This window comes from Diabrotica undecimpunctata, chromosome 7 (assembly GCF_040954645.1).
Source record: "Diabrotica undecimpunctata isolate CICGRU chromosome 7, icDiaUnde3, whole genome shotgun sequence".
In the NCBI taxonomy this organism is placed as follows: Eukaryota; Metazoa; Arthropoda; class Insecta; order Coleoptera; family Chrysomelidae; genus Diabrotica; species Diabrotica undecimpunctata.
In genome coordinates this window covers 45,295,217-45,412,872 of record NC_092809.1, presented here as the reverse complement: position 1 = coordinate 45,412,872, position 117,656 = coordinate 45,295,217, and the positions used below count along the sequence as shown (strand labels likewise).

General features: G+C 32.9%; 1 protein-coding gene across 1 annotated transcript; it reads right to left on the bottom strand.

Annotated features, from left to right (window-relative positions):
* Positions 1–35,878: 35,878 nt before the first annotated feature.
* On the bottom strand, positions 35,879–106,393 carry LOC140445280 (probable cytochrome P450 6a13). Its single transcript, XM_072537209.1, has 7 exons — positions 106,059–106,393; positions 92,519–92,691; positions 75,158–75,320; positions 69,028–69,347; positions 59,178–59,370; positions 54,613–54,855; positions 35,879–36,107 (listed from the first exon to the last, which is right to left on the bottom strand). The coding sequence occupies exons 1-7, from the start codon at positions 106,297–106,299 to the stop codon at positions 35,944–35,946; spliced, it is 1,497 nt and encodes a 498-aa protein (XP_072393310.1). The 5' UTR covers positions 106,300–106,393; the 3' UTR covers positions 35,879–35,943.
* Between the last annotated feature and the right edge of the window lie 11,263 nt (positions 106,394–117,656).

Below are 117,656 nucleotides of genomic sequence, written 5' to 3'. Positions count from 1 at the left end.
TCTCCTCCCGGTCAATCAAAAGTGATTTTCGGTCTGATTTCTCCCACCGGTAATTTAATTCTTTTAAAACTTGCCACAATTTAGTTCGTCCGATATGAGGCAAATCCGGGTCGTCTCTAACTTCTTGTAAAATTTTGTTTAGGTTTGGTATTTCTTTTTTGAAAAAAAATCCATGAATTTTCCTTCGAATACCATTTTTGGCAAATTCATCAATTTCAATAGGCTTTTTCCCTAGGTATATGTTCGGAGGTATATGGAATAAAAAATTACTAACGCATTGCATATAATTCCCAAAAGAAAAATTCGAGACGCTAATTACTGCCGTAGACGCGGAAACACCGACGAGCCATAAATTACATGCGATCAAAAACGTACTAAACAAAAAAATTGTTTTCGTTCGTAATAACTTCACTCTTTCAAGTAAAGTTTCGAATATAAACTGAATAGACGAAGCACGTGGCCAAACGGCATCTTTATACCCATTACATTATTAAAAATCTGGGGAATTCCATCCTAATTATCTTGCAACGAATAGTACCTTCGGATATGAATTCCAGGTTTTCTAGTAAAGTGATTAAACGCCAAGATTAGTATTGAAATATCCAAAGAGATGAGGTATTCTTATTTACAAAATTGTTAATGGTTAAATTCTTATTTTTATTAATATAATATAATAACCAACATTAGCCGTGAAAGTTTTAATTGTTTTTTGCTAAATATATTAGTATTAAAACATTATTAATATTATATATAACAGTATTAAAACATTATATTATTATTTAACGAATAAACACCTCAGGAACGCCTATGATGATACAAATTTATGACCGTTTTATGACTTCGAGGCACATTTCGTGCTCTCAACAATTTGTGAACGGAGAATATATCTATAATGGTTCTTAATCAGGGAAAAAGGAGAGTTTGCATAGGAAGTTTGCCAAAGTTATTATTCTAGCCAGTGAATAACTCACGAGCCAGACTTGTGAGTTGGTCAGTGTTTAATAAAAACTGTTACGTAAAACAAATTACAAAATTACAAAATTAAAATGAACACCAAAACATATAGAAAATACAGAAAACACTTTACACACAATATAATACACAAACACAAATTGCAGATTGTTCTAACCCTCACATAAGGGACAAATTAGATGCTTTTTCAAGGGAGGACGAGAGATTTTCTTGCAACTATAAATATACCATTTTTTATGTGAATTCATGTCAATTTATTATCTGAATAACTAATATATCTGGCGATTAACATCTGCAGGTAAGATTGTGGTTGCTACTTTACAGCGCAAGTAAATGGTATAATATAAATAATAAATTTTTAATGAGTTTGACAAACTAAATTTGTTATTTTAAGACCTCGTGGGTTACATCAAAGACACGCGTACTGTATGTTATCCACATGCGAAACATAAAGTGGAAACATTAAAGAATAAACAAAATTCTACTATTAACATATTAGAAAACTGAGGTGTTACTTCTCAAATGGAGCCGGAAAAATCCTCTCTTCGCTTTATAGTGGAAGGTGTGGAGGTTGCACTAGTTAAATCGATTAAGTATCTGTGAGTCTGGTTGTCGGAAGGACTAAGGTTCGGAGTACACATCCAAAAGACGGTAGAGAAGGCGAACCGATATCTGAAGGCATTGATACAGCTGATGCCAAACATTGAAGGCCCCGGTAGCACCAAAATAAAGATGTTAAATGGAGTTTTCCAGTCAATGGTAACCTACGCTGCCCCCGTGTGGTGCAGCGTACTAAACACTGCGAAATACGCTAAGCTGATGGAGACTTTGCAAAGGCGAATGCTTCTCAAGGTATCTAGCGCATTTAGGACAGTTTCAAATGAGGCTCTATATGTAATTAGAGCGGTGATAGTTACCGTTTTGTTGTGCAAAGAGTGAGCGAGGCTGTAGGAGGATGGATGTAAATATAAATGCGAATGAGAGAGAAAGAACGATAGTAGAGTGGCAGAGGGAATGGGCGAAGGATAGCGGAAAAGCAAGGTGGACAAAGGAGCTTATTTCCGATCTAAGGCTGTGGTGGGAATGTAAGTTCAGGAAACTAGACTACTTCCTGACGCAGTTTCTGACCGGACATGGTAGTTTTGGCACCTTCACAAATAGAATAGGCAAGTCATCCTCGACAGACTGTACTGTTTGTGGGGTACCAGACGCTCCCGCCCACATTTTTAACTGCCAGAGATGGACAAATGAGAGGGGAGATTTCGAGAAGCGAATGGGTTTCGGGCTGGATGAAAGAAACGTTGTAAACATAATGTTGAGAGGAGAGAAAGAATGGAGAGAAGTACACTGTCTGGGGTGACGAAGAAAAAGGAGCAGGACAGAGGAGGAAATTGAGCCAGGGATCTGAAATTTATGGTTAATATTATTTATTAGTTTATGGCCTAACGTCTGAAACATTTTCTGATTTACGGTAATAGGTATGGTTATTTATAAATTTTTAGTTTTTTTATTTTAGTTGTTCATTGAGTGGCAAGACCACCTCTCTAGAACGGTGGTTAAGATTTTAGCTGGAACACGGTTAATCCGGCACTACCCTGGGGTCTTCTGGCCTAATATCCTACTCGGCGGAAAGATGCCAGGGTGTCTTGTTCCGTGATGTAGATGTCCAAAAAAGATTTTCCCTTCCGTTGCCTCTCAGAATTTAATGGATACCTTCTAAGGCTCTTACTGGAATCTGGCAATACGCCAGAGGCGTATTACCAGATACGCGTGAGGTGTAACAAACGTGAGGCTTTTATGCAGATTATATACCAGAAATTGTTTAATTTTTAATTTAGCTGAACACCACCGTGCCTCATATGGCATGTAAAGCCGTCCGTCCCAACTACGTAAATAGTCGATAAGTGATGTTACGGACATTGCGGTGTCTGAAAGCTCTAACACTAGATTTGAGGCAGAAGGATACAAGAAAATATACAAGGAATCAACTGGTTACAGTACGACCGGTGTATGTTTAAGTCAAATACTACTGTCGATTGTTAAAAGTTAAACAAAAATAGGTCTATCGTTCGGTACTTTAAATTTATAACCTGTATTCTGCTATAAAAGTTATTTTTAGATTCTACTTTTACAGAGGAAGTAATGGAAAATATGTAATTTATGAATATTAAATTGGTACTCAAAACAGAGTGAGTGACTTATTTTTATTTAAATTTTATCAAGTACTAATATTATATCTCAAAGTATAAACATCGCAAGAATTTTGAAGTGCTCGTACTTTATACCCTGCAAAATCAACTGTTTAATCGTACCATATAGTCCAATCGTCAGATATTTGACCTCTAAAAATGAGACATACAAAGCTGAACTTCTCTCAGGATGTCAATTTTGGGATTACAAAAAAGCAAAATAATTTGCGACTTTTATCCCCGGGTTTCTTCTTAACCCTCCTCCCTCGTAGGGAGTAAATGGAAAACATCGATTTACCAAGAACATGTACGCTGTGAAAAAAAAAACGTGGGGCTTGAAAATATCGCAGCTTTACATTTGATGGTAGGGAAAAAGATCCGAAATAAGTACAGGTGATCCAGAGATTAAAAAAATAACATTGAGGGAATTTGAATTTGAAAGTATTTTGACAATTTTTCCAGTGGATAAAAATTTGATTTATTGATTGATCGTAGTTAGTTGATATTTACTGCTATTGAATTATTTGATTTTTATTTTCTTTACCAATCGTACATTTGATATTTATTTTGAATGATTTGAATTTTACTGATTGCATATTTGATATTTGTCGTGAAAATTTATTAAATTTGGGGAGAAAGATTTGTCGTGTTCTGCAACATATAGAGTGTTGTCAAATTTCACATTTGGCGGGGACAAAAACAGTAACGAAAAGAAACAATATGTCGACCACAAGGAGTCAAAGCAAAATGCAAGAAAGGAAGGAGGATAACAGAGAAGAGGAAACAATTGTTGAAGAAGGATCAGATAATGAAGGAAATGCTACAATAATGGAGGAAAGAAAAGAAACAGGGATGTTAGAAAAATTATTAGCAATGATGCAAATACAGACACAACAAATACAAGAATCATCACAAAAAATGGAAGAAAACCAAAGAGAAATATCACAGAGAATAGGACAGAAATTAGAAGAAAATGATAGGAAAATGGAAAAGCGTTTGGACAAATATGAAAATGAAGTAAAAGTCTGTTTAGAAAAAGTTAGAGAAGAAACAGAGAGGAAACTAGAGATGCAGAGAAAAGAAATAGAAACTAAAATGAAGGATGTTAAGACTGTGGAAAAGATGGAATTAGAACAGTTAAAAGAAAATTTTGAAAGTGCGTTATAAGAAGACAGGAAAGAAATGGAAAGGAAACTTAAGCAAAATGAAAAACAAATGGCAGAAATTGAACTAAGAGGAGTAGAGAGTACCGTTTATTAAAAATTTGAAAACCAAATTGCAACATGTTAGATATTTTGACGATTGCAAAGAAACAATTAGAAACCACCTGAAAGAAGGAGCAGCGTTATGGTATGAAAGCAAAGAAGATGAGTTTGAAAATTGGACAGATTTCAAAAATAAATTTCTCAACTATTTCTGGGGGAAAAATAAACAGAGGGAAATCAACCAAGAGCTACAGAATGGAAAATATCACGAGAAAATGGGAATATCTGAAGAAAGATATGCTTTGCAGATATATAACAATTCAAAATATCTAGATTACAAATACTCTACCGAACAACTGGTAGAAATGATAAGCAGACATTTCGAAGAAACGTTGGGGGATCACGTGATTTTGAGAAACTATCAAGATATTGATAGTTTGTGCCAATTCCTTCAATTAAAAGAAGCGAAAAGTAGAGAAATGAGAAACAGAAGACAGCATGACCAATATAATGGACCGGAAAGAAGGTATAAATCAAATTATGACCAGAGAAACCGACATCGGCTAGCACATTTAATCTGTTTTTAAGTTTAAAGATATTGACTTCCCTTTATTATTTGGAAATTATGTCGCCAGCACAAAAAACGCTGTAAAGTATCATATTTCTGTGACCATTTAGTTAGATTATCGCCATTCAAAAGGGCATTACAATGGCGCCGATTTATGGGGGTGCACTTGGCCCATGGACCACCTAACGATTAGAGGGTTTTCTGCCCATCTCAAGACAACACTTTCTATCGAGACAGCGAACGAAACGCACCCAGTTTATCGGTTACGTCCTTTTTTGTGCCTCGGATGGCGCCGCGACGTGCAGATACAAATCTACTCCATTTTCTACAATAATTAATACACCATATTTCAAAAGGTAAGTCTTTTCTTTGTACAGATAATAGCAATGAGTAAACAGAGCTAATTTTCGTAATTTATTCACAAATTATATTTGCTATTTTCGCTAATTTATTAACAATTAAAATATTGCATTTGTTCTTTATTATTATTCATTTGGAGTAATTCATATCTTTCACCACTGAACACATGACCCAAGAATTGTATATTCCTTTCTTTGATCATTGTTGGTAATTATTTTTGTTTACTCATGCGCTGAAGTACCTCAACGTTGGCAACTTTTTGTACCCATAGGATTCTCAGTATCCGTCTGTATATATACATCTTAAATGCATCTATTCTTTTTTTTTGTTTCAGAGTCCATTGTCCAACTTTCACAGCCATAGAGCAAAACAGAGAAAACTTAACATCTGATTATTTGGATTCTAAGCTCTACACTAAGGTCTGATCTTATAAAAAATGTTTTTGTGTTCATGAGTGTTTTTTCGCCTGTTCAATAATTCTTAATAGGATTTCTTTTTTTTTTTGGATGAAATAAAAAAACAACGATGGAAATATTACTACTGATAGAACCAAAATCCTTGAGGTTGTCGAATCCTTTTATCGCGAAATGTATGAGAGCACCTACGAAAGGCAACATTAGCCCCTGCCCAAAATCACAAACCAGGGATCAGAACGAATTCCAGAAAAAACTCCATACGAAATCAAAACGGCACTATTAAAAATGAAATATAACAAATCCTCAGGCGATGACGGAGTAGTGATCGATGCGATCAAACTAGGTCGAAATAACATTATCCAGGCTTTGGCTATGGTTTTCATTGAATGCATTTACCAAGGAAAAACTTCTTCTCAATGGAGCAATGCAGTCATTATTTTGTTACAAAAGTAAGGAGACATAACAGATATAAAAAACATAATAGCTTTCACACATATATAAACTTTTCACAAAAATTATCAAAAAAAAAGACTTGACGCTAAATTAGACTTCTATCAGCCTAGAGAACAAGCTGAATTTAGGTCAAGATATAGGTCTAACGACCACTTACTACTGATAAAGAACCTGATAGAGAAGTCTACAGAATACAACAAATCATTGGCAGTGATATTTGTTGACTACAAGAAAGAATTCGATACCATAAGTCATCAGAAAATGTTAAAAGCATTGACAGAATGCCGAATAGACCATCGCTACACTAAAATAAAATATATATACACCATAGTGCCACAGCTAGCATAAGACTCTCTGAACAAGAAACAATAAATTCTGTATACAGCGAGGAGTTCGGCAAAGAGACACCGTCTTTCCAAAGCTATTCACGACGCTTTTAGAACATACTTGTAAAAAGGCACATCTGAACGAGCACGGTATCACTATAGATGGAGAGAAACTCATCGGATAAGTAGTTAGGACATGAAATTCGGTTGGGCAGAGATAAACAGACATGTGAGCTTTCACGTCGCAAAAGATTAGCCTGGGCAGCGTTTGGTAAATTAAACTATGTACTTAAATCAGATCTACCCAAATGCCTCAAAAGGAAAATCTTTGACAAATGTGTGTTACCTGTACTCCTTTATGGAGCAGAAACACTAACAATTACAAAAAAGGTAGTGAATAAGATTCGCGTAACTCAGAGGGCTATGCTGCGCCAGATTTTGGGTGTCTCTCTGAGGTGCCGAATTTCAAACGAAGAAATACGTCTTAAAACAAAAACAGACGCCATCGAAAAAATCGCGTTACTAAAATGAAATTGGGCAGGACACTTCGTCAGATTATCAGGAGCAGAGGACGCTCACCAACTAGATGGACTGACGACCTGAAGCGTGTTAGCAATAACTGGATGCAAGCCGCACAAGACAGAGACAGATTGAAAGAGCTGAGGGAGACCTACGTCCAGCAGTGGACGCATACAGGTTGATGATGATGAAGTTGGATAAATACTTACTGTCTGTAGCTTGTTTGTACCTGTTTGGAGGCAGAAATAAACCCTGCTATTTTATCTTTTAGTGAATGATGGTGAAGATTACTGTGGATTATTAATTATGTAACTCAGTGACTACACCGCATTAGATTTCGATTTGACTCGAAAATACACTTCCTGGATATTGCGATCACACACAAGTTACGTGGATCAATAAATTATATATATGAATTAAGTTTATTTAGCCACTGCTAATTAAATACAGGTTTTATTATAATTACACCGGATTTATTGCGGATGGTTCATGCAGATGACTACTTGTTTACAGCTAACAAAGAAGTGAGTTTTTTGTAACAGACAGTTACAGAAAAACTGCGACTAAAAATTTGTTTTGAAAATAATGATGACAGAAGCAATGATTTTCCGAGGTGTATTGTGAGTTGACTACGTAGTTATTTTTAATTTGTTGAAGTTAGTTACTGTGGTTGCCTACGGAGCGGGGCCAAATTGTTGTGTTCCACAACATAGTCCTTTCCCATGGTACAATGAATACACAAGGTATGATATTGCGCATGACATTTGACAGCTGGCTCAGGAGTGTGACGTAGTTAAGATCGCCTGAACCACCTCGAACCCATTATTACAGCTTAACGTACACATTAGTTTTGAAATTATGGTTAAAAAGTGATCTAATTTTTTTTTAAATGTTTTGTTTTGATTATAATTGAATAAAAAATATATTTTCAGTAGCGTAAAACCTTTACTTCTCCTAGAGATTCAGGCGAAATATTTATTTTTGTTTTCATACATATACTAATAATATAAGTACTCTTTTGGTATGCAAATCCCTTGAAATTTAAAAATTTTCTGCAGAGGAAATACTGTGAATAGGTAAATAGTAGTAGATTTGCTTATTCTGATTCACTGTCACTCACTTCCAAGCAGTTTTACTGAAATAAAAACAAAATAGAGTACAATAGAGAAAAATCTGTTTTACAATTCAATATGGTATTTTAGATGAGTTATAATGAAATTTAGTAAAATAAAAAATATACACATTACTATAACCTACCGATTATTATATGCAAAATTTACTTATCAAACAATATAATAATATGAAAATAAGACACAAATTAGTTCAAACGCAAAACACAATAAATATCGACTTCAGACGACTTTACACCGGCAAGACAGAAAGCTTGTATAAAAACAAAAGTTCAACAATATTATCGGTTATTAATGGTGACTATTGCAAATTGCAAGTTATGAGATAATAAATATATTTTAAAGTATCTCAATACTGACTGAGTCATCTATTTTATAATAGAAAAATAATTTAGATATATGCTTATATGTGTCTTTATACAAATGGTGTTTAGTTACTACCTATTTATTTATACTGTATAGTATTTTTTTGTAAAACTGAAAGTTTTTATTTGCCATTGTACATCTGGTTTTGTACCTTTTTCAAAGTACGCTGTGCAATTGCTTGTTGCAATAGTGACAATGAAGATAAAATCTTTAAGTTTCATACATTTCTTAAAGATAGCGTGACCAGAAAACTGTGGATTATATCTTGTTGTAGATAGGATAATTTTAATTGTAATACTGCAAGAATTTGTTATACACATTTTAAAACTGAAGATTACCAAAGAAATCTACAACAGGAACTTTTAAATTACGTTTCTAAAAAGGGTCTAAAACTCAAACCTGAGGCAGTACCTAGTCTTTATTTGCCTAAATCAACATCGGCTAACCAACCAAAAGAAACGCGTACAAGGAGGCGAACACAGAGGGTCCAAAAAGTATGTTGAGCAGCTTCTTACTACTTCTAGGTCAACGACGTAAGTCTAAATCTTTATTTTTTATTAATTATTAGTCATGAAACCTTAAATGGTTTTTTCATATCGATTTGTTAAGTAAGAAACTAGCCTCAGCCTGCTATGCAATTTGCAATAAGAACTGTTTCGGAGGAAATCAATTTAGCATCTTCCACAATAACATATTTTTCTTTGTTAAATCATGTTATCATTATTATAAACAATACCAAGATAATTTTATGTGTAAATATTACAAAAATGTCATTTTAAATGTTGTGCAATATTGTGTGCCCTCACTACACTCATATTCGATGGCCAGCTATGTAGCTCATTCGATATAAATAAAGTTGACTTTGTCATTATTTATTTTGATTTTGTGTTTAGTTCAGTAGGTATATCTACGTACAAATTTTGTGTACCTCCATTACCACTTTTCTGTATCTTTTTAAACATCTGAAATATCGAACTCTGGAGTATAAGTTAATTAACCTGTACCTACGTGTAATAAAAGATAATTAAAACTTGTCTTATAAAGGATATATATGTTTTATAAAGGATAAATATTATAATAACATAATTTTATCATCTCTTTAAAATTACTATAATTAAATTAGCCAAATTATATAAAAAAACTTAAAATTAAAAGTCTTTCCTATACAACTACATTCAAATGTTGCGGGAATAAGCGATCTTGACTACGTCATGCGCGAAAGCGAACCGATTTTGGAACATTATGTATCATACCTTGTGTATTCATTGTAGCATGGTCCTTTCCCTATTGAAGATTTATCTTCAATATAGGCTGAATGAAGCGACAAGCAACAACGCAAATATTTATTTATTTATTAAGCTTAACAGGCCTTGAAGGCCTAGGGCTGAAAGATTTAATTTTTCCTTACAATTACTACTTATTACATATATATAATGCTATATCCTATACTACTATAATAATATACAATATGGTTATAGCGATACTTTATGTAGACAGTAGCCGATAAAACTATCGTAGCTACAAGTATAACATAACCAAGTCTATAACGATATTATTTGTTATGATCATATTTGTTATGGAATCAGTATTACATCGTCTCTTCGCATGAAAAGTATACAATCTCCAAATTTTTACGAAATTGAGTTAAGTATATAGAAATGCTCAGTATCATCAATATTTTCTCTGGAATAGTGACAATCAATCGTAATGCAAGAAATATCCGCTAGGGAGCGCATTGGTTAGTTTTAAATTGGAAGGATCGTGCATATCTTTCACCCTAAAACGATACAATCTTTAGTTGTGTTCACGAATCGAGGAAGTGCGCACGCTGTTTCGCTTAAAGAGTATACAAAACCAAAAAATCAACTTGAAGGTAAGCTTTGTGTTACATTAATAGTGTATAATTTCGAATTTATTTAACTTTGCTCATAACATTTTCAAATATTTTTCTACTTAAAATCATGTTACTTTGAAATTGTATAGTTTTCGTGAAAAAATTTACTGGTATATGATGCAATTTGTATCAGTGTAATAGTATATTTCCGTAATTGTATACTGTTTCAGATAAAGTTGAACAAAAAATTGATTTAAATTCGTAATTGTACTGTTTTAATCACAAACTTTACATCGGACTGTGTTTAATTATGATATTGTATTCTTTTTGACGTATTATTTAACTTTAGTTTTCTGTTATGTTTTCGTTAATGTCGATTTTCGTTAATAAATATTTTTATTTTTTAGATTCATCGTCAACTGATAGTGATTCTGATTCAACTAATTCTTCAAACGATTATGACTCAGATGATAGTGTAGCAGATCCAGATTTTAATCCAACGACAGAAAAAGCTCTCCAAATAATTGGGATTCGCATCCTACTGCAGAAGAACAATCACTACCATTGCAGTCTCAAACAACGCAAACAAATTCACCACCCAAAAAGACACATAAACGCAAAGCTAACCCAAATACATGAAAAACAAATGTCTTAAAACGGTTGAGATATTCAGATAAAAATTATGCTACAAAAACTAAAGTCGTGAATGCTAAATCTGTTAAGCCTACTTATGGAGATAAATGTAGACAAAAATGCATAACTAAATTTACGGAAGAGTAACGGACACAAATTTTTGATGCACACTATGCTTTACCTGATGCATTGCATAAGCTTACCTTCATTGCTTATAGCATCGAGGAAATAAAGGCAAAATATGTATACAAATCTAGCAACAGACCAAGAAAAATAATTTGAAATTTTTCTTTAAAGATTGCAATAACCTAAACGTTCGTGTATGTCAAACATTTTTCCTAAATACTCTTGATACGAACAGTGCGAAATAAGGTATTTGATATGAATAATCCGATGCCTTTACTCGAAGACAGGAGAGGTAAATATGAACATCATCACTCTGTTGACGAGTCATTTAAAAATATTACAAGAAAGTTTATTTAATCGATTCCTGGTATCTAGAGCCATTATATTCGAGCTAATTCTAGCAGAGAATACATCTCAGGACGTAGAAATATTAGTGATATTTATAGGAATTATGTTCAAATGTGCACTGACAAAAAAGAAAAGTATATTAACTATGTTATGTTTCATAAAATCTTTAATACGGAATTTAATATTAGTTTTTTCATTCCAAAGAAAGACGCGTGTGAAGATTTTACTGCCTACAGTAATGGAAGTGAATGACTGTTGGAAGCGAAAAAGAAGTAATGAGAAAGGTATACAAAGAACACATAAACGAAAAAAAAAATTATCACGGTTAGAAAAAAAAAAGAGAAAAGGGAAGCTCAGTGTAGATCATCGCTAATTGTTGGTGTTTATGATCTTCAAGCATCATTGCTTTATCCAAAAGGCGAAATTTCAACTTCTTATTACGTCTCGAAATTAAATGCTTACAATTTTACCATCTTCGATTTGAAAACAAAAGATGTTGACTGTTTTTTCTGGCATGAGGGACAAGGCAACAGAGGAGCTAACGAGATAGCCACATGCGTTTTTAAGCATATCCAAGAGGTATATGCAAGTGCAAATGAAGATATAGACATCATTTTTTACAGTGATAACTGCACAGGTCAGCAAAAAAACAAGTTTTTAATAAGTATGTACATTCAGGCTGTGGCAGTAATTCCTACCCTTAATTCAATTACACAAATTTATCACAAATTTATCATTAAAGGGCATACGCAAAATGAAAATGATACTACTCATTCCGTAATTGAGAGAAACATTAAAAAAGCCCTTAAATCTGGACCTATATATACTCCTGATCAATACGTTTCTTTAATAAGAACAGCCAATAAATCCGGTAATCCTTACAAAGTAAATGAATTTATATACGATTAATTTAAAGATTTTAAGACTCTTGCTAATGATCTATGGCGTTGCTTTTCTAAAAACACAGAAAATTAAACTGTTAAAATGAATGATATAAAAATTTTACAAGTTACAAAAGCTAATCGTGGCAGTTTTTTTTATAAGACTTCATACAGTCAAGAACATTTTAAAATGGTAAAAGGTGCATCTGGTAATTCAAAAGCTCTAAGAGAAAACTATTTATTTAAATCCATATACGACGTACCTATTAAAATTTCACAGCAGAAGAAAAATAGTTTATGGGATTTACTGCAAAAGAAAACCATTCCTGGTTATTATCTTGGATTCTATGAAAATCTTTGAAAAACTTTCCCGTTCCTTTTAATTTGTTTTTACTTTAATTGATTGTTTGTATTTAATAGTAAATGTGACTTTGTTAAATAAAGAGTTTTGCCTTCGGTACACTCATTTCTAAGACTAAGTTTCACTGTAAGGTTAATTTTTTTTGTACGTTTTAAATTCTTACGTTTGTGCCATATTACTCTTTGTAATAATATTTTTGAGAATAAAAACTTGCTTATAATCCTAATTTTTCATTGGACAAACCCTATTTTATCATAATAGTACTTTTTAAACATCTGTATAATAATGGAAATTAATAATGTTTTCTCTGAAAAAGTAGCAAAATTCAAAACATCTTATTTTAAAAAATTTTTTTTATTATTATTATTTAAATGGTTAAAATATTTTCATGTTTTTTCGACATAGAAAAGATACAACTAATACAAACTAAAACAAAAACCTGCTAATGTTTATTGTGAAAAATTTTATTTAGCGATAAATCTTAAAATGCTCTCCTGAAAAGTTTGTACATTTTGAGATTGTACAGTTTTCATCCGAACGGACGACATACTATACCTATTTATTATACGATCGAGATACAATCGATCGCAATAAAAAAATCTTAAAATTTATAGATTATAGGATTAAATGATAATAAGTAGTACAAAATAAGTTTATCTACAATTATTTAAACATAACATTAACTAATAACTGATAAAAAGTAATAATTTCAAGGAGCATATTGTAGTGACTCTACAATATTTCGTGAAGCACCTTTTTTAAGATTGTGTTGATTAACAAAAATAATAGTTTTACAAATTCATCAAGTGTATAAAAATAATATAGATATGATAATTTAGACGCAGCTGAATTAGTCCCGCATATAACGCTAATTTACAATTAAATTATTTATTATATCACGTGTTATGTTCATTTTTTCATTCATCTAGTCTTCAACATCCACTACTGACGATAGGTCCCTCGTTTGCTTTTCAACTTAGTCCGATTTTACACCACCTGAATCTACATAATTTGTAGTTACTCTTTTTATATTATCGGTGTATCTCTTAGGAGATTGAGCTCTCTTTACCTTAGCTTATAGAGTTGCTAAATACTAAAATGTAACTGGACAGAACGGGGAGTGCCCAGTTACACTTTAGTATTTTTAATCTTTCAATATCATCTACTACTCCTGATACCTTGCATATAGTAGCATTCGTTAGGCATCACGTAGAGAAAACCTTAACATTGTGTAAACAATCCTCTATACCAAAACTTTTTGATAGACTAATGCACAATCAATTAAAATTTTATTGTAAAGAGCGCCTAATACACAATCAACACGGATTTTCTCAGAATAAATCAACGGTAATAAATTTAGTACTTTTTAAACAAAAAATATTAAAGGCCTTTGAGAATAACACTCAAATGAATCAAATGAATACTATTTATACTGACTTCTCCAAGGCATTTAACAGAGTAGATCATAATATCCTATTAGAAAAATTGAATGACTTTGGCTTCAGTCATCAATCCTTACAATGGTTTAGCAGATTTTTAAGAGACTGCACACAGCAGGTGAGAATAGGTTGTTTTAATTAAAATACAATTCATGTGATATCCGGAGTACCCCAAGGAGTTCACTATTCACCCTTGTTATTTAATGTGTTTGTGAACGATATATCATAATGTTTTAGAAACTGCGATTTCCTGATGTTTGCAGATTATTTGAAATTATTTAAATCCGTAGATTCAAATGATGACATAACTTTAATTCAAGAATTTTTAGACCAGTTGAGTATTTGATGTGAGAATAATACATATTTTGCATTTAAATGTTGCTAAATGCTGCTATATAAGTTTGTATAGAGGTTTTAAAAAATATGTTACTTCTTAGGAGTCCCATTTGATGAACAGTTGCGTTTTTTACAACATATAAATGATGTAACAGTTAATTCATTAAAATCTTTAGGCTTTTTCATTCGCAACTGTGAGACTATCCGTTTGGCCCTGAGAACGATTTATAATGCTTTATTCGTATCCAAAGTGGAATATGCATCTATTGTATGGTCTCCACAATACCAAGTTCATTCTGCTACATTGGAGAGATTGTGCATGTAAATTAAATATATGCATTATTAATCATGAATATACAGATATATTAAAAACACTCAACATAAATTTATTAAAAACCCGACGAGGTAACTCTGATTTAGCATTTGTGTTTTAATTAATAAATTAATGGTTTAATTTGTTGTCCTGAACTTCTCCAATCTATTAGCTTATATGTTCCCGCTAAAAGTCTCAGTTTTATATACCTTTTCACTGTACAAATAATGGTATGCACTCACCCATTGAGCAAACACTGAAAATTATAAATAGGAACAATTTAGGAATATTTGGTGTCTTCTTGGCTTCATTTAAAAATCGGATAAAAAGAGCTTGGCAAGCTATAGGTACTTTTTTGTTTATTTTATTTCATCTTGTTTGTTTTATTCATAATTAATATTTTGTTTTATTTTTAATCAAGATTTTAATTTCACTTGGTTTGTAAGGAATTAAAGAGATCGATTTTTATACTGTATGTTAACATATATTTTTTTTGTTATGTGGGTAATCCCGTGTATTAATAAATAAATAAACAATATCCTTCCACATACATGATAGATCTACCGTTTCCGGTAGAAGATAGATCTACATAAGAGATGCAACCCTGCCTACATGAACCTAAATATCTCGAAATTTTCTAGTAGCTGGGAGAAGTTAGGTCATAGAGCATTTTTTCCACCTAATAATGTTTCCGTTACTATATCCTATTCTAATATTGGGTAGCAGCAACATCAGTACCAAGATAGAGCGTAACGGAAATGATCCTGGATCGGTCAATTATTGGATACTAGAAATTTTAGCGACTTATAGACTACGATGGATAAAGCAACTGGAAACTACTCCATTACTCTTCGATAATCAAATCACTATAACAAATAAAATACAAGCTAAGGCGCTCAGTCCCCGGCAGACTTTTGCTAGTCGGAGGGTTCTAAGAATCCCCGGGAGATATTTAAAAATTGAAACGTGGAACGTAAGAAATCTTTTTAAAGCTGGTAAATTACATAATGTTAAAAGATAAATATTTCGACTAAACATTAACATTCCCGAAATAAGTAAAGTCAGATGGATGAGTAAATGCCTCACAAGCAACAGGATGAAATACTATTCTTAAAACGACAATTAGCAAACCCATTAAAATAAAGTCCGTCTCTAAAGATCTTTTAACTCATGCATATATATTTTGCGTATCCTGTTCCAAACAAAGATTTTAGGAAAGCGTCACGTTGGGAGGTGAGGAATATTATGGCTGCGCAATCTTAGAGAGTGGTTTAATTGCTCATCTTACCAGCATTTTTCAGCAGCTTTAAACAATGGACAAATATTTATGATGATTTCTAACCTTCGAAATACGACGTTACCTTAAGAAGAACAATCACTCAACCATAGAGAATATTTCTTTGAGATTGTGAAAGTCGGAAAGTCCGTTATTGAACATGAATGTGAAATAGAAAGTGGAATTAAAAAATTTTTGTATTGAACTCAAATATATAAACTATAAAGCATAAGACGAGATAAAATCAAAAACAAAAGAAAGCAGAAAAACTTTGTGACCCAAAAACTTTTAATTTGCGTACCTACAACAATTCATTACGGTCAAGTTGTAAAACCTAAACAAAAAAAAGTTTTCACCAACTAAGGCTTATAGTTATGGCTTCTAAATGAAAATATATAAATTATTGGAAACTCTACACTAAAGAAATAATAAATTTCAGTACAAAATTAAATATAAATGGATGGCCAAGTGAAAGAAGGTGTTAAGTTACAAAAATTGATTTTTAAGATAATCAACTTTTAGTGGATGATGCTGGCATTGTTTTATTAAAAACACTGGAACTATTACATTACAGTGTTTGTATTAGGACATAAGTAAGTAAGTTTTTTTTTATATATATCAAGTCTTTTATATCAATGTACATAACAACTTCTTCTATTATTACCAAATACCAAAAGGAATAGACTTACTTAAATAAAGAGTTAACTACAAAAAAATAATTTATATATTCACAAAAGCAGTATAAGATTAAGATTATTAATAAAATAATAAAAAAGATTATATTATTTGTTTTGTATAAAAATTAAGAGGTCGCTGGTTAAATGATATTGGAATAATATTGGAAAAAAATGCAATATTTTGACTGTAAATAAAAGTAACGAAAATAAAAAATATTCAGTTGTGAATAAATTACGAGAACTAACTAGCTTTAACTCATTACTGTTAACTGTACAAAGAACATCGACTCACCTTTTGAAATATTGGTATATTCGTAGCCAGTGGAGGAGCGTTGGTACTACGTCACGACGCTAAGGGACGCACGACAACAAGGCTCAAAAGAAGACACTCGATACACTCGATATTTTAAGTACGCTGTCTCGTGATGAAGTGTTTCAACACTACATCACACATCACGCTACTTCAAAAATAACAAACAAAGTCAAATTTTTTGAACTAAGACTAAATGTGTTCAAGCCAGTTTAACAATGAGATTTTACGAAATAACAGGAAACAACATATTTTAAAGCAAATAAGTTGCAATATACCATTAAATTAAGTCATATTATAGTACAGTAAAAGAAAGTAAAAAAATCTAAAAATAAAAATAAATACTCCAAAAACGAATGTTTTTAGGAACAGCTGAAAGTATAAGTATAAAGAATAGACATGAAAAAAGCGATATACTAATAAAGAACTAACTAAGAATAAAATATGAATTGACAAATAAGCAGCCAACATATTTTGACCACAAGACATTGTTGGATGTCATCTGAAGCTGTGCTCAGATTAACAATGTGTACAATGTCATCCATTATAAAAGAATAGCGTTGAATTAGTAGAATTTTTCGACCTACTAAACTAGAAAGACTGTGTCAAACACAATACTGCTTCGTGGGGTGCGAAAAAACAAGAAGAAGAACATCGTCGAAATCTCGGCCTGGTGTCGCATTTCAGTTTTTAATGATAGCCGAGAAGTAATCATATTTCGACGAGCTCCACGGTAGGAAAATGCCAGTTTGGTGAAAATTGTAACAATTGTGCCGGTGATAAATCACGACTAACACAATCAGAGAGGTTTTGATTAGAAGGGATATTATGCCGAGTAGAGTGTAGTATCCGTTCTTGTATGTGTTTAATACGATTGGAAATTTATGGGTAGAAAAATTAGCTCAAGGGAGCACAATCTTGGAGTTAGATCAAATATCGGAAGCATGAAAATTGGACGAGACTCGTTAAAAAAAGTGACTAGATCAGTCAGCAGTAACGCTCCGATCTTGCGATAGATGTTCTTGTATAGAAATAACACCAGAAATGTAACACACACAAGTACAGAGGTCAGATGTTCAGATATTTCATCATCCCAGGATACATCGAAGTACCACAACGGTTGTAGAAGACGTTTGACTAGAAAAAAGACATAGAAAAAGGATAAAAACAAGGAATAAAAAAACAAAACTACGACTGATTTACGAATAATAGCCCGCTTTGTACAAGGTTTGTCAAAGGGACGAGAAGAATAAGAAAAGAAGTAAGTCGCAGGATTCCATTTTAGGCCCAGTACCGTAAAAATGGAAGGTTCCTCTTTGTCAGCGTATAACATGTCAAAATGTCTTAGTCAAAGCCTTGAAAATAAACGAAGATGGTTGCTGACATTGTTAATTTGTCTAGCGAAAAACCATCGAGCTTTAAAATCTGAGCGACTGCTTACTGCAGAATGTGAGTAGATAAAAGAGGATCATTTAAAGCGAGATTCTGACGGAAGTCCGTCGAGATGGTTGCTGATCCATTGCCTAGCGAAAAACCATCGAGATTTAAAAGCTAAGCGAAGTGAGTAGATAAGAGAGTTGGTAGAGTTTTTAAGCGAAATAAAACGAAGAAGTACAGTAAGTAGCGGTAGGTATTAAAAACTCTTGGAGAGGTTTAGAAAAATCCGATCTTTAGAGAACCCCTTTATAGTTCCAAAATTCCTTATTTACCTTAATTGCAAATAAAACAACAACGAAAATATCGAAAATTAAGTAAAGAACGAGATGCCCTTTTAGGACCAGTATAAAAAGCGTTGCTTAACGATACACCTTGAATGTCATATAGATTGGCGTCGAAGCTATTACGAATTTTGGAGAAAAGAAGCGAAATAAAAATTTGTTTTTTGAAAACTGTGTGAGAGTTATAAGAAATAGTAGATTTCAAATCGGATTTAGGAACCAGCATCATATATGTTGATAAGTAATAAAATCTTCCAATAAAACCATAAAATATAAAAATAAATACTACATACCTTCCCAAACATTATTACTTTCGTTGACATTTTCGCGGTATTGGAGCAGTTTTGTTTTATTCATGTTCACGAATCACACGTTCGTAATATCCATGGCGTTCTTCTGAAATATATGGCGTTCTTCTGAAATATATGGCGACTGAGTAACAATATCAGCAAACCTCGTGAAATTGACTCGTGCAAAGAAAACTGTAGTATCTCAATCTTTGTATAATTGGAGTTACTACATTCTTCTGAATTATTCTATACGTATCTGTAACATAGAATAATATGGAAACTCTAGCAGCTGTATACTGCCCTGTTAAAAATAGAAGTCGTAACTCACAAAATCCCTATTTTGAGATATTCTATGTTTTAGATTTGATTAATTGCCATCAACTGTAATGACTCATTAAAAATCTTGTTACAACATAGGAATATATTTTTTGAGTATAAATTTAATGAGTGCGTGCAATTTTCATTCAGAGTATTTGAAATTAGACTTTTGAGAGATGCGACATTTAATTCTAACAAATCATAAAAATAAGGTAAAGTAAAAAGTCTTATTTTAATCAAAGTTATAGTTTATTAAGATAAACAAAATAACATAAAGTCATAATCAGTTTTTTAATCATCTAAAGCTTCAGGTTCCATTGAAGTAGGTAAATTATTCCAAAACGTTTGTCTGATTTTAGGCATGTGTCCACACAGTTTATATTTTACCCATTTGCTTCATGGAGCATTTCACTTGGTGGTGGAATGAGTCCGCAGCCATGAAGGTATGGTCAAGCTCAAAATACTTAGTACTTAATTTTTCAAGTGCGATATCCTCAGAGTTTACAACAAACGTAAAGAAAGTAAACAAAGCCTAGTTTTTATTTTAAGCAGAGCAATTGTCAAGCCACATTATAACATTTTTAGCGTCTCGGTGAGACAAAAAAAATTTATAGAATGTGCTGGAAATATCCGACTTACTCCATCCGGCTATTCCTTCGTGCCATAAAATTGCAGTTGGTACTGTTGGCTTTTTAGCAGTGACGACAAAACTTTCATTAAAAGCAATTATTCTAGGTGTAAAAATAATCTCCTTAAACATATCCATTCTCAAAAGCATTATGACCTAGAACATCACAACAATATAAAACATTTATAATTAATATAATATTTTATTACCTTTTGCAAATCCGCATTGGTAACACCATTGATGTATCGTTCCAGTTGCTTTTTGCAGACGAGTCAGTTTGATATTCTGATCTGGCAGCAGGGTATTTATTTTGATGTACACCAAAGTTGGTGCATTCTTCACAATTATCACCAATGCATCCTTTTGTGAAACGTGGATTTTTTGAATGCAAGTCAAATGATTCACACAACCAGCACTCTTCGTGTCCTAATTTTACAAAAATGAAATATTTAAAGTTGAGACAACTTCTCGATATAAATAATACGAAAACTTGATATTTGGATATTTTTCAATAAAATTCTGGTACATAATTTTTATTGTGATCTCATTGGGATGATAACTTCGTTCTGGTGCGTGTACCCGACGGTAGTGTGGTTCTGTGGGTTTGAAAGTTTCTATATCTTCTTTAATAATATTTCGATCTATTTTAATTTTTCCTGTCGTTCCTTGTTTATTCCTGTTGACCGTCACTTTTAACGGTTTGAGGTTAGGTAAAGGTACTTTTGTTTTAGTAAGGGCATCTCGAATAACTCATTTTTCTTTTCATATCCAAGCGTTCTCATAAAAAATATTTTGCATACACTTTGTTTGCATCCGTCATTATCTTTAAGAAAATATAAAAATCTTGTCGACCTTCTAGACACAACACTAGCTGTGGTTTTCCGCTTAATTACTTGTTCAGATGCGTTATTAAAAATAAAATTTTTCTGTTCGTCTTTTTGCAATTTCCAAAATTCTCCATTTATTTCTGTTCGTCTCGCTTCTGTAATAGAGAAGCAAGATACGAGATGGTTTTACACCGTGCTTAGCAATTGTGGCTGTTAATTTTTTTTATTTTTTTTCTCATTGCTAGGCTCTCTTTAAATTTCTTTCGTTTACGGATTTCCCCTGTTTTAGTTAATATATTTCTTAAATATTGGTGGGGGTTGGGGGGACAAAGGAGTAATATGCGAAAATATGGAGTTGATTCCAGTTTACTCCACTTAGCCTCTTCTACTCAAATCCGACTCTCACCTTCACGTTGGTGTCCCCTTCAACTTCAAAAAAATTAGCCGGACGGATTTTTTGTCGATGAGACTGTAAACTAAGAAGTCTGTCCAATACACTTAATGAATATTCAGCAGACATTATAGCACTTCAAGAAATCAGGTGGACAGGTAGTGCTAGCCCAGAAAAAAAAAGACTACACTCTCTACTACAGCGGAGATAAAAATAATCATATTTTTGGTGTGAATTAAAGGCAGGTTCTTTAATTACAGCATTAGCAATATCCATGCTCCCACTGAAGATAAAGAAGACGAGGAGAAGGACATATTTTACGCGAAACTGGAAAGCACTTACAGACAATGTCAGAACAACGACATAAAAATTATTATTGGTGATTTTAACGCTAAAGTCGGCCAAGAGACTATTTACCGACCCACGATCGGCGAGCATAGTCTTCATGCTGTCAGCAACCAAAATTGAACTCACAGCATCATTGGGAATGGTGGTAGTAAGTACATGGTTTCCTCACAAAATATCCACAAAGCCACATGACAATCACCAGCTGGTCAAACAAAAAACCAAATTGACCATGTACTAATTGATAATCGACATTTCTTGGACGTACTAGATGTAAGAGCATGTAGAGGTGCTAATATAGACTCCGACCATTACCTTGTAAGAACAAATCTCAGGGCTCGTATATTAAACGCTAAGAAGAGCCAGAGCGCAAAATCTACTAAATATAATACTGATGTGCTAAAATCTGAAGACGCTAGGGATAACTACAGGAAACTTTTAAATGAAGAGCTGACAAGAATTGTCGAAAATATAAGTATACAAGAACACTGGACCAAATGCAAGGAAGCTATCCATACAGCGGCTAAAGGCTTTTTAAAACCTAACCAGGCTAAAATAAACGAAGATTGATTTGCCGAAGAATGTAGATCCATTAACCAACAGAAAATAGAAGCATATAAGAGATTTCAGCAGCGCAGAACGAGATCAAACCTGGAAGACTATGAAAATCTTAGACGAGAAGAAAAAAGGACGTTTAGAATGAAAACAAAAGAGCCATACGAAAACGCTCTAAACGACATTATTAACATTATTAAAGAACTGCTAAGCGATAGTCGTGAAGAAGACCAAATAGAAATTACTTTGCCTGAAATGGATGAAAACGCTCAAGAGCCGCCCCCCACCGAAGAAGAAATTAGAGAAGCCATTTCAAAAGTGAAAACAGCTAATAAAGAAAACTGAGTCAAGGCGCAATTTTTTCAGGGAATATAATTTTCTGCTTGATAATAAAAGAATAAAAATTTGTAAAACGATGTTTTTAAACACGCTGGGTATATCGGAAACCTGGATTACAACTGCCTTAAAAAAATTGGAGAAGGGGGCAACTTAGAAAAGCATATACGGGGACGCCATACTGTAAGACCCATTTAAATTGCAGGAGATATTAAGGAAAGCGTGAGAACTCATATTACATTTTTTCCATTAGTTTTTTCTCATTATATTAAAAAACATTCAAAGAAAACTCATTTGGAAGATGGTTTAAATATTAGTAAAATGTACAGAATGTACAAAGAGCATATTGGAACCAATTCAGTACAGATCACAAGTGAACGGCAATATCGTAAAATTTTCAACTCAGAATTCAATATAGCATTTTTTAAACCAAAAAAGGATCAGTGTCAACTATGCATGGGTTATACAGATGCTGATAATGACATAAAATTAAAATTGCAAGAAAAATATAATCAACACTTACCTAACAAAGTTGCCAGTTGTGTGCTGGCATCGATAGTGTCCACATCAATTAAGTGCTAATTAGTTTTCAATTTCTAAGCAGTTAAAGTTTAGTTTTTTAAATAGTAAGGAATATTAAGACAAGGTAGGATTGTTCTTTATATTTAAAAATGGATGATTCTTCGGGTGGCGAAAAGCCACCCCCTGATAAAGGTGAAAATATGGAGGCAGTAAGTGCCCGTTTTGATTTAAATAATAGATATAAATCTTTTGATAAAGGCCCGTTTTTTGTTTTTGTCGAGTCCATCGACCCAAATATTAAACGTTTATCACCAGTCCGAGTAGGTCATTATTTATTCATTAATAACTTTTTTAAGAAAGATGTTGTCGATATTAAACTCGTCGGTAGAAATAAAGTGAAAGTAATTTTTAATTCTTACACTTGTGCAAATAGTTTAGTCAATCACGACATAATTATTTCTAACAAATTTATTGCTTATATTCCGAATTTTTTTAATCACAAAAAAGGAATAATTAGACAAGTTGATACTTTTTTGGACGAAAATTATATGATGAATAATATTATTTCCGACCAAAAAATAACCGAGGTAAGACGTATGAAAAGAAAGAAAACTTATTGATTCAGATAATGAAACTATTTTTGTTCCTAGGCAAATGGTAGTTTAAACATTTGAAGGAAATATTATTCCTCAATATATCACGTTAGATTTGCTAAGGTTTCAAGTTGAACAATACATTTACCCTGTAGTACAGTGTTTAAATTGTTTTAAATTTGGTCATACTCTCAGACAGTGTAAGTCCACTTTCAGCTTATGCAAAAATTGTGGCAAAGAACACGAAGACAACTCCCGTTGTAGTAACTCACAATATTGTCTTCACTGTAAAACAAACGATCATATGACTCTAACGAAACAATGCCCAGCTTATCAACATCAATATAATATTAAAAAAATAATGGCGATTGAGAATACTACATTTAAAGAAGCTGAGTTTTTAGCAAAAAATCCATCCTATGCCAAAATCACGACACATAATAAATTTGAATTGCTTAGTAACTTAAATAACTTTCCCCAACTCCCGACTGCGGCAAATGACCGTACAGTAAACAATTCATTCGTTCCTAAACCTAAACAAAGTTCTAATCCTCTTAAACGAAAAGCTATATCCCCGACTCAATGTAAAACTGCCTTACAATTTCCTTCAACTTCTAAAACAAAATCAGTGTCACATCCTATAATTCCTCACCCATATCGTAATGAGTTTATAGCATATAAAGAAAAAATACAATTACAAATTCTACAAGAAATTCCATTTGCTTTAAAAAGAATAATTAAACAAATTGACCCCAAACTAGTCTCAGTTAAATTCCAAAAAGTCACTCAAAATGAAATCAGAAATATACTTTCTTGTTTATCAGACAACGATAGTGATGGGGAATCATAGAACACTTAATATTCTTCAGTGGAACTGCCAATCTATTATAAAACAAAAGACTTATTTGCTTAATTTTCTGGAAAGTCATACAATTGATGTCATTCTTCTGAACGAAACTTGGTTGTCACAAAATAAAAATTTATATATTAAAGGTTTTATTAATGTTAGAGTTGATCGACGTGATGACTATGGAGGCGTTGCTGTTTTAGTTGCAAACAACATTTCTTTTTCAGATATAAAATTCAAAACAAATTATAATCCAAATATAGAGGTTTGCGGTGTTTTTCTAGAACAAATAAAATTATCAATACTATGTGTTTACAAACCTCCTAAAATATATGTCTCATCCAAAGATTGGGAAAATTTATTTGGACAAATTAAAAACAGAGTTTTAATTGGTGGCGACTTTAATAGTCATCACTGTAGGTGGGGTTCCATACAGGATAGTGCACAAGGTAATATTTTAGCTGACGCTTTAGACAATACTAATCTAATTTTACTCAATGACGGAAGACCAACCAAAATATCCAGACCAAACGAACGTCCTTCAATGATAGACTTAACATTAGTATTTCCTCATTTAACAGGCTTTACTACCTGGAATCCTCTAAATGACTCACTAGGTACAATCCACATCCCTATCCAAATCACCATAGATTTGAAATATTCCCCAAGAACAATCCATACCTCCACAAAATGGAAAGAGTCTTCAGCGAACTGGTCTATATTTGAAAATTACTTAGAAAAATGCCTTCTAGACACTCATTCTATAGATGTTACATCTTTGGAAATGTTTAATAACTTAATAAAAACAATTAGCGAAGCTGCAGACTCTGCTATGATTACTCAAAAATCATTTCAACCAAAATCCGGTCTTCCCGTATGGTGGGACGACGAATGTAAAAATTTAATATCGTGTCGAAAAAAAGCTTTTCGAGAGTATAATATTGTCTCAAATCTTGAAAATTATCTAAAATTTAAACATATCCAAGCCAAATGCAAAGTTACTTTTATGAAAAAACAAAAAACATCTTGGATCAACTTTGTAAATACTATCAATAAAAATACACCGCTCAACAAAATATGGAAATTTGTTAATAAAATGGCTAACAAAAATTATCATTCAAAGACACAACCAATTTCAACAGAGCTAATAGAAGAGTTACTTGACAAGTTCGCTCCACCATACGTTCAAGACCAATTAAAACACGTATCAATATGCAATTCCAGTAAATTTAAATTACTAGAAAATCCAATAAACATCCAAGAACTGGATGCAGCTATTAAAATATCAAAATCTACTGCGCCCGGGAAAGATTATATCACTTATTCCATAATTAACCACCTTCCCGATAAGGCAAAAAATCATTTATTAAAAATATTTAATGATTGGCTTTTGAAAGGAAATTACATTGACAAAATGAAATAAACAATTATATGTCTTTTTATCAAACCCAATAAAGACAAAACTCTCTCATCGTCTTATCGACCCATTTCTCTATTGTCTTGTATAACAAAAACTTTCGAAAGAATTATCAAAAATCGTCTTAACTGGACAGTCGAACACTATAATCTTTTGCCAAGCACTCAATATGGATTTCGATCTGGTCTGAAAACACTAGATGCAATAAGTCACTTAACAACAGATATCCAACTAAATTTTTCAAAAAATAAATATTTAGCATGTTTCTTTCTAGACCTTAAAGGCGCTTACGACTGTGTTAATTTAACAGTAATGCATTCAAAGTTATGCAAACTGGGGTTGTCCACAAATTTATCCGCTAATATAGTTAATCTTTTTAGCAACCGAACTTTATATATCAGAGACCATAGTAATCAGTTATATGGTCCATGAGTAACTCATACAGGATTACCACAGGGATCTGTATTAAGCCCAATTCTCTTCAACATATTTTCGGCAAGTATACACGACATTTTTGTTGATTCCATAAAATGTATACAGTACGCCGATGATATATGTATTTACTCCGTCCGTGATTCATATGACGATTGTGTGGAGGTCCTGGAACACATCATGAAACTAGTAGATAATTGGACTAAAGACCACGAACTTACTATATCCCCAGAAAAATCTGCCATTATGATATTTACAAGACATAGGTTACGTACGCCTGATAGTCTACACCTGTCAGGATATGATATACCCGTTGTCACTGAGTATAAATATCTTGGTATAATCCTAGATCCCAAATTACTATGGTCTAAACATGTCCAATATGTAAAAAAAAGATGTGAGAAAGGCATTAATCTCCTTAAATGTGTCACTTGCAGGAAATGGGGGGCTGATCCCAAAATTGCATTGATGTTTTACAGGTGCTGTTTACAGTGCGATCAATTTTGGATTACGGATGTGTGTTATACGGATCAGCAAGCAAAACACATTTACTAAAAATAGATCGTATTCAGTTTAAAAGTTTGAGATTAACTTTGGATGCTATGAAATCAACACCATGCCCCCTGTTACTTGCTGAAAGTAATGAAATGCCATTAGAAAATCGTAGAAATTTATTAGCAACAAAATATGTATTAAAATTAAGGGCTAGAACAAGTGGCCTACTAAGTATGCTGTATGAATTATCCATACAAAATCTAGTAAACAATTATTGGAGAATAAAAAATTCACCACCATTAGCAGATGCCTTTCTGGAAACCAATGATTTACCGGTTACACTTTCAAAAAATTTTATTAAACCATCTTATAAATTAGAATTTAATACAATCTTCAAAAAATTTAATATTATATTTCCGAAATATTCAGATTCACATCAAATAAATAACAAGCTGTTGAACTCCATATTGAGTGATTATACTAATAAAACTATAATTTACACAGATGGCTCTAAACTGAACGATGAGAAAGTAGGGTCTGCAGTGTATATTCCTTCCAAAAACAAATCACTTAAAATAAAGCTTCCTCCACATTGCTCTATTTACACTGCAGAAGCGGTAGCTATTAGGAAAGCTCTGGATTGGCTAGAGCACGCAAATTTGCAAGATGCTGTGATCATCTCAGACTCTAAGTCAATTCTTAGTGGACTTAATAATACTGAGTTAAACCATAAAACATGTGAGCTGATATGTAACATTAAACAAACAATGAGAAACAAAGATATAACATTTATTTGGGCAAAAAGTCACTCCGGGATAAAAGGTAATGAAATAGTAGACGAGCTCGCTAAGGATTCTACTTATTCAGGTATACAAGAACCTATTTACACAGTATCAGACCTAATCAATTTTTATAATAAAAAAATAAATTTTAACTGGCAAGACAGATGGAAAATATTGGCGAATACTTCAAATAATCATTATTACAAGATCCATCCTACGTTACCATCCCTAACAGAATTACCACACATATTCCATTATAATATATCTAAACGATCAGCAGCAACTATTACAAGATTAAAAACTAGTCACGGTGCTGTTCCTGCTCACCTGGCTAGATTAAACATTATAGAATCAGGAAAGTATTTATGCGATAATATTTCCCAGTGTGATGTTAATCACATCCTGTTTGGATGTATTAAAAATAAAGCACTCTCATCTACGTTTTATGAAAACCTAGTTAAAAGTAATGAGCAACTTCCAGTAAACATAACCCACCTACTGTCATTGAATCAGAAATCTATATACGAACTCATATGTAATCACTTATATGCATCCGGATATATAATATAAATTTAGTACAATCAAGTTTTTAATTGATAAACATAACATAAATCATTTAAAAATCTGTGGAAAAAGGACTAGTTTCCATGCCAAACACACTATCATCATCATCATCATCTAACAAAGTTGCAGTCCGAAAATTGAAAGATGTGGATAAAGAACTAGCTACTGAGGATAAAACTTTATGTGTTTCGTGTTTTGACCTGCCAAAGGTATTAGTTACCCCTCAATCAGAAGTAAGAACATTTTATTATAAAAGGAAAATTGCAACCTATAATTTTACAGTCTACGACATAGGTAATAATAAAGGATTCTGTTACGTTTGGTATGAAGAGGTTTCGAAACTGGGACCAAATGGAATTAGTAGTTGCTTGTTAGACTTTTTGAGGGCACAAAAAACTAAAGGGGATGAAATTGTCATCATATACTCCGACAATTTGCATATTCTAAAATTCTCAACATAAAGATAACACACAGGTTTTTGGAGAAGGGGCATACTCAGAATGAAGGAGATAGTATGCATGCAGTAATAAAAAGAGCTAAGAAGCGACAGGGTGCTGTCTATATCCCCAGTCAATGGATCACATTAATAAAAATGGCCAAAGTAACTGGCCAACCCCACACAGTAAAAGAAATATGCCAAGCAGACTTTATACAATTTTCTGACATGGTAAAAAATTAGAACTGGAGAATGGACGAAACTTTTAATCCAGTAAAAATTAATAAAATGCGAGAATTGTCGTGACTACCAGAAGAACCTAATATTGTTCAATTTAAATACGATTTTGCAGAAACCCCAAAAATTCTATGTCTGAAAAAAAGCAGTCGTAGTCAACTTCACACTCAGTCCACTGAGTTGAAACTTTATACTTCTCCTCTACCTGTTGATAGTAACAAATTGAAGAGTTTATTAGAGCTTTGCAGAGGTGATCCATATTCAATACCGCGTTTGTACCATAAATATTTTTTTTACGGTCAAAGGAGTGAATACAGACGAAGAATGATATACATCAAGACTCTAAAAGTTCTAGTAGCAGCGAATCTGAAGAAGATGACTTTGAGTAGAAATTAATGTAAGCTATTTTGTGAAATTTAAGATATAATTATAAAGTTTGTATTAAAATGTTTTTTTTTTTTTTGTCGATCGGATAGCCAAGCGGGCTGGGCGGCTGGCTTCTCCTTCGCTTCAATGCGAGAGATGTCAGTTCAAATCCCCGGCTCGGTGAACAGAAAACAAAAAGGCTAACGCAGTAGTTTAAAATTCTAAAATGAATCTGCGGCTTAGTCTAGAATATGCTGGTATCTGATCGGCCTATGGTGGAGCAGTACGGCAAGAGATAAGGGCTTGCGGCTAGGTGATACTCCTCCATAGATCCCTACCGGAAGGGCGTGGAACGCCTAAATACCGGGTATATATATATATATATATATATATATATATATATATATATATATTAAAATGTTTTTTCAAAATGATCATATGTCATTTTTTCCCTAAATTGTTTCGACGAAAAATGTAGTAACTCGTATAAAAAAAAAACAGAATATATTAAGAAAAAATAAAATTTTTTGGTGACGAATTTTGGGAACTGCATTTAAATAAACATGCCTAGAAAAGTTTTGTTTTTAACAGTTTATTTTTGGATATTTTAGAAACTGCTAACCAGTGTTCATACTTGTAAATTAATTTTCTCCAAACTATCTTAAATGACTTACTACAGTCTTCGTTGCATGAGTTGAAATGCCGTATACTCATCATACGACTGTTTGAATAGGTAGCTTCCAAATTCATCGATTTAAATCCATTTAATGCCATATCTGAAGCGAACCTTTCGATTAAGTAATTTTTTTTCTGTAATTCAGGCCAAACTCAGTACCTAATTTATAAAGGTCACAAAAATAGTTACCATGCCATTAACCATACAATTCTTAACGATGCCAGATTTAATTATTTCCCGATACTGTTGCGGTGTCACTGTAGTTCCATGTCTTCTAAGCATTTTTTTAATTCTTTCAAAATCCCGATCAAACTCCAAATACGTGTGGCCTACTTCAGGAAATTTATGACCTATTTTGTCAGAATAACCTCGAACTATCATTAACTGGTATAAAATAATCAAATAAAAATTTTTATTTTGACCACCGCAAGAGTCCGACCATGTTATTAAATGTTTTTTTTCTTCTAATTTGGCATCATCATATGTCTAAATTCTACAAGCAGCTTCCAGTTTCAGAACTACCTCTACCTCCTTTACCCTCTGTCCATAGTTGAAAAACGGTTCTTTGTCCATTTGATGTCACAACATAGATACCCAAGTTATGAAACTATATTTGGTGCAAATAAAAAGCCTTGGCAAAGGCATAGTTTGCTGCAAATTGTAACGTAACACAGTATTATCGTTTTTTGGTTTAGTGCGGTCATTACTCATCCAGTTGAATCCTATATTAATATTCTCATGGAGCTCTTTACGGGCTTGCCCCGAATTACAAATACTGCATGAATCGCTCTTTGTATGGCTAAATGATAAATTACATTCTGTAGAAAAAACTTTGACATGTAATGATTTTTTTTATAAAATTCATTTTTTGTTTTTCCTTGCAATTTACAATCGATACTAGATTGACATGTTAAGATTAGGTTTCAGATATTTTTCGTTGGGGTTACTGATACGAGAGTAATGGAACTCTTCTGCAGGGAATTTAAAAATATGATTTATTATATCCTTGTTTACAAGATCATTTCATTTGTTTGACCTATTACAGTGTCAGAACACGTTTATTAAGAAATGGTGCTAGTAGCCACTGATGCTCCGGTGGCTAGCTTGCATTTAATGACATCTAACTTTTTCATCTCTGTTTGATACAACGTAAACAATGCTTTCTTTACACAAATTTTTTTTGGTTATTTAATACAACAGTATATCGATAAGATACATATTTGTATTTTCTTGCATCTTTTCTAATGCCTGCTGCTATTTTAGGGTTTAGGGATAATACTTTTAAATAAGAGAGCTTTTTTTCAGTTAGTATCGAGTCCATTAAAATTGTTTATTATTATTGATTTTAAAAATGTTAATCTTTTCACCGGTGTTTGTTGACTCTACAGATAATTCCTACAGAATATTCGTTAAACTGACGCAGGTGAATTTAGAACCCAATGATCATCTGGAATTTTTTGTGTGTCAACGCAAAAGTAATTAAAACTTGATTAATTCATGCTTTCACACTAATAAAAAATAATTACCTTCCATCTTATTTTTATAGTAAGATTTGAATAGCTCAAATCACTATCTTCTTCATTTATGGTGTTTGGTACCATTACCTTCAGAGAAAATATAATATTCACTACCACTTAATGCATACATATGTGTCATTAATAAATCTAAAACTTGTTGTTAATCAGGTAATAAACTTTGACATGTAATGATTTTTTTTATAAAATTCATTTTTTGTTTTTCCTTGCAATTTACAATCGATACTAGATTGACATGTTAAGATTAGGTTTCAGATATTTTTCGTTGGGGTTACTGATACGAGAGTAATGGAACTCTTCTGCAGGGAATTTAAAAATATGATTTATTATATCCTTGTTTACAAGATCATTTCATTTGTTTGACCTATTACAGTGTCAGAACACGTTTATTAAGAAATGGTGCTAGTAGCCACTGATGCTCCGGTGGCTAGCTTGCATTTAATGACATCTAACTTTTTCATCTCTGTTTGATACAACGTAAACAATGCTTTCTTTACACAAATTTTTTTTGGTTATTTAATACAACAGTATATCGATAAGATACATATTTGTATTTTCTTGCATCTTTTCTAATGCCTGCTGCTATTTTAGGGTTTAGGGATAATACTTTTAAATAAGAGAGCTTTTTTTCAGTTAGTATCGAGTCCATTAAAATTGTTTATTATTATTGATTTTAAAAATGTTAATCTTTTCACCGGTGTTTGTTGACTCTACAGATAATTCCTACAGAATATTCGTTAAACTGACGCAGGTGAATTTAGAACCCAATGATCATCTGGAATTTTTTGTGTGTCAACGCAAAAGTAATTAAAACTTGATTAATTCATGCTTTCACACTAATAAAAAATAATTACCTTCCATCTTATTTTTATAGTAAGATTTGAATAGCTCAAATCACTATCTTCTTCATTTATGGTGTTTGGTACCATTACCTTCAGAGAAAATATAATATTCACTATCACTTAATGCATACATATGTGTCATTAATAAATCTAAAACTTGTTGTTAATCAGGTAATATTTGTTGAGTATCAACTAAATCTTAAATTTTATCGTATACAATTATTCTTGTTTACATACAATAATAATTAAAAAAATACGCACCTTCTATTCTATTGCCATTATTGGTATTTGAAGAATAATTTAAATCAGCATAATATTGTTATTGCGCCTTTCCAACCAACCTTTTTCCACGTTGAGACATATTTTTGTTGTGCCCAATGAAAACGATAAATTGCTCGCCAATATGTGAGTAACATAAATGTTTATTTAACAACAAAATAATTATTTTAAGCTAGAGAAATTAAGTTTAAATTTACTTTTCGACTGGGTAAGAAATAAACTGGGTAGTTTATGAATGAAAAAAGGCGTAATGTGCCCATGACTTCTTACTCCAGTATCTACTAATAATTTTATTGCACTTAACACCTTCTACCCTTGGATATTGCTGTTAATCTGCTAGATAGAGTTAAAGCAAAAACTATTTATGATAAATAGGTACTTAAAACATTCTTGCATGACAAAAATTAGTTTTGTTAAAAAATATTACATAACACCTTCTTCTACTTGTCCTTCAATTAAAGTATTTACTTCCATATTTTAATCTTTTTTTCTAAACTCATCGTAGAATTTCTTGCTTATAATTTCTGCCCATTGAGATTCGTCTTGAAAGTTTGCTTCCATAATTTTCAAAAGGGAATTAAGGCTTCAACTGGCCGACCTCTCTTCTTTTCCAATACTCATAGCAATATTTTAAGAAGACACTACCCAATAAAACTATCGCAGCTACAAATACAATAAAGTGGATAACGTCATTGCTTGTTAGAAGGGACATCTTGACTGGAAATTCTACTTTAGATAATTATTCAGTAAATCTTCTTTATGTGCCGTCTTCTACCGAAGGTTGTCGACCATCAAACGACAGGTTTCTCTGTTTTGTGCCGCATGTATTCTGTTCGCAGCTTCTGGTATTTGAAACCATTCTCTCAAGTTTCTCAGCCAGGATTTCTTCTTTCTGCCCAAACCTCTTCTACCTTCAATCTTGCCTTCCACGATAAGCTGTAGCAGACTGTACTTATCATTACGGAACACATGGCCAGGTATGACGCTTTCCTCCTTTTAACAGTTGTTAACAATTCCATCTCTTTACCCATTCGTCTTAATACCTCTGTGTTGGTCACTCTGTCTGTCCAAGGTATTTTCAGTATGCGTCGATACAGCCACATTATAGTTGCTGCTGTTAACGTCCACCCTTCAACTCCGTAATGTAGCGTAGAAAGTACGTAACATTTCGTGGCGCGCCATCGAAGGTTAACGCTTAGGTGGCGGTTGCTTAAGAGCTTTCTCATTGTGATGAATTTGGATCTTGCTATTTCAATTCGGATCTTAATCTCTACGTCTGGGTCCCACTTATCATTTACTATATATTCCAGGTATTTAAATCAGTGTACTCTTTCAATACGTTCGGGTTCAATATTCAGGTCGATATATTGAATGTTCTTTTTACTGATCACCATAAATTTAGTTTTCTTCTATTGATCTTCAGTCCAAATTGGTTGCCAGTTGTATTTACTATTGCCAGTTGTATTTACTCTATTTAGCATCATCTGTAAATCTTCGATGTTATCGGCCAGTGTAACAGTATCATCTACATATCGAAAATTACTTATTGGTACGCCATTAATCTTGATGCAATCGTTGTACTCTTCCAGTGCCTCTAGAAATATTTGTTCCATGTACAGGTTGAAAAGCAGTGGTGAAAGAATACAGCCCTGTCTAACCACTCTCGAAATGTTTACGTTTTCACTCACCATATATCCATTCTTCATGTGGGCTGTTTGATTCCAATATACATTTTTTATAATCTGGATGTCCTTAGTGTCAAGTCCTGTAAGATGTAAAAGTTCTATGAGTTTGTCATGTTTGATAGTATCGAATGCTTTCTCATAGTCAATAAAACAGGCGTAAACATATTTCTGTTGATCCAGACATTTTTGAATCAAGACTTATATTGTAAAGAGCGGCTCTCGAGTTCCAAAACCGCATCTAAAACCGAACTGTCTTTTACTTATGCTGTGTTCTAATTTTGCTCTTATTCTGGAATGGATAATACGCAAGAATACTTTAAGGGTGTGACTCATTAAACTTATAAGGCGATATTCACTACAAGTCTTAGAATTCGATTTCTTGGGAAGGGGCACAAATGTAGATTTCAACCAGTCCGATGGAATTTGACCAGTATCGTATATCTTATTAAACAGTTTTAATACTACATTCAGGTTGTTCTCGGTAAAAACTTATAAAAATTCGACTGGTATTTCATCGCATCCTGTTGCTTTCCCATCTTTCGTTTGATCTATAGCTTTTATCACCTCACTTTTCAATATTTTTGGTCCATTCAGATCAAAAGTGTTCGTAGAAATATGACGGTATTCCGTACACAAATCTTTCCAAATTCAGTAAATAATGAAATAAAGAAAGCTGTAATATCTTGGCTATGTGATAAGACTAACAATAGATAAGCTTCTATAGGTTATCATTCTGGGAAAGATTTCAGGAAAAATTAGCTTTGAAAGGCGATGAATGGATGACTAAACGGCTTCGCAATCTCACATAATGGTTTAATTGCTTGTTTAACCAGCTTTTTAGAGCGATAATAAACATAATTTAACCTTCTACGGCTGGCGAACAAAATGTTCGCACCAATCTAAACTTCTTCAGAAATTTTTCAAAAACTACTTATCGTTTTGTTCTAGCCCACCCATGTACCTTCCTCAAATGTTGATTAATTTCTTCACAAGAAATCTCAGTCGCATCCTGTTTGTTCTTTGACGTAAAATTATTTAGTGATTATGGACAAATTCTCTGCGCTCCAGCCATATTGTTTTAAAATTTTGAACGTTTACCAGTTACTGTGGATTTTAAAGTGTATATGTATGAGGCAGAACAAGAAGGTTTGCAACTGCTTATAGACGAATGAAATATTGAATACGACGATGACAAAGAGGAAGACGAAAAAGAAAATAACATAAAACCAATGAATGAAAATAATGATACAGGACCAGAAATTTCTGATACAAAAGGTGCTGAAATGATAGTTTCTGCTGGGCGTTTTTTTCTTTGTAAAGACACAGCTACCAAATGGATGAAACATATTTCTACAAAAAATGTAAAAACACGTTCAGAAAACTTAATAACTCATTCGCCAGGTGCTAAAGAAGAATTTAAAAGGTAAACTATATATTTGGAAATATATTTTTTTAACATCATGATAACCATTATTTTTTAATCTACAACCAAATATATCTAGGACTAGTAGGTATATGAATTGCTTATTTTGAGTTGTTTAATGCGCGCCAAGAACTCATCAGATAGAACAAAAACTATCAAGCATTCTTTAATTTTTATCATTTTCTTGGTAGCTCTTCTTCTTTCTTGATGCATCAATTATTTTTTTAACTGTTATATCTTCCAATATTATAAGTATATTATCGCATGAAATTAAACTAAGGATACATAGAAAAGACATGAGTCAAGAATGTATGAAAATAATTCTTTATTACTTAAATAAAATCTACATTGGTATACTTAAGTAGCTTAAATACTTTTTAACCTTATTAAAATTCTTTCCGTAGTTTTCGTTACGAAGGTTTGTTCATCAAGTTGAAGTGGTAATTTGGTATTGGGACTGGCAAAGACTTTAAAGTTACGTAGTACTGACACTATTGCCAGTTTTACTTGCATCAATCCAAATCTTGATCCTACAATATCATTTTTATAATTTTTATATAACTAACATAAATACATACACACACACACACACATATATATATATATATATATATATATATATATATATATATATATATATATATATATATATATATATATATATATATATATATATATATATATATATATATATATATATATATTTTGTTGTACTTTTGAATGTCCATAAGCAATAAAAAACCGATATACAAATTTTATTACTTAAATAAAAATTAAAATTATTGATATTTCATAAAGACACGGGCATATAAATTTTCAAACATCCTGTATAAGACAAAATATGTATTTTAAGTTGTTCGAAGAATTGTTCATTAGGCCTCAGAAACAAGACTTTCAAATATTATCGATAAGAAATTTAAATAAGTCGGTTATTGTGGAATGGATTTACCCGGAATAAAAGTGTATATAGAAAGTGTTTAAACAATAGACAGGGATTTGCGGTGGTTTTTCTCCCCGAAAGATTATATCGGTAAAAGTTTATTAACAAAAGACATTGAATTGAGAAACAGGTATCGTTTGTAGATATTAGTAAGAAATATTTGTAAAGCAGATAGATTTAGTTAGAATAATTAAAGAATGTTGTTTTCTGGAATTACCCGAATGACGATTTATAGAGAGAGTTGGTTGGTAACGATATACATCACAGAGGTGGATGATTTTGATTGGTCAATTTTTGAATGCAAGGAGGTGGTGGTTTTGGCTATGAGATAGGAGAGAGGAAAAAAGTTAGTTAGTCAGTTTTCGTCGTCCAAGAAGGAAGGAGCTTTGTGATTTCTGTTTGTTTGAAGTCCCGAAGACGTAATTTACCGGGTGTGATTATTTGCTGTGTAAAAGCTGACCAGTGTGAGGAACGGGGTACAGAGAGATAGAAAAACCAAAGGGTATAAGAATATTAATATCAGACGAAGCCGGAAACATTTGGAGTTATAAACAGGCGCGGAGATTGGCTCAAAAGGAGGCTGCATAGACTAACACGAGTTGTTGGGTTGCAGATACAAGGACAGATAGGAGAAAGTTGTACGTCATCTGGACCACAATAGGAGCAGAAGCAGAGAAAGGATTTTTTTTGTGGCGTGGCCATAGAATTGCAACGGCAGAGAAAGAAAGGTCAGTCAATTTTCATTAGAGCAGGAGTGTGGTTTTCATTTATTAATTAAATAAATTGAATAAATAATAGAGACAGTTAATTTTGCGATCATTTAAAAAAAAAAGAATTATAAAAAGAGCTTAGTTATAACACATATTAAAAATCAATGTAAAATAACATTTGGGTCCATGATAGAAAACAACTTCTCATATATTTAAAGTTAGTATATTGCAAATATTACAGGATTGATTGTTATATAAAATTTCATTAAAATAAAGGACATCTCACATATAGTTCAGTTGAAATTCTATGTATTTTATTCAGGTCATATTACCTATCCCAATTAGGATGCCAATTGGAAAATATTTTGAATCCACGATCAAAGGTAAATAGTACAAGTTTAATAGCCTGAGATTGTAATTAATTAATGCTGATTTATTGTGATTAATTGGAGATTAGATCATTTAATAAATATAGACAGGAATTTTTCTAAATAAGCAATATAATACAGTTTAAATAGCATAACAAGATATATATATATATATATATATATATATATATATATATATATATATAGATCTAGCGGTTAATGGGGGCTCCGTACTAAAACGGTATTATACTAACTCCAGGCGAATATACATCGTGTATATTATTATCTGGGTAGCGCTTTATGTGGACTCCGACCAACACGTCGGATTAAGTGGACTCCGTAATAGGTTAAAACACTTTTGGGATCCGTATACATTTCTTTGCGTATACAACTAAACTCCTCCGATGTTGCCAATAATTTGATTAGTCGTAGATTTTTAAATTTTACAGCAGGTACGTTTTGGAACTTCAAATTTATTTAAATATCAATCAATTTAGTCATCGAGAAATTTCACAAATAGGTACTCGGTTAATGTAGTTAAATATTTTATGGTGGTTATTTATATTACTTGCTTTAATTATTTTCAAACTTAAAAAAGTATTTATTATAAGCTTGGAAATGGCTAGTTTTCGTTTTATTTATTATTATTTTTTGTTAAAATGAATATGCACTTAAACATTTAGTCTCTAAATGTACTAACATCGAGTAGAGTAGTCGTGTAACAGTTTAAGAAAGTAGAAGCCCTTCGGTAGGATTATAATAAACTACATAAAATTAAAAGAAACTCTGTAAACAGGAGATCTTTGTAATTTTTCAATTCCTGCAATTTATGACGTGCAATATTTGTTTCATAAAGTAGTTAAATTTAAACTATAATAATTTATGGGAAGCGTTTAAAGAAGTAATCGCTAACCTTAATTAGAATACGGCACAATAAGAAGATGAAACTTACTGTATTTTTACTTATTATATTCACAAAAAGAATATCCAAAGTAAAATTTAACACGTTTTTATGGAGTTGTAGTGAAATTTTACTTCTTATTACGATACCGGATCCTGTAAAATTTTAAATACATTAAATCTCCCGTAAATTATTAAACTTATTCTTAGAATAAAATAACAAACTTCTTAGTAATTAGGTACAATATACCGTTCACAATTATGTGATAATGTGTAGGTGTCAAGATTGCACGGTCATGTGCCATAAGGTTTCATCTTTCATATAAACATCGATAGTTTTTAACTTTGGGTGTATTTGATTCCACCGTGCTGTAACCTATCCGACTTGAAAAGTGTTATTTTACATAAAATTAGCACGTTGGCCCTAATAATGACCTATAAATATACATTGTTAAAAATTGTATACATTTATCAATTTAAAACATTCTTTGTCGTCTTCTGATCTTCATCTCCATTCGTTCCTAATTAAGCACATGTTATCCACAGGATACCTCTCTCATTTTTAAATCATTACTCTTTTTGCCTTTTGCCATGGATTTCTTTATTTTGTTTATTCATATCGTTTTTACTCATAACAAATATTGGGTAGATTATTGTATCATTAAACTTTCTCCTTATATGTCCGTATCATATAAGTTGTCTAGTTATTTTAGCGTATATAATGTCGTATGTTAATTCCATTTTGTTTAACAATAAAACAGCAAAACTTCTATAAAATTATTTCTATCTTATCACTACAGCTGTTTCGGAGAGTGCCTTTCTCAAGTCTCAAGTTTCTCGAATCCATCAATCATCCATTGTATTTCTTATACTTTCATTTAAATCCTCTCCAATCAAAGATTTTGAAGTAGCTTTGCTCCATAGTCCATTTTTGTTGCTTTTTGTCACTGTTTCTCCTTTCTCTTTATCATTATCAATACGTAGCGCTACAACACTGGGTAGGTCTTCGCTGACTACAACTTATCTCCAAGTTGATCAATTTTCCACGAATCTGCAATCAAATGAAATGTTCATTTTTTGAGATATGATTGGATGTTTTCTCTCCATTGTATACTGACATGCCCAAGTGGCATTCTTCTGTGCTAACTTCATTCCACACCAGTTCTACAAGTTTGACATTTTGGCGTCTATGCACGTGTCCGATATACCTTAAGGGATTTATTTTCCTGAACAATATCGTTATGCGAGATTTCTTTATTCAGTATGTTTTCTTATTCTATACGGATTTGTAGCGATATGATAATGAGTTCTGAAGCTATTTTCTCGTGGCATTTTAAAGTAATTACTATTTAAATGGGAATAAGCCACAATTAAAGCTTAAAGTTAGTTTATTGACGTTTCAATTTCCACTTCGGAAATCGTTCTCAAAATACAAAAATTAGTGAGAATGATTTCCGAAGTGGAAATTGAAACGACAATAAACTAACTTTAACCTCTAATTGTGGCTTATTCCCATTTAAATAGTAGTTATGATAATGGGGTTAAATAAAAATTTCTGATTATTTTCCTTTCAAATATTCGGAGTGCTTCCTTATTTGTTTTAGTCATTCTCCATGACTCACATCCATGTATTAAAATAGGTCTGAAGTTTGAATTATGCTCTGTATTTCTTTAGTGGCATTATTACTAACCGTGATTAGTGATCTAAGATATTTAAAGTGTTCCATACTTTCGAAATTGTAGTTGTTGACTTTAATGTTTTTTCTAAATTGATTGAATTGGTTGATTGGTTTTCTGTTGATTCGCTTGTATTTGGTTTTCATTTCGTTGATTTTAAGTCAAACATTTTTTGTGCTCTCTTCACTTTATTGAAGTTTGTGGACGGAAGAGTTTCTCATTAGAGTTATGAGTTCTATATCATTAGCATATGCTAGGAGTGCTTTGTCCCTTGGGCCGTTAATGGATTACATCTTAAATAGGCGTTATTTCTATTTTAGTAAGCTGTTCATTAATTTTTTGATTATTGGAATCGAGAATCTGTATTTTATTCGACTGTTTTATAACACAAAGTTTCTTGGAGCATATTTTCATCTTTGGTTTCCAGTATCATTATTACAAGGATTTTGCTGGATATGGACATAGTGAACCCGGTGGTATGTACATGATGTTTTCATAACCAACGTTCAAAAATTTTTCTTACTGTAAATTTTTGATTATTTTACTAGGAAATATAGTGTTGTTTAATAATAATAAAGTTCAAGCAACAATTCCTATATGCATTAACTCGGTAATGATAATTCTGCTCCCCGATACCAGGTAGCAGTCCCGAAAACATTAAAACTGCTACACTCATGCTTCTCATTATCCAACAATTAGCCAGTCCAGAACTATACGCCTTATGATGGTACTGATATTGCTGCTGCTCCTCATAAGTGCATAGAATATGCAAGGAAGGTTTTGACAATTTAATAGGATTTTGTGTGTTAGAATATTATTTCTCCGAGAAAGTGAAGAATATCTATTTGCTATCCGGATTTAATCCATAAATTAAATAATAGAATGCTCTAAAATAATGCTAGTAGCAGCAAAAAAAAGCGGTCTAATAGTTATCATTATCATCATCAATCAGCCCTGAGTTGTGTATTGTTGAACATAGGCCTCCTCTAGACTTTTCCATCTGCTTCTGTTCTGCGCCTCTGGTATCCAATTGGTCACGATTCTTTTGAGGTCGTTGGTCCATCGCTTTGGGGGTCTTCCTCGGCTTCGCTTTTCAGCCCGTGGTCTCCACTCAAGCAATTTTTTTGTCCAACTGGTGTCTTTCATTATTGCAACATGTCCTGTCCATCTCCTTTTTTGTTTTTTGTAATATGTTCGATAATGTCTTCCACTCCGGTTCTTCTACGAACTTCCTCGTTTCTTATTCTATTGCTTAAGTTTATTCCAAGCATTTATCTCTCCATCTTTCGTTGTGTCCTTCTCAATTTTTCGGCTGATGTTTTTGTGAGAGTTAAGGTTTCTGCTCCGTATGTGAGGACTGGTAGAACGCACTGGTTAAAAGCTTTTCTTTTTAAATGGATCGGTATATTTGTTTTAAATACGTCTCTCATTTTTCCGAATGCAGCCCAACCCAGACTTATTCTTTTGAGTAGCTCGCATGTTTGGTTTCGCGTTAACCTTATTTTGTGACCCAAATACACATATTTTTCTACAAGTTCTATGGGCGACTTTTTGATTTCTATTAGCTCATTGGGGACGATATTGGTCATCACATTTGTTTTTCCATAGTTTATTTTTAAACCGACTTTCTGGGTTACTTGCTGTAGTTGTTGTAGCATAACTCTGGCTTCTCCTAAGTTGTCTGTTATGAGAACAATATCATCGGCATATCTGAGATGATTGAATATCTTTCCATCGATTCTAATACCCTTTGATTCCCACTCTAGCCTTTTAAATGCGTACTAAATAACTGTTATAAATGGTTTTGGCGACAAGGTATCTCCCTGCCGCACCCTTCTGCCAATTTTTATCTTCTCAGTGCAATGGAGGTTAACGGTTGTTGTCGCATTTGTCGCATGTCGTATATATTTCGAATAATATTTGCATACCTTTGATATATTCTGCATTCTGATAGTGCTTTTAAGATAGCAACTGTTTCGACTGTGTCAAATGCTTTGTGGAAGTCGACAAAGATAAGAGCAAGGGCTCTGTTATATTCGATAGACTTTTCAACTAGAGTTTTAAGGCATTGCAAATGGTCGTTTGTTCCGTGTCCCGCTCGAAATCCTGCCTGTTCTTCTGATTGATAGAAATCGAGTTTTGCTTCTAATCTGTTTGTCAGTATTCGAGTAAAGAGCTTGTATAGGTAGTTAAGCAAACTAATTGGCCTATAGTTTTCGAGATCTGCTTTATCCCTTTTTTTGTGGAGGATGATTGTAACCGAATTTTTCCATTTACTTGGAATGTTTTCACTATGCAGACATAGATTAAAAAGTGTTTGGATTCGGGACATCAAAAGTGGACCTCCTAGTTTAATTGTTTCAATGACTACACCATCTTCCCCCGGACCTCTATTATTTTTCATATTTTTGAGGGCATGTTGAATTTCCTCTCGTGATATATCTGGTATATCCTCCGATCCTACATTATGTACCTTTTGTATTGGTTGTTCTATGAGCTCTGGAATAAGTTGACTTTTATATAATGTTTCATAGAAACTTTCCACTATATGTAATATGCTTGGTCTATCTGAGATAATATTTCCATTTTTGTCTTTAAGTTGGAAGATTTCTTTTTTGTCATTTTCTATTTTTCTCCTCAATGCTTTCATGCTTTTGTTGTCTTGTATAGTTTTTATAATTTTCTCGTTGTTGTATTATCTAATATCCCGTCTGATGGCTTTAGAGATTTCTTTATTTATGTTGTTTATATCTTGTGAGTCAACATTTCCTTCACTTCTCAGTATTCTACGATCTTCCATTTTTTGTTTCGTTTCATTACTATTTTTTTGTTCTTTTCCATGTTTAGGGCCAAATTTTTCCTGAGCTTGTGTTAATGTATCTACTATTTCTTCGTTTAGGTTATTTATGTCTTCTCTTGTTGTATTTCTGAGTAAGTTACTGGTGATATATTTTTCAAACTCAAGTTCATTCGTTGGGCGCATCCAAGGTTTGAATTTTTTACTTTTTATCATCTTCAGTCTTTCTTGCTTAATATTGACTTCTACAGTTGCTCGGACCATTCTATGATCGCTTGCAACCGAAAATTGATTTAAGACTGTAACATCTTTGACTATATGTTTTTTGTCAGTGATGATGAAGTCGATCTCATTTTTTGTCTTACCATAGGGGCTCTTCCAAGTCCATCTTCTATGGATCTTTTTATAGAAGAAGCTATTCATTAAATATAGATTGTTTTCTTATAGGAAATTTAAGAGTATTTCGCCCCTTTCGTTTCTACCTGGTATGCCAAAATTTCCGAGGGCATTTTCAGCTGGGTCAGTGCTTATTCCTATTTTGTCATTAAAGTCGCCACATATTACCGTAAAATGTTCTTGGTCTTCTGAAACAGCTGTGTACAAGTCATCATAGAACTGTTCTATTTCTTCGTCAGCGTGACTCGATGTTGGTGCATAGACTTGAATGATCTTTATGGAGTAACGGGTGTTTAGTTGTAATTTTGCAAGTATAACTCTTGTAGAAACTGCTTTTACTGATATGATATTCTCAGTTAGTTTTTTATTAATAAAGAGCCCAATGCCTCCATTCCCATAGTTTTCTCCGACATGATAGAAAATGTGACCGGATTTTAAAGTGGTTAGGCTTTCTTCTTTCCTTCTGACCTCAGCGACTCCAACAATGTCCCAATTGATTTTATCAAGTTCAGATTCCATTTCTATGAATTTTTCTTCTGATAGCAGGGTTCTTGCATTGAAAGTTGCAATTTTTAGAGATATATATCTGTTAGATGGTTTTCTAAAATATGTCAGAATTTTGCCCCCCCAGAATCCGTGGACTGACTGATAGTCTGACTGATAGTCTGACTGATGGTCTAATAGTCACTAATGAGAAAAGCAAATAAATGTTCTTTAACATACAAAAGAGAGGATCGAGAGTAGGGCATAACGGAACAATAAAGCCATATAATTTTGAAAGATTGCAGCGTCTTAGATGCCGTAGGTAATGTTGTTACATAAAAAATAAAAGGGAATATTTAGGTAGCTAACTGATGTTTATGTATATATAACCCTCTTTATTAGACCAGGATTGCTAGAAAAGCCATCAGAGGTATTTTCCGACTTACAGAGGTCCGAGTACTAACCAATACCGAACAGAGCTATTTCCAAGATCAAACACATATACAAAGATAGCAACGTCGTACAAGAAACTAAATCTCAGTGCTAAAGTTGCGCTGGCTTTATCCAAAGACTCTATAATAACTGCATTGCCAAGTTAAATTGGGAGGATGCCCCAAGAGAAAAAATGCCTTTAAGACTTCCACAAATGAAGGAGGAGGTAACATATGGTCAGATTTAGGAATAATGAGACCTACAATCAATACTTATCTGTTGTGGAATATCAAATCAATTACATGTAATTAGACGAACTGGGCTTAAAAAAAATATCCAAGGAAAGGCACTTCAGAAATATTGACATAAATTTTAAAAACGTCATTTACCTGGCTGTATTTTCAATAGGAAAGGGAAGACAAAAAGAAGAAAAGGCAATAGAATTTTGTTCCGTTCTGACTATACGATGACGATGACCTTTATATAACATATAAGGAGAAAGAGAGAATAATGTTTATGTTTAATTTAGAACTCTCAGGTTTTCTCCCTTTTGAATTGGGTATGTATATGTATTACCATAGAAAATAAAAGCAAGAGAACTATAATTATAAAACGAAAAGATTACGAAATGAAAAGATTATATAAATCCCTTATATTTACACAGACTGTTTTACAAAAGGTGAACAAATGAGCATAAACGGACAGCTGTTTTACAAACTTAATATTATTAGACGCATTTAGGATCAATTTCACTCAAAATATGATATGCTAAAATACGATACGACACGAAAAAGGCAATGACTTTTACAGCTGATTGCCACATAAATATCAATGTATTGTAGTTGTTGACTTTAATGTTTGTTCTAAATTTATTAAATTGGTCTCTTCTATTGATTCGCTTGTATTCGGTATTCATTTCGTTGATTTTAAGTGAAACATTTTTCGTGCACTTTGTTAAAGACGTTTGCGGACCGGAGAGAGTTTCTTATGAGATCCATATCATTAGCATATGCCAGGAGTGCTTTGTACCTTGGCCCGTTAATGGATTACATCTTAAATATGCGTTATTTCTATTTTACTAAGCTGTTTATTGATTTTTTGACTATTTGAATCAAGAATCTGTAGTTTATTCGACTGTTGAATAAAACAGACTTTCTTGGTGCATATTTTTATCTCTGGATTTTTGTTTACCGTCTCCTTATTACAACGATTTTGCTGGATATCGACATAGGGAACCTGGTGGTATGTACATGATGTTTCCATAACCAACGTTCGAAAATTTGTCTTACTGTAAAGTCATGATGATTTTACTAGAAAATATAGTGTTGTTTAATAATAATAAAGTTCCAGCAACGATTACTATATGCATTAACTTGGTACTAATATCTCTGCTCTCCGCTAACAGATGGCAGTCCCGAAAACATTAAAACTCATGCTTCCCATTTTCCAACGATTAGCCAGTCCAGTACTATACGCCTTATTATGGTACTGATATTGCTGGTGCCCCTCATGAGTGAATAGAATATGCAAGGTAGGTTTTGGCAATTTAATAGGATTTTGTGTGTTAGAATATTATTTTTCCGAGAAAGTGAAGAATATCAATTTGCTATCCGGATTTAATCCAAAAATTATTATAATACTATAAAATAATGATATTAGCATAAAAAAAAAACGGTCTAATTGTCAGTAATAAAGCATATAAATGTTCTTTAACATACAAAAGAGGTGACGTAGAGTAGGGCATAACGTAACAATAGACCCATATAATTTTAAAGGATTGCAACATTTTAGATATCGTAGATAACGTTGTAACATAAGAAATAAAAGGGAATATTCAGGTAGCTAACTGATGTATATATAACTCTTATAATACTTTTAAATTCAGAGGTCTAATACGACTTTCTTAAATCAGGATATATAAAACAGTGATTAAACCAGTGCTAATGTGTGGATATGTGGCCAGAACGCTAACAAAACAATGTACGTAAAACTCAGGTATTAATTAGATCAGGATCGCTAGAAAAGCCATCAGAAGTATTTTCCGACTTACAAAGGTCCGCGTACTAACCAATACCGAACGGAACTAATGCCAAGGCCAAACACATATATAAAGACAACAACGTCGTGTAAGAAGCTAAATCTCAATGCTAAAGTTGCGCTAGCTATATCCAAAGGCTATATAATAACTACATTGCCAAGTTAAATTGGGAGGATGACCCAAGAGAAAAAATGCCTTTAGGACTTCCACAAATGAAGGGGGAAGGTAACATGAGGTCCGATTTAGGAATAATGAGACTATCTACCGACCCATCATATTTATCAACACATGCCTGTTCAACTACCTGCTATCCTACCTATAGTCAATACTCATCTGTTGGGGACTATCAAATCAATTACATGTAATCAAACAAACCAGGCTTAAAAAAAGTTATCTCAGGAAAGGCACTTTTAAAACGTTATTTACGTGACTTATTAAAATTTAAATTTTTAATGAAAAGTAAAAGATTAGCCATTTGTTATGGGGTTCAGAGAAGAACCTTCACGATGTTAATTTTTTGAGATATGATTGGATGTTTTCTCTTCATTGCATACTGAGACGCCCAAGTGGTATTCTTCTGTGCTAACTTCCTTCCATAACAGTTTTACAAGTTTGACATCTTGGCGTCTATGCATGTGTACGATCTACCTTAAGCAATTTATTTGCCTAAACAATATCGTTATAAGAGCTTTCTTTATTAAGTATGTGTTCTTCTTCTATACGGATTTGTAGCGATATGATAATGAGGTTAAAACAATTTTCCTATTATTTTCCTTTCAAATATTCGTAGTTCTTCCTTATCCGTTTTAGTCATTGTCCATGATTAGCATCTATGTATTAAAATAGGTAAAAAGTTTAAATTATGATCTGTATTTCTTTAGTGGCATTATTATTAACCGTGATTATTTATCTAAGATATTTAAAGTGTTCCATATTTACGAAATTGTAGTTGTTAACTTTAATATTTTATCAAGATCTATTAAATTGGTCTCTTCTGTTGATTCGCTTGTATTTCTTCTTAGCTTGACGAATTCTTCTTTTTTTATTCTGTGAACTACTAGTGGGTTCTTTTTACGGAATTTTTTCATCACGTTTAGGTAATCATCAACGGTATATAAACGTTGTTGAAATTTTAGGGCATTTTCAAAATCTCCAAAATCACTACCATTGGGTAAAAGCTATGACTAGGAAAGAAATAGCGTAATGTAATTTTTTCAATGGTAGGATGAGTTTCCAAAATCATTTTTAGAATCAACTATTTTAATGCTGCGGTTTTGGCCGACACAAGAGTCTGACCACAAAATTACATGTTTTGCAGAAGTAACATTTTCTTCAATGTGTTTCTTAAGACCAATGCCTACGTCCTGGGCTCCCCGACCAGCTTCACCTTCTATCCAAATATAACAATGACCTTTTTCATCCTTGGCGCTATGGATACCAAGGTTGTAAATACATAATTGACGCTTATAATATACAATATTTATTAGAATTCTCGAAAGGGGAAGAGTTTTTCTTTAAATCAAAACAAAAGGTTTCCACTTCTGGTTGATCGTTGCTTATCTTCATGTCTAGCTTTCTTTCTTCTAAGTGCACATTTTTTCTTTTTTTAACGCTTAATTGTTCGTTATCTGCGCAATTTTTAATTTCTAATTCGAAACAATCACATCTACTACAAGTATCTTTTTTCAACTTTTTTCTTTGAAGATTAAATCGTGTTAAAAACATTTTTTTGTAAAACGAAAATTTAACAAGGTCATTGTCTGCTTCTTCAATATACAATTCATACATTTTACTTAATGTTATGTCTTTTGTTAAGTATTCTCTTTCTGTGTTAGCTCTTCTGTAATGTGACTATTATAGAAAAATTTAAGCAATAACTGCCACTACTTCTTAACCTAAACGCCTCAACAAGTTGCCAACGTCACCATTGTTAACCACGTTTATGTACATATTATGCCAAATATTCGATTTACAATCATTAAAACGCTCGCAAGAGGCGCTTGGTCCAAAACTAATACAGAAAAATTAGTCTCTTGCTCTAGTTATGCAAAATTCAAAATCCAAAATAAAAAGAAAGGTACTTAATCTTTTTAAATATATCTGGTTATCCGTTACTAACAGGTTAATGGGATTTATTACGTAGATAGTTTATGCCTTTTTCTATCTTCTTCTTTAAGTTCCATCTTCTATCGAAGGTTGGAAATCATCATGGCTATACGGACTCTGTTGACTGCCGCTCTATAAAGTTCTACACTACTGCATTCAAACCATTCCCTTAAGTTTTTAAGCAAGAATATTCTTCGTCTTCCCACATTTCGCTTTCCTCGGATTTTGCCTTGCATAATAAGTTGTAATAATGCGTATGTTTGCCCTCTCATCACATGTCCTAAGTACTCAAGTTTTCGTCTTTTGATAGTTAATAATATTTCCGCCCCATTTCCTATCATTCTAGTTACTTCCACGTTTGACATTTTTTGAATCCATGATATTCGTAAAATTCTTCTGTAACACCAAAATTCAAAGGCGGCCAACTTATTCAGATGGACCTGTTTTAGTGTTCACGCTTCCAAGCCATAAAGAAAAGTAGGGAACACGTAATATCGAAGCATTCTCAGGCTCTAACTTTATATCCCGAAAACAAAGAAACTTTTAAAGTTTAAAAAATAATGCACGTGCTATTTCAATGCGTGTCCTAATTTCTTTTGTTTGGTCTACATCTGATGTTATCCTGTTGTTCCTCTTTTCCACCAGAAAGCGCCATAATCCACAATTTAAGAAATTGGGGCTGGGTCTAGTGATGCATAACGCCGTTCATATAGCAATTTGTTGTCACATGTTTATAGTTTTTCAAAAAATGAACTCCAATTTAAACATTAAAACGTAAAACAAAATATAAAAACCTATTGAACCTTATTCAGAAAATTTCAGAAAAGAATAACTTTTGTGAAAGATTGTGGGATACAGTCATATTTTAAGATAAAAACTTCAATTCAGAGAGTGGACATTCTTAATAAATGTATAATCTAATATGGAAGCATGTTTATGTTTTACAGACTTAGAAAGCACTGAGCACACAAGTATTTATTTTTTTATGTACTAGGTCGTAAAATAAGTATACTCAAAACAAATAAATATTATCTACCAAGTATTCTACACCACTTTAATATTAATGCATCAGATATATTATAAAGATTTCGTCGTAGTTGTAAATTAATAGGAGATAAAGCCAAATGTAGAGCATATAGTGAAATCTGAATATCTTAGAATAACTATATCGAGCGGGAACATTATTGATGAGCAAAAGGGAGACCCATCGCTGAGAAAGTGACAAAGCAATTGGCAAAAGCAAAGGGTACTTTGTACTAAAGTACCCATACTCTAAAGCATAAGCAGGTCTTTTCGTACTCTTTTAGTAAGTGATAGATTCGACCGTTACTTGATGGAAATTCATTTTATCTAACAATTAAACAGGTATGCGTTTACACGTCATATTTTGTAACTGAATAAGTTGAGGAGCGGATAACTGTTTGTCTCAAGTTGGTCATTCAGAATTATGTCTGTATTTTTTAATTTGCTAATTTCCATAGATTCTAATATTCATGGAATCTACAGATAGCTTAAGGCCTTTATTATAAATACACTTTTTTAGTAATAAAAATATATAAATAGAACCTAGAATACGCCTGTAAAAGTATGTAACCTTTGATCTCTGGGATAAACCCATCTCCTGAACAATGGTGCCGATATATGTAGGTAAAATTTTCTACACCTATTTTAACCTGTTTATTTCCTCATTATCAATATATATGAGTTGTAACCGATACCACAAACTCATTTACTTATAGAGACTATATATTGACTATAGTTATTACTATACAAATCTGATTCGAAATATCGTCTTAAAATAACAGTAACAGCAAAGTGAAAGATTAGTCATTTTTTATGAAGTTTAAAGTAGAAGCGTTCACGAAAATTGAAGTACTAATAAGACCACCGCAATCGGGCGTACCCTGGGTAATGAATAATTAAGTAATCGTTAATTCTTAAATCACCCGTTCAATATGTTTTTTGTTAAATCGGTGCTTTTTGGGACCAACTATTCTAATTATGTGTATAAATATTAAGAGTATATCTAGAGATAAAGACACTCCACTTTACATAAAAACTTATAATGAGAGAAAACAAAACCAGTCAGCTGAGAGAACCTTTTAACGATGTTGAGCTTGGATCCGCTATCCACGTATATAATGAACAATATTACGGCTCCTGGCTAAGGATCTGAGCACAAAACTATAAAATTTGAACTAAAAATACATTAATGGCTAATATCCAAAGTCTTTAGACAAGCAAAGCAAAGACAAAGTTGTTGCCTTGCTTAAATCTGGCAAAAACTCCAACGACCACAAAAGCTATCGGCCAATATATCTATTTATTTTGTCAGCTGTACAGAATACTTCTGTACATGATCCTTAATATAAACCGATAATAGAAGAAAAACTCAAATTAAAAGACAAAAGTGGCTATATATGACAGGTTAGATCATATATGTCACAAATACTAAATCTTGCCCAACACAGCGAAGAGAAGTACGAAAAATATCAGGTATGAGGAGTGGTATTTGTTAATCTAAATGCCGTTTATAAATAGTTATTTAAATAACTTATAAAATATTTAGTTATAAATTAGTCAGCCAAATTCAGCGAATATTAAGACTCACATCCATACATATGCTCTACAATATCGTAGCTATCAATCCACCTAATATCCGAAGATAAGTAGCTACAGAGCAAAAAAAAACAAAGTCCAGATTCGTGACATTCACTCCACGAATACCAGCCTATTTTATGACTAGAATCAAGGAAAAACTGGCTATATCAACACATCTGCAAGATATACAAACAAAAATAAGCTGCTCCTCTCCATCTGATCCCTCGAACGGAACTTCCTTATGGTAGTTATCTTCCTTAAATCTGCCAGGAGGACTCTTGCCTGCAAACACCGGTTAACTTATGTGCATGTGGGGTGGTACAAGACTTATCACACTTTCTTAGTTAACTTTACCGTTCAAATCGCTCTTTTTGAAGGGACAAGGTTTATTTATGTGAACTGAACATGTAAAGTACAGTCAGTAAGCTATTACTTATAAAGATTATTGCAAATTTGACACTAACTCCACTTATATTGATTACATATTACTCCTAAATACGAGATAAAACATTCAGAAATATGTAATATTGGTGAAGTGGTATAATTCATGTTAGAAAAATTAATCATTCTTCCCTTTTTTGTGCACTACTACCCATTTTAACAAAAAAATATCTACTCGTATTTTAGCACTTAAATATTTATTTTGAGATAACCTTCTATCCAGAATTAAAAAATAGAATAATAAGAAATAGAATCCAGAAAAAAATAAAATAATAAAATAGAAGAAATAAAATAATAAAAAAGCTGTATATAAGATATGATAAAACAATAAAAGAAGTTCTTATTAACCGGATTCTTAAATAAAACGTATAAAGACATACTCACGTTAACAAAATACATTAGGAAATTTTCGCATATGAAAAAACACATCCAACTTGGTAAAGAAATCCTTTTGTATCTATAAATCTATTTTTAGAAAAGCACGTACCTACCAAAAACAGGTATTTGGTAGTACACATATCTGTTACATACTGTAATGCGTATGAATGATAACAAAAGTAAGGAGTCTATATGAACCGTTTAGAATATACGCTGGAAATAAACGGCTTAATCCCATAGTTGCCAAACTATCAGAGCTTACTTAAACCGATATACGTATGGTTCCAATATACACGGAACAAGATCTGAACGACCCCTATAATATATACACGTGAACTAAGCGATATACATTCATGATACAGGGGTACTTAGGGGCTCCACAAAATTTTTAAAAATTGTGAAACTATACATGTTGACGAATCGACAGAGCCAATATTATGGAATGGCCAAGTGAGCTCCGTATATCGGTGGCCACTTGACCACGGAGCTCACTTGAACCTGAATTTTAACATGGGCGGAGTCCACTTTATGCCGTAGATATATATATATATATATATATATATATATATATATATATATATATATATATATAAATATATATATATATATATATATATATATAAATATATATATATATGTATATAAATATAAATATATATATATATATATATATATATATATATATATATATATAAATACATTTTTTATGCAATTTGAGGTTGTCAGAAAAAGTACTATCAGTTCACAATTGCAATTTTAAAATATTGTTCTAAAGCTATTTTCTTGTGGCATTTTAAATTAATTACTATTTAAATGGCAATAAGCCACAATTAAAGGTTAAAATACGTTTATTGACGTTTCAATTTCCACTTCGGAAATCGTTCTCAAAATACAAACATTAGTAAATTAAACAAATTTTGTTTTTTGTTACTTAGTGAAAAATTCTTCTAATAATTTAATTTTATCTGACTCATCTATATTGACAATTCAGACATACATTATACATTTTAAAGTAGACGACTTTAAAATGATATTGCCAATATTGTTGAGTTGCGTTCCTGGGACGACTTTACTTATAAGATAGTTCATTCGATTACATGAAATCAACTTTAACTTGAGAATATCCGTCAGAAAAGATCGTAACATGTAATTCGTCTTCAAAAAGACAAATACATGCCATGATAACAGTAAAATTCACCTGTTAGTGATTCCATAGTAAATTATGAGGGAAAAACCAGGAAAAAACCTCATGGTATGACATGGTCTATCCCGACATGGTAATTATTTGATCGTGCATTTAGTTTACCTTCAATAAACACCAAATTCCGATTTTATATGTTTGTTATTTAAAAAAAAATAAATGATGTATTCTCTATATGTTACTGACTTACAAATGAAACGTCAATAAACGTATTTTAACCTTTAATTGTGGCTTATTCCCATTTAAATAGTAATTAATTTATGCAATTTTAAACAGCTGTAGCTTCGAATCTAATAAATGTTTTGCCAATGTTAATGGATTTTAATTTACCAATACTTGTTTGAAAGGTTTGAAAGATTTAAAAATACTTTAGTCTACTTATTCGTAAAATTTTTTTCCTCGTTTGGTTAAATTTTGACAAAATAATAAAATTTTTCTTTTTATACATTTATAACCCATTTCATGTATTTTTATGTTAGTGAGCGGTCTAATACGGCTTCAAGATATTTAGGTCTGTCATTATGTTCCAAGTGTTGTCTCTCCGAGGATACGTTCACTTTTACATGCGCTAGATGGACGTTAAGATGGAATGCACACTGTTAAGTTTGGTTTTGGTAAGTTTTATTAGTAATAGGTTGACATTATTTTTAAGGCCTCTTTCATTATTAGTTCTATCTATGTAAAGATTTTCCCTTTTATAGCCATAAGGTAGTAAATAGGGACGGAGCCAGAACGCTTTCCTAGGATAAGCCATTTTTCTGAGTTTGCCATCTGCTCTTCTCTCCTTTGGGGACAACGTAGAAGCATCTATTATATAGCAATAACCTAATGATCTTTACTAAATTGTAGTCAAGCGTAGTATTATATGTAGATCTTCAGTAGTGTTCTATGGTTTATTGTATCGTATGCCGCCATGAGGTTTACCAAGTCTACCCCGACTAGTTCTCTCTATGCTTAAATGTTACGTTTAGTACTTGACCTATACAGAAACCTGCTTGTTGTTGTGTAATTAGTTTTGCATCTAATTTTTTCTGAATGCGAATAAAAAGAGGCGTTCATACAGTTTATACAAGTGATATAGCAGGGATATCGGATAGTAGCTACTCGGTATTGCTGAGTATTTCTTCACTTTTGATCTGTGCCACAATTTTGGGATCTGGTAGGTAGACCGACAGTTGTTAAATATGTCAAGAATTCATAGTCTTGATTTAAGTCCGAAGTGCTTTATCTGTTATATTAGTATTTTATGCGCTTTTTGAGGTCTTCAATTTTAAATATTTTTCGCAACAAAGTTGTTTCCTGTTCTTGCGTTCTCTTCATTTTCAGTGTTTTACCTCGATGGTTTGCTTTACCATTCCAGTAGCGGTTGGTGTGCTATCTGATTTGACATTACTGTGCATGGATCTTTTACCTCTGTAGCATCACTGTTAACAAATGGAAAAAATAAGAATTGATATGAATTATGACTCACTCAATTGAAACTACAGAGCTTTTAGGATTATGTGGCCATCTTATTTTATAGAAAAGAAATTAAACCTAAAAATAAACAAATGTAAACTAATATTACCTATACAATTTCTAGGCCCATCTCCGAAAGGAAAATATCCAATATGTTTTTCATTTTTGTCTTGAAATCTATTTATATCCCATTTTAAAGGATCAGGATAATATTCTGGGTCGCGGGTATATCCTAAAAGTGGAATTAACACAGGAGTTCCTTTTTTAACAACAAAATCGCTGTCTTTGAATTTATAATCCTTCACACAAACTCTATTTAATGTAGTTAGAACAGGATACTTTCTCGCCGTCTCTAGAAATTAGAAAGAAAAGTATTAATACAAGCATTTATAAATTTTAATATTTAAAAATATAGTACATACATATTTTATATTAATAGACAAGTTAATTCGCTTAGTTGAATTTTGATATAATCGGGGCATATGCAATTGTCTAAGGATAACCATTAAAAGATTTAAAGAAGAAGATATTGATGTATCCATTAAAAAAAAAAAAACAAAACGCCAGGGAAGGCAAAAAGTGCCATTTTCGGGACACTGACCCAGCCAGAGTTCGGAAGCATATAATACTTACCAAATAGGTAAGTGTCAAAAATATTAGTTTTTTCGTTTAAATCGCTACATGTAAAAATATGGTCTTTTTCTTCTTTCTTCTTGTATGTAGGCAATAAAGCCTGTTTCTTCTTCAATATAAGCCTCCTAAACTGTTTAAATTATCGCACTTAGTCGTCCATTTCGTGACTTATCTCGTACTATTCGTACTATTCTATCCTCTTCCATTCTACTAATGTATTCGTTCCACTGCTGTTTCCGTTGTGTCATCTATCCATGTATGTCTTTTATATTGCATGCTCTTCTTATGTTTTTGCTTCTCTCCCTATCCAACAGACTTTTCCCTGATATTCGTTGAAGTATTTTCATCTCTGTTGTTTCTAGTAGTCGTCTCGTTTTAGATGTGTGAGGTATTGTCTCCGCCGTGTATGTTAATATAGTTGCTGCTTTACATATTCTTGTTTATGTATCTTGTCTTAGGTGCTTGTTCTTCCAAATTGTGTCATTAAGAGATACCGCTGCCTTACTTGCTTTTAAGCTTTGTTGTCGTAGTTCTTCTTCAACATCTCCGTAACTAGTTATATCTATTCCCAGATATCTAAACCTTGCTTCCTCCTTTATTATTTTTCCATTAATTTCGATTTTACATCGAGTGAATAATTAGAGTCATACATTTGGTTTTTTCTGCTGATATTATCATATTGTATTTCTTGGCTGTTGTATTGAAGATGTGTGTTAATCTTTGGAGCTCGTGTTCTGTCTCGACGATTAATGAGGCGTCGCCTGCATTAAAAATATGGTAACTTAATATATTTTTTTTATGTATTCATCTTTTAGTAGATGGGCAAACTGCAATATTTTAATTTATAGTAGTTTATTTATTATTTCATCATATGAACGCATATCTTTAAAACGTGTTAATAAAATTCTGATGTTTTTGTTTATCGACTACATTACAAATTATCATAAATGAAGTTATGTTTATAAATTAAAATTTATTTAAATAATTAAAGAAAAAATTTCCGAAAAAAATTAATATATTTGTACTATCGTACGGAATTCTTGTAAGCGTATAAAAATTTTTTTCTTCAAACGCCAAATAATGATGACATTACTTATCTAACTTGATCCTGTCAAAGTTTGATGTCTCCGCCTGGCAGCAGTTTTTTTTCCCATTTCTTTACGGCGGAGGGAAAAATGTTGTCATGGCAACAATATGAAACATGTCACAAAGCAACAATACAAATGTCATTAACAACAATTAAACATCATTTTTATTTATAGTAATATTAAAAGTACAATTAGTTAATGAGGCATTTTCAAAATTGAAACCGTGCAAAAATGTTCCCGACCCTTGATACGCATTGGTAATTGTTGATGATACTGATGGTCGAGAACAACTTTCAGCAATCATTCCCGATGTTATCGAATCATGAGGGTTTAAAATTTTTTGAGCATTATCGTTCTTATCGGACTTAGTATACTTTATTCGGCAAAGAAGCGACTTTTCTTGACGCGCCCGTAATAGAGTCATGCTCATGCTTCTGCTCATGCTGCTCATGTAAAGTCATGCTTCTCCGCCTCATAAAGTAATATACTATTTTTGGTGCATTCCTTTATCTAAAATCTAGTAGCTCTGATGCTTAAGGCTTTAATGTATAATTTGTTCATCAAATTTCAAATTAAGAATGATTTTATTTTACAGATATGTTAAACGAAGTTTACAGAAAATAAGTCGTTATTTTACTGTAAAATCAAATGCTATACATTAGTTTTTCTAATAATAATTTATTGATAAAATGTTTTTTATTAAGTAAAACAATAACTTGACAGAATAGAACAAATAAATCTTTAGGATTTGTTTTTAATTATATAAACAAATTTCATCATATGAACGCATATCTTTAAAACGTGTTAATAAAATTCTGATGTTTTTGTTTATCGACTACATTACAAATTATCATAAATGAAGTTATGTTTATAAATTAAAATTTATTTAAATAATTAAAGAAAAAATTTCCGAAAAAAATTAATATATTTGTACTATCGTACGGAATTCTTGTAAGCGTATAAAAATTTTTTTCTTCAAACGCCAAATAATGATGACATTACTTATCTAACTTGATCCTGTCAAAGTTTGATGTCTCCGCCGGCAGCAGTTTTTTTCCCATTTCTTTACGGCGGAGGGAAAAATGTTGTCATGGCAACAATATGAAACATGTCACAAAGCAACAATACAAATGTCATTAACAACAATTAAACATCATTTTTATTTATAGTAATATTAAAAGTACAATTAGTTAATGAGGCATTTTCAAAATTGAAACCGTGCAAAAATGTTCCCGACCCTTGATACGCATTGGTAATTGTTGATGATACTGATGGTCGAGAACAACTTTCAGCAATCATTCCCGATGTTATCGAATCATGAGGGTTTAAAATTTTTTGAGCATTATCGTTCTTATTGGACTTAGTATACTTTATTCGGCAAAGAAGCGACTTTTCTTGACGCGCCCGTAATAGAGTCATGCTCATGCTTCTGCTCATGCTGCTCATGTAAAGTCATGCTTCTCCGCCTCATAAAGTAATATACTATTTTTGGTGCATTCCTTTATCTAAAATCTAGTAGCTCTGATGCTTAAGGCTTTAATGTATAATTTGTTCATCAAATTTCAAATTAAGAATGATTTTATTTTACAGATATGTTAAACGAAGTTTACAGAAAATAAGTCGTTATTTTACTGTAAAATCAAATGCTATACATTAGTTTTTCTAATAATAATTTATTGATAAAATGTTTTTTATTAAGTAAAACAATAACTTGACAGAATAGAACAAATAAATCTTTAGGATTTGTTTTTAATTATATAAACAAATTACATGGATTTTTTGTTATTAATTTTATTAAAAAATTGCCTATTTAAAATATACTTTACAAGTACATACAAATTATAAGAAGACGGCAAAGATGAAGATGTGGAAGTAAACCAAGTCCAAGAAGTACCTGACCTTACTTTTGAGAAATTCATGGGGACCTATGGAGGTACCGGTACAGCAATACATGGTGATACTGCTAAAGAAAAGCAAGAACTACTCGCACTTCCAGATAACTAGTCGTTGGCCCATAATATCCCGGCCAGTATTATTGATGCACAAGGGTTAACATCCGTCTTTCGAAGGAAATTAGGTCGAGTTGCAGAACTTCAATGCCAACTGCCAACTCTTGAAAAAGCTTTTTAAAACCAAGATACATCACGTTACCTTTTCTATCTAGTAACAACAGACACTGCCCATGACCAACCTACGTACCAAGATGTATGGGAAGCAATACTTTAGTTAACAGAGCACGTGCTGGAGTCCAAAGTGCAAAAGTTAGCCATGCCAAAGCTAGAGTGCCACTAACAACTAACACCGAAACACCGAAACACCGAAAACACCGAAGTCCAGCTACTAGTCTGTTGTAATCAGTATGGTTACTGGTGCAGAGCGAAAACCATCTCTTTCCATATTTATACAACTGCCAGTGTAAAAGAAGGTTCAGCTGCCAACACCCGTTCCAGTTTCGACCAAGTTCCAGGAGGAACCATTTCTTAAGAAGTTGGCAATGTTACGTTAGCGTCACCGCACTGCAGATGGGCAATACAATGAGCCCGTAGTAAATTCAATGAAAACCCAAGTACAAGCCTACAAAACCAGAAGACAAGCCTTGTCTCTCGGTTTAGGTAGCCGAGTTCTAAAGCCATTATGGTGTCTCTTCAGTAGTCCTATTTATTCCAAACAAGTTTGTCGAAATTTATGGTGAATTTAAAAAACATAGCCAGACTATCTAAATAGCTAATGTAAAATAGCAGAAGTGGTCAAGATAATATATTGATATTGTTTGTACGGTTTTAAATCGGGAATATAAGTTGCAATAAATTGTATACAAATTAATCTTAGTGAAAATAAATTAGTGTAGCACTGTCTATAAATTAAATAAATAAAGACTAAATAAAATAAGTAGTCAGGACATTTTAAATTAATAAAATAGTGTAAGTAGGAGATAATAAAAACATTACAATACCATTAAAAGCTTGATCCAAAAGCTTCATCTCTTTCAGTACATCGTATGATATTTTATCGTCGTGTTTCTTCAATACAGCATTAATTTCTTCCCGGATTTTATCTTGAACATCTTGGTGTAAACCTAGTTCAAATAGTATAAAACTGCTAGTCATCGAAGATGTCTCAAATCCAGCGACGAAAAACAAAAATGCCTAAAACATATTATTAGGGTTTAAACTTTGTTAGTTAAAAATGTTGTGTATAATTAAATATACGAGTAGGTTGTTTGATAGGTTTTGCGGTTCAGTAAAGAAAACGTAATTTTATGTTATTTTATTGTATAATGGCTTTTGTATAGCCAATTAGCCAGACGATTTGTGGTAGTTACAATTTTTGATTTTATTACCTAAGCCTATTTATAATCTAAATTTACAGGGAGCAATATGTTCGTATATACATTTTTTCAGTGTTTGACATATTTACAATTTTTAATTTTATTACCTTAAACTACTTATAATTTAAATTTACAGGACGTTATATTATTCGTAGATACATTTTAATATCTGCTTATTATTTGAAGAAATAATTGTATTTAAATTGACAGGCAATGGACAATTTAGCTCAATTAGTTTTTCATACATCATTTTAATACTTTGTCCGTACTGTCGACACTTCAATAAAAGGTGCTGTAGATTTCCCACTTTACCACAGGAGCAATATGGGCTATCAGTGATACCTATGCTGTGTTTGTATACAGGAATGAGTGCGTGGTTTGATCTTATTCTGTTTATTGTTTTTATAAATAACCTATTTGGCTCATATTTAAACCATCTCTCATTGGTAATTAGTGGTTGGCAAGCCCCAAAATTTATTCCAGTTGTACTTTGGTTGTATAAACGTTGCCATCCTTGTGTGCAATTGTTTTTACTATTATTATCTATGTCTGTTACTGGTAGGAGTATGTTGTTTATATTATATTTGGTTAAAGCTGCAGATTTCGCTAATTTGTCGACTTCTTCATTTCTTAATATTCCAGAGTGTCCTTTTACCTTACAAATAATAATCGAGCTACCTGCGGAAAGTACCTATGGTACTTTATATAATAAATACAAAGGGAAGCATGTGAAGCCAAACTGCGTTGACGGAGCTGGAGGAAAAATCAATCGTGTCCTGCATTGTCAAATGTGCAGATTGGGGATTTCCATTATCGACGCTAGATGTACAACTTTTCACTAAGAGTTATTTAGAAAGAACTGGAAGAATTATCTCTAAATTTAAAAACGGGGTAAGTCCTGGTAACGACTGGGTAAAACTTTTTTTAGAGAGACATAGTCAGCAAATCTCTGAACGACTTGCGTCTAACATTACTAGAGCTCGGGTAGGTGTCACAAAAGAAACGATAGAATCATATTTCAAAAATTTAAGAACAAGTCTCTCAAATTGCCCTCCATCACACGTTTTCAATTACGATGAAACCAACGTTAGTGATGATCCGGGGAAAAGAAGATTGCTTTATAGAAGAGGGACCAAATATCCAGAACAAATCACTAATCATAGTAAAGCCGCCACATTAATAATGATGTGCGGTGCTGCTGATGGTACACTACTCCCTCCTTATATAATATATCGCAGCGAACATATGTGGGATGCATGGGCATTAGGAGGTCCACAGGGCTCTCCTTGTTGTAGTAGTGGATGTTGCGCAAGAGGAGCTAGATATAACCGAACAAAAAATGGGTGGATGGAGGTAACTTGTTTTACAGACTGGTTTGAGACCATATTATTACCCCACGCAAGACGGCTGGAAGGTAAAAAAGTTATGATCGGCGACAACTTGGCGTCTCACTTTTCAGATCATGTTTTAGAATTGTGTGAATTGCACAATATTGAATTTGCGTGCCTTCCCAGTAATTCAACACACATATGCCAGCCTTTGGATGTGTCTTTTTTTAAACCCATGAAAGTCTCTTGGCGAAAAGTTTTGACAGAATTTAAATTGCGACACCCAAAAATTACTGGTGTACCTAAAGATCAATTTCCGTCGTTATTAAAAAAATGCTTGGAATTAATGGATTAGACAATTGCAAAAACTGAGTACAAATGTGGAGATTGTGAAAAAAGTGCAATTAAGAGAGTTTTGAAGAATGGGTTCGAGGCTTGTGGCATGGTCCCTTTCGATCCAAATAAAGTCTTGAGTAAGATTACACCAATCAACCATGATGTTGATTATGTAGAACCTCTGATTAACGACAGCCTCACAGACTATCTGATGAATAAGAAGTCCGAGATAGAAGTTACTAAACGGCAAAGTAAAAAGAAACTTCATATCCAACCTGGTAAAAGTGTAAGTCGACATATAACGGCAGATGACAGCTCCTCCGATAGCGAGTTAAACAGCTATAATAGTGAAAGCGAAAATGAAATTGAAAATGAAGATTCTGTGGAGGACCAATCATATGAAGATGAGATGAATACAAAACCCTCCCTTGCTGAATTGAATGTTGGAACTTACGTGCTTGTAAAAATTATGTCAGGTAAACAAAAATGTAAAAATTACGTATATGCCGGAAGGATACAAGAGAAATTACCTTTTGACGAATACGAACTCATTGGACTTAAATCACTGGATGAGACCCATAAAGACCTGAAGACCCCATCGGTTGAAACAAATGAAATAGCAACTACATGTACATTTCCTGGCAGAGTTGATGTTAAAGAAAAATAACTTTGATTTTGTTTCCGTTCAAAATACATTCTTTTGGCTTTTTTTACTATTTTATACTGTTTTACTAATTTGCTAAAATGTTTTTTACCTGAATAAAGTATTAGCTACCTGTAAAATTATTTATTATATACTAATTATTGTGCCTATAGCAGCTGTCAAAGTCACCCTAAAAATTAAAATTGAAATATCTAAAAATTGGCTTGATCGATTTAAAAATGGGTTGACATTGACACCATTACAGCTTTTATGCATCGTCCAAGCTATTTTAAAATAGGGTATCAAAGTGACCCCACATCAATGGGTGATTTTGATATACCATTACTTATTTTTTTTTGAGAAAATCCTCAATTTAAAGATATATATACTAACAGTATCAATTACATAAACATAAGATGCATCCCAATGGACATTTTTCCACATTTTTGGGATCACCCATTCAAAAGTTACGTAAGAAAATATAAAAAAAATTAACAAAGTCACCCCGTTCTACGGTATGTAGAATATATATATTTATGTTATCAAATGCAGAGGTTACAGTTATAAATGCTTCAGTTGTTGATTCTTGATTTGTGAAATTGACCTGAACAGAGGAAACTAGTGAAGTGAAAGCATCTTGTGTAGACCTGGATTTCTGGAAGCCATATTGAGATTTGGGAAGGATATATTCATATTTAAGCCAGTATTCAAGCCGATTTTTGATTAATATCTCTAGAGTTTTAGTATACAAGAACTCAAAGATATAGTTCTGTAAGGCTCATCGTTGTTATCTGGCATTCCGGGCTTCTTTATAAGCAATACAATATAGTCCTTCCATGTTTTGGGAATTAAATTCTCATTTTGTCATGTATTGTTAAAAATTTGTAATACTAATGATTTATGTTTTGTGGGTAAAAAATATAGCATAGAATATGATATACAGTCCATCCCTGGAGACGAACTATATATTATTTTGTATGAGTCCATGATTTAATTCCTACAATTTAAATGGTTTTTCTAGATTGGAGTATTCTCTGGAAACGGTGAATGAATTTTATGGTTTGAAATACACTTTTTTATTTAGTATAGACTCCCTGAACATCAATAGACTTATTTCAACGAGATTTCATTTTTTGAATTCCATTCCTGTAGTGAAAATATGGAAGCACTGAAAAGTACACTTCCACAGCTGTTATGACCTCATTATTTAGTAAAAATCGCTTTCCATGCATGAATTTTATTAGGTACTAAACCAGATGGAAATTGCTAAGGGTAAAATCTGGTGAACACGGTGGATGATCCAACAATTTCAACTTTAGTTCATGGAAAATAATTTTTTTTTTCATCAGCTGGTCTAAAAGCTTACAACAGCAGTTTTACCATTAAAGTTTTACAAGTAATACACTCATTTTTATTAGAATCATGATGATAGACCCTAATCTCATCTTAGTGATGAATTGTAGCACAAAATTTACTTTTTATTTTCTAAAAAGCTCTAAATGTTTCTAGGAAAGTAGCATTTGAATCTGTTTTTGTTCCATTATTAGCGAATATTATTTATTTATTTATTATCGAATATACCATTTACATTGGAACAAAATATAATATATACAATTTTTCAATGTAAGCATAACATTGGAAAATAATTAGTAAAGTTTAACAAAAACTAATAAGTAACCTGAATACAAACTAATATCACACAAATAGCAGTCTCTTTATCACATTTTTAAATTGTTCTAAGGACTGGAAAAATAAGTCCAGATCACTTTGGTACCTATTATACAGTCTCACCATATGAGTAAGAGGCTTGAAGTATTCATAATTAAATTGATGAAATGGTAGATGGAAGAACGAAGTATGCCTGGTTCCATGAAGAGTGTTAAGACCTAATCGATTTAAAAGTTCAGGGCAATTTATCAAATTATTAGCAATTTTGTAAAGGAATATTAGGCAAAAATAATCTTTTCGCCGATTCATAGAAACCATTTTCAAGTGATCAGCTATCATACTATAACTGTATGGGACAGAGAGGTCATGAAAAGCACTACGGTAATGATAGTGTTTACCAAATTTATGCTGAACACGATCAAGCTTGTGTATAGATGTTTGATAGTAAGGTCCCCATTCAAGTATTGCATATTCTAGTCTGGAGCGAATGAGACTATTAAAAAGAATTGGTAAAACAAAACATGAAAATTGAGAAGTGTTTCTAGTTATAAACCCTCATTGTTTAAATGCACTGTTTACTGTGACCTCCAGATGCTTACGAAATGTTAATTTACAATCAAAATAAACACCCAAATCCTTAACACAGTCCTGCCTAGACAGCTGAGTGTTATCAATGCTATAATCGTAATTTAAACTTGTTTGCTTCCTGTGAAAAGTAATAACACAACACTTATCAATGTTCAATTTTAATTCATTTAGTTTGCACCAATCGCTAAATCTTCTGAGATCCTCTTGTAGATGAATTTGATCATACTGACAAGTTGATAAATCATTAGCAAAGTTGAGAAATTTTGAATACTTAATGACTTTCTCAACATCGTTAACAAAGAGGACAAAAAGTAGAGTACCAATATGTGACCCCTGTGGTACTCCAGAGAGGACGTCAACAGATTAAGACAACACACCATTTATCTTAATGTTCTGGGTGTTACCCACAAGAAAACTATCATACCAATCAAGCCATTTGCCAGCTATACCAATGGCTCCTAATTTACTGAATAAATAACGATGATTTACTTTATCGAATGCCTTTGAGAAGTCAGTATAGATGCTGTCCACCTGGTACTTCCTCTCAAAGGCACCCAATATATCATCTTGGTAGACCAACAAGTTTGACACTGTGCTCCTCCCCCTTTGAAAGCCATGCTGTGGGGGTATTATTATATTATTTGTTAGTTTTGATAACTGAGAAGTCACTAGCTTGTCGAGAAGTTTTGGGATTGCTGACTGTATACAAATTTCTCTCACCAGTCATAAGAGATAAATTATAAAGATATTTTAGGAGCATAGCAGGAGAGCATAGACAGTGCTTTAATAATACCGGTGGGATTCCATCGGGCCCCGAGGAGAATTTGTTTGGAAGTTTTCTTAATTCATCAAAATTCATAGTGTCAACTTAAATTAGGTTTACAGTGTCAATGTATCTGACACAGCTTTCAAAATCTGAAATGGGAGCATCTTTATCATTCTCATATACACTAGAGAAGAACTCAGCAAAAAGGTTAGCAATTTCGATATTGCCTTGTGCCCTTGTGTCACCTTGATACATTTATTGGAAGTAACTCGAAGATTTACAAAGTCTGTCAATATATCCCCAAAATTCCTTGGGGTTATTACTAAAATTTTTTTCAAGAGACGAAAAATGTTGTTTCTGACAAAGTGTATGTTCAACTTTACATTGATCACGCAGATTAGATAATTTAAACCTCAGATGAGCTTTTTCTTTTGAATAATAAGATCTTTAAGTTTTATTGAGAACCAAATTGGGAACTTGTAGGAACACTTGACAGCCTTCATAGGAACAACAATATGTAAACACTGATACATATAGCTGTAAAATCTTTGATAAGTCTCATTTATATTATTACAATGGTATAATGCATCCCAATTAACTGAAGACAGATAAAGGTTAACATAACTAAAATTACAGTTTTTGAAATCATAAACATAGTCTTCATAAAAAACCGACTCTTTAAAATAGCCAATAGGGATAAAAAATTCATATGGCTTATGCCTGAATGAATATGAATATGGCACCCATTGTGAACATAGCTTTTTAAAACCCAATATTTTAGTCAAAATATTGCTTGCATTACTCAGTGAGATGCCTAGTACTTCTACTTAATCTCTTGTAGTCAATCGATAATTTTCCAATACGATATCATGTATTTTTTCGACGAGTTCTGGAGCTGTTGCTGTTTTTGGATGTCCTTGACGTGAATTGCCTTTAAAGCTTGTACGACCACGTTTAAACTTGTCATTTTATTTTTCTACTGGACAAATTAAAGACGTAGAGCCCTATTATACTTTCAACATTCGCTCATGAATTCTCTTTGTTTAATCCTTTCTTGATTTTTTCCATTATAAAAAATAACATGACATGTCCACACCAGATGTCTTGTAAAGAAAGAATGAATTGACGCATTGAGATAAAAGTTTAGATACCAAATAAAGAGTGTACTAATAGAACAAAATTTATGCTAGTAACAATTCAAAACTTATTTAACATCGTATTAACCAGATTTAGCCATACGGCTCACACTCTCTCTAAGGGGAAAATGCACTCATCCCAGATATCTACAGTATTAAAAGGATTGAGCTCTGGTTGGACTCTTTCCATGTTATCCAGTCCTAGGTGACTTGGTACCTTGGTGTATCTCCCAAAAATTTTCTCACGCATCTGGACGTCGAAAGTAGCACAGCTTTCTGTATGATCTTATATAGATGTTTATAAAGACCTAGCTTTTTTATGTTTTCTAGGAGGTTCTTTGAAATGACTCCAGTGGTAGAAAGAGTAAAAGCTATCGTCTGGGTACTTTCCATTCTCCATTGTCTCCTTATTTGTATTTCCAGATCTCTGTACTTGGCGATCTTTTTGTTGTACTTCACACGAAGATTATTGTTGTTAGGTATCGTTAGACAGCAAGAAGACATGAGGTAAAATATTACGAGCTGGGCAAATGCACAAAAATCTTGAAACAATGAAATATCCTAATGAATAAAAAAATAGTAGTTAATAAGATTACTGGAACTATATTTTTTGAGTAAAAAACTCCAACTACAAGTAGCAGGGAAGAAATAAATGAAACAGATCGAGAACCAATATACACTTTCTTTATGCTTTGTGCTACAAGCAACGACTTAGGTTTTAATTGCAATTTAATTCCTGAAAATACAACATATAAAGTTTTAGGAATTAAAGTGTAAACGTCCATCTGAAGGTGGATACTGGTTCATTTGATAAGGCTGTGAACGTCTACCAAAAGATTTGCAGCTTCATCTCTAACTTTGTGCGATCTCTCTTCATGATGATCATTTTTTTATGAAATGTGCTTTTGGATATTACGTTGTATATAAAACCTTTTAAGCAGACAATGCAATCTTAACCAGCTTCATTAATAAATAAAATTTTAAATTTTAAAATATAGCAAAAACATACTACATAGCAATATTGTTTTCATAGCGACATGAGTACAATTACTTACTACAATCGTTGTGCTACTTAGCTTCAACATCTACTTAGCTGGGAACATTAACTATGAGATCAGTTATAGTTAGTTTTTGTTTCGTTGTCAGAACGTTTTTGTCGATAAGGTTGATAATGTTTTTTAAGTCGATAAGGTAGATAATTTTTTTAATTAGGTACCTGACATCAGTATCAGAAATTCTAGAACTTTCTGATACTGAAAATGATGAACTACTGTTGTTCAGACGACGAACGACATTACCCGTTCGACTATCACAATAATAATGGTAACATGCAGTATGTACAGTAATCTTAGGAACAGTTTCATCTCTATTCCTTCGACCCGCCCCTTTCTGTCTTCGCCGAGTGTGTATTAATACACCGTAATTACCGTTTAGATTCTATGACATTAATTGTATTTTATATTTAGCATGTATTAAACAGTGGTTCATAGCGCCGTTGATACCGACGTCGCCAGGATTAAAGTTTTAATTTTTATTGTACATATTACCTAGGATCTAATTTTATTGTGTTATTTGTTTATTGCGAATATATTTTAATTAAAATAAACCTGCGTTTTACTGAGACTATTGTCTAGAATAGCTACCCACAAGTTGGAGCACGAGCAGAGGTAAAGCGTCACAAATTGGAGTCCGAGCAAAAATATATATGCCGCTCCGTCTAGCAACGACATACACGGGCTCAATAGCAGGTACCACGAGAAGTATGTCGTGGATATACCGCCTGCCCAAAGAGGAATTATAGCGCGAGGCTAAAAAGGTCGGCTTAGCTAAGAGACTATTTTTTAAGATCTCGGAGAACAACAGGTACGATCCCTAAAATACGACGAACTAATTTAAGAAATGTCAATTATCAGAAGTCAATTACAAGACCTAACAATACCGAGGCAAATAAAGCAAGCAGAGTTATTAAACCAAGTACGGAAGTGGAACACGCACTTCGATAAAAACATTCGGATGCAGTAGAGTTTATAGAAAGGATAAACGAAGTAAGCCAGGCCCACGAGAATGATAAAAAAAGATCTTCTAAGAGCATTGACAGAGTTGCTAGGAGATCATGTGTTGCTATAGTACCAAAACAACAGCAAAAATTGGAAGTTATGGACATACTTCAGCGAAGATTTTAAGAAATCTTTCTATCCCAGAGAATACTCGCTAGAAGTAGAGAAGCAAATCAGAAATAAAAACCAAAAGCAAAATGACTCAGCGGATAGATACATCACAGACATTCAAACATTAATTAGACGAGAAGGATCTTTTTCCAAAGATCAAGACCTGAAACGAATGTATAGAAATATTCTACCGTAATATAAACTTTATATTCGCCGTCAAGATTTTGAAGATTTAACTGAATTACAAGCCCAGGAATATGAAACCATAGAAGATGAAAAGACTCGAGTAAATCAAAATTCCCGTTTTACAACCAGCGAACAACGATTTTTGACATTTTGCATTATCAAAAATCTTCCAGAGTGTTAATTGATACAAGGACTATTCAAAAATAATGCCGGATACGCAATAGCACTGGCATATAAGGACTCTTTAGAGACTATAGCGGAAGAACAAAACTAGCGAACGGTTCATCAATGGAACTAAATAAGAAATTAGATACAGATAGCGAGATCGATAATTTACAAACCCGAAAATCATTCATAATAATGTCCGGATTAACAGAAGACGATCGAGATATGACTACACAACATCTGTAGCTTCGAGAAGAAGCTTGTAACGCTTTGAAGAACACTTCACAAAGTACAGAGCTAAAAAGATTCCTTAGAAAAGAATAAGGGAATTCAAGAAAGTAAGAGGATCCACTAACTTATACTATAAAGTACAAAATAAACTTCAAGAAGAACTGCAACTCCGTCAATAAGCCATATAGACGGCACAACCCCGCAACAACTTATAAAATAAAATATTAATATCTATATTTAAAAGCCTTAATTAAATTTACCTGAGCAGCCATTTCATTGTCAGTAAGTTCAACACCAGAATTCTTCATCTCAATTAGTAGTTGAAGAAAATCTGATCTAGAAGTCTTGTTCGCTACCCTGAGATCCAAAGCTTCTTTTAAAAATTTCATGAAGAATTCTTCAATATGATCTTGAATATTTACTATGCCTAAGATTTTTGATATTTTTGGATAACAGATGGTCATTAAAATACTAATTTGAGTTAGTACACTGAATTTGGTAAACAGATCTCTTCCCATTTTTCTAAAAATAGCACCCTCCTTGGAAAAACTTTGAGCTTGAATGCCATAAACTACATCTCCTACAATAAAAACAATTCTGTTAGAATAAAAATTCGCCCCTAACTTAAAAATCAACGGTTGAAGTGGCAAGGGTAAAGTATCCATTTGCTTATAGTTCACAACGAAGATATATATATATATATATATATATATATATATATATATATATATATATATAATATATATGTATGTGTTGTATATATCGCGTAGCATAACAGTCACTCTTGTCAGTTTCAGGCCCAGATAAAAGAAGGGGGTTATACCGACAGGCCGGCCCCCTATCCTATTTAAAAAAAACCCCATCAAAAGCCTTGGACCAGACAGAAAACTTTAACACGGACTAAGCTACAGAAAATGAATACGAATTGTAGAATTTGGAATATACAGGATTTCTCAAAAAAAAAATAAACGACGTAGACAGGTTAAATATTGGTATTGCAGTGCAAGAAACTCAATTTGGATTCCGTAATGGCGTAGGTACCCGTGAAGCACTATTTGCATTCAACGTACTAATCCAGAGATGCTTGGATGTGAACCAAGATATGTACGTCTGTTTCATAGACTACAACAAAGCTTTCGACAAAGTCCGCCACAAAGAGCTAATAGACATCCTCAAAGCAAAACAAATACAACACAATGACCTTTGAATTATAACAAATCTATATTATAAACAGCAGGCACACGTACGCATTAATGAACACACATCAGAAGAGTTCGAAGTTAAAAGAGGAGTGCGACAGGGGTGTGTATTGTCACCACTACTATTCAATGCATACTCTGAAGAAATTATGAAAAGAGCTCTTGAGGGAGAAACAGCAGGAATCAAGGTCAATGGAACACCAATTAACAACATTAGATATGCGGACGATACTATCATAATAACAGACAACCTCCGAGACCTCCAAAAGCTAATGAACAAGATAGTTGAGTATGGAGAGGAATATGGATTATCAATAAACACCAAGAAAACCAAATTTATGAGGATATCAAAAACCCAAAATAATGGCGAAAGCCTGACAATTAACGGTAGTGCTTTAGAACAAGTTGAAAACTACCACTATCTTGGCACAATAATTAATCACACAAACGATTACTCCAAAGAAATCAAAGTTCGAATAGAGAAAGCACGTACAAACTTCAATAAAATGAGAAAGGTACTTTGTGCAAGAGAACTAAAATTGGACTTGAGAGTTAGGCTGGCAAGGTGTTATATTTTCTCGACTCTGCTTTATGGGATAGAAGCATGGACACTTAACGCGTCGACTGGTAAAAAGTTGGAAGCATTTGAAATGTGGGTGTATAGAAGAATCCTGAAGATATCATGGACCGAGCATGTAACAAACAACGAAGTCATGAGAAGAATCAACAAAAGAATGGAAGTATTGGAAACCATCAAGACACGAAAGCTGCAATACCTGGGGCATGTTATGCGTAATGAGAGATACAACCTACTTCAATTGATTATACAAGGGGAAATCCAGGGCTAGAGAAGTGTAGGAAGAAGAAGAATCTCATGGTTGCGTAACTTGAGGGAATGGTACGGATGCACATCAAGTGAACTATTCAGAGCAGCAGCATATAAGATCAGAATAGCCATGATGATTGCCAACCTCCGTCGCGGAGATGGCACGTGAAGAAGAAGAAGAAGTGCAAACAGCAACCAATAAAAAAATGTAAAGGATCAGAAAGTTGGGGAAAATTTATGATCACTGCTATAGTGGGGTTCATAAAGAAAAGAGAACACAACAAGGTGTATTAATTATTATATACAGAAGATTTAGAAAATACATAATTTGGGAACCACTAAGTGAGCGCATAATAAAAGTTAATCTATCAACACAAAAATCCTAAAAATCAAATAAGAATGACTATATCAAATAAGAATGACGTCATCACAGTTGCCTTAGACTTATAAAGTGCCTTCGACACAATAAACAGAGCTGCTATTATTATAAAACTTGAGCAACTCAATTTAACGGGTTTTATTCTCACCTTTATAAACAATTTCTTACAAGAGAGATCATTCAAAGTAGTTGCAAAAGAGAAAACATCTACATCCCATATCTCACAAAATGGAGTCCCTCAAGGCTTAGTTCTCAGCTCCACACTATTCCTTCTTAGCATTAACGATATAAACTTTCTTGTTCTCCCTCCAATAAAATACTCAATATACGCAGATAATCTTGTTCTTTATTGTCAAGGTAAAGTTACAAGGAGCACATGCTACTCCAATACATTCTTAACAATATTCATAACTGTGTGCTATTAAAAAAATGAGAAAATTTTGTATTTGAAAAGAGTGATCACACTGTATATTTAATATTATTCTGAAGCTAATTGTTAATTTACTAATGTTTGTATTTTGAGAACGATTTCCGAAGTGGAAATTGAAACGTCAATAAACGTACTTTATGCTTTAATTATGGCTTATTCCCATTTAGATAGTAATTATCTGTATTATTTGGCATGTTTCAAAGATATTAAATTATTTTTAATACACAAATTTTCATTATCTTGGAAATTTAATTCGCAGCCCTTTAAATAATATATTACCGTTTTACTCAATAAACGTGTAAATATTTAAAAAATTAATAACTTTAGGCATATCAAACTTTGTGCAAACTCTTTATATTGAAAAAAAATATATTTAAAAATTCTGTAATATATAATGTGTTCCATTTAAAAAACACAACTTTGGTTCATTCCGTTGTTCTGACTGACCCTGTATAATTAAAAAAATTTAAATTATAGATATCTTAGTTAGACACCTTCTTCTTCTTAAGGTGCCATGCATTTCTGCGTAGGCGTCCACCGTACATCGTCTTGTCAGGTGAGATGTTAAATATTCTGGATTAAATAATTCTGTTTTTAGCAGCATTGCGAAGCATTTCATAGCTGTGGATTCCTGTCCATTGTCGAATATTGCGCAGCCATGACATTTTTTTACGTCCGAGACCTCTCCTACCCTCTATTTTCCCTTCGAGTATCAGTTGCTGAAAAGTGTATCGTTCTCCTCGTATAATGTGCCCCAAGTATGCAGTCTTCTTACTTTTCACATAATTAAAAAGTTCCCTATCCTGTAAGCCCGCTCTTCTGAGTACTTCCTCATTTCTGACCCTGTCCGTCCATGATATTCTGAGCATTCGACGCAGGCACCACATTTCGAACACTTCAAGTTTGTTAATGGAACTGGCCTTTAACGTCCATGCTTCCACTCCGCACAGGAGAACAGGCCACACGTAACACTTAAGCATCTTGTATCGGAGGTTGAAGTCCAATTTGCGATCAGTCAGAAACTTACGAAGCCTCAAAAAAGCATTTCTGGCTTGTTCAACTCTGCTCTTCATCTCATTCTCGGGGTCCCAACCCTCATTCAGCAAACATCCCAAGTATTCGAATTGCCTGACTTGTTCGATTTCTTCTCCAGAGACATATATCTTTGCGTTGGGGTAATCATTTCTACTTATAATCATCGACCCTGTCTTCTTGATATTTATTTTCAAACCCCGAGCTTCACTTGCAAGAGTTAGATCATTCAAAAGGCATTGAAGATCTTCGATGTTATCTGCCACTATGGCTGTATCATCGGCATACCTGATGTTATTAATAAATATGCCGTTAACTTTAATACCCTTATTAGAGTCTTCCACTGCTTCTGCGAAGGCTTTTTCTACGTATAAATTGAACAGCATTGGAGACAGTATACAACCTTGCCTTACTTCTTTTTTAATGGAGAAATCTTCTGTTTCGTTGGAATTTTGAAGACGTACTGTTGCTGTCTGATTCCAATACAGATTGGCAATGATTCTTATATCCTTTGCATCCAATCCCAACTCTTGTAGGTATTTTATCATCAATTCATGTTTTACATTATCGAATGCTTTCTCGTAATCGATGAAACAGATAAAAACATCCTTTCTTTGATCTAAACAATTCTGTATCAATGTTTGCATACTAAAGATCGCTTCTCTCGTGCCAAGTCCATTTTTGAAACCAAACTGACTCCATCCACTGACCTCTTCACATTTCTTAAACAATCTAGTGTGAAGTATTCTCAGGAAAAGTTTCAAAAAGTGACTCATTAGGCTTATTAGTCGGTGGTCCTTGCAGAAGTTCGCACGTGGTGTTTTTGGTAGGGCGATAAATGTAGATCGAAGCCAATCTTTTGGAATCTGGCCCGTATCGTAGATGTCGTTAAAGAGCTTGACAATAATGTCTAGGTTTTCTTCATCAAGTAACTTGATTGTTTCTGCGTACATATCATCTGGTCCTGGGGTTTTGTTACTTTTTAATAGTTTGATAGCGTGTACAATTTCAGCTTTCAAAATACTTGGGCCATACAAAAGGTCTCCCAGTTGTGGTGGTTTTTGTGTTCTGTCATCATTGAACAAATTGGCTGTGTACATTTTCCAAGTATTAAGTATATCGCTAGGGTCCGTTATTAATTCATTTTGGTCATTATGTATACCAGTGACTTGTTTTTTCTTGAAGACACCAGCAATTTCCTTAATTTTCTTGTGAAGATTGAAGCTGTCGCCGAGTTTATATAGGCTTTCAGCCTCGGCGCAAAGTGTAGTCATCCAGATCTCCTTTAGTGTAGTCATCCAGAACAGTTAGACATCAGTTATGTTTAAAACATTTTTTTATATATACTCCATAGTTTAGCCTTAATCAAAGAATGCCGGAGGTTTGGCGCACCCTATATATTCTTTTAATATATATATATATATATATATATATATATATATATATATATATATATATATATATATATATATATATATATATATGTGAGATCCTCAAGAACTCATCGGCAATAAACAAAAGAACCGACATCGACAATTTGAGCCAGGTTTACCACTCTCTCATCTTACGAAATAAATAATAACACCTATTCTTTAGTTTAAATTTGGCTTGTTTTCCATTCAAAATAATAACACAATTATCCCCTATTTCCAAGTTTCATTAAAACATAAATTAAAAATAATATATCAAATATTTCCGCCATACAAATCCACCCGTCCAACTAATAATGCAATGACCCCTGTAGAAGTTCATAATTGTCTCAAACCTTGGAATTTGGTGACATATGGCCCTTAAAAAAATTTTTCGGTATCGCGTCACGTTGTTTGCATAGATTGCAATAAATCAGAGCTTTGTTTGCCTTCAGTGGAGAACCATCTAAATGAAGCCAAATGTTCGGTTAAAAATTTTTAAATCTACGAATATGAACATTATTTTCTGCAGAGTTTGTGTGTTTTTTGTTTTTTTTTTTGTTTAAGTTAGTTTTAAATAATGAGTAAAGGTTACAGTAGATATAATAACATCGGTAATATACTACATATTGAGTTGTAAGTTATGAACTATAAACATCTGTATTTCTTATAAACTCTATGTCAACTGTTAGATTTTAGAGAACTGATGAAGCTTTAGAAATATAAAGCGAAACGTCTTTGATAAACTTATGAAGTAGTTGACTTCTTTTTTATTTGGCAACCTGAATGACCGATTAAACCTCTGAATTCACTAGTTGAATACTTTAGAAATATATGTATATATATATATATATATATATATATATATATATATATATATATATATATATGTGTGTGTGTGTGTGTGTGTATGATAAATTTAGTAATTCATCGTATGTTATTTCTGCGTTAAACTTAACATTTTTTTAGAAAGGCTCTTTTATCTGTTTTTATAAAGAACGGGTTCTTCTCATGGTCCTACAGGAAAATAGTCACTTTACAAATAGTGATTATTGTTCAACTGAATTAGTGTCATTAATTTAAATAACTGTTTAGTACAAAAACCATTTACTTACCAATAATATCGGTGGTATAACAAGCTACATTCTCAAATATATCAACATCTACATCCTGGTCAACGTATCGTTTCAAACTTGACTTTAAATCTTCACTGCATTTTTTTACAGTTTCGAAAAAGAATCTCATCTTTGCAGAAGTGAAAATGTTCGTAAATTTGGCCTAAAATAATGTTTCTTTTATTGTCTGAACATATTGGTTATAACAATAAGAATCTAAGTAGAACTAAGGATCACCAAGGACCTATAAGTACACAAAAGAAATGAAGATAATGTAAGGAGTAGGGTAGATTTGTGTTTTCTCCCCACTACTGTTCAGCATTTATGTAAAAAAGATATTTCAGCTTGCACAAGTCAACGAACAGGCATTAAAATCAATGGTTTTCCTATTAATAACCTAGAGCAGCCATACTCACTATGCGGCCTGTGGGCCGCATGCGACCCTCGGAGCTATATTTCGCGGCCCTCAGGCTGCTAGGTCGTGAAACAAAATTTGCGAGTTATAATATAATTATGTTTTCTCTCTTTCTCCAATGGCGCTACAGCCCAAATCTGGCCTTGGTCTTCTCCAAACTATGCCTCCAACCTTGTCGGTCCCGCGCCGATCTTCTCCAAGTTCTCACGTCTAGCAAATTTTGCACGTCCGCTGCCACTTCATCCTCCCATCTTTTCCGTGGCCTTCCTTTTGGTCTTGCGCCCTGCATTTTACTATCAAGAGCTCTTTTCGGCAATCTTTCTGTCTCCATTCTTACAACATGACCAGCCCAGCAAAGTCTCTGAAGTTTAACGCTTAACTTAATTATGTTTGTATTTATATATTTAATCAGATTACAGTAGTGTAGAGCGGCGCCAAGCATTGTACCGCATTTCGCACTAGTCATCTTTACCCCCACCACAGTGGCACTGGCCGGCCAGTAAAGATGTTTCAAAACCTTGTGGACCTCGTAAATACACATGCCCGAAAAAATAAGTGGACCCTAAAAACATTTACCATTTTAATTTCATAGGAAATTAGGCGACAGGGTAGGATTTGCACGTGCTAATGATGTCGAGTATTTCCAATAAACATGACATAATATTGTTTCTTTAATCTTAAACCTCCTCTTCTTAAACCCAAAAGAAGGATTGTGTTCTTAAAGAAGATTTTTTGGGCATGATTCCTATGACTGGACAAACTCGAGGTATTGATTATTTGAACACAATAGTAAATTTTTTGAACTAGCATAGCATTGATTTGAAAAAGATTTTTTCTGTGTGTACTGATGGTTGCCCATCAATGTTGGGGCGAAATATAGGGTTTGTTCAGCTGTTGAAAAAACACTTGGGAAATGATAATTTATTGAGTTTCCATTGAATCATTCATCAAGAAAGCTTAGCTGCTAAATTTGGTGAAAATTTCAGCTATGTTATGAAAACACTTGTAAAGATTGTAAATGTCATAAGATCAAATGAACTAAACCACAGAGTTTCAAGAATTTTTGAAAGAACTATGTCGCAATATGGGGACATTCTTTAACACACAGAAGTGAGATGGCTGAGTAAGGGTAAAGTTTTGGAACGTTTCTTTAGCATTCGACATGAGATTACTCTTTTTTGGTTACAAAGAATAAAGAGTTTCCTGATAATCATAATTTTAGTTGGTGGCTTAAAGTAGCGTTTCTCACTGATACAATAAGCATTATGAATGAAACATTGACCAAATTGCAAGCAGACTACAATAAAATTGTAACGAAAATGATGAGTATTGTGTTTTCACTGGAGCAGAAGCTGAATACGTATATTGAAGAATTGTCAAATGAAGATTATTCCAGCTTTCCTTCCGTTAAAGCACTGTTTGATGAAAATCCAGATGAAAGTCAAGAGATTTCTGACGTACCAAAGCTGTTAGCAGACCTAAAGGATGAAATGTCTGTGAGGTTTAGTGAGTTCAGGAAGTTCCAAGAACCATTTCGCTTGGTGGAAAATCCATGGGCAATAACAACAGCAAATCATCGTTCTGGATACGAAGCCAGGGATTTGAAGAATGAGTTATAGATCTTCAGAACGATACAGAGCTCAAAAGTATTTTTAAAGAAAAAAAGAAGAAAAAAGATCTCTATAAGTTTTGGGAAGCAGTTGAAAATGACAAATTTCCTAACTTAATTGACTGTGCTCAGAAAATTTGTGTATTTTTGCATCTACATATGTCTGTGAATCTACATTCAGTAATCTGAAGTTCATAAAAAACAAGTAAAGATCTAGGCTATCTAGTGAGAACGTTGAAAACATTCTTAGAATTTCAGTTTCTTCCCAACCTGCTAACATAGGTGCCATTCTAGAGATCTGTGAAAGATTTCGCCCGTCGACTTCAAAGAATTAACAAATTCAGGACTTTACATTCGTGGAGTCAAGTAAAAGACATTTTACATGCAAAACAGTTTATATAATTTATAATTATATTGCTTTACGTAACTTGTAATAAACTTATGTTATAGTCATATAGTTTTAAAGTTATTTCATACCACCACTTGTACTTGCGGCCCTGAGGAAAATTGCATTCAAACTATTAGGCTCTCAAAGAAATCCTAGTGAGGATCCCTGACCTAGAGGATACAGCTTTAATAGCAAACAATATAGAGGAGCTCCAAGATTTAAAGAATATCGTAAATGGAGTGGGATAGCAGTAATGACTTAATATCAACAAAGCAAAAACCTAATACATGATAATCTCTAATCGGAGGTTAGATATTATTATCGGTAAATTTACTCTATTTACCGCTTCCCTGAAGAGATCTTTTCAACTGTTTCTAAACCAGTCCCTTTAATTTTTCAACTAAGACACTCTCATACCTATTCTCCTTCATTCTTATATTTTCTTGTGTTATTAATCCTAGCATTTCATATCGCAGCCCCCTCGTTACTTGTCTTATTTTTATCCTTTTTATTATTTCGTATTCTTTGCCCATTTCGCGCTATACTTCCAAATTCGTTTTCTTCTATTCCAAGCATCCTTCTGTAACACCACATTTCGAATGACTATCATTTATTGTTCATATTGTAGTATCGAAAACACATAACATCTCAGAGCTGTTACCCTCAGTTCTAATCTAAGGTCTTCTAGGTCTTTATTTCAGATAATTGTTTTCATTTCTCTAAACGTATTTCTTTCTGTTTCTGTTTATATCATGGCCCTTATTTCTGTTATTTTATTATTATTTTCTGAAATCTAGGTACCCAGGTATTTGTATTTTCAACCCTTCCTATCTGTATATCTCCCAAATGTATGTTTGTTATATATTTGTTTTCTTTGTTATTAACATGTATTTAGTCTTTTTTATATTCATTTTTATTCCGTATTTTTCACTGTAACTACTGTGAAACTACTACATTCTTCTGTAACTAAGTAACGGTGTCATCTGCATATTTTATGTTGTTAACAGTTCTTTCTTTAACAATTATTTCTTTACTTTCAGATAGTATGGATTTTTTATGAATAGAAATAGTAATAGATGCCTGTCTCCTCACCTGATTTCAATTTCTGAACTGGGTTCGCTATGTATTAGAATTTTTGCTATTTGATTCCAGTAAAGGTTTAATATTTTTTTTGTTCCTCTTAGAGAATATAATAGAAACATGCTTTATTGTCACTCAAAATTGTACAATTTTATGGACAAAGCTTACATAAAGTCAAAAAAATAACAATAATATTTAAAATTTGTGAATATCACAAAAGGAAATAATAAAATATACAATCCATTGCAAAATTTAACTAAATTCCAAATTGCATAATAAAACCTTACGAACAAATAAGTTTAAGTTGCTGCATGTGATTCCCAAATATATATAAAGAAACCTTAGTTGCTTGTACCTAAACGTACTGTAATTTCTTAGTTATTTGTTAAAAAAACTCTTTCGCTGAAGAATATGATCTTTCAAACAGATAGGCTTTTGTTAATTTATTTACTGAACGTAAGGAAAGAAGTAGTAGATTTAAGTTGCAAAGGGAGATGGTTGTATATATTTTTGCCGAATATAATACAGATTTCGTTACTAACTCAGTGGACGGGATCGGTAAATAGAAATCAAAGGTTGAATTTCTGGTGGAGTAGTCATGACATGTCAAAACAGTTTCTAAAATATATAAAGAGGGAAGAGTTAAAATCCTGTGATTTTTGAAGTAGCTTCTGCAATGTGTTATTCTGCTGATGCCAAAAAGATCCAAAAGATACCGATTTACTTGTTTTTTGTAATTTAAAAATAACGTCAAATTGGGCAGCTGTACTAGAAGCCCAAAAAGTAAGGCCATATCGAAGATGAAACACGAACAAAGAAAAATATGTTATTTTGGAAGATGCTAAATTGATTTCCTTCAAAACAGATCTTATTACATAGCAGGCTGAGGCTAGTTTCTTACTTAACAAATCTATATGAAGTGACCATTTAAGGTTGCTGTCTATAAAAATACCAAGAAATTTTACAGAATCAATGATACTGATCTGGCTGTTATTAAGAAGCACTAGTTAAAGTGCTTCGTTATAGAATGTTGCTAATGTCTTATCCACGTTTAAAGAGAGTAAATTATAGTCGCAGCAGGATTTTATTTCTCCAGGTAATACTGGTATCATCAGCAAAAAGAAATATGTTTTCATCTATTTTTAAGTTGGTTATGTCATTTATAAAGATAAGGAAAAGTAGAGCACCCAATACTGAACCTTGTGGTACTCCACATACAATGCTTTTGTGACTAGGATCAGTATCATTTGTTCTAACTAGTTGTTTCCTATTTCTTAAGTTAGATTAGAAACAATTTAAAGAAATACCTAGAATACCGTAGAAATGTATTTTTGTTATCAAAATGTTGTAAGTTACACAATCAAAAGCTTTGGCATAGTCACAAAAAACAGTGGCAGTATAAATATTATTGTTTAGTGCTTGATAGACCTCATGTAGTATAGAAAACATAGCATCGCTGGTATATTTATTAGATATAAAGCCGAACGGACTTTGTGACAAAATGTTGTTGTTAGTAAGGCAATAGGTCTATAGTTGCAAATATTCACCACCCTTATGAATAGAAATAATAATGGCTGTCTTTAGGCACTCTGGAAATATATCTTTTTTAAAGCAATCGTTAATTAGTGAGACCAGGACTTCCAATACATATTTTGTGAGATTTAAGAAAATTTTTATGGATAGCCCATTTTTTGTCTATGGTTTTTGTTTTTATAATTTGGACTAATTTTTAGGTTTCACTTTGTCTAATGCTCTTTGAAAATCAACATAGGAAACAGGTACATTCACATTAATATCCATACACCTTTGAAATATAGCTTAAATATATATATGTATATATATATATATATATATATATATATATATATATATATATATATATATATAGTTCGTCCCAAACCCTTCTTTCAGTGCGTCATAGTTGATCGAATCCTCTCTAACACATTAAGCTAGAAGTGACAGAAAAAAACGTGAGTCTGTGATTATTATACATAGAACTTAGAAAATTATTGATTGTAAAGCTAATTCTACTTACGGATGTATAATTGGTTGGAGTTTAGAATACGCTAAATAGATATCCAATCAATGATGCGCATAAATATAATTTGACGCAGAAGGTCTCGATCTTGACAGTACTTTCACAACGTCAACTGATAAAATAATTGTCATTCCAGGTTAGTATTATCAAACATTTTACAGTGAAAATTTAATTTTGTATTTATTGTCATAAAAATATTTTAAATATGCCGAGATATATCGAGAAATAACAAAGACTAATAAGATTATTAAATTATTGCAACTGCAACTGTCAAATTTAACTAAAATGACATGCAATAATTCTCGACATTCTTAAAATCCTATATTATGTCAAAATTAGTGACGCACCGAAAGAAGGGTTTGAATAGGATAGAATTGGATAGAAGAATACAAAGAAGCGTGAGACAGGGTGACACAATATCACCGAAACTTTTCAATGAGGCTCTGGAAGATATTTCTAAAAGATTAGAATGGGAAGAAAAAGGTATAAAAATTTGTGGACAACGCTTGAACCATCTAAGGTACGCTGATGACATCGCATTGATAACCGATAAAAAAGAATTATTTGAAATGATTAAAGAACTGGACGTAGAAGCTGGAAAGATAGGCCTTAATATGAATTACAGCACGACAAAAATCATAACAAATACAGATGAAGACATCACAATTAGGATCGGACAAGATGAAATAGAACTTCTTCTTCTTCTTCTTCAGCCTTCAGTAATCCAACTTTGGACATAGCCCTCCCCCAAATCAATCCAGTGTCTTCTATTTTGCGCCACTTGCTTCCAGTTGCGTCCTCCGATCTTCTTAATATCATCAGCCCATCACATTTATGGTCTTGCTCTGCTCTCTTTCCTAACCATGGCCTCTACTGTTGTATTTCGTGGTTCCATCTCTTATCCTTGACTCGGGCATTGTGTCCTGCGAAGCTCCATTTTAATTTGGCAGCATGTACTCCTGCGTCTTTTACTTTCGTTTTGCTTCTAATCCATTTGTTTGTTTTTTTGTCTATAAGTCTCACCCCGAGCATTGATCTTTCCACCGCTCTTTGTGCTTTTACTATTTTATCCCTATTGGACTTGGTGAGTGTCCACGTCTGTGAATCATACGTGAGTATAGGGAGGATACACTGATCGTAAATTCTGGTTTTCAAATACTGTTTTATTTTAGTGCTTTTCAGGATCCAACTCAGTTTTCCAAATCCTGTTTACGCTAACATTATTCTTCTGGTAATTTCGGCAGTTTGATTTTCTTTATTAATTTTCATTATCTGTCCTAGGTAGATGTATTCGCTTACTGTTTCTAAAATTATATCGTTCAATGTTATTTCTGGAATTTTCGGTGTATTTGTCATTATTTTGGTTTTGTCCAAGTTCATCTTAAGACCTACTTTTTCCGAAGCTTGAAATAGTTGCGTCATCATGGTCTGTAGTTCTTTGAAACTTGTAGCAAATATTACAATGTCATCAGCGTATCTTAAATGACTCAGTTTTCTTCCATTAACATTTACTCCCTTATCTGCCCAGTTAATTTCTTTGAACACGTCTTTAAGTCCAAGTGTGAATAGCTTTGGTGAGATAACATCTCCCTGGCGAACTCCTCTGTTGATTGGTGTAGCTTTGGTTTTCGCATCAATTTGTATTTTCATTGTAGCTTTCTTGTAAATATTGTGTATGAGCATTCTGTATCGGGTGTCTATCCTGCAGTTGTTCATAGCTCTCTCTATTGTCCAAAGATCTATGGAGTCGAATGCCTTTTCATAATCAAAGAAGCCAATATATAAATTCAAGTGATATGCATTGGCTTTCTTTATTAGAGTTCTGACTGTAAGAAGATGATCCGCTGTACTGTAACCTTTTCGGAATCCTGCCTGCTTTACCGGTTGATAGATATCGAGCTTCGACGTTAACCTGTTACTTATTACTCTCATAAACAGTTTGTACATTTGGGACAGCAGGGAGATTGGCCTATAGTTCTTGAGATCTCCCCTGTCTCCCTTTTTGAAGAGAAGTATTGTCAAACTTTCATTCCAATCATCTGGGACTTCTCCTCTGTGAAGACATTCGTTGAAAAGTTTTTTCAATTCTTCGAGAATAATTTCATTTCCCTCCTTCAACATTTCTACAAGTATTCCATCTGGACCCGGAGCCTTATTGTTCTTTAGTTGTGCTATAGCTTGTTTTATTTCGAAGGATTCTATGTTAGGGAGTATTTCTAAGTTGGCATTCGTTATCTTTCTCTTAAGGTCTTCCTTTGCAGTGTTATCTGGGTTCTTGTTTGAGGAATATAAATCACGGTAAAATGTCTGAGTAACTTTTAGGATTTCGTTCTTTTCTCTTATTTCTTTTCCATCTTTATCCTTCAATGAGATTATTATAGGCTTTCCTAAGTTTGATCTTAAGCATTTAAGGCCTCGGTTCTTTTCTATTACTTTTTCTACCTTGTTTTCATTATAGATCCTTAAATCTTCCTTTACTCCCTTCTTTATTTGTTTATTCAATTCTTTAAACCATTGTTGTTTTGCTTTCCTTCGCTTAGAAATGTGTGTCTTTTTTCCATCAACCGTTTTGTTCCTTCACTTATTCAGTCTTCTTTATTTTTCGTTTTCTTTGCAACAGTCAGTCCTGTTTTCAAGAGCTTTCGTTGCATTTCTTTATTAATTCTGTTCATGTTAGAATATTCTTGTTGACAATGTTCTACAAATTCTTTTCTTAAGACATCTACCTTCTGTGGTATTTTAGTTTTATCTATCTCATTACAATAATTATGTGGCCTGTTTCTACTGGTTTTCGTCTGTTTAATAACAATCCTTGCTCTCAAAAGGCGATCATCGCTGCCAGTTGTGAATCGATTGAGAGCAGTTATATCTTTAAAAATGTCTTTGTTCCCACAGAAAAAGTAATCGATCTCGTTTTTTGTCTTTTTATCGGGAGATATCCATGTCCATTTTCGGTTTGCTGGTTTCTTGAAGTGTGTGTTCATGGCATATAATTTTTGTTGTTCTAAGAAGTTATATAATAGAAATAGAACAAGTTCAGTATATATATCTGGGTCAAACTATAAAACTTAACAAAGAAAACTAAACAGCAGAGATAAAAAGACGAGTTAGACTGGCATGGGCGGCATTTGCCAAACTAAGGTTGGCGATCCAAATGGCAATTGTAGTTTTGGAAACTGCTGCGCGAAAGATCTCTGCGGATGAGCGGTCGAAGCATCTCCTCAGATCTTTCAGCCACGAGTTCTGGCGTCTTCCTACTGATCTTTTGCCCTGTACTTTTCCTTCCAGTATAACTTGAAGTAATTCATATCTTTCGCCTCTCAGCACATGACTCAAGTATTGCATTTTCCTCTCTTTGATTATTCTTAGTAATTCTTTTTGTTTACACATGCGACGAAGTACCTCAACATTAGTAACTCTTTGTACCCATGGAATCCTCAACATTCGTCTGTATATATACATCTCAAAGGCATCTATTCTTTTTTCTATTTCGGAGTCCATTGTCCAACTTTCACAGCCATACAGTAAGACAGAAAAAACGTAACATCTGATCATTCGGATTCTAAGCTGTAGACTAAGGTCTGATCTTGTAAAAAATGTTTTCATGCTCATGAATGTTTTCCTTGCTTGTTCGATTCTTGAAAGGATTTCTTTTTTTTGATTACACTGACTATTGATATTTGTTCCCAAATATTTTATGGAATTTATCTGTTCTATTATTTCTCCCTTGGCATACACCTGTACGTTTATTGGTGTCTTTGAAAATACTAAAGTTTTAGTTTTGGAAACGTTTAGATGTAAACCGAACATTTCGCTGTGGTGAACTACCGCATTTATTATATTTTGTAGTTCTTGTGCGTTGCTTGCTATTAAGACGGTATCATCAGCATATCTGATGTTGTCTATTCTGATTCCGTTAATCTTAATTCCGCCTTGGACCTCGTCTAATGCTTCTCTGAATATAGACTGCGAATACAAATTAAAGAGTAGCGGTGATAAGACGCAACCCTGTCTCACTCCTCGTCGGATTTGTATAACTTCTATAGTTCTGAGATAATTCGCAAGTCTTGTTCGTCAACTCCAGTTGTTCTCAGAATTTCGATCATCTTTTGATGGTTAACGCAGTCAAATGCTTTTCGATAGTCAATAAAACATGCATATACATCTACATTCATGTCTCTGCATCGTTGCGTTAACACATTTAAAGCAAAAAGAGCCTCTCGTGTTCCCAATCCGTTTCGAAATCTGAATTGAGTGTCGCTCATCTGGAACTCGCAATTCTTGTAAATTCGTGTATGGATAATTCTGAGAAAAGTTTTAAGGACATGAGACATCAAGCTTAATATTCGATAATCATCGCATTGTATTGCAAACTAAGCTACATTCCTTAAAACAAAAGATATCCACAGCATCTTAAGACCAAAGTATACAATCAATGCGTACTCCCTGTTCTTACTTATGGTTCCCAAACGTGGACATTTACAAAAGCAAATATAAGACTAATGGATAAAAAGAAAAACGAGTGGATAAGAGCGAAAACAAAAGTGAGGGATGTTAGACAAGAAGTTGCAAAATTAAAACGGAGATTTGCCGGACACAATTTGAGACAAAAAGAAGACCGATGGACAAATAAGTTAGAGACCGTGGGAATATAAACGAAGCAGAGGAAGGCCTCAAATGAGATGAGCAGATGATATCAAGAAGCACTTGGGCTCTAGGTGGATGACTGTAACGACAGATAGAGAAGAATGGAAAAGGATTGGGGAGGCCTATGTTCAAAGATGGACCGAAGAAGGCTAATTGGATAGATAGATTTAAGGCTATTTCTAATTATGTAGTGTTATGGTGAAGATTCTATTGTTGTTCTAATTGCGTATCACAATCCATACACGCTCATAACCCCGCGTTGTTGATGCGTATTGTAAGGAAAAAGAAAATATAAAATCAGAGGCCTTCGCCATTTCTTTATGATTACTAAATCGCTATAAACATGTAGCGGAAGAAAAATAAGTTAGAACAAGTATAGTTTTAGTTTTATTTTAGGATAAATATGCCTTCAATATTATTTGATTGCGGTAAATACTAAATTTGGAAAACTAAGAAAGTCAACGTTTTGGTTATGTGATATAATGTTATGGACACTATTTCGAAGTATCAGACAAACTATAATGCTTAGTTCGTGATCGGCAAGATCGATTAGGTACATACGCACAATATTGCACAATAAATTGATAACACAACGGGTGACAATGTAAAGATTTTGAAGTGTTTATAGAGAATCAACAGTATTTTAATATTGATAGGATAATGGTCGAGATTCTTAATTAACTCTGAAGTGTTTATGTAATGATCGAAGGAATAATATTATTATAAAAAAAATAGGCGATACTCTGAAGTGTCTATTAAAGATAAACTTTTACATATCTGACTATAGAAGATAAAAATATTAACGGTATTTGATCGTTTTAAGTTAGAGGAGGGGACATAGTTAAATATGTACACACAACCAAACTTATATGGAATAACCATGTATTTCAAACTAATATTTATTTATTTTGAAAAAATTTGGTATTGTTGCGAAGTACAAAGGTCTTTATTGAAAATAAACTAACCAATAAAACAATCAGATAACATAGTCCTTTACAATATAGATTATTTTGTTAAGTTGTGAATTGAACGAATATAAATAAACTAACTTTTGCTTTTAAAAACGAAAATATGGCTTATGTGGGGTTAACGGATGTACAAAGGAGAAATATTATTGGTCTTGTGGAGAAAGGAATGTCTTAGAGGGACATAGCTGCAGTGGTAGGCGTAACACAGGTCGTTGTGTTAAAAACCTATGCTAGGTATCAGAAGTTAGGAAAACTTAATAATAAAAAGTAACAACAGCTTGCCACGATCGTTTTATTTTCCAAGTAGCTAGAAAAGACTCAACACTTTCTCACTCGCAACTCCAAAAGCATCTTTTGGAAGGTACAGGTGTAAGTGTTACTGTTAAAATGATAAGAAGAAGATTTCGTGCTCAAAGACTATACAGCAGTAGACAGTTACGGGTTCCCGAGTTAACCAGGTAGCACAAGATTCCCTCCCTGGACTGTAGTTTACCTCGATGCTGGTAGAAGGGCCGAGTAACTGGTCTTGGTCCCTAATGTTGTAAGCCACGGTTTCACGGCCAGAGAAACCAAGAACAATCCAAACAGAGTCCGGCGTCGTCGCACCGGGTGGCTGCCGGACTTCGCCTCTGGACGCTGAAAGGTGCCGCGAAATCAATCCCAATTGCGATGTCTTCCACCCTCATCCGATTGTACCTATTGCTTTTTTTCTACCCATAGACCCCCATTCCCGCAGAAGAAAACCTGGTCAAAAATCCAGCGGAGAAAACCAGTCATAAAAAATGCGGAAGTCAAGGTGTGAGAGACCGTGTTGACGACTGAATGGCCACACGATACGTGGTCCAGAACGGAATCCCTCAGGGTACCAGGCAACTACTTGTTGTAAACTAGTCTTAGCAGGGTAAGGGGGCACTGCCCTGCCGGACTACTTTTTCGGCCCTAATCGTGGGATCTAAATGAGGAAAAATTAAACTAAAAAAGAAATAATTAGAAAGGGACAGCTCGATGGAATGCCCGAAATTTTGCCAACTAGTCAACACGGCCAGGGAAGAAAAGGAAAAAAAAGCAGTCCTAGGACTGGAGCAGTCGAATGCGTGTTTCAGTGGATGCAAGAGTAAATGTGACTGTGCGCATGTGTATGTGATAATTAATGTCCTGTGTATACAATGGCTACCAGAATGCAGAGACCGGATTTAAGGATACTCTAGAATAACGTGGGCACGACGAGATTAGCATATAGTCTCGCCATGACTTTCGCTTCGGAGGGGAATTTCGACATACTTATCGCGGCGGAACTGAAAACTGCGCTGGTCAGGAACCGAGGATTAATCGCGGATGCTTCAGGTAGGGTCGGCATATATTTCTGTAACAGACGCCTACGTGACGCCTACGATAGAACAAGCCTGTTACGCGTAGCAGAACGACAGAACAAGTCTGTAACATATATGTTAAGTACCTACAGGACTGTTTGTGCGGCAGCATTGTGGGTCATCACCGGCTGCATGCCCTCTCACATCTTGGCATGCGAGAGGACCTGTTGTGACTGAGAGTGTAAAACGTGAACCGTTTGACCAAATTACCACCGCCCCCTTGAGTGGAAGTTCACCATACTTGTGTAGCCACCTGTCCGATGAAAAATGAATGCATAGGATCTAAAGTTGTTATTACATATTGTAGTATTCATTTATATATGGTTTATGCTGGGTTAAATGACTTAAATACCTTAAAAATAGGCCTAATTTGTATCTATATAAGTATGCAAAATGTCTAATAGATCAGTTTGTTAGTTATGGAGTTATTTTTAAATTTACTTGTTACTATAGGGAGTTTCTGATGTATGTCTTTTTTGCAGATATACCACGTAGTCTTGACTATGTTTCTTTTACCAACCTAGAGAACATGCAGGGATTAGGAAAAACTTAGACACCAACGACTACCTTCACTGCATAAAAGGGACTAAAGAAAAATCCATCAAATACGAACTTATCATTGATCCCGGCTTTCGTAGACTTTCGTAAAGAATTTGATACCACAGAAATTAACATCGTAATAAGAGCGTTGGAGAAAAGTAAAAGTGTAGTAAGACAAAGAAATATATAAAAATTAAACGAGGAATCAGGCAAAGAGATACGTTATCTCCCAATCTATTTACGGCAGTTTTGGAACATGTTTTCAAAAAATTGGGGTGGGAAGCAAAAGGAGTCAATGTCGACGGCGAAATGCTCTCCCACCTACGACTTGCGGACGACATTATTCTGATAACAGATACCTTATGTAGTTACCTGTAATGAAGTAGGTTTAAACATAAATTTTAAAAAGACACAATACATGACAAATCCGGTACTAAGTGAAAATCCAAAAGTCGACTACAAAAAAATAGGATTAGTTCATACATATAAATACTTAGGTTATGAAATCCAAATTGCTAGGGACAACCAAACTGCTGAACTGCAAAGTTTATGATTATTAATTTTTTTGTAACTGAAATCGAAATGGGCAGATTTCCCGTCATCACTTTTTCTGCGCCATTATTCCAAGTGCTTCTATTGTACACTGCATTTTGGAGATGTCTAGTTATTTCTTCTTCTTAAAAGATGAAAGTAAAGCGAGGCCGTCCGTCAAATATAGAAAATACGGCCATACTTTTGCTGTAACACCTGATGATGCTACCAGAACAGATGCGATAGGTCAATGGCCACTTTATACCGCTAAAGAAAGATGCAGATTTTGTAAAACTGGCTACCCAATGGTGCAGTTTAAAAAAATGTAACATGCGGCTTTGTTTTACACTGAACAAAAATTGTTTTTTATCATTTTATCGTTAGAATTATGCCTATATTTATAATTTGTTAGTCTTTGGCGCTTTATATGTAAAAGTTTTTGTTACTAAATCAATAAAATGTCTTTTAGTTAAACAGTTCAGTACATATAATTAACTAAATTTTGAGATCTTTATTAGCGAAGTTAGTACCAAATAGTGTTTCTTGACTGGCAAGCAACGAGTTCAAAAACCACTTTCCCCTTGCCCCTTCCAATTTTTTTGTACCACAGGGTATTATTGAGAGTTATATAAGTAAAGTTCGGATTATAGGCAAAATGCCTTTTTTGCCTATTTTGCCTATTATAATTGTTTTTTGCACTTTTTGCCTTTTTTCGTAAATTCCGCCTATTTGTGCCTTTTTTAAAATTTCATGGTACTACCCATGATATTATTCTATTACTAAACCATTCTATAATAAAATTTTGGGTCAATAATAAAATATAAATGGTTTGTTTATATAACAGATTTCTAGGAAAATGTACCTGATCGAGACTTGAGGGTTAACTATTTGGAAATCCCTAAGCTTTATAAGTTTATTATCAGTTGTACAGTCGGTTACTGTATCAGAGTTTAGTCACAAATTGCTATATCTTAGTTTAGTTTTGTTGCGTATACCGAAAAGTAAAGAACACGTTTTAAAACGTTTTAGACATTTGTGTGAAAAGATGACATCTAAATTAAGGCTATGGATCGCACCTTATTCGGAACTTTCTTTAGAAGGAGATGGAGCATTTTGTAAAACATGGCGAATTGGTAAGTTTTATTTTTTCTCTTTTTTTCTCATCCCAAAACATAACTAAATTCTAAAGTGGTTTTAGAATTCTAATTATTTTTTTAAATTTATTAAATTCTCAGATTTCAAGTACAAAAAAGTACTTTATTGACCAGCATTGTGGAACCCCACTTCATAAACGTAATTTGGAAAAATTAAATTCCTCTAAGTTAGCCCAAATATCTCTGCGGGATAGTTTAAGTAGTTTAAAAAAAAGGAGGAAGACGCATTTAAATTTGATTTATGCCAGATGATGATTGCATCCAACATTCCTCTATATAAAGTTAATAACCCTAGTTTTAAATGCTTTTTCGAAAAATATCTTAATAAATCCTTACCGGACGAGAGTACATTGAGAAAACATACTGTGGAAAAATGTTATGTGGAATGTATTTCAAAAATTAAGCGGGAGTTAGAGGGAGTATATTATCGTGGATGAAACGACAGATGTATGCGACAGGTATATAGCTAATTTAATGATTGGAATTTTGAACGAAAACTTTGCGAGAAAACCTTATTTAGTCGCCGTTAAAGAATTGAAAAAAACAAACAATTTAACAATAAGTCGATTTATACAAGATAGTTTAACAAACCTCTTTTTACCCAACGCTATACCAGTGAATAAAATAGTTTTAATGCTTTCAGATGCTGCGGCATATATGTTAAAAGCTGCTGTTAATTTAAAGATTTTTTATCCTAATTTAATTCATTGCACTTGTGTAGCCCACGGGGTAAATAGAATTGCCGAAGAAATAAGAAATCTGTTTCCGTTGGTAAATAATTTTATAAATTTTATGAAAAAAGTTTTTCTAAAGGCTCCCTTTAGAAAAAGGGACCCAAAGGTGTCCCTTTGCCACCTAAGCCAGTAATTACAAGGTGGGGAACCTGGCTCGAAGCAATTTTTTTTACTTTGAACACTGCACTGAAATAGAATTAGTTATGTCAGAATTTGATGATGATATTTCCGAAGCCATTCGAGAAGCAAAAAAATATTGAAAAATCCCAAATTGAAACAGGAACTCGCTTATATCAATAACAATTATAAATTAATAGTTACCACAATTACCTTATATTAGAAAAACAAGAGATAAATTTATGTGAGTCAGTAAAATTAATAGATAATTTAAAGACGAAAATTAAATCGGCACCTGGAAGTAACGGTCAATTAATTTAAAAAAAAAGAAATATGTTTTCGACAAGAATGAAGGTTTTTCGTTTTTATCTAATGTTGCTAAAGTTTTGAATGGGACATTTTCCGAGGAATTTCAAATTATGCCAGATTTATTATCCGCTCTGAAATATGCTCCAATTACATCTGTCGATGTCGAACGTTCGTTTTCAATGTACAAATTAATTTTAAGTGATCGAAGACATAGTTTTAAGACCGAAAATATTGAAAAACATTTAGTTGTTTCTGTTAATAATAAAATTTTAAGTGGTTACAATGTTTAATTATTAATTTACAGTTATTTAGTTACTAGTTTATTTATACTAATGTTATGATTATGATGTGTAAATATACCTGCCTTAAGTTAATATTACGTTAATTCATTTTGTACAATAAATAATAAGTTATATTCCTATATTGGCTATATTTTGCCTAAATGTTAATATTCCTGCCTTTTTTAATAAAAATCTCTGCCTATATAGGCGCCTTTTTCTTCAATTTTTGTTGCCTATAAATCCGAGCTTTATATATAAGATTATGTACCGAATAAAATAATTTAACAACATCTATCTTTAGTGTTGCCAGGTACCGGGCTAAAGAAGACTTACACAGATCTTAAGAAAGCGATGCGAGATGTATAATTAAGGATGAATGAGAATAAAACCAACTTTGCGAAAAACGACTGGTAACAAGGCTTTATCTTTGCAAGGAATAAAATTAAAATTATGAAATTTTGGGATACTAAATGGCATTATATTCTGCATGTTCTACAAGATAACTCAAGTTTGTATGACCTCATCGTGTCCAGTATCGCCGTCATGTAGGTAAGTGCGAAAAAAAAAAGATTAAGCAAAGAAAACAAGGCATATTTTGTTAATAAAAAACTGCTTACTTTTAAAATACTACTATACATTTGAAATGCAACAACAAAAAACACTAACAGGACCTATTGTAACCTATGGTTATTGAAAGGAAGATTTTTGGTCCTGTCCGGCAGAATCAGCATGAGCTGATTTTTACACTCGCCGATATGGTAAAATTTGTTAAAGCTAATAAAATTCGTTGGCACGGCCACTTACTTTGAATGCCCAATCAAAAAATACAAAAAATATTACCGGCTGGAGGCTGGCCGAAAATAATCCACGAGCCTGCCTTAGAGAGTCGTCAATAACAGGGAATGGAATACAATTGTTGGCCAAAACCTACAGAGGGTTGTAGAGTGAAGAAGAAGAATATAAAGATCATTTGGAAACAAAATAACAAACTAACAAATATGAAGGAATTATGTAGGTTTGCTTGAATATACTATCAGATTGAGGGCATTGCTTCAGGACTAATCTGGTACATATAGCAAAATATTACTATCTATTAATATTTCATATCACTTGAATTTTTACAGTTTTATTAGTGATAATTAGGAAATTTTAAATATTTTTCATAAAAAGCTTCTCTTACCCTTGCATCTCTCCACTCTGCACCTTCTTGAGTTAAAAGATGCACAGTTACAGGATTCTTCTTATTAATATACAGTCCTCGATCAGTAAAGTATTGAAAATCTTTTGTTAAAATATCTTTGGCGTATATGGGATCTACTATTACTAAATGGGGGTCTAGTCCAAAGTACACACCTAAAAACAAAAATCAAAATATTTAAATGTCAACTACTGCATTACTAGGAAAAGATAAAACGAGCTCAGCTCGGCAATATAAAATACTTCTTAGTTATGCCATCCATTGTTTGTGAACAGTTAAGTCATCCTGTGTTATAGACGTATGGTTTTAGTAAATGTTTATATATATATATATATATATATATATATATATATATATATATATATATATATATATATATATATATTTATATATACCTGGCTTTTGCTGTGTACACACCTAATAAGTATTATATTCAATTTATTTAAAAGAGTTAAGTAAATTTTATAAAATTCATATGTAAGAGCTGGCAGAGATTAGCGTCAAAAAATAAAATTTATAAGTACATAATATCAGCAATTATACATAATTCACCAAAAAATTTAATTTTTATGCTAAATTTATAAAATTTGTTATGATCAACTTTTATATGAATTCAGTTCCATAAAGGAAGTATGAAAAGTTTGATTTTTACTCCAAATAATTATATTATTCTACGAACTAGTGCACATCTGCTTCTGCAACTGGTTCTATCACCGCGAATTGGTCCACAATAGTTTTCGGTCATTTGTTTTTAGATAATATAATAAATTTGATGGTTTACCAACACATAAATCTAGCACAATAAAAGAGAGAACTCAATAAAAGTAGAATATGAAATATCGCTAGCGTTAATCTTTATAAATTTAATTTTATTTAATTATATATTTATAATTTATTTATATACAGAAAAGCAAACGATAAGCTAAAAAATTATGAAAACGCTTAAGAGTTTCTTACTACCAGAGGCGTCCGACAAGGAGACGCAATATCGCCAAAGCTCTACCGCAACCAGAAAATATATTCAGCAAAATAAACTGGCAGAACAAAGGTCTATCCACTGATGGAGAATACCTCAGCCATCTAAGATTTTCGGACGACATAGTTCTGATCAATAATGATCCTGCAGAACTACAAGAACTTGTATAATGTATAATGAGCTAGGAGATACCCAAGAAGTAATAATACATAACACTGCATTTTAGACGAGTATGTATATCTGGGTCAATTATAAAATAAATCTGGCTCCTTACTCCCAGAAATCAACAGAAGAATGTAACTGGCTTGGGCATGTTTTGTTAAAAATGCAGTTATATTCAAATCCAGGATGCCACTTCAGCTAAATAAAAAACAATTTGATCAGTGTATACTACCAATCATGACGTACGGCTGGGACGAAACTTGGATACTAAAGAAAGAGCTAATAGACAAACTCAAGGTCACTCAAAGGTCAATGGACCAGGTAAAATACGCTAAAAATGATGCTAATGATGATAATGATGATATTTTTAAATTTAATTCTCATCATTTCCTTATAGACTTCAAAATGGTTTATTCTAGAATAAGATTTCATCACAAAATCCTACTATTCGTATGTTTATTTAATTATTTGGATTTTGGATTCTTTTTCTTATAAGTATAATTATTTAGTTCTTTTCATATCTCCTATGATAATAAAATATTAATATAGATTTCAAATCATTAGAGTTTAGAACAAGTCAGTATCTTGAAATACAGGTATTCAATGTAGGTTAGTTTATCTTAAATTGTATTTTTATCTTTAAGATTTCGAGAAAATGTACTTAACTGAGTACATTCTAATAAATACAAAGTTGTTTGATTACATTATCTGCTATGAAAACTAGTGCATTCATCCCACTAATATTTTCAAGTGCTCTTCAAATAATATTTTTAATTGTCAAATGGTAATTAAATTCTCAAGTCATGTAATGATTTAAACAAGTATGTTTAGGCGATATGATATGATGATAATAATAATAGTGTGTTTGACATTGAAACGAGTCCATTTCATACAGGTTTTTGAATGATTTATGATATATTTAAGAATTGAAACTTGATTGTAACACATTTATAACATATATCCGGACACACAATAAGTAATTACATACGAGTTCGTATATTGATTTTCGATTGAGTGACAGTAGGTGGATTATTTTTACTGAAAGTTGTACATTACTTTTAACCAAATTTTCATAAAATGCAGCTATTTATAGAAGTAATTTATTTTTAATACATCCAAACAGTATGCGATTAATATCAGACTGGGAAATATCGCATAAGCACCTTCCTAATTTTATAATGTTCAATCTAGCCAGGTAATCAGGAAACACACCGTGACTAGTTTTTAATCTTATGATAGTTACTGCTGAACGTTTGGATCTATTACAATGGAATACGTGAGGTTATTCTATGATTATTTAATAGATTCGCCAACATTTTCCGTCAGTCTTGCCAGTTAATATTTATTTTGTAATTATAAAATTTAATTAGATCTGTTACTATGTAGATATAGTTACATTTTTTGATTAATTTGCTATCAATAATTTATCTATTTCTCTAGTTTCCACATTAATATATTAGAACTAAAATTGAAAAATTTTTACACATACCATTACAGATGGCTCACCCACGCCGACAATAAGTTTTTCAAAGTTTTTCAAAAAAATTGTATATTTATTACATATTTGGATTAATATTTGGTTACCAAATACTCACCTAAAGTTTTTTTTGTAATTCTGACTTTTTAAAAGTTTTCTTATATAAGAAAATATTTCAATTATTTCGATTGTCACATTTAAATTTAAATTTAATTTATTTAATGATTGTTAAAAGTATGCCAATAGTATACATATTAGCTTACAATTTCCATTAAATGTTTAACTACTATTTCAGTAAGGTCTGTTTGCTTTAAAACTAGTTAACTTTAGTTACAACACTAAGAAATAGAAGAAGAACTGTCACACTTTAACCTACATTAGCCTGTCAAATTTACCTCTTAAAATACTAGTAGACAACAAAAAACTCAATTTTACTAGTTCCTCTCCTACAAAGTGATGTAGTGCCAATAAGTCCCCTTTTTAAAAAAAATTAATGTCTGTTTTGTCCTTTTAATTGTGTTCTGTTTGTGCCAAAACAGAAATCAAATGCACTAGAAATTGAAAATTTTATGTTTACTGTATAAAAAATATCGCCTAACACATAAGCTCGATTTCCATCAACCTATCGAGCAGGCTGGATTCAGAAAACATTTTAGTACCATAGACCACTTGCTCACCGTAAAAGCACTGACAGAAAAATGCACCGAGTATAATGTTCCAATTCATATGGCGTTCGTCGATTTCCATAAAGCATTCGATTCCATCGAATTATGGGCAGTGCTTGAATCTGTAGAAAATGCACGTATAGATTCAAGATACACTAACATAATTAAAAACATATATGAAAATGCCACCATGCAGATAAAGCTGGACGAAAGCACAAAAACTAATCCCATAAGACTACAACGGGGAGTAAGACAAGGAGACACCATCTCTCCCAAACTATTTACCCTTGCTCTAGAAGACATTTTTAAGAAACTAGAATGGAACAATAAGGGTATCAACGTCGACGGATCATACTTAAAACACTTGCGATTCGCAGATAACATAGTTTTAATAGCCGATAATATCGAAGTTCTAAATGATATGTTACAACAATTAAATGCAGTTTCAGGAGCGGTAGGCTTAAAAATGAACTACAGCAAAACAAAAATACTGAGCCGAGACCAGACAAATATAACAATACAAAATCATACCATAGAAAATGTTGAACATTATGTATATCTAGGTCATGTTATTAAACTAGGAAAACCAAATCAAGATGCTGAAATTAAAAGAAGAACACAACTGGCATGGGGCGCTTTCGGCAAATTAGCATATATCTTGAAAAACACCTCCATTCCTGTAAACTTAAAGAAAAAGGTGTATAACACATGCATACTACCAGTTTGTACTTACGGCTTGGAGACAGTAGCCCTTACCAAAAAATCTGCTAAAAAATTAGAAACAACGCAAAGAGCAATGGAACGAATCATGCTTGGAATATCACTAAGAGACAAGATTAGAAACACCGAGATAAGACGTAGAACGAAGATTAGGGATATTGTGGAAGAAATTACAAAAATGAAATGGCGCTGGGCAGGTCACGTAGCCCGATATAATGACAGCTAGTGGACACGGAGAATTCTAGAATGGAGACCAAGGACGACAACAAGAAGCATGGGAAGACCTCAAAAAAGATGGGTAGATGACATAAGAACAGTGACAGGCAAACAGTGGATTAGATTGGCGCAAGATAGAGAAAGATGGAAGCAATTGGGAGAGACCTACATTCAGGAGTGGATGGAAAATGGTTGACAAAGAAGAAGAAGTATAAAAAATAGCGATAATTGCATAATAAACCTGATTTTTTTGATATAACGTCATACTTCACAAAAAAAAAACTTTATAATACGATTTAAACGTGCTAAATTTCGTTAGGATTGGTTTAATAGTTTTTGCATATTCATTTTGCAATCCAAAGTCTACAAAAAAATTTCAAATTTTCTTAATTATGCCGCCGGTACCAAAATAAGCACTCAATAAATGGTTGAATTTTTTTTTTACATATCGACACCTCCTACGTAAAGTATTGTAACCAACAAATTTCTGTTTTTCACTTTTTTTCATTTTCATACTTCTAAACATGTAAACTAATGGCTGCAATAATTAAAATTTCAATATTTTCAATACAATGCTTCCAAAATTAGAACGTTAAGTGTCGTATGTTTACTTTTGTCCAAGTATACAATCGTATGTTCTACTAACGATATTATACGGGGGTACGGGTTGTTTGTGCTATTCAAAAAAATATCGTGTGTATTAAATAAGATATTTTACACCGAAAAACAAATACAAATTATGTCGTATGTATATGATACGATGTTGGCGTTACGTTGGCGTTTCATATTATTTTTTTATCGTATTTACCACTTTCCATAGATTACTTCGTTTAGTTATTTAAGTTACAACATTATACGTGTCAAAAAATCTTTACATTTAACTAATTTCATTTTGTTTTTTAAGTGTCAGACAAGAGTGTAATAGAACAAATTATGGATTTTTTGTCAGATACAGTTAATAAAGATTTCAATACCGTTCCTCCTTCCCCATTTTCTGGTAAATATATTATTTTTTTTTATTTAGAAAAAACATATAATCCACATCAACCACGCAGGGTTATTAGTGGAGTAACGTACACAAGAGTTCATTTTATTTACATTAAATAGATGTATATAAAAACAAATCTTTGAAATAATTTATTACATGGTCAATGTTTATGGTTTACGTGGTTTTGATGTCATCTGAGATACCATATTTTCTTCTTGTTTCTTCGTGGTACTGGCAGTCAATCAGAATATGCTTCACCGTCAATGGGAGAGAACAGTTTCTGCAGGTTGGAGAAGATTCTTTGTTGATTAAAAATTTATGGGTCAGTGCAGATTGTCCAATTCTGAGTCGGTTAGTTATTACCTGGTCTCTTCTATTGGATGGATTATTCGAGATGGTCTTTACAAGGGGATAAATCTCATATAGTTTGGTTCCTGAATCTTTTCAGTAGTTTTGCCATATGTTCATACAATGTTCCTACATGCGACGGTACCCAGATAAATGCTATTTCTTTTCGAATTGGTTGAATTATATTTATCTCATTTTTTATAGCCTGAAATATTGGATTTGTAGGGTATATTTTGCTTATATACATTTATTCTCACTACGCGTTTTGAAGAAAATTAAGGCTTCCAAAATGGCTGTGGTCTCGCCTGTGCGGTTGCAGCAGTTTGTAGGTATGGATATAGTGTGAGTAGTGTATTTACAGTAGTATGCAGCAGCGTGTCCGTTATGAGCTTTAGAGGCATCACTGAAAATTTGGAGATAATTAGGATAATGAGATATCACTTCGGAGTACAAGTGTTTAATGAAAATCATCCCTTGATTATCCCTCAACTAGTGACGATTCGTCAGTTTCGTCAGCTGAAGAAGGGTTAGGGTTTATTTTTTCCTCTAGTCGGGTGATATTATTTTTTAACCTAGAATTTTGTGTGTAACAATAAATAAAATTAAGGATCTGAATTAGTTCCTCTGGTTCATTGGAGTAATCTTTAGAAGTTAATTCAGGGTTATGAGAGTTTAAGACATTTTCCATAAAATTACATATTTCATTGAAATTTAGTATAAATGGAGGTGATCTATTTTAGATTTTGTCTTTGATGGATTCTAGGGAGTGAATGATCTTCGCGGGGGGTTTTGGAAGAGGTTTTGGGTTTCTTTTTTGGTTTATATTGTTTAGGGGTATTAAAAACGGATGAGTCGGTTTTTGGGTTATCTTCGTTAATTTCAGGAGATGATATGTTATGTCTTTTTATCTGTTTAGAATTGACTGCATTATTTAAGGTTATTGGTGTTTCTGGTGTCGTAGTATTTTCAGTGTTATTTACAGCTAGTGCTGTTATTTTGGAAGAAGAAGGCGAAGTGTTTGGATTATCTTTAGACATGTTTTGTATGAGGCCGATTTTCGTAGTATTTTCAGTGTTATTTACAGCTGGTGATGTTGTTTTGGAAGAAGAAGACGAAGTGTTTGGATTATCTTTAGATATGTTTCGGATGAGGTCGGTTTTCGTAGATTGATATATTTTATCATTAGGTTCATTAGGTTTAGATAATGACGATGTAGTTTGAGTTGAATCTGAGAGGGGAGTTGAAGGGGTATCATTAGGTTCATGAGGTTTAGATAATGATGATGTGGTTTGGGTTGAATCTAAGAGGGTAGTTGAATTAGTTTGGTTTGAAATGTGAGCGCATTCTGATTCTTGATGACCAATGGTTTTACATTTGGAGCAACTGAATTCGTCTATGAAGAGAAATAACCGGTAGGAAGTATTATTATAAGTTATGGTAAAAGAGTCAGGAATAGACATATTTTCCAGGGGTGTAATGAATGATTGCCTTCTAAAGCTCAGAACATGACTGTACTCACTTTCTTCAAACATACCTACTCGAAGAAAAGTCATTTTGGATACAGTGTGAATACCAAGTTTTTGTAATTCTTGTTCAATTATTTCGTTCGGGATTGTAGGACATGCATTAGATATTAGAAGTCTCTGGGCTGGAGAAATTAATCTTCTTACTTCGACTTGACATCCATTTATTTCGATATATTTATAAGAATGAAGAAGAGCATCAACAGTGTTTTTTGAAGAGAGGTATATGCATATCCTATTGTTAGCAATTCTGGAGGCAAAAAGTACATTAATTGGACCTACTAGTGATCCAACAGCTACGACGTAATCATGGATTTTTGTACCTTGAATGCTGGAAATGACTATTGCTTGTTGTTTTGTTGGATGTTTAAAATAATTTACGACATCTGAGTAACTGTGTTTAGTGGAGTTGTGCGTAGTATTATTGTTGTATGAAGTCATTTTATTAATTTTCTTGATCAGAAGTTGAACCGATCCTGTGGCCGGTCCAAAATACTGGTCAAGACCCAACTGGAATTTTTGTTATCTCTTTACGTAGGTATTATTTAAAGGTTATTTTGTTATTGTTACAAAAATAATACGAAAAGAAGTGCCACTCACTTGAGATAATATTGTCAGCACTAACTAATGCACTTAAATTTGTATTAGAGGTAGAAAATATTAAATAATTATGGTTTGTTTTTACCATTTAAAATGACTATATTTCGGGACAGCTGATAACGTGGTAGATTTGATCGCTATCAGGGCCGAACTACCTGGTAAATATTTATAAATTAAAAATAATAAATATAATAATAATAATATTTATAGGTACACAATGATAACTTAACATTGAATTAAATTTTAGAATCAATATATAACCAGTCAGAGGAAGATAACACACACACACACATTCCATCCCCAGAGTGTGATAAAGACTATGAGATTTAGACTATGATTATGATAACTACTTTTGTCCTTGGAATGAAAATGCTATAAAAAAACTACATTCAGTAGTTACATCTACTACTGACCTACTATTAGCACCCCAAGCAAACACCCCGATCTGTTTATTTTCCGAATCAACTTCGAAATGTTCTAGAAAACGAAAAAAGGTTTCTCGAAAGGATGTAGGTAACATCAGACGTCGACATGTTGCATCTTGATTTATTAATACAAGAAAAAGACTAAAAAATACAGGTAAATCATATAAAAATCGTGATGGTACAACCACTTTGCGAAATCATTAAAACCGATGTGTCCAGAAAATTGTAGACAAAAATGTTCTTCAAAAATTATTACCGATGAAAGGATTTCCATTTTCAATAAATTTTGGAATTTAGGTAAGAGGGAAAAAAGCAATAGAGTTTTGTAGCTTACTTAGTACTAAAACAAAAAAAAACGAAGGGTTTTTACTAATACAGTAACAAGGCGCAATTTTACTCTCATTTATAGACTGAAAGTAAAGATAGGTGGTGGGGGCGAATTTATATCTGTTTGTAAAAAGACGTTTTTAAATACCTTCTCTATAAGTGCCTAGTCTACACTGCTTTGCAAAAACTGGACGTTACTAGCGGTTTAATATAAATAAATCAGAGATGCCATCAAAATCATCATAAGGTATGAACCGAAGACGTTGTCAAAAGTGTTTGTGATCACATCAAGTCCCTTTAACCCGTAAAATATCATTATAAACGAAATAAAAGTGATAACCTTTGTGCCTGTCTCCTTTTCAACATAGCCCTGGAAAAGGCGGCCAGGGATGCCCAAATAGACAACAGAGGAAACATTTTTATTAAATTATCCCAAATTTTGGCATATGCAGATGATGTTGACCTGGTTGCCCGCACAACATGCAAGCTAGAAGAAATGTATAACACCTTGTCAAATGCCTCAAAAAATATGGGCCTTCAAGCAAACGAGGAGAAAACTAAGATAATGGCATCAACACCCAACAATAGAGCCAGAAACATCGGCCAACAATTCACGGTTGATAACTCTACCTTTGAAGTGGTAGACAAATTCACATATTTAGGCTCCCTGATCAACAAGGAGAACGTCATGATGGAAGAAATCAAGAGAAGAAAAATCCTTGCAAACAAATCATATTTTGGACTGAGTAGACATATAAGAAGCAGAAACTTAAGCCAGAAAACAAAAATAACCATATACAAAACCATTATACAACCAGTGTTGACATATGGATCGGAGCCATGGACCATTTTCAAGGCAGATCAAAACCTCCTGCTTATATTTGAATGAAGAATCCTGAGAAGAATATTCAGTGGCATCTGTAAAAATTGAGTTTGGAGAAGGAGGTACAACTACGAGATATATCACAGATATAAACACATATTTGGTGGTAAAGACGTAGTATCTCTTATAACAATAGAAAGACTTAGATATGCAGGACATATGGCTAGATTACAGCAAAACAACCTTCCTAGAAGAATCCTTATGTCACAACCTGTAGGAAGTAGAAGTAGGGGTAGGAAAAACTCAGATGGAGGGATGGTGTAAATGAGGATGGTAGAAAAATAGGCGCAGCAAACTGGCAACAGTTAGCAATGGATAGAACTGACAGCCGTAATAGACTTGGGAAGGTCGAGGCTCTTTTATAGGGCTGTTGCACCAATGATGATGATGACGTAAAGGTTATGGTTATAGAATGGGGAAAATATCCAAATATTATATTATGCAGACGAAATACACTAATTTTGAGATACAAGGTTTTGACATCTGAACGACGAATGTTTTTAATGTGTTTATTGTTTATTTTGATAATTATATACAATTTAAAAAAACGGATACTTTCCGGTTTAACTTGCATAATTAATAAATGTTTACAAACAATAATTTTTTATTTGTAAACATTTTTTATCTTTAATCAAGAAAATCTCATTTTAAAGAGAAGTATTTTTAAGAAGGTCGCCTGAAGAGAACGTTTTTATCTAGAAAGCGCAGGTTTTTCAAAATCTTGAAATTAATGAAACAAGTCGTTTTATTTGCTTAAATCTGTATTAAAAACCATAACGTAGTAAAAAATTTCGTGACATACGAGATGACACGCTCTTCCTTTGACTTCCCCAGATATTCCAAATATACAGGGTGAGTCATGAGGAACTTTACATACTTCTACCATATGTAGAGTCCCTCAGGGAGCATATCATGTGGCCACTAAAAAATGTCAACTCCTCTTCTTTATTAATTAACAGGGTGATTTGTGTAATTGACCATTTATTTCATTTTACTGTAGTGTTTATACGGCTCATTTGATTTTTTTAATTTTTGCATGATACAGTACACTACTATCAAGCATTCGACTGGTATTAGCTAAACTAAAAAATTCCAGGACTGGCTTTGGAAAAATTAATTTAGGGATTCGTATTAAATATTACATCCTGTATATATATATTTTTTTTAAATGCAATAAGTGATTTTCAAACTACATAATATGTAGTTGAAAACGACATATGCGACAATGTTGTCGCACTTTTATTAAATTTTTAGTGAACGATCAAATCTTACCAAAAATAGAACAACCATAATGAAGTATCAAATTATAAGGTAATTAATTTAAACAAATGTTATAAATTTCAAACATTTTAATTGAAATGATAAACTGAGTCGCTGCACAACAAAAAACAGTAACTACTAACAATAACGAAGAACAATTTAAAAAAAAAACTAAAAATATGTACATAGTTATGATAAACCCAAAAATATAATATATAAAGATAATAGATAAAAACAAAATAAAAATAATTCAAAATAGATTTTCGAAATGGAACCCTGCAGCCTGTACACATTTTTGTTGCCGAATTGTTTATTGACGTATTGAATTACGGATACTCTGGGGATCGTTTCTAATAGTATTACAACAATGTATAATTCTATCAATTAATTGTTGTCGGTTATTAATATTCACTGCGTAAACTAGTTGCTTCAATCGTCCCCAAATATGGTAATTAACGGGATTGAAATCAGGGGATCTTGAAGGCCACGAAATAGGACCTGCACGTCCTATCCACCTGTTGCCATAAACATTATTGAGATGTTGTCTCACTGCCAGTAAAAAGTGTGGGGGTGCCCCATCATGCTGAAAATATATCCCTCGGATAGCAACGTTCGCGTTGGCAAGCAAATTCGGCAAAATATTTTGTAGAAAGTTCAAATAGACCTGCCCTGTTAAAGGACCATCAAAAAAGTAAGGACCTACTAATTGGTTATTTATGACACCAATCCACACGTTAACCGAAAACCTTAACTGAGAACGACGTTCTTGAATAGCATGGGGATTTTCTTCTGCCCACACATGTGAATGTAAATTGGGCCTCATCTCTAAATAGTGTCCTGTATAGCGTTGGTCGATTATTGTTAATCCATCTACAAAATTCCAACCTATCGATCTCATCTCCAGCATGTAGTCGCTGAACCATTTGAATGTGATATGGGTATAGATTATTTTTTTGTAAGACTCTACTTACTTTTGATTGAGTAACATTGAGTTCTCGACTTACTTGTCTAGTGCTTATTGTAGGGTTCATAGTAACGGCGTCCATAATGTCATCTTCCTGCGCTTCATCTACATGTCGCTCTGTCGTTTCACTAGGAAAAGTGCCATTTTCTCGCAAATAATTAAAAACTGACCCAAATGTTGGATGACTAGGAGTTCGACGATTAGGAAATCTCCTGCGATATTCTCTACTAGCAGCCCTACCATTCCCATTACAGAATCGATAAACAAATATTATGTCTGCATATTCTGTGGTCAAAAACTGATGTGGCATTTTGAATGAAAGTAACAAAAGCTCTACCAAAACTAACACAATGTACTTAACGTAGATATGACAGAAGAAATATGTACTCTTGTACACATAAATAACAATTAATAATGACAATAATGACAATGGGTATAAAATATCAAGAAACGTCAAACGGTCAACGCCAACCTTCATTTTAAACTTTTTTAGATTTAGTTTTATTTAGTACAGTTGATGCAATGTATTATTATTTGACATAAAATTTTAATCATTTACAATCAACAAAAACTAACACATACAAGAGGTTTGACTTTTTAATCAATTTAATTTATTATTTATCGAAAATAATGCCCCAATACGATCTATGAGTAAAAATTTAAAATTGAAAAACAATTGATTCTATCGTAGAGATAATACAAAGTGACAGTAAAGATGTTAATTTTCTACGTATTAGATTATGTTGTAGGAACTCATTTTAATTAAAATGTTTGAAATTTATTTGTTTAAATTAATACCTTATAATTTGATACTTCATTATGGTTGTTCTATTTTTGGTAAGATTTGATCGTTCACTAAAAATTTAATAAAAGTGCGACAACATTGTCGCATATGTCGTTTTCATTGGCTATTTATGTAGTTTGAAAATCACTTATTGCATTTAAAAAAAAAATTATACAGGGTGTAATATTTAATACGAATCCCTAAATTAATTTTTCCAAAGCCAGTCCTGGAATTTTTTAGTTTAGCTAATACCAGTCGAATGATTGATAGTAGTGTACTGTATCATGCAAAAATTAAAAAAATCAAATGAGCCGTATAAACACTACAGTAAAATGAAATAAATGGTCAATCACACAAATCACCCTGTTAATTAATAAAGAAGAGGAGTTGACATTTTTTAGTGTCCACATGATATGCTCCCTGAGGGACTCTACATATGGTAGAAGTATGTAAAGTTCCTCATGACTCACCCTGTATAAAAAAATATATTTCCTAAATCTTGGTACCTACCCATATGGAAATAAGTGGCAATGAAAAAGTAGACTCTCTGGTAAGCAATGCAATATCTTGGACTGATCACTAAGTTAACATCAAAGGCCACATCTAAAGAGCGTTGTTACACACTCATCATTGTTAAGTAATAGAAAAGACCAAGTGATTATCAATCGACTGCGAATAGGGTATACTCTAATTACGCACAAACATATCTTCAACAAGGAGGATGCTCCGATGTATTCCAAGGGCAATACTCAATTTTCATTGAAACATATAATTGTCGAGTGTCCAGTATACAAGAAAGAAAGAATTGCGTGTGCTATAAGTGACAATAGTGACAAAAGTAAATAATGTGCTGACTTCAAATTTAACATATTTAATTAAATTATCTCAAAACAACCAAACTATAGGTATAACAAATTGTAAAAAATACGTAAGAACATGTATCCTACTGCCCGTGCATGTCTCCCCAATAATAATCATCAGTGGTTGATGCAAGTATATTTTGTAAAAAATTAAAGAAAGCAGAATAACTTTTATGACCAAATAACTTTGCTCACAACAAATTATTCAGGTGAAGAGACCTGAAAAAAAAGTTTTCACCAACTAAAACCTGTAGTTTTATATCAAAATAAATAAATTATTAGAAACTCAGCAATGGAGAAATATCTAATTTCAGTAAAAGATTAAAGATAATTAAAGTATATACCTCCATATTTTAATCCTTTTTTTTTAAACTCATCGTAGAAATTCTTGGTTATGGCACCCATTGAGATTCCTCTAGGAAGTTTGTTTCCATGATTTCCAAAAGGAAACTGAGGCGTCAACTGCGTGACCCCTCTTCTTTTCCAGTACCCATAGCAATAATTTATGTAGACACTACCCAATAAAACTATCGTAGCTAAAAGCAGAATTATATCGATAACGTTATTGTTTGTTAGAAGGGACATCTTGACTGAAAATTGTACTTAAGATGAACTCTATTTATTACGAATAAAAACCGCACATAAAAATGCGATAAGTTAGTGATTACGAACTCAAAGTGATGAGAAGTAATATAAAAATCGTTTATCTATCAACATTTAAATGATAAATGATTAAATTATTATAAAGAGCAACAAGGTACAAGTAGCTTCGTAAGAGCGGCAACTAGCAACTTTGTTAGGCTTATTAAGTTAATTTGTAATCATTGTACACAAATGAATATATAAAAATAACGAGAGTTTAATTATATAGTTGGAGATAATTTTGCATAAATTTTTTACATGCAAGCATAGCGTGCGGATAATAGCCGTTATATGCAAGGAAAATGCGATTAACACTGCTATTAGGTATTTCCGATTACTCTTATTTATATATAAATTCATATAAATTCATATAAATTCATATATATATATATATATATATATATATATATATATATATATATATATATATATATATATATATATATATATATATATATATATATAGCCTTCCAGGATCTTAGTCTCCCGAGTTCTCATATCTTCTAACTGCTATACAGTTCACTATTTACGACACTACTTTCATTATTGTGCATTGCTGCTTTTTTATACCAGCGGTTCTCAAACTTTTTCAGTGACGGAATTCTTAAAAAAAAAAACTAAATTTTAAACGAAATTTCAATCCCTTGAGCCCTAATCTAAAAGCAATGCCATCTATATGTATACCGTTTATTAATAATCATACAAAAAGGGAGAATTCATTTAATGGAGGCATGAAATTGTTTTATATTCCTCATCAACTGGGTAATGTCAGGCTTGATAGAAGAAAGTTGAATTTTCATGTTTGATTTGGCATCCAGTATATTGCGGTGTCTTGTTTTTATACCTGTATATTCTAAAGCATATTTTATACAATTACAAGTACGTTATAGAAAATGACGGAAGAATATTTAAAACCTCTGTGGCAAGTTATGGATATTTATCACAAACCCTGCACCAAAAATCATTCAGTGAAATTGTTTTAACGATGATTTCATGCTCCAGTCTGATCCAGTCAGTCATTTCTAAAATTTATTTATAGATGGGATTTAAACTACATATTTAAGGGCATCTGCAAATTGGATAAAAAAAAGCGTTTTTGAAAGCGTGATGCTCTTGTTAGTATCATATTGTGTTCTTCAGGAAAGTAAGATTCTGTTTACTGTAGTTCCTTGCAATATATTTTTTTTTTATATTCACTTAACTCCCAAAAAAAGGTCGAAATTTTTCTGAACACGTTAATCGCCACGCGGCATTCACGGTATGTCGCACTAAAAATTAGTTTTGCGACACAGCAGTTATGCCGCATGCTGTTCCAACATATTTTGCTGCAGGACATTTTTATGATACCGCGGTTGCTATACATTTATATGGAAAAAAAATATGCGGCCTGGCAGACCCAAGTCGCACAGTAGATTTAATTTCCAAGTCGTAGAATTAATTTTTATCATCCTCTAATGCGTCTTTGGTTGGTGCATATACTGAAGATATAGTTAAATTGGACCATTTACCTCTTAATCTTATGATGCAGGTTCGTTCGTTTATTGGTTAAAGTCTACTAACTCTGATTGTAGTCTTTCATGTATTACAAATTCACATCCTCTTTCATGTCGAGTTTCATGTCCAGACCACAGTACTAATGACTTCTCCATGTGTATTGTTCCAGACCATGTCCATCTCATTTCCTGAATGGCTACTTCATCATAGTTCAATTTTTCTAGTTTTTATCGCTGTCGTGGCAATTCCACGTCTGTACCAACTTAGTACATTCCATGTTCCTAATAGAATATCCTTTGTCCGTAGCTTTCGTCGTTTGTTTTTATAATCTGTCCTATTCCGAATCAATAATATTCGTTTCGTAGCAATTTTTTTTTACTTGTATGGGTCGCTGGTCCGTAGCAAAACCTTCTTTTCGGAGGACCATGTTCTCCCTTTCTCGTTCGCCCTGACCCTGCCTTACATTGGGGTTGGTTACCCAATCTCCAACAAGGTTGCTCAGGTTTCCGGGGTCCACCCGTGTGGTCGAGACCACACTTCGAGGAGGCAAGGATAGGAATTGAGTAAGAGAGGCTAGAGATGCTTATTGGAATCAGCGTCTTATAATGCGCATCACTACTCCTTTGAACCCCTTTTTCAATTTATTTCGTTAAATACTTTAAATTGTAAACACATCCAAAAATAGATCACTTGAGAAAGGTACTCTGGCGAAATAGCTGCAGTGATAAAATATTATAATACCTTTTGTAGAAGTTTTGAAAACAAAGTTTTCAGTCAATGCCTATACCTATATCCAAGTGGAAAAAAGTTATGGGCCAAAAATTAAGATCGCGCGTGTTCTTGTTTTATTTTTGCTTCGTTTTTTGAAGCAAAGTATATTTTTGTCAAGAAAAATTATTGTTGGCTCTAAAAGGTGAAATTTCAAAGGAAATTTAATTTTATTTAAATGTTTTGTTCGATGTACAAAAAGTGCATAGACTTTAACTAAATATACCCTAGTGCATAAGTACTACCCCTTCACCCCTTTCTTAAAAAGGCACTCGTGGTTTTTTCATATTTGGAGGTTCATTAAGTATATGAAATAATGAAAGCCTTTAATGTTTTAGTTCCTTTTAGCTCTATTTTTTTGAACATAATCAATAGTAATTATTGTAGATTTTCTATTTGACAGCATGTCTTACTCAACCTTTATTTTCCTTTTTTTTTGTATTTCTTTGTGTATTTGTGTATCTTGGAATATCTTGTTTTTTTTTTAATAACCTCACTTTTATAGTTCATCTATATTTATTTATATTATAGTTTTTAATAAATTCTTCCATTTAATATTTGCTTCTTCTTTCCTGACGATCGCCATCTTCGTTCCGAAGGTTGGCGATCATCAGGGCTATATGTATTTTCGAAACTGCTGACCGAAACAATTCGTTGCTGCTACAGTTATACCATTCCCGTAGATTCTTTAGCCAGGAGTTTCGTCTTCTTCCTATGGACCTTTTTCCTGCTATTTTCCCTTGCATAATTATTCGAAGCAGTTCATATCTTTCGCCTCTTGTAATGTGTCCAAGTATTGCAGTTTTCGTTTTTTGATCGTAAATATGACTCCCTTTTCTTTATTAATTCTTCTTAAGACCTCGACATTTGTGACTCTCTCGGTCCATGATATTCTCAGGATTCTGCGATACATCCACAGTTCAAATACCTCTAATTTTTTGGTATCAATCTTTTTCAAAGTCCATGACTCCATTCCGTAGAACAGCACAGAAAGTACGTAACATCTCATCAGCGAAGTTTCATTTCAAGGCTCAAATCTCTTCCGCAGAACACTCTCTTCATTTTAGTGAATATGGATCTGGCTTTTTCTATTCTTAATATTTGCATCTTGACTTTTTATATTAGTTATTAACTGGCAGACGTTCCAGTATTTACCATTTTTTCAATGTAAAATTTTGTTTCCTTGTTTCTAAGTGTAAAAAAATAGATGTTGCGTCTATGTTGACTCTGTTTAGATTGTTTAAGATTTAATGTGAATTTAGCAACAACTGGATTGTGACCAGAAGCTATCTGCTAAGTTGATAGAATTTCTATATCTTATTTCTATAATATATATATATATATATATATATATATATATATATATATATATATATTTATATATATTCTATTTGGTTTCTTACGATTCTACATTTTTATCCTGAGGTGACATCTAGGTATATAATCTTCTTTTTGGAAGCATGTATAAGTGCTTTAAAAAAGTTTTTTAGTATTATAATTTATTTTTCTTGGACGAATTCGACTAACCTTTTCCCTTTTTCATTGCACTCGCCAAGTACATGTTCTCTAATAAAATCTCTGCATTTCCCTTTAAATGCTTTAGTATAGAAATAGACCATTATAATAAGGATTTTATGTTTTTCAACATACATATTTTAATACTCGTTCGATATGACCGTAAAATTCTTCGTTGTTGCTGTCTTCACTCTAAGCAGTATGGGATCTTCCGAGGATTCTTAGCACCTTCTTGCTATCAAAAATCTGCTGGCGATTGAGGACCTTAGCTTGTATTTTAATTATAATGATTATACCAGAGGGAAGTAATGAAGTAGTTTGCCGTTGCTTTCTTGATTGTAGTCTAAAAAACCATTAAAACTTGTAGTATCCAATAATAGACCGATCTAGGATCATTTCCAGTACACTCTATGTTGGTAATGGTGTTGCTGCTGCTCAACATCAGAGTGGTATATGAAAAATGAAAGTTTGGTAATTAGGTAAGAGAATTGGTCTACCAAATAATTTCTCTCAGGTGCAAAAAGATTGGGAGATAATTATGTATCGCACTGTCTACCGCAGTATCTATCCTTGGGTAAGGCACATTAAGAAGAAATATAATATATTCATTTATGAATTAACTTATTAATACCAATTTAATCAATTGCTGCAATAGTATTTATTCTACTATCCCTCAAACTGATTTATTATTATAAACAATTATAATATTAACATGTTTATTATTAACTAAAAATTAAAAACTGTCAGTATGGAAAATTAAAAACCATACCGCTTAATTTTAAAAATTGAATAATCTTATCCAAACGTCTATTTATAGAACAAAAGATAACGATTTTTTCTGAGTATCTAAAAACATTTTAGTCCAGGATCCCAGTCCCATTTTCATCATTTATTACTAACAACCTAATTTTTTGATAGATTCTGATAAGGACTTAAGTGATGTTCGTTCTGAGCACAGTATCCACATTACAGATTCTGAGCAGCCCACACAACATCTACCCAGTGATCCTAAAGATGCCATGGAAGAAAGCGGCCAAGATGATGGTTATCCAAGATTTTGTGGCAAAGATAAAACACCATGGTTGAAACATAAGAAACACACTTCCAAAGGTAAGACTAAAGCTAGTAATATTGTTACGAACTCACCTGGGTGAATTTGCAAAAAAACAAAAGCAAAAGGCACTAAAACTATATCAGAATGAAATTGTTTTTCTCGAAAGCTATGATCAATAATATTGTAAAATATACAAATAAAAAACTGGATATGATGAGGGTGTTTTATACTCGACTAGGGATTGTCCGCTGTTAACTACGAGGAAATGCAAGCATTTATCGGACTTTTGTTCCTTGCTGGGGTAAAGAGAGCGCAACATTTAAATACTGATACACTCTGGAAATTAGATGGCACAGCTGCAGATATTTTTGCAGCAACTATGCCCAAGAAAAAATTTTACCAAATAATTCAAGCTTTAAGATTTGACGACGCCACTAAGAGGCAAGAAAATTCGGCAGTTGATAATCTTGCACCCATTCGAGAAATATATGAACTGTTTATCTGCATAGACTCCTGGATTCTATGTGACCACAGATGAAATGTTCCGCATAGACGTTCCAATATCCCAAATCTGCGTTTTCAGTTGAGACAATGATCCGAAGAACCTGAGTCTTAACTCGCCAGGAGAAACCGGAGAAAAGCCATCAGTTTCTCAAGGAGCAACTCCAATTTGCCTTAATGTTTAATAAATTTTACTTGCCACTACTGCCTAGAAGAGGAAGAAATCTAATTTTATTCGAAATGCGTACATTTTTATTTGGAATAAATCCACTTATTTGTTATGTTCTAAGGTAATGTGTATATTTTTTTAGTTTACCTAGTAGTTTTTTTTGCAGTTTTGTTTTAAAAAAATATAAGGTTATCGCTTTTTGTGAGTTAATAGCCAATAAACTTGAACCAATAAGTACTAATGACTCATTTATTTGACCTATAACCATATGATAGATAAAATCTAACACGCGAGTGATGGCGTAATTTTTTGAGGTGCGAGTAATGGAGCGTTAAGTGAAAATTTGAGTCTTGAAAAGTCCGTAGAGTTTCGTTCCATCTACTAAAAATATTTACTTGGGTACAATTTTTTTTGATCAAGCTCAAGTCATCTACTATGACGACTTAAGCAAAAATTTTAAGTTGAAGCATGAATTGAAATTCATCTTCTGTCACATATTGACATATAAGTGAGGTTAAATTTCTTTTGTGTGTGGATGTTACTTTAGATTTCGTATTTTTTCGATCTCATTTAATTTTTATATTTTTTGAAAAGTTGGTATCTTTGTTAACCATTTTTTTTGACGAGGTGGAAATGTTCTAAACACCATACCATTGCTCGGCGTGAGTTGGATTCAGGGCAGAGGAAAACATCTGAGCCCATTTCCCCCTATGTAGAGGAGGTCCTGCAAACGGATGCCTTTCTGTTGCCCTGCCTACCAACTAAAACCACCCATTCTTCGTCAAGACACCCCCGTACGTGTTCAGTTAGCGAACGAAACTTAGAGATGCCTTGCGCTGCCTGAATTAGTAATAAAGTTTTGTTGCTGGTTTTTAGCTAGAAGCGGTAAGGAACCAGAAGAAAAATGTATGTAAAATAGGCCCATATGTAAATGGCCTTGCCGATGGTATTACCTAAGAGCGGTAAGGAACCAGAGGGGGAGTATATGGAATGTATAGGTATACAAGGTAACAATAAGGTGTAAGAATATTTGGTATTAGGTAATACTAGGTAACAATAAGTAAGTATACATACGTATATAATAAACAAGTGTATTACACATATATGTACATACATACATACGTACATACACATACACACCAACGAACACACAAATACACATATACACATATCTACATACATATCCATACATAATATACAATGATAACTAGTTTTAAATGGAGGTGGATTGCCCAGATCACTCTCATTCTGTCTCAGTTTCTTTATCTATCATGCTTCATAATTTTTGTTACTTGGTCTATAAGAAATTCAAAGTTCTCTCTGCTTTCCATAGCGACACGTATCAAGTTGTCAGAGGATATCTCTCCTAGCTTTGTTCGCATTATATGTTGTTCCGACGCAAACACCTTGCACCTAAAGATACAATGCTCCGCATCGTCTTCTACGTTATATATGACACAATTATCATCGCTGGTATTTCGTATACGATACGTGTAAGACCTGAAAGATCCATGTCCGGTCAGGAACTGCATAAAATAAAAATTTACTCGTTTGAACTTACATTTGTACCACTCTATCACATTGGGTATTAGTTTTTTGGTCCATTGTGCCTTGTCTATCTGTGCCTCCATTCTGCTTGCCATTCTGTTAGTAATTGTTCTCTAATAGCGGCTCTGACCTGAGGTAGGTGGCCGTCTCGAGAGTTATAGAGCGTCTGCTGTTCTTTAGCTAGGAGGTGAATAGGGAGCGTGCCCGCTATTACCTGTAGGGCCATCGTTGAAGTAGTCCTGTACGCACTTGTAACTTTTAATAGAGGCTTTCGCTGGGCTCTGGTTATCATGTCTCTGTACTTTTTGTAATTTAGTACGTCTGCCCAAATGGGGGTTCCATATAATATAGTCGACTGTACCACTTGCAGGTACATTCTTCGTTTTTGGCTGCTTGGGCCTCCTATATTCGGCATGATTCTTTGTAGGGCTGCCGTTCTTTCTTTCGCCCTCTGGACTACATTTGTCAGGTGTTTCGTGAACCTTAGGCCTGTGTCGATGTATATGCCTAGGTATTTTGCACAATTTGTAGGGATTATAATAGTACTACCAATTTGAAAAGTCATCTCGAGTCTTCGTCGTGGTCCTTTTAGTATGACACTTCCGTTTTGCTTCCTGTTAGTTCGAGATCGTTTCTAGCCATCCATCTGTTGACTTTTCTGCAGCATGTGTTGACTTTATCTTCGATTTTCCAGTTCATGTCAGTCATGACTAGTATCGCCAGGTTATCTGCGTATGCAATAGCTAGAGTATCTCTACCATAGTCTATTTCTAGTACCCCGTTATATAATATATTCCAGAGTGTCGGACCTAATACAGAACCTTGCGGTACGCCGGCTGTTAACTTCTGTTCTGTATTTTTTGTCACTGTAACGTATCTATTAGTAAGATACCTTTTAATGATATTAATGAGATATCCTGACACGTGTGCTGATTCCAGTTTTGTTATGATATGTGCCCAGTTGGCAGAGTTGAAGGCATTCTTTACATCAAACATAACCAGTATAGCCCATCTTTTCTTTGTATTTTTTACAGTATCGGTTAAACTTTTTACCGCGTCTATGGCTGATTTAGCTTTTGTAAATCCGTATTGTCTGTTGGAGATAGTCTCTCTTTCACTTAATTTATCTTCTAGGCGATTTTTGACAATATTTTCGTATAGTTTTTCACGACAAACTAATAAACATATAGGCCTGTACGAATTGGCTTCGTCCGGGTTTTTACCGGGTTTATGTATTAGCGTAAGTTTAGCTAGTTTCAGCTGGTCTGGAAATTCTTGTCTTGTTAGCAGCTCATTGAGTGCTATTCTAGTAGCTTCTGGGCATTCATTCACTAGTATTTTTATCGCCTCTGGTGGCACACGGTCCGGTCCAGGGATTTACCTATTTTGATGGAATTGGCGGCTCTGGTGATCTTTGTTAACCTAAGTTCTTGGTTAAATTCAGTAAATAAGCATTTATATTTAAATAAGAAATTTTTTGACTAAGCAATTTCTACGTAAGATTTTACTTAGATCACGTAAGTGGAACCGAACGTAACTGCTAGACAAAGGCATAAAGTGACATGTTAGTGTATTTTGCATCCAAATAAAACAATGTCCTACAATAAAACAGGTAGTATCACAAGTCTGACAAGAATTGTCATTTCCTTTTTCCTATTTGTAACACAACATAAAATGAACTAGTAATGTTAACTATAATTACTTTATTATATTAAATTTTTAACTACAAAAATTTGACGTTTCGATTTTTGATTTGATGATTTGACGTTTTGATGTTTCAGAACGATTTTCGGAGTGGAACTCAAAATGTCAAATTTTTGTACTTAAAAATATTATTATCATTACAATTTATTGTGACTGAATCCCATATAAACACAATATTCAACAATATTTTTTGAAATTAAAAAGAAAAACCTGAACATCATCTGAGTATACGGTCCAAAAAATAACAAGACTCAAACAACAAGAAAAGCATTTTATGACGAATTGCAACAAGTAGCAGATCAAGTCAAGAGGGAAGATGATAATATTGGGGGATTTTAAAGCACAAATAGGCAATCAAGTAATACCCGGAATTAAACAAAAACATAACGGGAATGTTAAAAACGAAACTGAAGAACTAATGGTACATTTCTGCATGAACAACAAATTTTTTGGGAAATAAACAACACATTTTTCGACCACAAAGAACAACACAAATATACATTCAATACACCCATGGACAAAGATTTATGATAGAATACGTTGTAACCAACAGAGATATATCTCCATAAAAAATAATGGTCGTAAGATGTCTCAAATCGGCAGATGAAGGTAGCGACCGTAGTCTATAATTATGTAAAATAAGAACCGTTATGAAATTCTTCCAAAGATACCTCCAAGATACACCCAACAAAGCGGTAGAAACACAAACAAAAATCAGAGTCGAAGGACTAAATATGGAATCCATGGAATATTTATACAGAAAAAGAATATCAGAGGAGATCAGAAAAAATGAAATATTAGATAACGATAACATCAATAAAAGCTCGGAAAAACTCAAAAATAACATAAAAAACTTAGCAACAGAATTACTTAGAGAAAAGAAATTCATAAACACTAACATATCAAAAAAGAAAACCCCATGCTTTAGACAGAATGTGTAAAAAAGTAGAAAGCCTTTTTACAATACAAAATAGAACAAACACAACAGGCATACGACCATTATAAACGAATACTTTATTTAGACAAATAAAAGCGAACAGACAGACAGAGATTCTTAAAACAGATTAAACACGACTTCTACGTAACAGAATAAAATATCTAGAATGATTAGCGGAAAAAGAAAAGAGAAAAATGAATTAATAAAAATGAAACACATTCAGAAGGAAAGATGGGCAGGCTACTTTCGATTCCTATCTGCTAAAGGTGACAATAATGAACCACCAATACCAGAGATGACGGCAACCGAAGAAATAAATATTGAGAAGAAAGAGGTAAAGAAAGCATTAAGAAAATTAAAAAATAGAAAATCACCAGGAGATGACAGAATACCCAATGAACTCCTAAAGTATGGAGGACCAGATCTAACTAAACAGCTAGTAAAACTAATCCAAAAATAATAGAATAAAACAGAGGTCCTCAAAAATGGAGATCAAGCATCCTAAAAACTCTCTTCAAAAAGGGAGGTAAATCGAGCCCGGAAAATTATAGCGGAATTAATTTAGTGAACACAACACTAACATTAGCAACCGAAGTGATAAAAAATAAACCGAATGAAATTATAACACTAGCAGAAGAACAACAAGGTTTTAGGTCAGGAAGATCATGTATCGACGCTATATTTATAATAAAGCAAGTGGAAGAGAAATCATTCGAATACAACAAACCGGCATATCTATGTTTGGTGGACCCTAAGAAGGCATTACACCAGGCCAAATTAAAAGACGTTATCCACATTGTACGCCAGACAGATACGTTTAAGAATGATCAAAACGATCAAAGATATCTACCAAAATAACACAATAAAAGTAAAAGTAGAATAAAAACTAACTGGCCATCAAGCATCATTTGTTTCATCCTGATTATGGATGAAATGATAAAAAGTAAGTACTAAAAAAGGTTACCAAATGGAAGAAAACCAACCTATAACAAAATAATCTGCTATGCAGATGACACAATACTATTTTTTAAAGTGAAGATTATTTACAACGTATGCTGCACCAATTTGATATAAACACCAAAAAATTTAACATGTCCCTTCCCCAAAAATGACAAAATACATGGGTATAACAGCAAATTTACTAAGATGTAAGTTGGACCTGGAAGGTCAGATAATAGAACAAGTGATAGAGTTTAAATATCTAGCCATTACATTATCTAGCTACAGAAAGCTCAAAACATAAGTGGAAGATCCAGAGAAGAAGAATTGACGGTAAAACATAATAGGACAGAGCTAGAAGTACAAATATATGACGTAGACGCAAGGTCGAGTCCAGGTGGAGCAAGGATCCATAAAGGACTGGATAAGTAATAGAGGATTAGAACGGAACGATTGTATAAGCCGAATGAGAACAAATAGAGTAGTACAGATGGCAAGATATGGTTCCTCATTAGGAAGACGATAAATAGGAAGACCACGAAAACGGTGGAACGACAACTTCTCGAGGCACATAGAAAATTAGACAGAGTCATATCTACATTAAAAGAAGAGAAATAAGAATTTAATTTTTACCATACGTACAAAAATTTTGGTTTTTACGTAAACAAAAA

What these genes read in the sequence shown, in the direction of transcription:
- LOC140445280 (XM_072537209.1), bottom strand. Translation starts at nt 106,299, where the DNA reads ATGTCCCTTCTAACAAACAATAACGTTATCGATATAATTCTGCTTTTA. An exon ending in TTATACCACCGATATTATTG is followed by an intron (nt 69,348 to 75,157) that starts GTAAGTAAATGG and finishes TTTTTATTGTAG; the next exon opens with GAGATGTAGTTTATGGCATT. An exon ending in TGGGCCTAGAAATTGTATAG is followed by an intron (nt 36,108 to 54,612) that starts GTAATATTAGTT and finishes ATGATATTGTAG; the next exon opens with GATCAAGATTTGGATTGATG.